Here is a 104,107-nt window from a genome sequence, read left to right on the forward strand (position 1 = left end):
TATGCCTTTGCCTTTCCCCTGTACGGACACTCTGCCACCCTATGTCATTTTAAGCCGGTCATTTAATATGTACTAGGAAGTTGTTGGATAAGCTTTCATGTCTCTTCTATCCCGTGTCAGTTACAGATACAATTTTTTGCTTACCAATTTTTGTTCTCAGTCATCAAACATTTATTTCATATCTATGATGTTCTAGGCATTTTATCAGTCACTGGAGGTACAGCAGTGAATAATGAGATGTAGCCTTTGCCCTCACATGAATAATGATAACAAAAATGACAGCAAGCATATCATTAACAATAACTGATACCATACTACATTATAGGTTCTGAAACACTTTCATAGGCATTTTTTATATTTGACCTTCACTGTGGTGCTCTTAAATGGTTAGGACAAGATACCATCATCTGCATTCTACACATGAAGGAACTGAGACCCCATAACATTAAGTAACTTGGCCAAGCCTATAAGAAACTCATATTACCACTTAGGATTTAGAAATTTCAACCTCAGTTATTAAATATATATATGTTATATTATATTATGAAATGTTTCAAACTTACTAAAAATAGGATGATAAATCCTATATATCTAAAACCCCAAATTCAAAATCATCAATATTTTGACCATATTTCCTTCATCTTTCCCCCTTTTCCTTTGCAAAAGTATTTCAAGAACATCCCAGAGATCATGTTATTCATCTCTTCATACTCAACACAAATCATTAAAAAGTAAAGCATTATGTTAACATAACCATAAAGCCATTTCACACTTAACAATATCAATAATAATTAATTTGTCTTATTTAGATACAATTTTTTATGTTTGGGCTTCCCAGGGAGCTCAGCTGGTAAAGAATCCGTCTGCAATGCAGGAGACCCTGGTTCGATTCCTCGGTCAGGAAGGTCCGCTAGAGAAGGGATAGGCTACCCATTCCAGGATTCTTGGGCTTCTCTGGTGGCTCAGCTGGTAAAGAATCCACCTGCAATGCGGGAAACCTGGGTTCAATCCCTGGGTTGGGAAGATCCCCTGGAGAAGGGAACAGTTACACACTCCAGTATTCTGGCCTGGAATACTTGATGTTTACTTGAGATAAAATGCAATTTCAAAATTATTTTGCTATTCAGCCATATACTGACTAGCCCAAATTAGTACAAATTGCCTCACCACAACAGTTTGTTGGTTTCTAGATCACTCCTCTTCATGCAAAGCACATACTTTGTGGTGGAGAATATTATTTGCCCTCCATTGTCTCACCTCTCCCTTTTACTTGTAGGTTTTTAAATCTAGAAACATGGTCATGAGGAATACTATATTTCCCAATATTCCTTGCAGCTGGATGTGGCCATGTGAGCAAATTCTACTACATGAGATGTATAGTGTTAAATTAAGCTTCTGGGTAATGCTCTTAAGGGGAAAGAATATGTTTTCCTTTTCCTTTCCTTCTTTCTGCTGACTACAAGGTAGAATCAGTAGTCATCCTGACCTATATGCGAGCGTGCTATGTTGTTTCGGTCATGTCTGACTCTTTGCAACCCCAAGGACTGTAGTCCGCCTGACTCCCCTATCCATGGGATTTCCCAGGCAAGAATACTGGAGTGGGTTGCCATTTCCTCCTTCAGGGGATTCCCGACCCAGGGACTGAACCTGTGTCTCCTGCATTGACAGGCGGGTTCTTTACCACAAGTGCCACCTGGGAAGCCCATAAGACCTCTATGCCTATGTCCTTAGTAAAATAGGTGAGGCATGAAGAGAGGCATCAAATCCCTGATGACCACAGTGCTGCCATATGAGTTTAGAAGTAAGCTTCTATTCTGTTAACTTCAAGCCAATGTTATTTATCTCTGTTTCTAAATTTTTTGACACATGTAGCGAGATGAATCCAAACTTCTATACATTTCTGTGTACTTTTCCCCATCCCTCAGTTATGATGGAACTAGCACACAGAAAAATGGATTAGCTCTGAGTTCATGCCTCCAGATCTAATGTAACTATTAACTGAGATGTATTCCATTCAACTCAGTGTTTTAAAATGACAAATTGTCATTTTCAAAATGTTGCTTTGAATCTGCCCTTGTAATATAATCCATATCTTTTCTGTCTTCTCAATTGAAAGGTCACCCAAACAAACACACCAACTGGTTCTCTAAAAAGGTATTTTGTTCATAAGATTTGCAGAAAGCATTCAAGGAAGAATGGAAAAGGCCTATACTACGTACGTGTAACAAGCATTAGATAGTGAAATCAAGCCCAGCTTTGTGACCTGTCTCAGATCTCTGAAAATGCATCACTGGTTTCAGAGCTGGTCTGGGTGAGCTACAATGAGCTGCCACAATTGATATAGACATTATCAGAAGATCACAGTGTCTGTGCAGAAGTCCAACTATTATCTATATTTAAAAGTTCTACATTCTAAAAGATTTCTTATGTAATTTTACAGTTGATAAATCAACTCCTGATGACACAGTGAAATAGGGCCAGGATATTAAAGCATTTAAACATGGCTTTTTAATTTGTTAAACAAACATTAAGAGATTTCCTCAGTCTCTTTTAATATGAAAAAGGAAAAGACTTATAGTAACAAAGAAAAGTATCAAAGTTTTCTTTCAAAGGTGCAGGCTGATTTAGAATATTCCAAAGCTTGGCATTATGTAATCAAATAGAAGTTAATAAAAAGGAATGTACAACTGAGAGACTGAGCATTATATTTTTTGACTAGCAATAATTCTCTATTAAAGCTGTCTATTACATTTTACTTTAAAGAGATGAGAGTGACCAAGTTATTAGATGAATATTTTTTATTACAGTGTTTTGAGCCAAAAGAGAAACTGGCAGTTACTGAAATTCTGCACTTGCTGTTGTTCATCTGCTGATGAGTTGCATGTGAGAGCATAATGTTAATCCAAACACTGTAAACTTAACACTTGCAAAAAATTAGTGAAAAATAATTCTTAATAAAGAAGCATAGGAAATATGTAAATTCCTGCTTTACATCTCAGACAGACTTTACTATTTTTTAATGGATCACACAAAATATTAATACTTCTTTCTTACTTCTATGAATTCCAAACTGAGTATTCGTGTTTGCTGGGCAGTTGCAGAGGAAAGAATTTAATTTTCAACTGCCAGACAGTGAAAGATAGCTCTCAGGTATCTGTCAACTCTTTGCACTCTATTAGAAAGTTCCCTTTCCATGTATATACATATATCCTTCAGTTCAGTTCAGTTCAGTCGCTCAGTCGTGTCCGACTCTTCGTGACCCCATGAACTGCAGCACGCCAGGCCTCCCTATCCATCACCAACTCCAGGAGTGCACTCAAACTCATGTCCATCAAGTCGGTGATGCCATCCAGCCATCTCATCCTCTGTCGTCCCCTTTTTCTCCTGCCCCCAATCCCTCCCAGCATCAGAGTCTTTTCCAATGAGTTCACTCTTCGCATGAGGTGGCCAGAGTACTGGAGTTTCAGCTTTAGCATCAGTCCTTCCAAAGAAGATCCAGGACTGATCTCCTTTAGAATGGACTGGTTGGATCTCCTTGCAGTCCAAGGGACTCTCAAGAGTCTTCTCCAACACCACAGTTCACAAGCATCAATTCTTCGGTGCTCAGCTTTCTTTACAGTCCAACTCTCACATCCATACATGACCACTGGAAAAACCATAGCCTTGACTAGATGGACCTTTGTTGGCAAAGGAATGTCTCTGCTTTTGAATATGCTATCTAGGTTGGTCATAACTTTCCTTCCAAGGAGCAAGCATCTTTTAATTTCATGGCTGCAATCACCATCTGCAGTGATTTTGGAGCCCCCCAAAATAAAGTCTGACACTGGTTCCACTGTTTCCCCATCTATTTCCCATGAAGTGATGGGACCAGATGCCATGATCTTAGTTTTCCGAATGTTGAGCTTTAAGCCAACTTTTTCACTCTCCTCTTTCACTTTCATCAAGAGGCTTTTTAGTTCCTCTTCACTTTCTGCCATAAGGGTGGTATCATCTGCATATCTGAGGTTATCGATATTTCTATATTCTTAGAGACAGTATTTTCCAAAAGGGACTAAAACAGTATCTCATACCCTGAGTGCTCTTTTTACAATGTGATCTTAACACTCCTCCCATGGACAGCTGGAGTTTATGTCCTTGTCCCTCAAACCTGAGCAAATATTTGTGACAGTCCCAATCAAGAGATCACAAAAATGCTGTGCTGTTTCATCTTGTTGTCTTGGGACATGGCTCTAGGCATTCGCATATGTGCTGTGAGGAAGTCCAAACCAGTCTGCAAACATGCAGAGAGACCACATGGAGAGACCATGTATAGATGTCCCGTGAGTGCACGCTCAGTCACTTCAGTTGGGTCCGATGCTTTGCGACTCTAGGGACTGTAGCCCACCAGGTTCTTCTGTGCATAGGATTCTCTAGACAAGAATACTAGAGTGGGTAGGCTGCCCCATCCCTGGGATTCTCCAGGAATATTCTGCCGTCTATGTGGTTGCGCAGAGTCGGCCACAACTGAAGTGACTTAGCAGCAGCAGCAGCAGCAGCTGAGGCTTCAAATACAGTGGAGCAGAAACAAACCATCCATACCCTCTGTACTCAATCTGAATTCCTGAGTGGCTGGAAGGGGCACAAATGAGATGTTCACCAAAAGGTACAAACTCCCAAGTCATAGGATGAATAAGTTCTGGAGGTCTAATGATTACAGCACAGTGACTATAGTTAGTCACACTGTATTGTGTACCTGAAAGTTGCTAAAAAGTAGATCTCAAATGTTGGTGTCTCTACCACAACCCCTGAAAGTTGCTAAAAAGTAGATCTCAAATGTTGGTGTCTCTACCATGACCACCACTACAAAAAAAAAAAAAAAGGCAGGGGCAGGCAGTGGGTGGAGGACACTTCGCTGGTGGTCCAGTGGTTTAGAATCCATCTACTAAGGCAGGGGGCACTGGTGTGATCCCTGGTCCAGGAACATCCCACATGCCTTGAGGCAACAAAGCATGTGTACCAGGACTACCGCAACTACTGAAGTTTCCATGTGCCCTAGGGCCCCTGCTCTGCAACAAGACAGTAGCCCCTCACTCACCACAACTAGAGAACGCCCACTTGTAGCAACAAAGACTCAGCACAGCCCAAAATAAAATAATAATAATAATTTTTAAAAGATAATTATGTGAGGTTAACCTTATTGTGGTAACATTTCAAAATATATATTGTATCACACCAACATGTTGTAGACTTACATTTACAAGATGTTATGTGTCAATTATATCTCAAAAAAGCTGGGAGGAAAAAGAAGCAATACATCTCATTAGTGATTCAGGTAGTTAAGAAAGATCCCTAGCTGATATTGCTGTTTCTGCTTTTTTTTTTTCTTTCCATATTTTGACCTAGAGAAGAATATGCATATGTTTGCAAAATTTTTGTGGTTGTTCAGGATAAATTTATTATGGAGTAATTGTATTTTCCACAAATAGAAGCAATAGTATCTCTTTCTCTCTTTGTTTAGTTCTTACTCTGGTTCAAAATATAATTCCTCAAGTCAAAATATTTCCCCTCAATAAGGCAATCTAAAATAAAATGGAAGGACTGAAACCTTCATTTTGTTGAGCCCTTATATTGCAGAGGAGGACTTCCTGGCCTGGGAGACTCTTGAGAGGAGGCATCTTATCAACAGCAGCAGAACTGCCCAGCACTTCTTTCTCTGCCTTTTGGGTTCCTCACACCGTAGCCTGAGGTCTTGAAACCAAGCTTCCTTCTACTCAAGAGAAAGAATTTGGATATTCATAATTTACAAAGTCAGTTTGTTTTGTTAAGAAGAGGAATCTAGAGTTGTGTGCATTAGAAACATTATTGTGAGGGGAATTTTATTCAGAAGCAAATAAATGAATATTCTTGCAAGTGTTTAGAGTCTCTACTCCAAAAAATCCTAATGTACAGCTTTTTTGCCTTCTCTACTTCACCTCCTTGAAATGCTAATACATATTTTATCAAATCTATAAAACAATGCATGTGCATTTTGTCAAATCTATAAAACAATGCATGTGCATCACCCTCTCTCATATTTCTTTATCTAACATCCTTGTTCACTTTGGGCAATTGCTCACCTACAAAGATGTTTCCACGGCTTCTCTGGTGGCTTAACTGGTAAAGAATCTGCCTGCAGTGTGGGAGACCTGGGTTTGATCCCTGGGTTGGGAAGATCCCCTGGAGAAGAAAATGGCAACTCAGTCCAGTAGTCTTGCCTGGAAAAATCCCATGGACAGAGGAGCCTGGCAGACTGCAGTCCATTCGGTTGCTAAGAGTCGGTCATGACTGAATGGAGAAGCACAAGGTGTTTCCAGAAAGATTCTAGAGTAGACTATCGGCTCATCTACCTCCTCTTTTTTTAACCTCACGCTAAGTCTCAAGGGGCTGATCTAAAGCCCTTGCACCATCCTCCCTCTTTTTTAAAAATTAAATAAACAAAGTTTTTACATTTGTTTTAGTGTTTCTTCTTACCCAGAAGCTCCACTGGCAGGTTGAGGCCTTTGTATGGTATCCAGTGATAGACACTGAATTCCATCCTTACTGGTATTTGTTCCTTGGAGGTGAAAACATAAATGTTGTATAAAGCTCAAATTGGCCTTATCAAACAAAACATCTCCTGGATCAGTGAATGACTGGTGACAGCAGGAGGCAACAGTACTGGCCTCTCCAATAGAAGTCACTGCAGTTAATGGAGGCTATTATGGGAAAATTCTGGCGAGAAGTTTTCTTTTTCTTTTTTCTCTTCCTCCAGACAGCTAAAAAATTTTTCAAGAAAAAAATGTATTCAGTTGCTAGGGTAACTGTGGTTTCAAAACTACTATAACAAAAGCCAGATATCACATATCAAACTACCAAATTGTTAATTTGACTAGTATTTTTAAATAACTCCTTAAGAGAGATATTTTCTCCTTATCTAGCTATGGAGAACAGAGAAAAGGGGGAAATAGGAGTTAAATAAGGAGGAGAAGGAGAGAAAAGGAAATTGGTAGATTAAGAAATGTTTTTGCTTTGCTAAATATTTGTTGGAAAGAAAAATCCTTCACCACGTTATACATACATTTGCACAAAGGAATTATGTAGCTGGATTCAAACCAGAAGGAGGACTCCGTGTTACCTTGTTTTCAATTTCTCTTCCCACATTCAAACCCTGCTTGTGTTTTTAAGTGAACACTTTTCTATGGGTACTTAGCAAAGGAACTAGTCACTTAAGCGAGTCAGGCATGTTCTGAAATCTTTTTGTGCTTTTCCTGTGTCTTGCTTTTCATCACTTGATTTAAAGAGAATATGATAAAGCCATTAAGTACTTGGACTCTGGAGTCAGATGTGGCTATGTCTATATTCCTTTTCTCTCTCATACTAATTTCCTTTGACCTCTATGAGTCTATTTCTTCATTTATAAAAATGATACCAGGACAAATGACTAGGTTACTTCAATATATAAATTGCAAGGAAAGAAAAAGAGGGAGAGGGATCTGTGATTAAAAGTGACATTAGAGACTGAACGTGTTGATATTGCTTAGATCTGATTTGGGGGAAAAGTAACAGTAAAACATAATTTATGAGATAACTGGAGAGACTTGAATACTGATTAGATGTTTGATAATACTAAGGAATTATTTCAAAAGTGTTTAGTATGATTATAACATGGTATCATAGTTTGGGTTTTTTCAAGGGTTAGTGTCTTTTAATATTTTGATAAGTAGTAGAATATTTACAAATGATATGATGTCTGAAATTTGCTTTAAAATAAGGTAGGAAGAAATGGATGGGATAGGGATTAAACAAGTTTGGCTAGGAGCTGACAATTATTGATACTATGTAATCAATATGGAGGGGTTCATTATAATATACTCTCTTGTTTTAAATATATATATTTGTGAGTTTTCATAATAATAGTTTAAAAAGAGAAATCAATAATACTCATGATACTCATCTGATAAAATTATCCTATGGATTAAATTAGATGCTATGTGTAAAGCTCTTGACAGAGTGCTTGGCATGTAATACGTGCTCAAAAATGTTAGCTATTACTGTTAGACGCATCTCCCGTCCCCTGTGTGCAGACCTGCGAAAGTCAGACCATGAGATATGTTGCTGAATGAAGCAGCTAATCTCACTCCTTCCCAAACAGGCAGCTGCTGGCTGTCCTTGCATTCATCCTCCTTCAGTCTGATTCTGTACTAGGCCCTGTGGTTTCCATATGCACTAAAATTCTATATTAGAGTAGCTGTTGATTTTACCTTTAGTTTCACAGAACATTTTAGTTGGGAATTTCAGTGGCAAATGGAAGGCAACTATTAATAAGTACTGAGCATTTGCTAGGAATTTCCCTACACAGTTTTATTTATACCAACAATCCTTTCAAGTTGAAATTATTAGCTTCATTTTAGAGAACAAGAAACTGAGAAGCTTCCTAGCCCACTCAAGGTCACAGCATTAAGCGGTGGACCTTAACTTGCACCCAGCTCCTGAGAGTCCCAAAGGGCTTGTCCTCATCCAGAAATCCTGGACATCAGCCACAATATAGAAAAAGTTAAGTTGTCTCCAATCAAAGAAGTCTGATACTATGTGTCCTGCGAACTGACTGGCCGGCTGATTTGCAGCAGGGCAGTGAAAGATCTGCATAGCTGATAAGGAGAGTCAAAGGCTTGGTGGGAGCTTGAGGCTGGCAGACAGGATTCTCAGGAAGAAGTGTTAGAAAAAGCACTTTAGGATTGCTCTGACATTTGTGTTTAATTTTCCTCTTGTTCTAAATGCTATTCAATTTTTATGGGAAAGAGAAAGCTAGAAAGAGATACCTTATACGAGAGCTGTTCAGTTCCAAAAATTAAAACCAGCCAGCTACCATCCAGAACCATGGCCCCCATTCAAGCTTCAGCTGTCATTTAGTTCCGTGGTTGCGCTGACACCCTAAACTTGCAAATCATCAGTTGACTTTAGAATCCAGCTTATTAAAAGCGGGGCAATTCCGTGCAAGGCGAGTATCTGATTACAACCGAAGTTATTCGTTGTTTATATCGAACATTCCCGGGAATGCAGAGGAGAAAAAGGCACCAGGAGAAACAAACTCTAGCGACCAACTGCCCAAGGAGAGAGCGTTAGTGTCTCAAACTGGAGGTGCAACCTCTTAGGCCCCACTCTAGCGCGACGCCAGAGATTGGGTTCTTGCCAAAGCCACCCGGATGAGTCCCAGCTAATTAACCCTTTCCCTGCCGAGCCCAGAGGTCCTCGCTCTTAAGGCCACTCCAGCAGCCAAGCTGCTTTAGGAGTCGGACGTCACCTCCCGCCAGTGCGGACCGCCCACCTCCCCAGGCCTGCCCACTCCCTGCGGCGAATCCCAGTAGCTCTACCTAGTGTTGGGCTAAGGTCTTCTTAATTAGGAAACAATAGCTGTTTAAGAAGATGCGCAAATACCCCAGAGCTCTGTGCGCTCCAGCTTGGCGTTCTCGAGAGTTCCCGTGGGGCAAGGAGCTCGGCGGCTCAGAGCTGAGAAGAGAGAAAGAGACCCTGACCGCTGGCGGAGTCCTGGGCTTGGGGAATACAGCCCCACCCTCCTTCCCGGGCCCCGCCCTCAGTCTTCCTGTCTGGTGGGGACCTGCGGGTGGGGGACCACCCTCTTCACCGCTGCACATTTGGAGCGGAGAGGGCCAGAAGCCTGGGGAAGACAGCGCGGAACGCCGGCTTTAGCCGCTCGGATGTCAGGACGGTCCCCAGTCCAGTCTTAGGCCCCTGCGCCTGGCGCGTGGCGTCACAGCCAAGTCCTTTTCTTCCTCGAAGGGAGCCGGCCTTCGATCCCTCGGAGGGTGGAGATTCCTCACGTTCCCTCCTCTCGCTCCCCCGGGTGGGATGTGGGATTAGGCTGGAGTGAATATTCCGTGTGCTCTATAATTACGCACACACTGAAATCTTCACCGTTGACTTAAGTTACTTGGCGCTGCGAGGGCTAGGGCCCCGCGTATTGATTAAACGCAGCCTCTATTTACCTAAACAATAAATGCAGAGATTAGCAACGTTCACTTGATCACAGCGATGGGGTTGACAATTAAGGGGCAATGCGTCCCAGATGTAACCGAGCCAGTGGAGGCGAGGGGGCGGACTGCAGGCTTCTCGGAGGCGGGCGCTCGCGGGCTGCGGCGGTGAAGGTGCAGTGCGGGGCGCCGAGCATGGGGCGGAGCGGGGATCACGGCAGGAGGCGGACCGGAGGCTCCGCCACAGGGAGGCCTATGGCCACCCGGCCGGGGAGCCCCGCCGCTGGCGTTGGGGGACCCGAACACCCCCACTCCCAGGGTTGGCATCTGGAGCGCGGAGTCTCTCTCCCCGAGGCTGTCACCTGCCTCAAGGCCGTCTCGCCCGCTGCCGCCTGGCAGGGAAGGAGGATCGACGCCGCTGGCGCGTGCCCGAGTGAGTGTGTCAGTGTCATCAATGTGCATTCCGCGTGTGGCCGCGGGGGAGGGGGAGGGGCAGGAGGAGACGCACGTGTCTGATGAGTGCGGAGCCTCCCCTGCCGCTCCGAGTACTTCAGAGGCAGGATGGAGGTGGCAGTCTGGCCTCGCAATGGGGATGGATGTGACCAGAGAGGGCTCTATTGGCTGAAATTCAGAACGCACGAAAGTGTCGGCCCAGGACAGGCCGGTTCTGGGAGATGTCACAGGAGTGCCAGGATGCTTGGTGAGACTCTTAACCGACCTTCTTTCTCAGTCGCTCACTGAACTATAGAGCCCTGGGAAGTCCTAGGGGCGGCGGGGGGTGGGGAATGGAAGAAAACTCAGGGAAGAACTCAGAAGAGTAAGAGTAAGGATAATAAAGAACAGATGAGGGCAGCTGGGGGGAGAGGGGTGTGTGTGTGTGAGGTCATGAGCCATCTAGAAAAGTTTCCATATCCTGGGCTCCCATCGCAGGTTGGCTGCAAAAGACACAGGTGGCGACTCTCCCAGTGCCTGTAGTTTCTCTGTTTTTTCCCTCTTCCTTCTGTGCTCCATTATCAACCCATAATGCTTCCCATTCCACATATAGACACAGACAAAAGGATTTGTCCCAAACACCCATGGACAAGCCAGGACGGAGCCCTTTCCCGCCAAACCACTAAGGCCGGGAAATAAACGGCGCCTGCCCAGGCTCTGGGCGCGAGAGCCCTCAAGAACACTTCAATGGTAAGAGCATTTAGGGGATTGGAAGAAGGGAAGGAGAAAGAAAGGGAGGAGAAAGATGGGGAAAACAAGAGGAGAAAGGGGGGAGGGGGCCTACTGCGGCAGAGTTGAAAGTGGGGTTCGATTACGATCGCCCCTTCAGCGCCCAGGGTCTTTCCGCGGGCTGCCTCTCCCCCCATTTCAGAGCCGAGGGAAGACTGGGGGAGGGGAGATAAGACAAAGGGAATTCTCCTGTAGGAAGTGTGAAGTGCGTCTGTCCTCTCCTTGCAGGCTCTGGAAAAAACTGGCAGGAATTTCCTTGTCGTGAGAAGACGGACGAGTGTCTGCAGCACAGGAGACAACTACAAACAGACTTTGGGGCGGGAAAGAGGGCGGGAGGAGGGAGCTGGCAGGGGCCAGCTTTGATCGCCTCGGCTCTGTTGTATATTTGCCTTCTCCAGTTTAGATTAGCTGAAACAGTCAGCTCTAGCGAGGAGTTCTGTTCCAAGGAGCTCCCCCTCCCTCGTCAGCGCCCCCTCCCCAATGTCTTCTGCACGCGGGGAGCTGGGTCGCGGCTCTTCCCGAAGTCGCGCCTGAAACTTCAAGGGCTAATGGTTCTGTGTTCTGCCGTAATTAGGAGGCCACACAGCTCTCCAACACACCGTTAAAACAAATCTGTAAGTCATCCTACCCCTCTCCGGGACAGACCCGGGGAAAGGCGGCAGCTGGGGCCGCTCCCGGCTGCGTGCTCCGCGGGGGGAGTGGAGTCGCTGTGAATCCCGGCCTCGGTCTTTCTAAGCTCTTCCTTAGAAAGAAGAGAAAAGGGGCAAAGAATGGGCACCTCGCCATCCACCAAGCGAGCAAGGAGAGCCTGTGTCTTTGCTTGAAAAGTTGTCAGAATAAATAGCTCTGGTGGTTCTAAGCAGTGATGAAGAGAGGCTGGGTCTGAGTCTTCTCCAGAACAGTGAGATAATGGGAAGGTTATGGAGTCGTCCTCCCCCCATCTCTTTTCTTTTCCCCACTCCGTAAAAATCAGCCATATAAATCGTTTGCATTGTTTAAGGTACATTGATCAATCTAATGGCTTGTAATGGGCTCCTAATTGCCACTTGCAGAGTTCTGCAGGCTCCTGTTTGAACAGGACAGTTTCTTGATTCCAGCAGAAGCCCACCTTAATCTTCAAACTGGTTGATTACAGACCCAGGAAGAGCACTAGGATGGCCAGGCCACAGCAGCCTCAGACCCTCAGGGGAGAGAGGAAAGGGGACTTAACTAGGGATGTTTGCTATCCTTTTTGTTCTTTTTTCAAATTTCACTAAGGAGCAAAACCCAGACTGTGATTTATTGATTAGTTAGACAGATGATTTTGCTTTTATCAGACAAGAAATCTTCCTTATTTGCATTCCTTGTGTCTGTATATAATACAGCAAAGAAGTTCCTTGGACACAAACTGTTCTCAGTCATACTTCTTTTTATTTACTTATTTCTAACAGGGCAACACTAGGAATTGTGATAGTAAATCATAGGGCTGGGGGGGGGGTAGGGTTTAGGGAACACTTGTAGAAGAAAAGCCAAACTTTCTCCAACAGGCATATTAGGTATGCCTAAAGTCCTGTTTCATAACTTGCAGTTGCGCCTCCTCTAAAGCCTGGATGGAGGAAGGAGAGTTGGAAGTCTCCTCAAAGGCTGCCTATGAAAGTGTAAAACTGAGGAAACTAATATGCTGGCAAGAAGCTGATGAATGACCAGAATTCCTTGGCCTTTGGGTTTTTAAAAAATATTAACTTAGGGTCTGTGTGAAAGATTGCTTTAGTGTCTACAAAGATGGTTCCATCAGAGTTGGCTGAGACAACAAATGTGTTCCATTTTGGTAGAAAAGCGAAGTTGCTCAGTCGTGTCTGATTCTTTGAAACCCCATGGACTGTAGCCCACCAGGCTCCTCCGTACATGGGATTTTCCAGGCAAGAGTACTGGAGTGGGTTGCCATTTCCTTCTCAAGGGGATCTTCCTGATCCAGGGATCAAACCCGGGTCTCCCACATTGTAAGGCAGATGCTTTACTGTCTGAGCCACCAGGGAAGTCCAATTTTGGTAGAAATGCCCTAAAAAAGAAGGAAGCCAACATTTACTTAGGTCTAAGACCCCTCTATAGTAGTTGGTGATGGAGGGAGGGAAGGTAAAACCCCAAGGAGAATAGGCCCCCCATAGTTTCCAAGTAAGGCAGTAAACAAATCTATGATGCTTGTCGAATAATCTTCCAATAATTGCAGTCATTAAAATCATCACAGTCTACAGACACCTTCCTTTCTTTGACACACCAGAGTCTTTCATTTAATTGTTCATGCATTTTTGGCTCAGATAAACAGATCAAGGCAGGCTGAAAATATATAGCCCAGATACATCTAGCAGCAGAAAATTAGTTGTGTGGCAAAGGTGTGGAGTGTCCTTAATAGACTAAGGTCTATTCAGTAGACCTTAGAGACAAAAAGGATTTGCCTCTCCTCCCATCTCTAAAGAGCAGTAACACTTCCGAGGTAGAGGAAAGATGAAAGTTCCAGTGTCCTCTTGAGCCTTTCTGCCTCTTTTATTTGCAAGGGTTGGGATGGAATGATGGTGTTATAGAAGAAATATTAAGTGAAAACTCAATGGAAGTTGTGGTAGAGTTTCTCAATTTTCAATTAATTTTCTCCATCCAGTTGATCTCAAGGCTAGTGCTTTTAAAAATATAGCTATGTGTCCATGATAAAAGATTCCCTTCTAATTAAAAGCTGCATTTAATTGTCACCCACTATTGACAAACTCCAACTGAGGAAAAGCTTCAGTGGACTCAACAACCTTACCTCTGTACTGGCGTCTTCAGCCCCTGTTCATGGCAGGTAACTGTGGTGCACAAGGGCAGCTTTCCCTGTGTGTGGGGTGTTTTTTTTGTTGTTTGTTTTGCTTTTAACTCGTTATTAATGTATCTCCCCAACTCCCACACCGTGCTGACCTGATAATCACTGCTGTAGTGTAGATCATGCAAATGAAAAGCATAATTAATTGCGCCTATTATTCAGAAAGGGAGCCTGGTGGCTAAGCAAATAAATAAAGGCATGAGAGAGGAGGACAGGTCAGATAAATGCTTTTTTTAGGGCTCCTCTTCTGGCCCTCTCCTCGCCCCTGGCCATCCTGGTCCGGGTGGCTGAGGCTTTGACAGCAGCCAGCAGGGCCCGGGCGAGAACCTTCTGTTCCTCCTCCCCCGACGCCTCCGCTCCCGCCCACATCCTCAAGTCTCCCCAACTCCACCTCACCTCACCCCACCCCATCCCCGTGCCATATATTCGCAGCTCAACTCTGCGACTGGCCAAAGCTCTTGGTCAGTCACCTAATATTTCGAGTTATTCAGAAGATAACTGGTCCTCTGCTGTCTCCCGTTGCATCAGGGAGAAGCATCTTTTTTTTTTTTTTTTTTTTCCCCTGTGGCGTAGCAGCTCCAATCCTTCGGATCCGCGCTAATGACGGAATTGTTTCCCCGGCTTTGCCTCCTCAACGCAGCAACTTGCGCAGTTGCTCAGATCGAAGCTCTCGGGAGAGGCAAGATGGGGGAAACAATATTTGTTCAAAGAAAGTGAACTCGTCCCTTTAATTACCCTATTCTTCTTTATTAGGATTCCTATTGAAATTTTATTTTGCAAAAAAAAATTATGTTGATTTAACCATAGTGTATTTACGATGTAAATATATTCCAAGATGAAAACGTCACGGATCAATTGTAAAGGACCCGGATACATAATTTTAAAAAATCAGTTTCAGTGTATATGAGGTTCTCACCCCACTTTCGCTGCTCAGTCAGATTTGTTTATGCAGAATCGACATTTAATAGTGCTAATTGCACTCCAGTTAAATTGCCCTGATTGCAGAAAGGGAAGCAATTTTCGTGCTCTCTGTCTGGGTTTGGAAGAAATTGTTTTATATTCACCTCTTTATAAAGAAGTGGAGATAAGGCACCGGGGCCTTTGCACAAATTGCACTTAGGGGCTGACTGGCAGCATTCAGGCGCTATAATAGAGCATTATTTGGCCGTTTTGAATAATGTAAAGCGTTTGCTGAAAGCTATTCTCCTGAAAATTGCTTTAACTTTTAAAAGGGGGATGATTCACTCCAAACCAGGCCTTTGTTACATTGTCATTATTTCCCCAAATGTTTTAACAGTCAGCTCAACACTTCAGCATAACACATTGATCTTTGTTTAAAAACTAGATTTTTTAGAGGAAGAAAAAAATGTCACACGGAAAAAAAAAAAAAAAACTAAACCTGGACTTCTGAAAGATTTCCTTGGGCACCCCACCTTAAAGTTGAAGTGCCCAGGGCGTCTGCCTGCGATCATCTGGAAGATTTTCTAACTTTTATTGTGATCCGGTGATGTGTATCTAAAGAAATATCCGAGTGCCCACGGAGAGTCTGACAGCTGGAACTGCGCTGAAAACGGAGGGAGGGGGAGGGGAGAAGAAGGGAGGAAGAGGAAGAGGAAGAGGAGAAGGGAAGGCAACCCGGGCGCCGGGAGCCCGAGGTGCCAGCGGGAATTGTTTTAAATGGTTGACTTGAAAATGTCACCAGTGCTAAGTGGCTTTTTGGATTGTCTTATTACTTTGTCAGGTTTCCTTAAAGAGAGGGTATGTTGGGGGAGGAGGTGGCTGGGGGGAACCTCCGCGCTACTCCTCCCCGGGCTGCACAGGGTGAGTCGGCAACGCCTCGCTGCCACTTAACAATCCCTCTATTAGTAAATCGACGCGAAGACTCTACGGGAAGCCGAACACCAGTCTGCTCTCCCAGGGCAGAAGTCACCTGTTGGGAAGGGCTCCCGGGTCCCCCTGCCGGGCTTTCCGGTTCTTCCAGGCTGCTAGGATGCCGCCTCACCCCTCCACGCCGAGTCCCTGGGGCTTTTCACACTCCCCCTTCCCCCTCTCCCCCTGCCAATTTCTACTAGAATCCCCAGGACACAAAGCTTCATTAGAGCGGCGCGGGTCTTCTCACTCTCTCTCTCCCTTCTCTCCTTTTTCTCTGTCGTACTTTCCTTAGCCTTTTCGCCACCTTAGACCAAAGTGGGGGGGGGGGCGGGGAGCATTTGAGCCAAGATATTCTAACGAAAAGCAAAGAAAGCAACCCATATAGTCTTCACCTACGGAGTGCACCAGGATGCACGCAGGCTCCGTCTCAGGGCCAAGAGATGAGCCACGGTGGTCGCACTTTTTGGGTCAAGAGGTACTGTATGCTCCCCCTCCGCAACAACTCTTTTGCACCCAAGCTGTTGAGGTTCGTGGTTTAAAATGTCTTTTAGAGCAGGATGTGGGTTTTCAGGGCGAAATGTTCTACACTAAAACCAGTACCCACGTCTGTCGAGGGCACTGATATTTCTGATTCAAAAGCTCCTGGCTACCCTGAAGAAAAAGAAGGGGAGACCCAGAAAGAAGAAAAACACCTCAGAGACTAAGGGGTTCCAGGAGCATAGTTAGTTGTCTGTCTGAGGACGTGTCTTCTCACGCGACAGGATCCGAAGAGGACTTTAAGATGCTTCCAGCTTGCAAAATGTGGAGGCTCCCACGTGTGGCCTCGTCTCTGGTACTCACGGACGGAGATCCGCGGGAGAAGCTCCCTGAGCACGACCAGGAAAGCAGGGAGCGAGGGGCGAGCCCACCCCTCAAACCGGCGTCCTTGCCCATCAGAGGAGCCTCTAGGCCCAGGCAGCCTGGAGTGTGAGTGGGTTGGAGCTGGGGCAAGAAACTCGATTCCGGGCTGAAATGTGACATGCAAATCTTCACCGGGTTAAACAAACAGCCGAGCAAGCTGCAGCTTCAGCGGGGGTGGCGGTGGGGGCGGACGCGGCTCCCGCCGATCTGTTTCCACAGTCGTTGCATTGTGAAAATAAGCGGCTTCGTGCAGCGTGTTTTATGGGCTGATATCTCCCACCCCCACGCCAGCCCCGAGCGAAACCCGGCAGATAATCAGCACGTCCCACTGTTTAGTCATATTTGACAACTGGGTTAACCTGGTATCTAGGCGCTGGCAAACGGTACAAAGGGTGCCCTCAATTACCACTTGAAGCTTCGGGTGTGAGTGGCACTTGTATTACCCACTGGGTCAGAGGCCAGAGCGACAATTAGGAAGTCACATAGACCGCTAGGGGAAATGGCGGGATGCGGCAAGCTCCAGGCCCTCCCAACAAGTCTGTGGGTGTAGACCTGGACGAAGAGGCCTATTTCTCTCCTTTCGGAGGAGCCGTCCCTTCACCCCTTCTCCTCAATGTGACTCTGAGTAAAACTGAATCCAGTGGGAATCTGGAACCAGGTAGACAAGTGACAATGATACAATCGCGAGCGAGAATGATGGAATCCTGCTGAAGTTGTGCTCCGTAGGCGAGAGCCTGGATACACAAAGTGAGCGTTGACATTTTCATCTCTACTTGGGCCTTGCTCGTGTGGCCTCCGCCTCGACGCCCCCTCCCCTCCTGTCTCCTTTCCCACAAGTGGAGAGTCGAGGACTGTCAGTCCTAACTTGCATCTTCTCAGGGAGGTCGCGGGGGGCGGGGGTGGAGGTGGGGAAGCTTGTGACTCGGTCTCAACGATACTTAAACCTGGCTTGGTGAGTGTGTGTAAATTTTTAATTGCGCTGTAATTTTTTCAGTCCCTAGCTGGCGACCGCCCCCGCCCCCAACCCGGTTAGCCGCAGTGACTGGCACGCGCCGGGAGCCCGGGCTTGGGCCCCTCGGCGCGTCTGATTGGCTGCTGGGCAGCTCCCGTCTGCTCTGCCTGCGCCCTCATTGGGTAAGAAGCGCAGCCAGCGGCACTTCAAAGCGGGTGCTCCTCGCACTTAGGCTGAGTTTAGCCGGCGGGAGCCCGGAGTCCGCTCGGCGCGAGCGCGGGGACGCCGGAGCCGCGCGGAACCCGAATAGTTTTTCCGAGCAGCCGCCAGGCTCAGCCTCGCTCCAGGCCCCGCCACGCCACCCAGGGACCTGCTATGGCCACGTCTATACTTGGGGTAAGTCGAAAGTGCGGTATTTGCTTGTTTTAACAGGAGTAATTTTTCGTTATGGCTTCTCCAGGTCGGCGGCTCTGTAGAAACTGTTGCTGCCCGACTGCAGCTTCAGCTTCTTTGAGCACTTTCCACATTTCTGAGATAGATTCTTTCCAAATTATTGGAACCCAGGAGGTGCCTTTGAAAGAAAAGGATTTGTTAAGCAAGTCCTTTCAATACTCGGTTTTAGAGGTTCCTTTTCTTCCCCGCGTGATTTATATCCCATCCCCCCACCCCTTGCTTAGGGGATTGTTGCAATTACGCGACAGCGGTGTTTCCAGAAAACAGTCTTAATCGTTTTGCAGACCATGTAGTCACGTTAACATTTACACTTCTGCGGCTCCCTAGTTCGTCTATGACTGAAATCCATCGCGGGGGTCGCTTCTGCTCGGATTCTTGTCTTCGTGTGTGTGTATGTAAACATTTAAAACGTTTTCTATTAAGAAGAATCAAGTCGTAGTCACCCTTGGGAGGAGTGCCCCAAGTTCCCCCCACCCCCGGTCGCTGTTTCGGCCGCCTCTGCCCTCACCTGGTGTTTGTTGTCGATGTGTTTACCTTCGCGCTTCATCCCGAAGGGCGACTTGGGGGCTTCTTTGAGAGGAGCGGGCTTATGGCGAGCGGAAGGCGAGCGACTTGAGTCCAGTTTGGGGCAGGATATGCAGCGACTGAGAACCGACACATCTTTGATTTGTAGCCCCACCGAAGAACAACTTTACAGCTTCGGGACCCTCTCTCTTGGGATCACCTCTGCCCCGCGCGAGGCGCGGCGCATCCTCCGCGAGCTCACCGGGAGGAGGCGCGAGTCGGGGGGCCACGACCCCCCCCCGCCCCCCGCCTCGGGACCAGTGGCTGGGGGACGGGGCTGCTCACGGGTGCACTTTGTGTCTTCCTCCCACTTGTTCCTGCCCTCCTCCTCCTGCTCCCTCCCCCACCCCACCCACTGTAGGAAGAGCCGCGCTTCGGAACGACCCCGTTGGCCATGCTGGCGGCGACCTGTAACAAGATCGGCAACACGAGCCCGCTGACGACGCTGCCGGAGTCGAGCGCCTTTGCCAAGGGCGGCTTCCATCCCTGGAAGCGCTCCTCGTCCAGCTGCAACCTCGGGTCCAGCCTCTCTGGCTTCGCAGTGGCCACCGGCGGCCGCGGCTCAGGCGGCCTGGCGGGAGGCTCGGGCGCAGCCAACAGCGCCTTCTGCTTGGCCTCCACGTCCCCTACTTCGTCCGCTTTCAGCAGCGACTACGGCGGCCTCTTCTCCAACTCAGCGGCGGCCGCGGCGGCGGCGGCCGGGGTGTCCCCGCAGGAGGCGGGCGGCCAATCGGCCTTCATCTCCAAGGTGCACACGACGGCGGCCGACGGCCTGTACCCGCGCGTGGGCATGGCGCACCCGTACGAGTCGTGGTACAAGTCAGGCTTCCACTCGACGCTGGCGGCGGGCGAGGTGACCAACGGCGCTGCGTCGTCGTGGTGGGACGTGCACAGCAGCCCGGGCTCGTGGCTGGAGGTGCAGAACCCCGCTGGGGGGCTCCAGAGCTCGCTGCACTCGGGCGCCCCCCAAGCCTCGCTGCACTCGCAGCTCGGCACCTACAACCCCGACTTCAGCTCGCTCACGCACTCGGCCTTCAGCTCCACGGGCCTCGGCTCCTCGGCCGCCGCCGCCTCGCACTTGCTCTCCACCAGCCAGCACCTGCTGGCCCAGGACGGCTTCAAGCCGGTGCTGCCCTCCTACTCGGACTCCAGCGCCGCAGTGGCGGCCGCGGCAGCCAGCGCTATGATCTCGGGCGCCGCGGCCGCCGCCGCCGGGGGGAGCTCGGCGCGCTCGGCCCGCCGCTACTCCGGCCGCGCCACCTGCGACTGCCCCAACTGCCAGGAGGCGGAGCGGCTGGGCCCGGCCGGGGCGAGCCTGCGGCGCAAGGGCCTGCACAGCTGCCATATCCCGGGCTGCGGCAAAGTGTACGGCAAGACGTCGCACCTGAAGGCGCACCTGCGCTGGCACACGGGAGAGCGGCCCTTCGTGTGCAACTGGCTCTTCTGCGGCAAGCGCTTCACGCGCTCGGACGAGCTGCAGCGGCACCTGCGGACTCACACGGGCGAGAAGCGCTTCGCCTGTCCAGTGTGCAACAAGCGCTTCATGCGCAGCGACCACCTGAGCAAACACATTAAGACGCACAACGGGGGCGGCGGGGGCAAAAAGGGCAGCGACAGTGACACGGACGCCAGCAACCTGGAGACGCCCCGCTCCGAGTCCCCTGACCTCATCCTGCACGACTCCGGCGTCAGTGCGGCCCGGGCGGCTGCGGCTGCGGCGGCTGCGGCTGCGGCGGCAGCCTCGGCGGGAGGCAAGGAAGCCGCGTCTGGCCCCAACGACTCTTAGAGATCCGGAGAGAAGGGCGAGGAAGCGAGCGAGAGAGTAGACAACGAAAGCGAGCGAGAGGTTCGGAGGGCAAAGGACCAGGGGATGGACGGGCGAGGGCTCCAGGGCCGCCCCCGGGCCGGCGCGAGGTGATGCGGCATTCGGCTCGCGGACCGCCGCTCGCCGGCCAAGCCAGGAGCTCCCCTCTGCTGCCCGAGCCCAGACGAGAATCGAACGCGTGTTCCAGGAACAAAAGCGAACCAACTTGCGACACAAACACTTTAAAAAACTGCACACACACACACACACACACACACACACACGCCGGAGACCTACAACCACAAGCACGCACACTCAAGCGTGCACACACAAACACACCACTCGCACAAACTTCTTGAGCGAAGAGCAATACATAGAAACATTCCCTCCTACCCCCACCGCCCACCCGGTTCCTCCACCCTTCTTTCCTTTTCTCCAAAAACAAGTCACCACCCTGCAAAGGACTGTCAGAACATTTGAGAACAAACGGGACCTATAAACACAGACCCTTTGCGTGGATTATATTATATATAAAATGCTCCAAGTCCTGCTTGATATCTACTTACAGTGAAACTTTTTTTTCCTATAAAAGGAAGCATCAAAAAGGCTGAAGGTGAGAAATTAAACTGGAAGTCTAGTGACAGTTTCTCTGTATTTCATAACATCTGTAAAAATAGGGTTCAAAAGATTGTGTTCTCTTTTATTTTCTTGTAAGTGTTCATTCGAATAGAGGTTTTTTTTTGGTGAATTCCTGAAATTCAGGGAGTTTTTTTATTTTTATTTTCTGATGCACTTTGTGAGAGTCAGTATATATGTAAAAGATATTTAAAATGTTGAGTTATCATTTCACTCACAAACACGTAAGTTAAGGTCATCTAAAGAAATTAAATGCGTTTATCTGTATGAAGAAAAATCTTGACACCATATTTTCATTTTGGTATTATTAAAGGACTCTGAACAATACACTTTCTTTTTTTTTTTTTTTTAATCCTGTCACACACACACACCCCAGCCCCCACCAGTAACCTTTACATGGGTCGACTTTTTTTGTTGGGAAAAATTCCCTTAATGTTAGTCTTAGGTAATGTAAAGTTTATGTGAGTTATAAAAAGCCATAATACAGATACATTTTTGCAAAGTCAGAATTATTTATTTGTATATTAACAGCATAAATTAAATGGGGTTATAAGGTGTAGTTGTATTACTTAAGGAGAGAGCTCTCAAAAGGTGACATTTTAAAACTCTGGAACCCCTTGGAAAAAGCAAAGGTCCTTGGCAGTTTTAACTGGGGAGGTGCCTACCCCTGCCAGAGAGGTCAGACAAAACTCCAGTGGGTTTGTTTGTTTTTAAAAAGCTATTTAGAAACAATGAGTGAAAGGAAAAAGCTTTTAAAAAGAAGTCTTTTACCTCCCAAGACCCTCTACGGTTGGGAGGTGACTCAAGGGAACAAATCGCTAGAGTCAATACCCCGGAAAAGACATTTCATGCCTAAATGAAAATCTTGTTAAATGTTATTAATTTTGACTTAGAGCACACAGCAGCCCCCTGTGCCTTGTATTCCCTTATTAGGGATTCATGTCTTATCAAATATCTAATTAATCTCCTAGACATCATTTGTTCTGGCCAACTTTATCTCAGCTGGTCCACCGGGAAAACTCCAAATATTCTCCGTGACAAAGCTCCCTTGAAGATCTTTTTAATTGTCTAAATTAACTGCACCAAATTTGCATGTCAAACGGTAAAGGGCAACCTGAGATAAAATGTAAACGTTTTAAAAGCCCCCAAACTAAGCACTTGATTTGATAACTAGGCTTTTTAATGTTATGGAAGACAACTGCTCCTTTCCTTTTCAAAGACGGCTGATCTATGCAAATAGTGAATTGGAAATGCCTAGGTCCCCGCGCCGTCAAATGGCCCTCGCAGGTTATTTGAATATCAGTGGCGCTGCTTCTGAAAAGGTTCAAGGATGCTCTCTGACTTCTTTGTGATTACTCAGTGCGGCGTCTTATTCTGAAGAAAAAAAAACTCAGGAATAATTAAAGGCTGGGATCAGGCCTGGGAACACATTTGGGACAGGAATCTCATTTAGACAGTCTCTTTCAAAACAAGGCACAGTTAAATTGACCAGAAGGCAATTATTGAAATGAAAATTATTTTCATTCTCTTTGTCTTCTGACCACCAACTTAACAGCCCCGGTTTAAAAGAGAGGGGGAAACGAAAATTGGTAAATGAAATAATTTCGCAATTCGAAAAAATGGTAATTTAGAAAATGAAGTACATATTTACAGAATAAAAGTATATCTAAAAAGGCTCCCCTCACAATAGAAAACACAAGCAAAGTCAGCCTCAGTGTGCGGGGCAGTGTGGGGATTTAAAAAAATTATTGTCTTGGGAACTTGAATGAATGTTTTGATTTTTATAGAGGAGAAAAAAAAATAAACTGTTGTTATTAAGTCAACAAAAATTTTCTCTCAAACTGCAGTGAAAAGCCAAATAGCAAAGTAGAGATAAAACGTACAGAGAAGGTCTCCATCAGGGCGTCTGCAGAGTCTGGGGCTGGGTGGCTTCCGGCTCCCCCTTCTTGCGTCCCCGAAACCTCGGCTGGCCGGCTCTCCCGCAAGTGTTTCTTTTCTTTGGCCATTTTCTCTTCTGGCTCAGTTTATCACCGGGTCCCCCAGCCTACACTCCGCGCGCCCTCTCGTCCAGGCCTGGCCTAGAGAAGCTGCCCAGGGCTACGTTCACTCTAGGGGCTTGGGGCCGAGGCGCTGGAGGTCGAGAGCGTGCCTGGCGTGTTTGGGGGGCTGAGGGTAGGCGGCGCGGAGGTGAGGGTGTGGTGGGGTCTCCCGGGAATAAGGGCGCCCGGGCGTCTGCCCCAGGCAGCTTTGTTTCTCGTGGATAATAAAGGCAGATCAAAGGGCCTGGCCGTGCAGGTCCCGCTCGCCTCGCGGCTCCCTCCGCAGCCCAGTGATCAAGGCCTCTGTGCGCTGCCTGTGCCCCGCGGGTCAGCGTATGTCCATCACCGCGGCTTCCCAGAACGGCGGGCGGCGGTCGGGCGTGAGCGTCCAGCCGGGGGAGCAGAGCTCGCGGAACCTGCACGCGGAGGGAGAGGGCCCCTGCCCCCAGCCGAAACTAGCAGGCAAGGGAGACTCCCGCCGGCTTCCCCAACCTCCAGCCCCAGGGGCCCTGGGGGCGCTGGGATACCTTGACCAGAGCAGGCGGCCACCCGCTGGGCCCCAGCAAATTGGGGAAGGCGTGCGTGGGAGGAGAGAGCCCAGGAACCCCGAGAAGAGTTCGGTCTCCACCCGAGGTGGGGCCGCGTCTCCCCAGGGCCGCCTCGGGGCTCCTGGGCCCGGCCCGCTCTGGTTCGGGTGCAGGCGAGGGCCGCTGCTCGGAGGCTGGTGTGGGGTTGAGGGAGCAGGCATGGGCCCTGAGTTCTCTCAGTCCCGGGTGAGAGGAAATTTGATTTCGTTTCAGCCGGTGTCTCCAAGTATTTCCTGCGCTGTAGCTTTCTCTTCCTGCGCAGGAGAGGAAGACCAAGTTTTCCCCGGCCCTTCTCTCTCTCAGCCAGCCACAATCCACACCCTCCTCGCCGCGTTCTGCCTTTTCTGGCTTTATTTACATTTTTAAAAAACTCTTGGAGTGAATCGAATTCTACCTGATGTGGGGGAGGGGGTGTGGAGAAAGAACGAAAAAAAGAAAGAAAAGAGAAAGATTTTTCTCTCCTTCAGGAGGGAAAACATTATTTTGACGCGATTAGATGGTGCACCTGAGCGGCTTGTCTGGACATTCCGTCAAATCGTTATAAGTCGTGTAAAACTGAATTTCTTTTTATTCAGATGGAGACTTTATTTATTTTAACTCTAATCTTATTTGCATCTATTATCTGTATTCGCCAAGGCTCTCACTCACTACAAAAATGCAGATGAAGTAAATCTTACATAAATCCCGCCCATTTGTGTAATTGGTATACTAAGTGTTTATTTTAAGTGAGAATAATTTAGCTACAAATTTTCTTAAGGAATAACATTCTTAACATATTAAAAAAACTGAAAACTCTGATTTGCTTTTATGTTTGACAGTCGCTCTTGATTCCTTTAAGAGGAGCTAGGCGAGTGCGGCTCTCTGGCGCCATCTAGAGCTCGGGTTCGGGAAGGCCGCACTATCCGCCCTCGCTCGCCGCTTCGAGAGCCGGGAGTGTGCGTTTGCAGCAAGCTGCAACAACCGAGCGAATCCAGCAAAGAAAAGCGAGTTTTTGTCTTCCGGGGAAGACAAACCCCACTACTGGGGAGCACTGCTTAGTAACGGCAGGTATTATTGCTCCCAGGCAAGGAAGTTTTTTCTGAGATGTGCTAACTGAAAATCCAAACAAATAAAATAACGCCCTGCTTGGCCCTAGTCTTAGAATTGGAGTATTTAAAATTTCTTTGAAGGCAATTTCAGGGTCTTCCAAGTTGGAGTTGAGCACGCTGGGCGCTGTCGGCGGCGATTTGGAGCCGGCATGGGGACCCGGCCGTGGGCGCAGCGCCCCTGCGCTCTTCGCCCAACGACCCTGGCTTGGACCGACCAAACCAAGCTGATTAAAGCACTCAAACAGATCGTTCCGTGTCCCGAGACCCCCTGTGAAGGGGAGAGAAGCGAGGGACCCGCACCTTCTCCAGCCCGGACCCGGGGATGGCCGAAGCAGTCTCCTGCCTCTCCGCTGTCTTCCCGGCGCCGTCCCGCCGGAGTCGAGTGCTGGGGGCTACTGGGTAGGCCGGGACTGGGCGGGGCGGGCAGGGTCTCCGGGGGCTGCCAGAAGTCCCGAAACCCCTCCTCCCAGCTCCTTGCGAAGGGTCTGCACTGCCCGCCGGCGCGAACTGATCCTCTTTGCCCCCGCCTTTTCTCTTGGAAACCCAAATCTAAAATCGGATAACACTTGGGGGCGTTGACCAATCTTCTCTCCACTCTGCGTCTCGCGGTTCCCCCGCCGCCCCTTTCCCTCCTCTTCCTAGTCCACTACCCCACCCCTCGTCTTCAGACGTCGTGCAATGGCTTCTTCCCCTCCTTCCTTGTCCCCCACCCTCCCCGCACGTTTATTGTATTTTAATCTTAAAAGCTACACCTCCAAATCCCGCACCCAAGGCCGCAGAGGCGCCGGAGCCCGCAGCAGATAAAGCCGGCTGAGGCGATGGGGCGCCGGGCTCCCTGATCTCGCGCCAGGGAAACGCCATGTGTTTCCCGGAACTCTCAGCCACCTTTGCAGCGGGTAACTCGGCTGAGTTTGTATTTGCTGTTTTAATACAAATCCCGCCGCACTGCCTATTTCAAAGATGTGCTAATTACTACTTGGATAGCAGGGCGCAAAGTCCTTGTCCATTTCCAAGTACAAAGTAGGTTGCTAGAAAATTTGAAATTGCCTTTCAGCCTAAAGCTGCCTTACCTGAATGTCATAATTACAGTAATTATGTACATCCAAATTACATGCTAATTAAATTAGAATCAAATCGTTCTAAATCGAAATCAAATGAGGTAGTGAAGAATTAATCAATGACAACATAAATAGAGAGCTTCCTTCAGAGATATTTATTGTAACGATCCAAGGAGGAATTTGATCTGAAAAAGTCACCTGTTTATTTACTTTCAAATTAGTAATCAGTTATTATCCCTTCTCCATAATTTTAACCGTTCAGTGTTATTTACCCCCACCCTTTCCAGACGCTGGAGTTTATAGAAATATGTATGAGGTAAATACATACAGACATGCCTACCCTATATGTTATTGATATAAATATATACAGTGTGTTTGCAACTCCAGTTAAGGGAAGGTTTCAGCAAGTCCGTGGAAACATGTTCCTCCAGGGCCTGTTCTCAGGGATCCAGGAAAGCAAAGCAAGGCTATAGATTTTCCAAGATCCTTACACTCTCTTCCTTTAGAATTCATACTGGGGATTTTACATTGTTTTGCAAACATCCAACCATTTCTGGGTGATCTATTTATTTTAAAAATGCAGACTGATAAATCCCCTCTCCACCCCCCACCCCCCGCTCCACCGCCCACCCCCCGCCCCGCAACCCAGATCTGTTTTCTGCTTGCAGTTTGCTGGCGAGAGTCAACATTTTCATTTTTGCCCCGGGAGCGAGAGATTAGCATCAGCGCCCTAAAGCGCCCTCTTCACCTGTGGAGCCCCAGAGACAAGAGATACTCGCTGGCTTTCCTAACTAGCGAAGTCCACCCTCCAACCTGCAGAGGAGAAACGCGCGGGAGGCCGGGCGAGCTTAGGCAGGAACTGGCAGGAGAGGGCGCGTGGCGGCCCTGGCGCGCTGGTCCCCAGGGCGCAGCTCCCCTGGCCCACAGCCTGGAATTTCTTCTGAGTGGGCCACCGGTGGGGTCGGGGATGGGGAGGAGGACGGGTGCTGCGAGTTTAGCCCGCATCCTTTCCTGTGTACACTTCGTCGGTGGGTAGTCCAGCGGCCTCCTCGCTTATTCTAGGAGGGAGACGGGCCCCCTAACAATCCGGCTTTCATCTGGGTTTGAGGTACGTTCAGAAGGTTGCCAGACGCGTGTCTAGGAAAGCATCACAGCGCGCAGGGGTGGTGTCGCCTCTGGGGATGTGAAGAGCAAGCCAGCCCCCAGCTGGCCTCCTTTCAGTCTAAGGCGAGGTGCTTGGAAGCCACGATCTGGTCAGGACCCAAGCCTCCGGACCTCCGCTTCTGCCCACTCCATCTGGAGGACATTCAGACCGAAAGGACTGGGGTTTTCCGTGTCTACGAGTCAGGGAGAGGCGACTCACGGGCAGTTTGGGCCAGAATGTGCATTTCTTTGCGTACGTTTCCTGCGTTTCACCCCGCTTCATTATTAGTTATATTCTGAGGGTGTTAAGTGTGGCGTGAAGAGGGGCGAAAGGGGGAAGAGGACGAGGATCTGTTTTCGCTTCGGTCAGCAGGAACGGGGTTTGAGATTCATCAGTACTGGGTTGCCATCGCATCTCCCAAACCTTATAGTTCCCTCCGTCTTAGTTTTTGCTCACAACTTTTAAAAAGCATTTCTCCTTTTTGATCTGAAAAACCCGCTCCCAAGACCAGCAGCTATTGCATGCCTTTCTCTCTTTTCAAGAAATGGTAACTATCTAGGTTTTCTTTTCAGAAAATAGAAATAAAGATTTCTTAATACTCCTCAGCTACTGAAGCTAAAACGCAGCTTTCTCCCAGATCTTATTAAGCACAGGGTGTGGAGGGTGCGGCCTTGCAGAATGGCCTCCTCCAGCGCACCTCAGCCCAGTGGTCGTTTCCTAAGGAGGAAAGTGAAATGGCTTAGGTGGATTTTAAAATCTTTGAGAGTCAACGCTGAAGCATCGTAAATATTTGGTGATTAAAAACGGGAAACGCCGAGCTCCCAACAGCACCGTGATTCACTGTCAGCAAGCCATCTCCTGGAAGAACAGCAAGGAAGGTCTCTTCAAGCCTTTCAGATAAAAAGCTTTCTTCAGATTAAAATCGTATGATACAAAGCAAGATCTCCATTTTCCACTGCAAGGTAAGCAGAAACCTGCTGCTATGCTGCAGCAACCTTGCCTATTCTGGCACATTTATTAAATTAAATGATGACTACCTTACCACATAGACATTCAGATAAACAAGTCCTAACCTAGTAACCTGATCATGCCTGACCATTTGTAAATCGACAGCACCTCCTGCAGGAATTAATTTGCTAGTGTTAAATTACCTTAAATGTTAAGCCAGGGAAAGGAGAGGAAGGGAACCCAATAAAGTCTCCGAAGTTAGCCAGTGCTATGTCAGGCCATTGGACAAATAAGAAATGTCACTAGGTACACCCAGATTTCTTGAAAAGAATTTCTCTATTAAGGGTCAGAAGAATGACTTATCACCAGACTTTTCCTGTGGTTTTCTAAAAAAAAAAAAAAAGTTACTGTTGAGGACTTTTGTTCTTGAATCATACGCATTAAACTTGGAGGATTCTTTTTTGGAGTTAGTACTTAGGGAAACCTCTACACATACAACTAGACATACTTTCTATTATGAGCCTTATCTCTGGTTTTTACCTTGTACCTCAAAAGCAAAAGGATAACAAGATGCTTAACATTTAAAAAGTCACTTTCAATTGCTTTTGCCTTTACATTAGAATATGCAGAACAAGTCAGATGAGCCTCTTTAAAACTGTTACCATGTTATGATTATATGTGAAAATGCCTCCCTTCAGTTCTTAAGTTTGCCAAGTTGGAATGCTAACCCCTTGGGGCTGTCTAGCACCGTTGGGTGACCAAGTCTGAAAGCCAAACAGCAAACCAACATTTTCTATAACTACATGTGAATTTTTCTCACTGTTGGGTTGATAAGAATATTGGGAGGGGGGGGGTACTGGTACTGCTTTATAGTTTCTCAAACAGTGAAGGATAAGTTAACCAGAGATTTAAAAATTCTTGCGGCCACCTTCAAGTTAAAAAGGCACCACACTTTTGTGGAAGTGTTAAATGGTAATATATTTAATTCACTTTAATTACAGGATGCATTTCAACATTTCCCTTCATGAACACTACAGGTTCAGAAATCCTTTAAGGCAGTAAGTATTACATAGGTTTTGACATTATCAAAATTATAAAGTCTAAAAAGGCATAACATAGGAAATAATCAGTGCAACACTGATGAACTCAAGGTGTAAATTAGCAGTCTTTATCAATCGCAAATGCACGCTTTCTTTTTTTAAACGAAGGAAGGGGATCTTTAAGGTGCACAGTAAGTTACTGAAGAGTACAGGAGGAGGAATTCAAGTTCTCCTCTCGCAACTCTCTTAAAAATGTAAATAATCAGAGTTGCTTTATGCCTTCAGTGAGCTGCTTGTGAATCAGAGGACATCTGTGTGTGCATATACGAGAAAGATATATCTATACACACACACACACACACACACCAGATACACAGGTCTTAAAGTAATTCTTCTAAATTACTTTCTAATCTATGAAACTAGGACTGCCAATTCTCAAAAACCATCTGAACGAATGAGTATGTGTACTGTATTAAAGAGGTGTTTTTAAAATGTGGAACCATGATAATACTTGCATATGTAATGGTTAGTATGTATTTTTTTGAACTGCATGTTATAATTTGAACTAAATGATTTTTTCTATAATTTTCCTTTACCATACACTTTGAAACACAAGGGGAAATTTATAGCTAAATTTATGTATGCCACACATACCTATACTTATGAAATATATCTAAACAGTTTACTCGTTCATGACAATAAATGCTTAACCTTTAGAAGTAAACTGTGTGATCACAGCAATGTCAGTGGTTGAAAGGCCATCTGTTCTAGGTAGAATAATGGTCCCTTAATGACACAGCAGTCCCAACCCAGAGCCTATGAAGATGCTAGGTTACAGGGCAAAGAGGAATTAAAGTTCCTGACAGAATGAAGGTTGCTAATCAGCTGATTTTGAAATACGGTGATTATTCCAGTCTCCTGACAGGCCCAATGTAATCTACAAGGGTCCCCCAAAGTTGAAAACAGTGCAGAATGTCAAAGTGTCAGAGCAATTAGGTACGAGAATTTGACTTGACTTTGTTAGTTTTGAAGATGGAAGAAAGGGGACAGGAGCCAAGGAATGCAGGTGGCCTCTAGAAGGTGGAATAGTCAAGCAGATTTTTCCCAGAGCCTCCAGAGCGAACCAACTCTGCTGACACCTTGATTTTAGCCTAGTGAGACCCATTTCAGACTTCTGATCTCCAGAACTGTATTTGCATTAAGACTGAGGTAATTTGTTAAGGCAGCAGAGAAAATTAACACATCATCCAAATGTAGCTAGCTTTTTACCCTAGAGCAAAACAACAAAGAAGTCTTAAAGTAATACGGATCAATCCATTACTTAATTCACATCAGCGAATTTCTATAGCGCTTACACTTGGCTTCAAGTAAATTCAAACCTTAAAAGTAATAAATGTGAATTGAAAAAATAATTAAACTATATCCATTCAATGTACTGTCATTCTTTTAATGATGAAAATGTCACAGAGTAATAAGGGGTTTTTATTTCAGTATAGGGTACAAGAAACATTTGTCAACTGAATATATTTTTACAGCCTCCAAATAGATTACTTACAAATATTTGCAAAGTTTATTCTTATGGGATTCATGTAGTTTTGTACTTGATGTAACAGTTTACAGAGATGAAAAATTAAAATAGAGCTTCTTATTAGAAAGACAACAGTATATAATTTAGCCCTTGCTACAGGTATTCAAGAAAAAAGTGGAGATATTTTTATTTGCAGTTTACTGTCGCAGGTAAGTCTCTCTTTGTTCTCTACTTCTGCTCCAGTCTTCTGGTGTCACTCTAGGATGCTTATCTCCCGATAATGCTCTCTATGCACCTGCCCTCCTCTGTATGCATCCGAGCCACGGCGTCTGGGGTCGCTTCTTCTGTCCCGCTCTTCACCTGGACTGCGCCTCGGCCGCTTCCTTCCTTCTCTCGGCTGGTAACTGCTGGGGCTTCTGCTTCGGCTTCTCCGGCTCCTCTCCTCTCTCCCAGATCCTCTTTTCCCTGGACTCTGGTCACGGCTTCTGGGCTTTCTGTCAGAATCAGGATGGCTCCGTTTGCTGTTCTCCCCAGAACTCTCTTGTTTTAAAAACTTAGGCTTTTCCTTGTGACTGTGACTGCAAGAACGTTCCTCATCCCGTTTTCTCTGCTGAGACTTGCCCGTCGCTTCAGGATCACTGCTGTGATTCCCTGAGCGCTTGCTTTTCTTTCTTCTCTTCTCCTGCATTTTTGTCCCTTTGCTGTCACTCTCACTGCTGCTTTCTGAACTGTCACTAGAGGAGGAGGAGGAGGACAGCGGGGATGGGGAGGAGGAGGAGGAGGAGGAGGAGGAGGAGGGCTTGTTTTTATGTTTTTTGTGTTTACTTCTGCTCTTCTGAAGCTTTTTCTTTTTTCTATCTTTTTTCTTTTTCTTTTTTTTCTTCTCAAGTCGATCTAATTTCCTGTTATTAGGAAAAAAACAGTAATAGGCTATGTAAAAATAGTCTGTACTTTCACTGACAAATATAAAATTTTGAATAGACAATACAGTTTCTTAGAAACATTAAAAGTGGTATTCAAATACAAACACATTCTTTACTTTTATTAAACAACAAATTGTTTTCTTCCTTTTAAATTACTCAAGGCACATACACAATAAATTTAAATTTAAAAATACATTAACTGTCTCAGTATACTGTCCTCTATAGTAATGACTATTACATTTTTTTTTTACTGAATCAGAATTTGAAATTATATAGTATTCTACATAATCGTCACCATGGCATAAAGAAAGGTCTATAACATTAGCTGGACCAACTGCAAACTCAAATATAAAGCTCTAATCAATGAAACATTAATTTTATGTATGTACTATTTTAAAATATGGAAATACAAAACATTACACTGTCAAAATTCAAAGGCATATTCTCCAGAAATTCAGAATAACAATATATTTTTACATTTTTTAATACTCTATTTTAGTTACATAAAAGATCACATATTAGTTTCAACAATTGTTTAGACTTATTAAATAAATAATTAGGACAATTCTACTAAGGCATTATGCATTTCTAAAGAGTAATTCACATTCTCAGAAGAGTAACTGTTTATTTGTAAGATATATTTGAGTTACTCTGAAATAAAAATGTCCTCACTGGATTCTGTCCAGCCATCCTCAAAACTCCACATATTGAAACAACATGAGCTCCCTCTATTGGACTCACCAGACATTTCTTGGATTCTTTAATCCCGAGGTAGACTGTTTAACATGATTCATACTTACTTTAAATTTTAGCATTTTCAGCATTCTTCATAAAATCGTACAAAATTAAAGAGAGTAATACATGGCCCACAATATCTTCTAAGAACAAACTGTATATAAAGATATACAAATCTACTATGAAAAGTAAAACCTACAAATAAATCTATTTCCAAACTAAACTTTCTGAAAAGTTCAGTGACTTTGTGGTATAAGCTGAATATATAATCTTACATCCATTTTCATATTCCTGAAAGACAAAACTATATTACTGAGGCTGAAGAATAATCAATACATCAATGTGATACATGGTTTAAGTACCTTAAACTTAGGATCAGAGATGAATATGACCCTAAAATGAAACATAAGAAAAAATGTAGTTGAATTAATTAAGCAGACACTTTTTAATCACCTGAGGAGTTTCTGTTTTTGTTTGGTTGTTAGTGACTTTAAAAATTCAACTTCTGGATCTTCTTCACCCTCGCTTGCAACATATTCCTAAGTCAAGAAAAACATTATTAAATTGCTAGACTAGAAAACAAGTTAGTTGTCAGGAAACATTTACAAATAAGTTTTATATTAGGGACATACTGTTGATGAGTATGACATTTTAGATTGGAAAGTGGAATTCAAAAACTTTTGTAGTCTACCTGCCAAGGAGGATCATAACGGCCTAAGAGATTAAGAGGACTGCTTTATCAGGAGAGGACGATAGAGAAACACAGACGAAATAATTGAAGCATGGCTTCCACTCTCTCGTTTTTTTTTTTTTTTTAACCTTTCTCCACTTTTATTTTTTAAAAAAACTTATTTATTTTTAATTGGAGGATAATGGCTTTACAATTCTCTCTTAAGTTTGAATTTAAACACTTGTGAGTTTAAATATTTTCTGTTTAATTTAATGAAACATAAAACCCAGGAAGATCACGAACTCTACAGGAAGGTCAAAACACCCACACTTTTTGCCTTTATAATTCCAACAGTACATTATTAAACATATTAAACAGTACACATACATAATAAATGGGCTTGGAATGTGACTCTCTCAGAGCAGCACAAGTTTATGCCAGTGGGAGTCTGGGATTTAGTCTCAGCTCTGTCTCTCAATAGCCACATGATCTTAGGGAAATCACTTAACTTCTGTGGGCTTCAGTTTCCTCATTAAATGAAATAAATGATTTATATTAGAACATCTACAACCCTTTAAACTCAACCATTTCTGGATCTATGTACAGTTTAATCAAGTAACTGTTTAAAATACGTTCCATTATTTTGAGGGGTTTGCTTTTATACACTTCTCATTGGTTCTGTTTAACATCACTTCAGGCTAAGTTAGCAGGAAGGAAAAAGTAACAGCCTTATCACCAGATCAGTTAGGTATTTTATCCACAAAAACCCAGAGAAGCAGTTTCATTTATTAAAATATAGGTTTAAAAACAACTTCTCGTTTAGGCTAAAATAATAAAGAAGCAAAATCAAGATGTATTTTAGGCATTTTCTTTGCTCTATCTTGCCTTCCTATGGATATATGCATATTGGAAAACATTAAGTAGCAATTCACAAGCAATCACATTTAGATTTATAGACATTTTCAGCTTACTGATAAAAAGATCATTACCTGTGATGGATCATTTGCGGTCAAGTTTCTCCCCAGCACATTTCGTTTCAGTGCAAACCCACTGTTTCTCATCTCCGCTATTAGCTCCGAGGGGTGCATCGATGGCCCTGTTCACAAAAATCACAGTTTGAATGTATCATTTATATCTCTCTACCTTTTTCGGACTCCACAGTAGGAATGTAGTTGAAGCTTTGTTAAATAAAATCACAGCTAAATCAACTCAATAATCTTCTGCTGAGCAAATAATCAGATATGATTTTCTAAAACAGCAGTCTGGAGATTCAGAATAGAAAATAATTGCATTTTTCTTTACGTGCTAGGGGACTCTCTTCTTATGTAACTTTGTCATATTGAAAAAGATAACACTTAAATGTTATCTTCTTGGTAGTTTTTAGTATAAAATCAAAGCAAAATGATAAAAAAGACTGTAAATTTTTAATAGTTATTTTCTCAGTAAGAATTTAAAAAGAGATACTTTTAAAGGTACATGAGCAATTTAATATTCTAGTTTCCAATTCAAAATTTCTAACCCTTATTTATCAAATACCAATACCGAATACATTGCCACGTGGTTGCTAACTCACACACACACACACACACACACACACACACACGCATGCTATCAGTAACCATCAAGTACTTTAGTTATAATCTTGCACATATACATACCCAGAGTTTGAAGCTTCTAGTCATTAGTTTGGGGTTGGTGACAAGCAGTTTTAGGCTGGTTATATGTGTGTATGTGTTATATTTTCTACAAGCTGTTGTTTGCACTTTAGCAAAATCCCCAAACTTTTTGAAAAGTGAGCTTGTTCTGGTAACATAATATGCTCTAAAGACAAATAATATGGGCTAAACACAGATATAATTAAAAATAGAAAAATTTTAAACATCTGTACTCTTCCCTCAAACATTATTATATTTATGTAAGATAAGAGAGACTCTTTCCTCCTCCTTTTGCATATTCCAGTTTCACTTTGTTTTCCCTGCCGGCAGCAAATAATGACATTTCATGGAAGGTTTTAGAAGTTTCTGGCCTAAATCATTACATTGGCTCCAATGAACTACACTGGGCAATGTATCTGGAATACAGGGAAGAATAGGACAGTTCCTGCCAACAAGGAATTCATATGGGAAGTTGGGAGGATGGAGAAACACTCAGAAACTGATATTCTAGTTTGCTGACTGAGTATGTCATCTAGTTTCTTTACTCTTAACTGCTCTCTTGGTCTTTTAACTACTGACACTTATTTGCACGTTCACTCACATGTTACCATAAAACGCAAAAGGAAATAGGCAATACAATTTAAATCTGTTCTCTTGTCAGTAGCATCTTTGGTAAAAAGTTTGGTCAGACAAGTTCAGGTGTAGGTCAATAAGTCTTATTGGACTCTGGGCTTTACCATTCTATCCATATTAGCAAAAACAATTGAAAGTTGCCTACAGGTATTAGGGAGATAATTAGAAAAACTGCCTATTATTGGAGTATGGGAAGTATTAATAATGTGATGCTTTAATTTACTGGGGGAAAAAGCCTTATTTATTGAAAACAAAAACATCACAAAGCAGTGCCTTTGACTGATATATTTAATTTTAAAACAACATGATTTTTTGTTTTTTCTTTTATACAATTAGTTCCTGTGGATTACTTTAATGCCTTTGAGAAAAATTATTCAGTTTGGTTGATAATATCGATAATAAGATGGGAAGTAAAAAACTGAATTTTAAATATTAGTATGGATTGCCTCCAAATGGCACTGAAGTGCTAATACAATAGCTTTACATTAATTATAGAGTGTTCACTTTTTGGTGCCTTCTCAAATTTCACATGTAGAAACATAATTTTATAAAGTAGAAAATGTCTTTCCTGAAGTGTCAAAACTACATTTCTTTGTCAACAACTTTTTAGATGTTAAATGAATTCAGAAAGCAAACATGTTAAGAATTAGGATAAAAAGCACTCCAGTGAAGGGCTAAAGAGTTTTGGCCATTATGATGAGAGGGTACTGATTTCATCAGTTTTCATCAAAAGATGGGTAATTTTAATAAAATGTATTAGAAAACATGCTTACAATTTTTTCATTATAGTACTTCCAACCACTTCAAGAAAATGATCTCTTTTTCCCCAGGCTGACAGAGATTATACAGACTATGAAACAAAAATTACTCTTCCATCACTTATATTTCTCTAAAATCTTCACTGAGATTTTATAGTACATATGCTCAGTGTGTACTTCCACACTGTAAGACTCTAAATACAGTGATTAGTGAAGAATCTAACAGTACTCAATAAATAGAACAACTGTTTTTTTGTCAGTAGCTATAACCATTTAGGATTATTTTATATATATATATATATATATATTTTTTTTTTTTTTTCAAAAAATGCTCTTGATAGTAACATTTTTCAAAATCCAGACTTATTCCCTTCATTTGGTACTTAAACTTTCTCCTTCTATCATCACAAGTTCGAGGTTTAAAAGATGCTGACATATCAAGTTTAACTAAGATATATTTAGCAAGATATCTTTATACTTTCATGTTATTGTGATAGTGGCTGGGTAGAGCTAAACTGACGGACACGACTCCAGCTGAGAGCTCAAACTTTAATTGATATAACAGATTATACAGATACGTTTAAAAGACAGATTTTACAAATATGTTCAAATGCAAAATGATTACTTTTTTTGGATATCTTAATAATTTAAATTACACATGTAGCTGGGCTTTAGGAATGTGTGGTTTGCTCTTAAATTTGCCATGGCAGAATGATTCTAGAGAACTCAGAAAAAAGGGCTTCTGCTGCTGCTGCTAAGTCGCTTCAGTTGTGTCTGACTCTGTGTGACCCCATAGACGGCAGCCCACCAGACTCCTCTGTCCCTGGGATTCTCCAGGCAAGAATTCTGGAGTGGGTTGCCATTTCCTTCTCCAATGCATGTGTGCATGCTAAGTCACTTCAGTCATGCCCGACTATGTGCGACCCCATAGACGGCAGCCCACCAGGCTCCTCTGTCCACAGGATTCTCTAAGCAAGAATATTGGAGCGGGTTGTCATTTCCTTCTCCAAGAAAAAAGGGCATTTGTTTTAAAATGTAGATTTGTGAGGGATCCTTTCTAGATCACTTCAGCCAGGCTGGGTTAAGCCTCCGTAGCCTGAAAACCAGTGTTCCAAATTAGAAAAGCAGGTCCATGGAAGAAACTGTTTTCAGCATTCATTAATTTTGCAAACTTGCTTTGCTATGATATGTGGGTAAATATCAAAATACTGATTGTGACTATAGTATGCAGTTCTATGTCCTGATTAGACCCAGACTTTATTCTACTAGAAAAATACCATGAAGTCAATGTCACAGAAAAATATTCTGAAGGCAAATTATATTGTATTAAAATCATGTTTGTGAAGGGTTTAATTTGTTCATTAAGAGCATTCATTTTTATAGAACTAACAAAAGCAACAGAAGGTAAAAAATCTTCTGTAGTAAAATAGGTATTTTATCAGAGAATAATATAGGAATCAAAAGGGCTGGCTGTGAGAAAGGCCCTATCGCTGACTTCACAACTAGAGGACGGTAGTCCCAGGTGAATGCCACACACTGCACAGAGGAAGACTAATGCTAAAGGCAGAGATACTTCCTGTGTTTCACTGTTAACCTAGGCCCATCTGCTTTTCCTAAGACAGAGGCATCTTCCTTTCAAAATTCACCATTCCTTTCAAACAAAGCATTTCTTCTACTATTTTACGGCATCCAGTGGGAGAAGAGAGGACACTGAGTTCTAGGTTAAGAATAGCTGTATCAGAAATACTTTGAAAAAAAAGAAAAAAAAAAAAAAGAAATACTTTGCCCTCCTTCCCTCAAATACACTAATTTAATTTATAGGATGCTACTGTTTACTGGGGCACTGAACACCACCAACTGTTTGCTGGGACTAAAATGCTATTCCTAGAGTAAATATAATTTTGTTTGCAATGACAAGGGTGATCAATTTTTTTCCTTCTTGTTCTGTGTATTTTAACTTTATATAATGAAAAAAAATCTCAAACCTAGAGAGAATAATGTAAAGAGCTCTATATACTCACACAGCCTCAACAATTATCAATATTTTACCATTCTTGTTTTATTTACTACCTCCAAGTATTTTTGTTTCTTTTTTGATAGAGTATTTTTCTCCCTCTCCTTCTCTCTTTTTGAGGTATAAATGACCCATCTTAAATCTCTTTTAATCTAAAAAAAGTAGCCATTTTTCCTCCTTATGCTCCCTTTATTGCTATTCATTTGTTCAAGAAACTGGGTCATTTTTCCTGCAGAATTTCCCCCATTCTGGGCAATGATGTCATTTAATATGTTCTTTTGACCTTTGTATTTCCTGTAAATTAGCAGTTAGATCTAAAGGCTTATTATTCAACTATCTGGGTATTTTATAACACATACTTTAGGGGAATAATGGAAGGTTTTCTAAAGTTTGGATTCAGGAAGATGACACCTGAAAACAAACACATTTTTGCTAACGAACTAGACTAAGGAAAAAAGGCTGAGACTTCAACTTGGTATGGTCTTGGTTTCACCATGTTATTTACTGTGGTTTATTTACTAACAGTGACATAAACCTTAAAAATGTATATGTTTGAAAATAAACCCCCAAACACATCACAAATTATGATTCTTATTTCCATGTAAAGTACAACATTTATTTCTGCTTTCTTTCTTGAAGTTAAACTGACTATATATTGTGGAAAATCCACACTCCGTCACTAAACGTAAAAAGGACACTTAGAAACACTAGTTATGTACGTGATCAAGAGGGAGAATTATCAAAATTATCTTATACTTATATTTGATTCCTAATATTACCTAACCTTTTTGCTTTAAAGAAAGCTTATAGAAAGTTATCTTTAAAAAAGACTGAAAAGGGGGGCACAGTAGGAGCGTGCAGCACACGTCCCAGGGAAAAAGTGAACAAAGCTATTAATAAAGTGTGTGGGTGATTTTTATTTATACAGATGAGAATGTTTTATGTATGATTTTCTAAAGGTTATGCAAGAACCAATTGTACTGAATTGTAATAAAACTGCTCCATACTGGGAATTTTCCTGACACATTGCCAGTTCATCTTAGTGGAGGTTGGAAACAATAGGGTTTCTTACTGCCCTTATCCAAGTTCATACTGAAGAAAGCTAATCTGATCTCTATTAAGACATACAATACAAAGGAAAAATTAAACATTTCATTTTTGTCTGTGTGTCTGGAAAATACACAAAAGCAAGGAAAGGTGAAACTGCTCTTATTGTATCTAGTGAAAAACACTGTATTAAAAACAACCTTGCCTTACAGAATCAATAATGTTAAAGATATTTGAGTTTCATTTGATTATATCTTTACATTTTCAACTTAATTTACATGCAGGTATTTCAGTGATGATACATCTATCACTAAACATTATAATAAAGTGATAAAGATAATAAAGTGAATTCACAGTTCTAGAGAACAAAGAAAAATCATTTGTGTTGTGATGAATATGAAGTATTAGAAGTCAGCACTAAGTTCTAAAGAAGTTATGAGAGTATGAACACTCTTGAAAAGAAATGCATCCATGAACTTCGAAAACATTATGTTGAGTCAAGGAAGCCAGACACAGAAGAACACATATCGGATGATTCCATCTATATGAAGATCATGAACAGGTAAAAGTAACATATGGGATTAGAAATTAAAGTGGTAGTTGTAAGTGGAAGAGGCCAACTGGAAAGGGGACTGAAGGGTATTTACTAGGTGATGACAATGCTCTATGCTCTATATCTTGTTGGAGAAATTCATTACATGGATGCATACATTTGTCAAATTCAAACTACATTTAAGACCAGTGAATTTTACTTAAAAATAAATCAAGTCAGTCAACAGTGGAGCTTTCCTGGTGGCTCAGCAGTAAAGAAACCGCCTGCCAATGCCGGAGACACCAGTTTGATCCCTGGGTGGGGAAAATCCCCTGGAGAAGAAAACAGCAAGCCACTCCAGTATTTTTGCCTGGAAATCCCATGGACAGAGGAGCCTGGTGGGCTACAGTCCAAGGTGTTGCAAAGAGTTGGACACAACTTAGTGACTAACAACCACGAACAACAACATTCAAAAGTAATTACTGAATGACTAAGTTACTATAGACTTTCACCACATTTCTAAACGAGGTCTCTCTAAAACTATGGAGAGACCCCTGCATAAGGAATTGTAATTTTACATAGAAAGTGATTTTGCAAGTCAATATTAAGTATTACTGACGGCTTATTATTTTATCTCACTAGGTACTTGAGAAATAAAGAATAGAGAACTTGGTTTTTGCTTTCAATCTTTTTGGGAATGTTAGTTCATATAAAAGAATAATATAAATTGTAAATTTGTACTATACATTCAGAGAATAAGATGATGAATAAGATAATGTTTAGTATAGTTAACAAAGCCTAACTAATCAGTCACTAACTAAACTATTATTTACTAAGCATGTACATTGTGCAAAGCATTGGGAATGCAAAGATAAATGAGATACAGTACCTATTTCAGAAAAGCAATACTTCCTAGCAAAGAATTAGAAAGTGAGTTTGACTTTCAAACTCTTAATATAAGATTTAGGAAAAGGTAAAACATAGGCATTTTAAATAAATGGAATGTGATGAAGATTCATGTTTGGGCAGAATTATTTCTAGGCAGGCAGACTACCTAGACCAGGTGGACTACGAATCATTCATTCTCCTTTTCCCAGGTGATCACGAACTTCCTTTACTTGCTGTCGGCAGACCTTGAGCAGATGGAATGGTATTGACGGGGAGAGTCATGTAAAAGAGCTATGACTGCGATCTGAGAATCATTAACATGCCTTTGAGATGGGAGGTGTAGCCTCCACTAGCCTCACACACGCGTTTTAACACAGAGCTGAGCCATTTACTGACAGAACAGGACTGCAATTAATTTGTTAATATCAATGGAATTTTAAGGCACAGCCGCTCTAACAACAAATTTAATCACTGAATTATACCAGTGCTTATAGACAGTTCAAAATTACTCACTGGTCAAGAGCATCAATCTGACCTTTTAAATACTAGGAACTGACAAGTTTTACTGGTTACCCTTTGGTAACCATACAGTTTTGTTTCCTATGTCTGTGAGTCTATTTCTGTTTTGTAAATAAGTTCATACTATTTTTTTAGATTTCACATACAAATGATATCATATTTGTCTCCCTGTCTGTTTACTTCCCTTAGTATAATCTCTATGTCCATCCATATGCTGCAAAGAGCACTATTTTATTCTTTTTTATGGCTGAATAATGACCAACAAGGGCTTAATTTTCAAAATATACAAAGAGTTCACACAACTCAATAACAAAAAAACCCACACAACTGAGAAGAAATGGTGTCTAACCTTCCTTCTTTATTTTGAGGTCAACCCTTTATTCATTAGTTTCAGTATCTGCCTACTTGAGGAGCTTAGCTTTAAAGAGATTCTGGTAATACTTTTCCTGCAGTAGAATTATGTTGAAGGATTTAAGAAAAAGTTCTGGCATCAGATGTAATGCTGTCTCAGTGGCTATGATGGGAGGATTCAACTTCTTCAAAGCATTACACAGAAGAATTCAGTAACAGATACAGTGGGATAGGCCAGATGGTCAACTGAGTTTATCATCTTTCTAAAGAAAATCACTTCAGCATGCTCCTAGGTGTCTTTCTAGTACAAGCTTATGATCAGACAATTATTTTGTTAAATTTCCCAAACATGTTCTCAAGCAACAAAACTTCCTCCCACACGAAAGGCTGATGGAAAGATGGAGGAGCAGCGTGTGGGAGCTCTGCTGCAGACAATGCTATCAGTGCCACAGCTTAGTGTAACTTTGAAGAAAAACCCAATCAAATCTTAGGGGAAATAAGGCAAGGAAAAGAGTACTGACATGCAAACAAATGTTTGCAACAAGTATGACACCTCAATTTAAGCTACTTGTTAATTTTCATATCGTTTAAACACACTAAAAGCCTTTGGCATAAACAAGAATGGATAGAGACACTTGAAACGTTAAGTATCAAAAATCATTTTGGCTGTTAGAGGTACAGCTGGAACTCTTTATTTAGGCATTAATACAGAGAAAGAAATTTTGTGTATGTCAACAATATCCACTGACACCATTCTGAACTTAAAATTTAGTTTTATTAGAAATGTGAAACTTACCATGGTATCATGGACTGTAACCTACTAGGCTTCTCTGTTCATGGGATTCTCCAGGCAAGAATACTGGAGTGGATTGCCATTTCCTTCTCCAATGGTATCATATAGTCAGTTCCAAATACTCTTAAATTATAGCTAAGTTTTAAAAAAATGGCAAAGTAACTTTAATATATGGCAACTCAGACTTAAAAGCAAAACAGAGACTCAATTATCTGGATCAGAAACCAACAGCCAGCAACTGGGAGATATACCTAGACGATAACCAACTACTGCTGGAGACTGGGCAAGGACTAGTTTAAGAGATGAAAATTCCTGGGGCCCAACCTTAAAGGGGCCCTGACACTTTTGTGAGTTTTACTTCCAGAAACCCCATCAAGTTCTCACTGTCAACAGCAAAGAACAAGCCCCTGGTACTTCCCTTCCAATAGTGGGAAGGGAGAAGTAACTATAGTGAAATATACCCAGAGCATTTTGTTGCCTTGCACAAGTGCTTAACCTCAAAGGAAGCTATGGCTCAGAGGTAAAGAATCCACCTACCAATGCAGGGTTAGAGTCTTGGGTTGGGAAGATTCCCTGGAGAAGGAAACAGCAACCCACTCCAGTATTCTTGCCTGGAAAACCCATGGACAGAGGAGCCTAGTGGGCTACCATCCATGGAGTCGCAATGAGTCGAACTTACTGACCAAGCAACAACCACAATAACCTATGTGAGGGAAGAAAGAAGCTGTACAAAGTGAAGGGAAAAAAGCTGAGAAACACACTCGTGAAGGTTATAGCCCAGGGGCAGAGGCTCACTAAAAGAGTGAAACTCAGTCACAGAATTATATTGAATGTTTCCCCTTATCAGTAGGGTTCCTGTAAAATAACAGATTATAACTGAAGCCAGGCTCAGCCTCTATTAACAGAATCTGTAGGAAAACCCAAAGATAACAGAGGAGACAAAAGGACACCAGAGGAAACTTACCCTTTAAAATTTACAGCTACAACAAAGAGTAAATAGAATCTAACTCCTAGCCAGATAAATGCAAAACCTCACTCTAAAGGCCTGTTTACCTTGGGTCTGTCTACCTGATACAGTATGTCTGGCTTTCAACCAAAAATTGTAAGTTTGCTAGGAGGCAAAAACCATAGCTTGAGAGACAAAGCAAGCTACAGAATCAAACTCAGCTATAATGAAGATTCTGGGATTATCAGGCTGGGAATCTAACATAACAAGATTCATATGGTAGGGCTCTAACAGAAAAAGTGGACAGTATGCAGAACAGATGGGTAATGTGAGCAAAGAGATGGAAACTCTGAGGAATAACTTAATGGAAAGAATAAGGGAAAAAAAACACAGAAATAAAGAATGCCTTTGATGAGCTCCTCATCAGATTAGGCATAACTGAGGAAAGAATCAGTAAGCTTTTAAGATAGGTCAACAGAAGCTTCTCAAACTGAACAGAAAAAACTGGGCCTCACGTGAGGGAGTCAGAATATCCAAAAACTGTAGGACAATTACAAAAGGTGTAACATATGAACAACAGGAATACCAGAGAGAAAAGAGAATGGAAAGAAATCTGCAATAATAATGGCCGAGATTTTTCAACGCTGATGATAGACACCAAAACACAAATCCAGAAAGTTCAGAGAACACCAAGCAGTATAAATACAAAACAATCCATACCAGGTATATGATATTCAAATTGCAGAAAATCAGAGATGCAGAGAAAGAAAATAAAACAACCCAGTTTAAAGACACTGAGGGAAAAAAAAAGACAGATTAAGAGTAAAGATACAGAGAAAGATGAAAGATGTCAGGGGGGGAAAAAACTTAATCAAGAGAGGGACAAGGATAAGAATCCTATGAGACTTCTCTTAAGAAACCATGCAAGTAAGGAGAGTAGACTGAAATATTTAAAGGTTGAAAGGAAAAACCCACTAGTATAGAAATTACCCAGTATCCAGTAAATTATCCTTCAAAAGAAGAAATACAAGTAAGATAAATATTTTATTCTTCTTATTCTTAACTGATCTAACAGATAACACCTTATTCGAAATGATAACTGCAATAACAGATTGGATGCATTATATTAGTAACTATGGATCAATGACTTCTATGCAGCAATGCTGCAAGAGATAGGAGGAAGGGATCGCACCCAATTGGTTTGCTCTGTTATGAGACACTGGTGCTACCTGTGACGTGGTAGAGAGTTATTTGTAAGTGGACTTAGGTTAGTTCTAAATGTACATGGGAAATTCTAGGACAGCAACTAAAATTTTAAGAAAATTAAGCATAAATGATATGCTACGAGAGGACAGAAAATGGAATCACATAAAATACTCAATTAAAACCAGAGAAAGCAAAGAGCGGAAGACAAAAACAAAGAACAAGGGCAACACATAGAAAACAATTATCAATATGGTGGATCTTAATCCAATTGTATCCACAATAGATTTAAAAAACATCCAACTGTATGCTGCCTACAAGAAACCCAGTTTAGGGTGTCTTAAAAAGTGGTGTGTAGTCCTGCCCCAGGCTACTATGGTGCGTTTCCCTAGTTGGCTCTCAACCCTCCATCAGGTTGCATTGCCCTTAAATCACTAAGCCCCATCTCCTTCCAATCCCTCTTTCTTGGTCAATAATCTCACCTCCTACACCATGAGGAAGCTGTGAGAAAGAACTCCTCCACCCTTCCTTGCCTTCCTTCATCTGCAGACCTATCCACACCTCCTGCTGGTTCCCCCTCCAGGCACTGGGCCCCTTCCACTGAGGGAGTCACGGCTCTGGACTCCATCATCCGTCAGTCCTTCTGTGAGACCACTTGACCAAATTCAGTGCAGATATGGAATGTTTTACAGAATTTAAAGCATCTTTTAAAATTGGATTTTATCCTTAATTGCTTATTGTTCCACTTAAGATTAAAATAAACTAATAAATAATAAATAAAATAAAGTAATAAAGCATTACATCAGCAGTATGGTTTAGTACTTGCTGAAGGTATCTTTGATCTCTCGGTTTTATTAAAATTGATTTATTAATTGCTAGACAATTATTTACATGAACTCTCACGATGATCTCAACAAAAGATCAGAATTAAAACTCTTAGGTAGACACAAAAACTATAGAGATTGTTTTCATTTTTGTTTCTGTAATGTTTATGCTACCTAAAGTTAAACTTTTAGTTTTGACTGTCTTGATTATGTGACTTTTCAATAAAAATTTTCAGTCTTAAAAAAAAAAAAAGAAACCCAGTTTAAAGACACTGAGGGGAAAAAAAGACAGATTAAAAGTAAAGATACAGAGAAAGATATACCATGCTAACACTAATAAAATACAGCTGGAGTATCATATTATTTTCAGATAACGCATATTTCAGACCAAGGAATATGCTTTCAGAACAATCCTTTATGAAAGATAAACAGAGACATAATGAAAATAGGGCACACTCTCTAACACATAACAATCCCAAATGTGTATGCACCTAGTAAGACAGCATTAAAATATGTGAGGCCAAAACTGATATAAATGTTTTCAGAAATAGACAAATCCTCTATTATAGTTGCAGTGAACTTCAGGACTCCTCTATCAGAAATTGACAGCTCTACCAGGCAAAAAATCAGCAGGACGTAGTTGAACAGCACCATTCCCATCACCTGGATCTAGTTGTTATTTATTGAACACTCCATCCAATCAAAGCAGAATATACACTCTTCTCAAGCTCGTATGGAAGACTCACCAAGACTACATCCTGAGCCATAACCTTAACGTACACCTTAACATTTATAAAAGAACGGAAATCATACAAAGAGTGCTCTGAGACCAAAATGGAATTAAACTAGAAACCAATACAGAATGAGCACCAGAAAATCGCAAAATATTTGGAGGCTAAATAAACACAGTTATGAACAACACACAGAAAAAATCTCAAGAGAAACTTAGTATTTTGAACTAAATGAAAATACAACTGCTGTATAATAAAGAACTTGGGAGCCTCTGTCCCCAGTTTGTGGAAGGGAGCCTCTAAATATCGGAGATTTCCTGAGTGACAGTGTCACGGTGAGCCCCTAGAACGCTTATGCCAAGGAGATGAGTCAGGATGGGGTCGGCCACAGGAGAAAAGCCAACCATGTGATTAGAGGGTTGGAGCTTTGAGCCACATGTCAGCCTGATCTCCAGGGGAAGGAAGAGGGACAAGAGATTGAGTTCAACCACATGGCCACTGATTCAGTAAACCATGCCTATGTAATTAAACCCTAATAAAAGCTCCATATGGCATGGATGAGCTTCCCTGGGTAACAGTGCTCTGTGCACACTGGTGCATATCAACATGTAAGGAAGATGACCCCGGAAGACTCTGTGGAGAGAGGACACTGGAAGCTATGTGACTAGGGTAGGCAAAAGCAAGGCAATTTTGTGTTAAAGTGTGAAATTTTTCTTTTCTACATATTGTGTGATTCCATTTATATGAAATTTCCAGGATAGGCAAAAAAAAAAAAAAAAGGCAGAAAGTAGACTAATGGTTGCCTAGGACTGGGGAAGACTGGGGATAAGAACTGAGGAGTGAGGGGTTTCATTTTGAGGAACTGAAAATGTTTTCAAATTAACCATCGTAATGGATGGACAACTGTGTGAATATACAAATTCAAAGCCATTGAACTGTATACTTCAAATGCATGAACTGTATGGTGTGTCAATTATAACTCAATAAAGCTGTTATAAAAACATTTTTCAAAGAAATGAAAAGACAAGCCACAAACCTGGAGAAAATATTTGCAGAAGACAAATCTGATAAAGGATTGATACCCCAGTTATATAAAGAATTCTTAAAACTCAACAATAAGAAAATAACTCTGCTGCTGCTAAGTCACTTCAGTCGTGTCCGACTCTGTGTGACCCCATAGACAGCAGCCCACCAGGCTCTCCTGTCCCTGGGATTCTCCATGCAAGAACACTGGAGTGGGTTGCCATTTCCTTCTCCAGTGCATGAAAGTGAAAAGGGAAAGTGAAGACGCTCAGTCGTGTCTGACTCTTAGCAACCCCATGGACTGCAGCCTACCAGGCTCCTCTGTCCATGGGATTTTCCAGGCAAGAGTACTGGAGTGGGGTGCCATTGCCTTCTCCGAGAAAATAACTCAGTGTTAAAAAATGGGCCAAAGGCCTTAACAGACACCTCACCAAGAAGATATACAGATGGCAAATAAGCATATAAAAGGATGTGCTGAATAATATGTCATCAGGGAAGTGCAAAATAAAACAACAAGGTACCACTCTACGCCAACCAGAATGACCAAAATTCCTAACACTGTCAATGCCAAATGCTGATGAGGACGTGGTGCAATGGGAGCTCTCATTCACTGTTGGTGGGGATGCAAAATGGTGCCCTACTTTGGAAGACAGTTTGGGAGCTGCTTATAAAAATAAATATATTCTTACCACATGATCCAGCAATTATGTTCCTTCATATTTACTTAAGTTGAAAACTATAACCACATAAAAACCTGCATGTAGATGTTAATATAGAAGCTTTATTTGTAACTGTCAAAACATGGTAGCAACCAAGATATGCTTTAGCAGGTGAATGGATCAATAAACTGTGGTACATCCAGACAATGGGTTGTTATTCAGCACTATAAAGAAATGAGCTAATACACCATGAAAAGACATAGAGGAACCTTAAATGCATATTACTAAGTTAAAGAAGGGCTTCCCAGGTGGTGCTAGTTGTAAAGAATCCACCTGCCAATGTAGGAGACATAAGAGACATGGGTTTAATCCCTGGGTTGGGAAGATCCCCTGGAGAAGGAAATGGCAACCCACTGCAGTATTCTTGCCTGGAAGCAAAAATCCATGGATAGAGAAGCCTGGGGGACTACAGTTCAGTGTCGCAAAGAGTCGGACACAATTGAAACGCCTTAACATATACAAGCGGAGAAGGCAATGGCACCCTACTCCAGTACTCTTGCCTGGAAAATCCCATGGACGGAGGAGCCTGGAAGGCTGCAGTTCACGGGGTCGCTGAGGGTTGGACACGACTGAGTGATTTCACTTTCACTTTTCACTTTGATGCATTAAAGGAAATGGCATCCTACTCCAGTGTTCTTGCCTGGAGAATCTCAGGGATGGGGGAGCCTGGTGGGCTCGAACAGAGTTGGACACGACTGAAGTGACTTAGCAGCAGCAGCAACATACACAAATGAAAGAAGCTGATCTTAAAAGGCCACATACAGTATGCTTCCAACAATATGACCTTCAGAAAAAGGTGAAATTATGGAGAGAGTAAAAAGATCAGTGGTTGTCAGGGATTAGAGGGGAGGGAGGGACGAAGGCTCAGGGCACAAATGGTTTTTTAGGACAGTAAAACTACTTTGTATGAGACTGTACTGGCAGATACATGCCTTCATACATTTGTCCAAACCCATGGAAGGCACAACACCAAGAGTGAGACCTATGGTAAACTATGGACTTTGGATAATGATGATGTGTCATTGTAGGTTCAACAACTACAGCAAATGCCCCACTCTGCTGGGGGATGTTGACAATGGGGGAGGTTATGTATCTCCGGGGGCAGGTGGCATATAGGAACTCTGTGCTTTTCTCTCCATTTTGCTACGACCCTGAAACGGCTCTAAAAAATAAAGTCTATTAAGAAAAAACACAAGCAAGACTGAAACAAAACAAACAAAAAGATTAAGTAAGAGACATACAGATATATGTGACCATTCACTCTATTAAAGCCAAAATAAACCAGAAAAAACCCCACTTGCTTTGTTGAAAAGCACCACTGTGTATTTAAAAAAATGCTAGTTTCAACTTACATTAAAAATATGAGTAAGTAACAGAAGGTAAGAGGCAATGATAGGAATAAGCGCTACAGAGTGTAAACAAAAGGCCAGTGGGCTAGGCATTTAGTTATGTGGTACTATAAAAATATTTTACAAATATTCAGTCACCACTGAAGCTTATAAGTTTTATATATAATTTTGATATATCTAGAGTATACAAAAACTTACAAAGTTAGGATGATCTTATCAGTAGAAAAGATATTCTAAACCAGCTTAGCCAGAGAAGCATTTTGATTGCCTAATTTAACTTTGTAAAGGAGAAGTAAATCTTATAGCTGGTCTCTGTAAACCTCACAGCTGGAATGTTCTAACAGCACCTTGCAGTTTCCAGTGATCAAAGTAAGTTACTTTATATACTAAACTAAGAATTTCATAATAGAAATAATGTAACACCAGGGGGTGCAGTTATCATGAAATAATTACACTCCTGGGAGATTACAGGCACAAGGCTGTACCCCAGGGGTGTGATTATCCCATGATAACCACATCCACTGAAATTGCCTTATTGCAAAAATAATCTCTATTCACTGTGAGACATTATTCAATAGGTGATTTTTTTTTAAATGAAAAGATTTTTTAGCTTGAATCAGCAAGTGGATTAGGAAATTGGCCAGTTTATTTTTCATTACATTCAAATTCAGAATATAACATCATTATTTGCTTTCCTATTTGATACAGCAGAGTACTTTTTATTTTGGTTTTGAGAAACCCTTTAGGAGTTTCTATTAATGTTAGTTAAGCGGTACTGCTAAATTCAGGTCAAACTTTAAAAGGTATTAAGTGAACAATACCATTTAAAATAATTTATTTCTATGCATAAGTTTTAATTCCTCTAATATTCATGTATGGATGTAAGAGTTGGACTGTGAAGAAGGCTGAGCACTGAAGAATTGATGCTTTTGAACTGTGGTGTTGGAGAAGACTCTTGAGAGTCCCTTGGACTGCAAGGAGATCCAACCAGTCCATTCTGAAGGAGATCAGCCTTGGGATTTCTTAGGAAGGAATGATGCTAAAGCTGAAACTCCAGTACTTTGGCCACCTCATGCGAAGAGTTGACTCATTGGAAAAGACTCTGATGCTGGGAGGGATTGGGGGCAGGAGGAGAAGGGGACAACAGAGGATGAGATGGCTGGATAGCATCACTGACTCGATGGACGTGAGTCTGAGTGAACTCCGGGAGTTGGTGATGGACAGGGAGGCCTGCAATTCATGCAATTCATGGGGTCGCAAAGAGTTGGACACGACTGAGCGACTGAACTGAACTGTTCACTTGAAAATTATAAAAGTATAATCGTTGTTAATATTTTAGTCTATCTCCTTCCAGGCATTTTTATTTTTCTAAAAGTATCTCTCCATATGTCTACTTAAAGATGTAAAGAGAAAAATGAATGGAATACATGTAGCTACCTCGTTTTATAATATGCTTTATTTGACCAAATGTTATAAACAATATCCATTCATTAAGAAATGTTCCTATCATTTTTTAATGGTTGCATAGTATAGTATTCCCTTGTGACAATATCCCATAATTATTCACTTAATATTCTTTTATTAGACATTTAGGTTCTCTTAACACAATGCTTTACAACAAAACCTTGGGACATATCCATGACTATTCCCGTGGGACAATTTCCTGACTGTGTATTATTAGTAAAACATAATTTAAACGAACAAGGACCTATTTCGCCAACCTTCAGTTGTTCTTACATACAGTTGAAGCTGATGGTTTTCAACTCTGACAGTACATCAGAAATAGATCAGTAACTTTCATCTTATGTGGTATCATAGATAGTGAAAGTTACTGATCTATTTTTACCATAATCTTTCATAAAGTTCAGTGCTTTGAGGTATTCTTAGAAAAGTAAGACAGGATTTAAGAAATTTGAAATACTGCTTCTTCTTCTTTTTAGTTGATATATCCTGGTACATCCTAATGTGTCAATACAGATCAACAGCTCAGTTTATATATCTTATCTAATGGCTATATGGTATTCCATTTTGGCTACACTGGTATTCCAATTAATTCCATAATTAATTTATTTTTTAATTTTTTTTTTTTTTTGGCCATGCCGTGCATCATGTTGGATCTCTGATTAGGGATTAAACCCATTAAAGCATGCAGTCTTAGTGGAAGCATGGAGTCACTGATCCACCAGGGAAGTCCCATAATTAATTCTTAAAAAATATACCAATAAAGTGCTTACTATGTGCTAGGTACTATTCTAAGCACTACACATGTATTAACTCATTTAGTTCTCATAACAACCTTATGAGGTAGGTACTAGTATAATATCTGTTTTACAGACACTGCAAACTGAGGCACAGAGGAGTTAACGGCTTGCTTGAAGTCACATGGCTACTAAGTAGAGGGCAGGGGTTCCAAATCAGGCATCTACGTACCTCCACACCTTCACAGTCTGAATTTGTAGTTCCTTCTGTGTGGAAGGTTGTTCCTTTTGCCTGAGACCTCGAATACACGGTTGCACTGTCCTGTCCTCTAGGTCTCAGCCTAATATCACTTCCTCAGTGGGGGCCTTCCTGACCACCTCACCTAGTTATTCCCCAATTAGTTCTTACCACAGTATCCAATGTAGTTTTCATCACAGAATTTATAAATGCGTAGTACTTCCTTATTAGTTTATTTTCTGTCATTCCCAATAGAATTATGAAAGAATTTCTGTCTTGGGGGTATATTCTGAGAACCTAGAAAAATGCCTTACACAGAGTAACTACTCCACACTTAATTGCTGAATAAATGAGTGAGTTAATTTTACCGACCCTTGACTGATTAGGTTTATTTAGGGTTATTTCTAATCTTTCACTACTATAAACCTTTGGGCATCTACCTTATCACTTTCTTACTATAAATTCCTAGATGTTGAATTTCCAGTAAAATGATATGTATGTTCTTAAGGTTTTTGATAGGTTTTTGATACATTAAATGACTCTTCAAATTTATCAATTTATCTCCACTTTATCAATAGATTAAAATGTTCATTTTATCATACTTGCTCTAACACAGGCTGTGTCATGCTTTTCCATCTTTAGTGTAAGTTCTTTTGGTTGTTGTTAGCAGACTTTCTAAACAGATTCAAGAGAAAGTAGGTGTATCAAATACCAGATAAAGGGCTATCCTAGTCTACAGTCTAGATCCTAGTCTCCTAGTGTCCCAGGGTCCATCCTACTCATGCTCTCCAAGCAGATCAGAGTGAGACAAGGCTGAAGAACAAAGACAGCACTGACACTGCCCCTCCACAGCCGACACGGAAGTCACTCAGCTGGAAGGGCACCATAAGGATGGAGCGAAGGGAAAGAAGAGAAAGACGTAACCCCTTCCAGGAAACAGAATACGCCTTTCAAACACAGCAACAGATCCCTGTGACTACCAAAAGTAGAGCTCAGAGATATCTGTGCTAATGGGTTCTTCATCCTACTCCACCTTCCTTTGCTTAAGAACACCTGCACCGTGGCATCAGCAGGAGGTTCTTTTGTCAGAGACTGTCACACCAAGGAGTCTGTATCCATATTCCTCACCACTGAGCAATTTTCCCTCTACTTAAAATGTGTGTCTTTTTGACTGTGCTGGGTTGCTGGTGATGCACTCAGGCTCTTTTCTGCAGTGTGGGAGTGGGAGCTACCCTCCAGCTGCAGTGCTGGGGCTTCCTGACGCGCAGGCTCTAGGGTACATGGGCTTCAGTAGCTGCGGCACGTGGCTTAGCTGCCCCATGGACCAGGGATAGAACCTACATCCCCTGCACAGACAGGCAGATTCTTAACTACTGGACCCAGGGAGGTCCTTAAGATGTGGTTTTAAAAAATGTTTTAAAGAGAGGTAAGAATGTTTAAAAATTCATGTGTAGTATTTTGTGTGTACTTCCTCTACCCATCCTGACATTCACAACACCACTAATGAAACAGTGTCAAACTTGACAATGGGTCAGATTCCTCAACTCCTAATACGAGAACTAGCATCTTGAGTCCAGCAGCCTGCATCTGACCTGCTGGAAGCAAGCCTGATCTCTAGCTACAGAAGAGAGCCTGAATATCACCTGCTGACTGAGGGTGAACCTTGAGCTCAGAGGTGACAGTGGAAGCCTCAGCGAGTCTGAAGAGGTGCATCAGAGCCCGAGATTAGCTGAGAGGATGGCGCTTCATGCCTAGAGCATTTGCTTCAGTAGAGCAGCTCTCCCTTTGTATTTTCTACATCTGGGACTGTTGTTGTTTAGTTGCCAGGTCATGTCTGATGCTGTGATGCCCATGGACTGTAGCACACCAGGCTTTCCTGTCCCTCACCATCTCCCGGAGTTTGGCCAAGTACACGTCCACTGAATCAGTGACGCCATCCAACCTATCTTATCCTCTGCTGCCCTCTTCTCCATCTGCCTTCAGTCTTTCCCAGCATCAGGGTCTTTTCCAATGAGTCAACTGTCCTCATCAGGTGGCCAAAGTATTGGAGCTTCAGCATCAGGTCTTCCAAAGAGTATTCAGGGTTGATTTCCTTTAAGAACGACTGGTTTGGTCTCCTTGCTTTCCAAGGGACTCTCAAGAGTCTTCTCCAGCACCACAGATTGGAGGCATCAATTTTTCAGCACTCTGCCTTTTTTACTGTCCAGCTCTCATATCTGTACACTACTGGAAAGACCATAGTCTTGACTTATATGGACCTTTGTTGGCAAAGTGATGTCTCTGCTTTCTAAAACTGTCTAGGTTTGTCATAGCTTTCCTGCCAAGAAGTAACTGTCTCAATTTCATGGCTGCGATGACCACCCACAGTGATTTTAGAGCCCAAGAAGAGGAAATCTGTCACTGCTTTCACCTTTTCCCCTTCTATTTGCCATGAAGTGATGAGACCAGATGCCTTGATCTTAGTTTTTTTTAATACTGAGTTTTAAGCCCACTTTTTCACTCTTCTCTTTCACCCTAATCAAGAGGCTTACTTTGGATTACATGTAGGATTTATAAAAAATTTTAAAGGTTCTACAGCTATTTAAAAAATGTGGAAAAGCTCTTGAGTTATACTATCATCCTTTATTTTAAAATGAAGAATTGAAACTCATAAAATGTAAAATGACTTAAGGTTACAGGGTTAAGCAGGTTATTGCTATTATGATTCATTAAGAATTATTGTTGGATTAGTGTGGCTGTTTGAACAACATACTAACAAGGCACTGAGAAATTTAAGTTAAAACTTCTCAGTTTTAATATCTTCTTACAAGAAGAACTCAAATGATTTAAACCAAATTCAACCAATTTTTCTTAAATAGACAATAACAGACAGGAAGGTAAATAACTTTCAAGTAAAAATTAATTTTAACATATTTAACATCTTTTAAAACTCAATTTTCTCTCTGAAACAAAAACTGCAATTGTGGCTTCTAGTTCAGCTTAGTCCTAAAACTCAGGAGGACATAAATATGAGAAACATCCATTTCTTCCTTCTATTTTTAGGTTACCAACCTAATAAATGATGCTTAATATATCTGTTACTTTTAATATCAATTTCATAGGGCCCTTGGCTAGAAAAATTAAATCCTAATACACAAAATTTCATATTCAAAACATATAATCAGAGTTCTCCATTGACCATTTTGGGAATGTGACCTAACCCCAGAAACCAAAACCAAACCAAATCAAACCAATACTGAGAGAGACTTAAAAAAAAAGTTTACTTTAGCTTTGTTTGTCCTCTATATAAATTCTAAAACAAACAAATGATGTCTAATGCCTACCTGAGCCATCAGTGGGAACTGAACTTGCATTAATTCCAGAAAGACCAAACAAAGGACATTCTCGATCTGTGTTGACATGACCCCATTTGTGACATTTAATGCATCTCACATTTCGAACCTGAGAAATAGTAAACATTACTTATTTTGGTTATTAAAATACTAAGAACCTAACCACTGTTCAACTCCTTACTCCTTGTAGAGTTTCAGTGAAATTAGTCTTGTTTCCAAAAGATCTCCAAGGAAAGACACTCCACACATATATTTGGTAAAAGTAATTCAAACACTAAAATCTTTTACTATAAATTGTGTCTAAAAGTTCAGCTGAATCCTATTTCTTTCTGAGTGTTACCTGGTGGCGATAAAACAATGTAATCCAAAAAGAAATAGTAAAACACCAAAAAAGAATGATGTCCTGTCTCAATCTGGAATTCTCTAATTAAAAAAAAGTTAATCTTTGAGGTTTCAATTTCCTAAACCAACGGCTAGCAAACTTTTCCTGTAAAAAGCCAGACAGTAAATATTTTAGGTTGTATGGGCCAAAGGTCTCTGTTGCGACCACTCAACTCTGCCAATACAGCAGGAAAGCACCCACAAACAACATGTAAATGAGTAAGTATGGCAGTATTCAAACAGTTTTATTTTTTGACCATGAGCTATTCTCCAAATTCCTTGAAAACTGCAGAGACCATTTTCATTATAGCCCTCACTATAAAATTTTGACTCCTATCTTTTATCATGATTTGATATTTGGATTTGTATCTTTGCTACATTTAACATTTTCTCTCCAAGTCCTTCTATTATGTGATACAAACAGAAACCATAGAGCTTTTCAGAAACCATAGAAACCCTTTTCAGCTTAAATACCTTTGGACAATAATATAAAGAAGTGTTTATTTTGAAAAAATTATTCTTACAGAATAAATGCGTCACTTGCCTGAATACCAAAGGGCTGATCTCTGATGTTCATGTCATCTTTGGCATATCTATTAAGGAGAGAAAATGTACAAACAATATTAAGAATAATAATAATTAAACTAAAAACAGTCTTACAGTTCTAAGTAAATTATGAAACATACAAGTTTAGTAAATAAACAGAACCATAAAATCTATTTGGTATTTCCAAACACCACTTTATTATCAAGTATCCAGTCTGATAATCCATGATTTTAAAAAAATGACAAAAATAAAGCTAAAGACTATGATCAAACAAATTAGCTACATAAGACAAACCATTAAAAATAACTTTTCACATTAGTTGCTTTCTCTGGTGAATAAAAAGCAACATAGGATGGGATATCAGATAAAATTGGAGAAGGCCATGGCACCCCACTCCCGTACTCTTGCCTGGAAAATTCCATGGATGGAGGAGCCTGGTAGGCTACAGTCCATGGGGTCGCAAAGAGTCGGACACGACTGAGCAACTTAACTTTCTTTCTATAGTTCCTTTTGGAGAAGAAATGGCAACCCACTCCAGTGTTATTACCTGGAGAATACCATGGACAGAAAGGCCTGGTGGGCTGTGGTCTATGGGGTTGCAAAGAGTCGGACGCAACTAAGCAACTTACACACATACACCCCAGATAAAGTTAATGATACATATTTTATCTTTAAAAAAAAACCAGTTCTTACTTTTCTCGTGGGGCCCCTTTCTGCCATTCAAACTTGTATTCGGTCTCTCCTTCTGTTTCTTCTTTCTAAAAACATTCATTAAAGTCTTTCAGTATTTCCATAAAATTTCAAACTATTGCAAATAAATCGAAACACAGAAAACAGTACTTTACCTCTTTGTTTTCTTGATTGCATATCAAAAATATGGGAGGAAAAAAAGGTAGGTCAAGTTAAAAACTTCAACATGAAAGTCTGCTATTATACACTACACTATGATATCATGGTATTTAATTGTAACTTGTAAGAATGTATTGCTTTGACTTTTTTCTTCTTTCACAAGATAAAATTCAAATCACTGTAGGGTAAAAAACAGTACCGAATAAGAGGCAGTACTTTATTAATCTTAATAAAAGATTAATTTCTAATCTTTAAACTTCCATACTTTTCATTGACATTGAATATTATGCCTTCTATTCACAAATATACTCAACAAGAAGGAATAAAGACACAAATTATAAAAGAATAAATATACTTCTGGTGATGTTGAGATTTTCCTCCCCGAAGACACATCATGAAATTATTATTACACTAGAGAATTACTGTTAGTATTTATCCTACTATATTGATTATAGTATTTTAACATTATTTTATAGAATAGTATTAATTTTAAAAGATGAAGAGCAACTTCTAAAAATGTCTGTTGTAACAGTTCTCAATCTTTAGTCACAAACACATCAAAGACTTAAAAAAAAGGAAATTGAAGCAAGTACCTTTTTTAGCCCCTGGTGGAGCCTCATACATGAAATTAAGGCCATTCTTTACACGCTCATCTCCCATTAGCAATCTAAATCAAACAAGAGATAAATTTTCAAATTTTTTTGTAGCAGGAAAAATACTACAGAATGACTGTCCCTCCATACCCCTAAATTCTAAGGGAATTAGGATAAAATATTTTTATTAGCGATAAAATTTCAAAACTACTCCTCTGACTAAATGACATCTGAAATTTCTGAATGAAAATTCCAGCAGTGCTGCCCCTTTAATAACTGGTTCTGAGACCTTCTCAATACTTGAAAGAACCCAGCCCTCCCAACTGAAATGAGGGGAAAATGCCATGCTTTCCCTCACATGCTTTTCTTAAACTTTGAAATGTTGTCTTGAAATCCTATATGCCAACACATATTTGGAATTAAGTTAAATAATGTTTTTTCTTAATTGTGAGGAATCAGTTTAGAAAAACAAGTCTCCCTGGATTTCTTTAGGAAGTCAAATCCAAATAACAGGAGTCAAATTCAGTAACAGAATAAATAAAGTTCTTTAGCAAGGCCAATGAAGAGAGAATAGTTTAAAGAAAATCTACAACAAGTTAATTACTATGATGGATTCACTATCTACTGCATCTTAAAAATCATTTTTTAATAATTTCTTTTTCAACACCGAATGTTCCCTGTTTGGAGAACATTGTTGTTCCATTGTTCTGTTTAGAGATATGTTCTGTTTAGAGATATATGTTTAGAGAATGTTGTTCTGTTTAGAGATACGCTGTGCTTTTTAGAAAAAAATAGCTCTGCAACAAACTGAATGAATAATCAAGTTAAACCTTTTAATTCATAAGATCTATGTAAAATATTGATTAAAGAGAAGAAACCTAAAGAGTAAACAGAATTTCCTCTTATATTTGGAAAAGGCTATCACAAAGTATAGCCTACATGATTGTAAGTCCTCTGTCTCTTATTTCCACTGGAGTTGACAAATAACTGTAAAAGAAGAAGAGGGCAAAAGCACAACAGAATCTACCTCCATACCGTGGGATATGATTCAGCAATAAAAGGGAATGAACCAATGACACCTGCTACAACATGGATGAACTTCAAAAACATTGTACTAAATGAAAGAAGCCATATGATTCCACTCATATGACACTTCCAGGATAGGTAAATCTACAGAGACAAAGTCAGTCAGCGGTTGCTTAGGTCTGAGAGGAACTGGGAGTCCAGGTTGTGGGAATGGGAAGTGACCACTATCGGGTACAAGATTTCTTCTTCAGATGGTGGAAGTGTTCTGAAATGACTTATGGTGATGGCTCCAAACTTTAAATATACTAAAAACCAACATATACTTTAAAGTTCGTAAATTATATTTACACTATTTTAAAAATTAACATGAAGTACATGAAAAGCTCAATATCACTAGTTACAGGGAAATGTAAATCAAAACCATGAGATACCATGCTGCATTTATAAGAATGGTTATTTAAAAAAAAAGGAAAATAACAAAAGTTGGCAAGGATGTGGATAAATTGGAACCCTTATGCATTACTGGTGGGAATGTAAAATGGTGCAGGTCCTATGGAAAACAGTTTTCTGGTCTTCAATAGTCAAACACAGAACTACCAGATGATCCAGCAGCTCTGCTCCTAGGTATATACCCAAAGGAACTGAAAGTTGGGGGCTGAACAGATACTGGTATGCCATTATTCAGAATAGCCAAAAGACAGAAGCAATCCAAGTGTTCATTATGGTTGCATGGGTAGACCAACTGTGGTATGTACAAACAATGGAATATTATTTGGCCATGATAAAAAGTAAGCTTGATACACACTACAATATGGATGACTCTTGAATATGTTATACTAAGTGAAGTATGCCAGACACAAAAGGACAATTATTATATAATTCCACTCACATGATGTACTTAGGAAAGACAAATTTCATAGAGGCAGAAAGAATAGTGTTTACCAGGGGCTAGAGGCAGGGGGAACACAGTTTAATGAGTACAGAGTTTCAACTTGGAGTAAAGAAGAAAAATTTTTGGAAACAGACAGTGGTGATGGCACACAACACTATGAATGTAATTAATGCCACTGAACTGCGCAGATAAAACAATAAATTTTATGTTTTATATATTCCCTTTCAAAAAAGCATTTCATTTTCACTGAAATAAAAAATAATATAAAATCAAAACTGGAAGATCAATTCCATTTTGTGCAAAACTCAATAGGTATACAAAATAAAAGGAAAAGCTACTATATTAGTATTTACGTTTTAACTTCAACTAAAAACCTATACAGGTTTTTTCTTTTTCCTTTTTTTTTTGCTGTTGACTCTAAGTAGAGTGAAATGTATAGATGTTCTAACATCCTTTTATTTATCCATTCAGAATAATAAATATGATTGTCATGTTTAGGGATCAGTATCCACAAACACTAATATCTAGGACATTTAAAAATTTAGAAGGGAAAAAATAGAATACTAAGGAACAGAACTATTAAAGACAACATTTTTGAACAAGGAAAAATGAAAAGTGGAGGAAATCACTCCAAATACTCACAAATCTGCTTTTATATACTTGTAAATTCAAACAACCAAACGTAGAAGCAACAAACAAACCTAATGTCCAGACCCTGGTTTCTAAGTATGTTTCTCAAATAAAAGGAACAGGTTGATTCCAATGCTGGAGCAGGGAAAAATAAAAGACAAGTTTCTGATGATCTTAGAGTGTCATGAAGTAGTTTTATTTATTTATTTTTTAGAAGGATGGAACATGTTAAGTGGACATAGGAGTCAAGCTGACAAAGTGGGCAAAGGTCAAAACTTGAGCAAAAAAGTATACGAGTATTGAATTATAACCAATTAAGTAAATATCTGAGTCCATAACGATAGGAATAAATGATTAAATAAGCGAGGGCAAGGGAAAAATCCTCTTTCCAGAGAAATTCAAATTTAAAAATGTAGAGGAATTTAGAGAAACAGAAAACCACTGTTAGAAAACCACAGTAACAACTGATGCAGGCAAGAACTATCAATGAATAATAACACTAGTGGGCAAAATTCAGGGAGAAACAAGATATTTGCATGGGTTCTTACACTTCCACCTCCATGATCTCTTTTAATTAATTATTTTAATCGGAGGAAATTACCCTACAATATTGTGGGTTTTGCCATACATTGACATGAGTCAGCCACAAGTATACATGTGTCCCCGTCCCGAACCCCCCTCCAACCTCCCTCCCCACCCCATCCCTCTGGGTTGTCCCAGTGTACTGGGTTTGAGTGCCCTGTTTCATGCATCCATAATCTCTTTATCGGTCTAACTCAACTATACTGCTGTTTCCTAATACACTCTCCACCTTCCCACCATGCTCATCTTTAAAAGCTTTGACTATATGCAGATCACAGCTTTCCCACAGCGGTGCTACTGACATTTTGGACTTGACCGTTCTTTGTGTACACTGTAGGCTGTTTTGTAGCATCCTTAGAATCCACCACTAAATGTTGTTATCACCCAAGCCCTGAGTTATGACAATCAAAAAATGTGTCCAAATGTTGCCACATATCTCCTGGGGCAATAATGGCCCTCAGTTGAGAACTGTGCCTCTAAATCCTTACCCTTCTTCAGAGTTCAGCTTTGAACTATGTCAAAGGTCACCTTTCTTTTTCTCCTTGCCACTCCTTTCTCCCTCACCTCTTCCATAAAGTCTTACCTTGTTATCCCAAATGGAATTAGTTTTGTCTTATGCTAGCCTGCCACAGTTTTTATGAGTGCATTTTCACTTAGTTATTATTTTCAGCCTTGAACTATATGTATGTACATATCCATTATTAGATTTTCTTGAGGCTAGACAGAAGCTATGCATCACACTTTTATATTATAGGCCACTACAATTTCACTTGCTGCCTTGCATGAAGTAGGTACTCAATAAAAGTCAACCAATTAAATAAATTAGTGAGAAAAGTACTTAATTGAATAAAATGTTTTATTTCTCTAATTTTGCTCTCAATACACTATATTTCAAACAGAGTATTTGATAATAGTTTAGTATTACTTTGCTTAAGATCTATGTTTTGATGAAATATAGGACTGACTGGAAGAGAAAGTGTGACTTATCAAAAGGACCACTATTTATTTATTTGATTAACTAAAAGAAATCAGCTTCAGAGTTAGACCTGCAAATACAAACATAAAATGACAACAGCTAAGGGTAGGGGTGGATACTGTACTATATAGTAAGCCAGTGAGGAACTCTAGCTCTTATCCTGTTAAAAGAACAGTGACATGCAGGTCAGGTAAAGACACTTTACTTCTTGAAGCTATCTTGTGTATCTTTTCATTTCAGTCTATGTTGAAGAAATATCTTTGTACGAGGCCTCAGTAGTTCAAGTATAGACATTTATTTTTCTTCCAAGTTTTGAGTACGTTGGAACATCTCTATAAACTGTATATGGAGTGTATATTCATATCAATCTATATTTTGTGTGAATTATGGGTAAGATTGGAAAAAGTGCCCATCTATGAATGTAAGAGTAAAGATAGTTCACAGGGAATATAATCCTATTATTGGGGGCATTCAGGTAAAAAAAGTTAGTATATGATTCAGTAAAGGATATTCTCATGCAACTGATTACTCTAAAAAATACCAGCAGAGTGGAATTTCTTACCTATTATCATATGATTCTTGTTCTTTTAGATATTGTTGCATTAACTCTTCTTGTTTCTTCTTATCATATGATATTTTCTGTTCTGCCATCCAAACCTAAATTAGTAAAGTAAAAACTTAAATAAGTTTGTTCTCTTTTATAATAAAACATAAAATGCTATTCTATAGTTTATAACATATCTATTTTGGTCATAAAGTCACAATCACAAAACAAGAGTTGAAAATTCCAATTTATGCTTTGAAGCAAGTCCTAAAATATAATTACTCAAAACAGCGAAACTTTCAGTCAACGATGTCAAACTTGAAAACTACTCTGAACACTTAGGGTACAACAGCTTCTTGCCCTCAGTCCTTCAGATGTTGCAGAGACAAGAAAGACCATCTCTCTACATGGAATACGTCTAGTCCAGAACACACACAGGGCACATCATCACTGGATGCCAGTGAGTGTCACCGATACCCCAAGAGAGGGAAAATGGAAGACAAGGAGGAGGAAAAAAGGAAAGGAGATGAAAGATAGTTGTAGAAAAAAGGGAAGGAACAAGAGAGAAAACTGGAGAAGGAAATGGCAACCCACTCCAGTATTCTTGCCTGGACAGAGGAGCCTGGCAGGCTACAGCCTATGGGGTCACGAGACTTGGATATGACTTAGCGACTAAACCATCAAGAGAGGAAACAGGTGAAACAAGAGATGCATCTGATATCCTGCAGTTGCTCAAGGGCACCACCACCACAGGCTGAGTGCGTCCCTATGTGATATTCTCAGAATCATAAAAGTGGTGAAGGTAAAAAGCCCACACAGCTTATGCAAGGATATTTAATCATGTTACCTCCAGGTTTAAAAGATATCAGTGTCTTCCCACCTTCTTTAAAGGATAAAGTGTTTGATAACCACTCAACATAAATAGTAAGGCAAAACTGTCTCTCCCAACAAGCTGTTTTAGGAAGGTAAATTTGAGGAAAAATATTTAACACTTACATTGATAAATATTTAATACTAAAATTGATAAAATAATTAATAATTATAATGGGCCAGATAAGTGTGGGGAGTAGGACTGGGGACAAGACTGCCATTATTCAATTTTAGACACAAAACAGGAGTAGTTATTAGTCTTTAATAGTACTCAGATAGGTAGGTTTTATGGGGACCACAATCTGAGATGTGGACAACAAGGATTAATATGGAGATTAAAAACAGAAATGAAAAGAGAATCCTTCAGGGAGAGACTATCCTGGAAATTTCTTTTGTATAAGTTCCTAAAATTTCTTCTACTGTCTTCATAACTAACATAATATATATGTCATAACCAATATAACATTACCAATGTAATGTTACAGTAGAAGAAAAGTCTACACTTGGGATAGGCAGTAAAAGGCACCTTTGGAATTTTCACTATAGCTCAAAATGCCAACAGCTGAAATAGAGAAACGCAAGATGTCATTGCCTGATCAAATAATACATTAATAATAGCCTCCTAATGATTAAGATGCTACTTCCAACAATAACTACCATTTATTTAAAGCTTTAGATTTACAAAGTTATTTTACAAGTCTCATTTGCTCTAAGGCTGACATACATGAATATTTATGATGGATTAAAATAAAAAGTAGTGAAATATATTCTCACCTACAAAATGCTCAGAATCTGCTAATAGAAAACCATACTAACCTTTCTGTATGTTTAAGATATTTTATAATAAAAAAGATGTGAACTGTGTAAATAAATAGTAACAATGTTTGGGTCTGGGCATCGTAGGAAGGGGGCACATCGTGATTGTGGTTTTCATAGCTTATGTTTTTATATGGTTGTATTTACGCCAATAAATCCTCATCTGGGGAAAAATAGTAACAATAAAATTGGATAACAAAATACATTCAATGTAAGGAAACAGAACGAGACACTGATTAACTCTAGGGGGCAGAGAAGAAGGCTGATATAATAGAATACTTTATAGCCAAGTTTTGGTTTTTAGTTCTTTATTTTTTAAATGACATAACTATACTCACATTATGACAAAATGTGGTCCACTGGAGAAGGGAATGGCAAATCACTTCAGCATTCTTGCCTTGAGAACCCCATGAACTATACTCACATGTAGCCAATATTATTCCTGTCTTGTATATCCTTCCAAGGATGTTCACATGGACACACACGTAATATACAAAGCATAATATAAACAAACACATACACATGCATTTTTGGTCCCTCTTTTCATGAATGGTAACATATACAGATGGTGATGCCATGAAATTAAAAGACGCTTACTCCTTGGAAGCAAAGTTATCACCAACCTAGACAGCATATTAAAAAGCAGAGACATTACTTTGTCAACAAAGGTCCATCTAGTCAGGACTATGGTTTTTGCAATAGTCATGTATGGATGTGAGAGTTGGACTATAAAGAAAGCTAAGCGCCGAAGAATTGATGCTTTTGAACTGTGGTGTTGGAGAAGACTCTTAAGAATCCCTTGGACTGCAAGGAGATCCAACCAATCCATCCTAAAGGAGATCAGTCCTGGGTGTTCATTGGAGGGACTGATGTTGAAGCTGAAACTCCAATACTTTGGCCACCTGATGCGCAGAGTTGACTGATTTGGAAAGACCCTGATGCTGGGAAAGATTGAGGGCAGGAGGAGAAGGGGACAACGGAGGATGAGATGGCTGGATGGCATCACCGACTCAAGTGACATGAGTTTGGGTAAACTCAGAGAGTTGGTGACGGACAGGGAGGCCTGGTATGCTGCGATTCATGGGTTCATAAAGAGTCGGACACAGCTGAGCGACTGAATTGAACTGAACATATACAGCGTGCATATATGTATGTATGCACATATAATACAGCATACATGAACAGAGAAAATGTATCAAATAAAATTCTATACCATGGAGATCACTCCCAGATCAGTAAACAAAATGCTTTATTTTCCAGGAGGGTAGGGTGGTGAAGAGTATCATTTCTTTGTGGAGCTACACCATCATTTATTTAACCAATCTCCTGCTGTACTGGTGGATATTAAGAAATTTCCAACCTTCTGTTATTACAAAGGCAGCTGCAATAAGTAACCCTGTTACACAAGTAGCTTCAATGTGTTAAACAGGATTTTGAAGCACATTAAAATTTTGCCAAGGGAAAAATAGGGTAAGATATCACTGGCAGAGGGAACAACTCAGATAAAGATCCAAAGATGAAAACAGAAATTTGAGTAGTTTGATTTTACTGGAGCATAAAGTCTAAGGTTGGAAAATTTCCAGCTAGGCTAGTGGTTAAGACTCTGTGTTTCCACTGCAGGGGGCATGGGTGCGATCCTTGGAGAAGGAACTAAGATCCAGCATGCTGTGGGGCCAAAATTAAAAAAATGAATAAAATTTAAAATCTAAGATGGGAGAATAGCAGTAAGGGATGATGAAGGAAAAATAAACTGGAGCCTGGCTATCTGGACTTAATTCTGGAGTATTTTAATAAGGAGCTGAAGAAATCAAAGTTGTGCTTTAAAATGACTACTCTATGAAAGCAACCCAAATACCCATCAAATGATGAATGGATAAATAAAATGTGCTCTATCTATACCATGGAATTATTCAGCAATAAAAAGGAATGTAATACTGATATATTATACAGCATGAACTCTGAAAACATTGTGCTAAGTGAAAGAAGCCAGTGACAAAAAAAACCCATATGGCATGATTCAGTTTATATGAAATGTCCAGAATAGGCCAATTCACAGAAATAGAAAGCAGATTAATTGTTGGCTAAGGCTGGGGAGAGGGGAGGATTAAGGACAAATAGGGAGTGACTGTTAGTTTATATGGGTTTCGGGAGGGTGATGAAAATATTTTAGAACTGTTTTGGTGATGACAAAATTCATAAATATACTAAAAAATATTGAATTTTACACCTTATATGAGTGATTGTATGGTACGCGAATTATACTTCAGTAAAACTGCTAAATAAAAAAATAATTATTCTGATCGGTTGAGAATGGATTTGAGAGGGGTCAAGACTGGCAGCAAAAAATCACTTAGGAAATATAACAATCTAGGTGAAAGATGATCAGAGTCTAAGCTAAGATGCAGATAGTAGTGACAAGGAGGAGAGATGGATTCAAGAGATACTTAAGAAGTAACAGCAATAGAATTTATTAGCCAACTAGATAAAGCTGAATGGAAAAAGCTGAATCTTATTTCTGGCCTGGGTGACTGGATGAGGGTTGTGTTACTATCTGCATTTCCTACTGATATGAGAATAGGAGGTATAAATACAAGAACAGATTTAGAATAAAAGATAAGTTTCATTTCAAATATGTTGACTTTGAAATGCCTATAGGATATCAAGATGAAATTGTCTACTATATAGTTGTGTTCAGGTGCCTTCAGTTAGGGCCTAAGATCTGGCAGTGTAGAGCTGAGAGTCAGGAGTGAAAAAAGGGGTCGTTAAAATTTTGAAATTGGCTGTGACTGTTCAGGAAAGCATATGGAATAAGCAGTATGAAACTCTCGTTGCCACCTGTATTTTAGGAATAGTCTAAGGATAACTGTGTAGGGGCCAATTAACATTTTATTGTGCACTCCCTCTATGTAGTAGGCAGAGATTAAGGTTGTGTTTAAAAGTCTTTATCTACACCATCTTATTTAGTCCTCATAACAATTTCAAGTCACGGCAACTGATATGGATCATTCCTAATTTACAGATTAGGAGACTCAAGATGAGGGATATTAAATATTTTATGCAAGGTCTCAAGGCTAAAAGTGACTGTGCTGGAATAACAGAATATAGGTCAGGTTTCAATGCTCAGACTCACCCTACTTCAGTATTCTGCTTTCCACTGCTGTAATATTCAGCATACTTTTTTTGTACTGGATCTAATAGACCTGTAAGTGGTCATTTAAAAAGCCACAGCTCAGAGGTCACCAGACGCTACAAGATAAGGTGGGATAAAAAGAGGAAGCAAGGTGTGACTTTCCTTTCCTTTTCAGATCTATCTAGTCTTTTTCTGTATGGGATAGCAGAGCTCAGAAGCCGTGATCTCTGAGATTCGAAAAGACAATATTAGGATCTGCTGAGGGTACCAGCCTTCATATCTCGACTCTTTACATTCTGGCTGACAGAGCCGAAAGAACAGACGGAGCAGCTTTTTCCCTGGCTGATGTAAAATAAACCTCGAGGGCCAGCGGCGAGGGACAAGAACGCCAGGGCTTTAGGCATGGAGAAAAGGCGGCTGTCCCAGGGATCCCATACACGCCACCACTCTGACCTCCAGGAGGTCCTAGGAACCCAGGCGCCAAAGGCCTGCTCATCGTACTCACTTTTTTGATGTTGGATTTGGAAGCAGGATGAAAGTCCTTCTTGCACATGAAATTGGCGAAGGATTTCCCCATTTTGGAGGCTCAGCTGGGGTATGCAACACCTAGGTCTGAGAGCAACGTAAACAAACTCCGCCGCCTAACCGGAACTGCGCCTCCAGTAGCAGCGGGAACTTCCGGGGTCAAAGGGGTCGACTTCCGGCAACTAGCTCTTCTGCCGCCCTTTCTCACTCCTCTCCCCTTTCGCTTGGGTAGCTCGGAGGCCAGGTGAGGGGCGTGCAGGGAGGGAGGGGCGAGCGAGCCTAGTAGTTGTAGGAAGTAGGAAGCCCGGAACTGCGGAGTTGGGCGGGGGGGGGGGGGGGGGGGGCGAGGGGTTACAGAGAGGCTCCTAGGAGCGGCTTCTGGGAGGGGCGCTGGCCAAAGCTGCGCATTCCGCAGCCGTCTTCGGTGCTAAGTGTATGCTGGGCAGCGGCCCTTTTGCAAGAGGTTCTTGAAGTCCGAGCAGTTTATTTTGTGAACGTTGTTTCGAGTTACAGAAACTTGCCTGCACCGATTTTTCTCGTCTGTAGTAATTCTTGCCCTCAGTGTAGGAAGTTTGTGAGGATCAAACGATGAAAGCTCTTGGTGAAATAAAGCATGTCAACTCCACAAGAGCGAAGACTCTAGTTTGTTGCCAACTGTACGGCGCATGGTGCAGAAAGATGTCTGTAAACATTTGTTAAATGATGACTATATTCTAGAGGTTAGTAAAGCCTCTCAAGACTGCCGCTCCTAAATGGGTGTCTTCCTAATCAGGTGACCTGTTTTCTTAGCTTATTACCCCGGTTAGGTCAGATCACCTAGTGCACCTTGATGGCTCTTGAGATTCCAGGGTATTGAGGGTACGTGGCTGCTTCTGCTGCTATAGGTGATCCTTCAACCAAGTCCTTTCCCAGGATGAGGTGGCGTTTGATGTCAGGAGTAAGCTTTTTGTGAGAAATATACTCTTCTGACAAATAATAACAGTAACAGCGTTTATATAAGTGTCTGATATGCTCTATGCATTGTGCAAAACGTTTTACACATTGTCTTATTAAATTCTCATAACAGCCTTTTGAGAGATTTACAGATGAGGCAGGAGGCTTAGGTAGAGATTAAATAGCCTGCCAAAGTTAGGCAGTGGTAGAACTAACTTTGGAACACATAGAAGACGATTTAGGACATGAGTTGAAAATCACACGAAGGACTTCCCTGGTGGTCCATTGGTTAAGAATCCGCCTGCCAATGTAGGGGACACTACTTCTGTCCCTAGTCCAGGAAGATTCCCCCATACTGCGCCGCATCTGAGCCTGCAGTGGACAACTACTCAAGCCCAGGCTCCTGGAACCTGTGCTCTGCAAGTGAGAGTAGCCCTGGCTCCCCACAGCTAGAGAAAGCCTGCACACAGCAAGGAAGACCCAGTGTGGCCAAAAATAATAAATTAAAAAAATTTTTTTAGAGAAAGGAAAATCACACAGAAAGGAACAGAAGCATTGGTGACCTTTCTCCAGCACTGAAAAAAGAGAAAAACCGTTAGGCATTTCAGGCTGAATTTGTTTCTTTCTTACTTGAGTCATTTTGTTTTCTTTTCAATGAAATATTGATTACATTTAAATCTGTTCATGTAAAGCCATTCTAAGGTTTGGGTAGTATAACAGGAAAGAAGGAAACAAAACAATTTGCCATTCTAGAAGCAAATTTTGTTGCCGTTGCCGTCGTTGATATTTAGTTGCTAGGTTTCTGACTCTTTGCACTCCATGGTCTGTAGCTCACCAGGCTGCTCTGTCCCTGGGATTTCCCAGACAAGAATACTGGAGTGGGTTGCCATTTCCTTCTCTAGGGGATCTTCTTGACCCAGGGATCAAACCCGTGTCTCCTGCTTGGCAGGCATCTCCTGTTTGGCAAGTGGATTCTTTACCACTGAGCCAATAGGCTCTACTAAAATTGAGGATTTAAGATTTTTCCAAATTACAAATGAAGATATGATCTTGATATTATATAATCAGGACGTGCAAGTTGAATGTGAACATAACAATTCAACAATGGGAAATAATTTGGAATTTTATTGGCATGTTTTTGCTTTTGTCTAATTTAGTGAATCTGTTTCAAAATTAAAATGTTTTAATGAACACCACCCTTATGGCAGAAAGTGAAGAAGAACTAAAGAGCTTCTTGATGAAAGTGAAAGAGGAAAGTGAAAAAGTTGGCTTAAAGCTCAACATTCTGAAAACTAAGATCATGGCATCTGGTCCCATCATTTCATGGCAAATAGATGGGGAAACAGTGGTTGACTTTATTTTGGGGGGCTCTAAAATCACTGCAGATGGTGATTGCAGCCATGAAATTAAAAGACACTTACTCCTTGGAAGGAAAGTTATCACCAACCTGCTGCTGCTGCTAAGTCGCTTCAGTCGTGTCCGACTCTGTACGACCCCATAGACGGCAGCCCACCAGGCTCCCCCATCCCTGGGATTTTCCAGGCAAGAATACCAACCTAGACAGCATATTAAAAAGCAGAGACATTACTTTGCCAACAAAGGTTTGTCTTGTCAAGGCAATGGTTTTTCCAGTAGTCATGTATGGATATGAGAGTTGGACTATAAAGAAAACTGAGCACAGAAGAATTGATGCTTTTGAACTGTGGTGTTGGAGAAGACTCTTGAGAGTCCCTTGCACTGCAAGAAGATCAAACCAGTCAATCCTAAAGGAGATCAGTCCTGGGTGTTCATTGGAAGGACTAATGTTGAAGCTGAAACTCCAATACTTTGGCCACCTGATGAGAAGAACTGACTCATTGGAAAAGACCCTGATGCTGGGAAAGATTGAAGGCGAGAGGAGAAGGGGACAACAGAGGATGAGATGGTTGGATGGCATCACCGACTCAATGGAGATGAGTTTGAGTAAACTCAAACTCAAAGTTGGTGATGGACAGGGAGGCCTGGAATGCTGTGGTCCATAGGGTCATGAAGAGTTGGACACAACTGAGCAACTGAACTCAACTGAACTGAACTGAATGAACATCCTTTGTTAGATATGTACACAAATACAGTCTTTATAGTATAGGTGCAGGTGTTTCCAAATACGGAAATAATGAAAGGAGATTCAGGGAAGACTTGAGAAAGAGCTTGGAGGGTAAATCTGAGCAGTAGACTAGAAGAAGGTACTTGTAATTCCTGTTTTCTTACTTGTAGTACTAGATTCATGCCTGTTGTTTTCTTACTGATTTCTGTAGTACAGTATATGAAATTTAACACTTTAGGGAACATCCTTTGTCAGATATGACAGTAATATCCCCTAGTCATCAAGTAAACTCTGTTTTGTATGTACTAAATAAAAATATTTTTCTCTTTTTATTTTCAAACTTCCATATGATTTTTAGTTTAAAAAAAAAATGGAACCTTGTTCCTGTGACACGTTTGTGGCATTACCTCCAGCAACAATTGATAACAGGATTATATTTGGAAAAAATTCAGATAGACCCTGTGATGAAGTACAGGAAGTAGTTTATTTTCCTGCTGCAGTTCATGACAACTTGAAGGAACATCTTAAGGTAGGTGAAATGCATGTTTTGTTAACAATATTTTTCTTTAAAAATGTCAAAAACAGTGTTTAAAAATCACTAACTAGCTATCTGGCAGAGGCTATAGACGTTAAAAAATTAAAGAATTTACATTTCATAAATAATTTGAATCAGAACCAGAATTCTGGTCTTTTATTTTAGCAATTTGGAGAACGCTGAAATAATTATTAGTTCTTTGAGCAAATATTTGAATGCTTACCATATGCAAGTATGTTGAATAGGAGAAAGAGAGTTAAAGCTTGCTGTCAAGACTGGTTCTGTCTTGCTTTTAACAGTTCCCTGCCTTAACAGCAGGCTTCCCAGGTGGCTGGGTGGTAAAGAATCCGCCTGCCAAATAGGAAACAGGGGCTGAATTTCCTGGGACAGGAAGATCCCTTGGAGAGGAAAATGGTAACCCACTCTAGTATCTTGCCTGGAAAGTCCCATGGACAGAGGAGACTGATGGGCTATAGTCTATGGGGTCGCAAAAGAGTCAGACGGGACTTAGAAACTAAACAACAACCACTCTTAACAAGAGGTGTGAGATCTCATATTAAGATGTGCGAGTGTGGACTTCCTTGGTGGTCCAGTCATTAAGAATCCGCCTGCCAATGCAGGGAACATGGATTCAATCCCTGGGCCCAGGAAGATTCCACCTGCTGCGGGTCAGCTGCACCCTTGTGCCGCAGCTATTAAACACCACAGCAAGAGAAGCCACCTCAATGAGAAGCCTGCACAGCACAGCTAGAGTAGCTCCTGCTGCCCACAACTCGAGAAAGCGTGCGTGCATCAACAAAGACCTGGCTCAGCCAAAAATAATAAAATATCTGAAAGCTTCAAAAATGCTGTGGTAAACACCATTTTTGAGCTCATGGAATTAAGATCCTTGGAGTGGCTATGGAGGAAGATCCTAAATTGCAAAGATTTGTTGTTGCCAGCTTTCAACTTAAGTCAATTAGTTATTAATGTCAACCAATCATAAAAATGCCAGCATGTTGCATCTGGCTAAATGAGGGGAAAAAAGATTTTATTTGTCTTGTTTACCCACCCTGCCCTGTAATGCCTATAATTATGAAGATGGAGTAAATTGTAACATTTAGTTTCTATCATTAAAAAAAAAAGACTAGTTTTGTCTTTCAGGAGCTTAGAGTCTAGTAGAGGAATAGGGTGTTTATGTAACTAACCACCTTGTAAAGAAGGATGAAGTTTCAACACCAAATTTAAGAGCAGCAGATTGTGACAGCAGTGGGGAAGAAGCAATTAATTCAGACTAGGAATCAAAGAAGGCTTCACCGAAGTTGGAGTTTCAGCTGGAATTTGATGGGCAAAAAGGATTCTGATTGGTGTAGAATAGGAACAGTCATTCCAGGCTCTGGAAATAACAATTTTATCATCAGAAGGTTTTTTGATCCAGTGATAACTGTCAATACTATGCACTAGTCATTTGATAGTATACACATCAATTAAAGGATCCTTTAAAAATTTTTTATTTAAAAAAATCCATTTAGCATGGAATTTAAAGGAAAAATTTCACACTATGCTTTTATTGCTAAATTATTTATTTTTAGATTCCATTTTTACTGATATTCTAGTACCAAGATATATTAAATATTAGATGTTTTATGTATCAGTTATTCCTCCACATCCTTGGGGGATTGGTTCCAGGACCCCCTAGGATATCAAAATCTTCTGATGCTCAAGTCCCTTATTATAAAATGACATATACATGCATATAACCTATACACATCCTCTCATAAACTTTACATTATCTCTGCTGCTGCTGCTGCTAAGTCGCTTCAGTCGTGTCTGACTCTGTGAGACCCCATAGACGGCAGCCCACCAGGCTCCCCCGTCCCTGGGATTCTCCAGGCAAGAACACTGGAGTGGGTTGCTATTTCCTTCTCCAATAGGTAGTACAATATGTATGGCATGTAAATAGTTGTAAATACAATATAAATGCTATGTAAATAGTTTCTAGCAAGTGGCAAATTTATTTTGCTTTTTGGAACTTTTTGGACTATTATTGCTGAATATTTTTGATCAGTGTTTAGTTGACTGTGTGGATGTGAGATCTGTGGATATGGAGGGCTAATTGTACTAGGCCAGTGTTTTCTTTTGATGAGACTATTTACTCATCATGGATCCATTTCTGTTTTATCTCTTCATGTTTGTCTCACCTATCCTGTAAGTTCTTGTTCTTCTCACAGTTGTGGATGTACCTGATGGGTGAGTCCCGCATGTGACATGGGCTTCTATGGCAGTCACTTGTATCTAAGGGCTGCCATATGGAATGTGTATCATTAATCAACAGACCCTGGACGTTGAGTTTGAGATCTCTTTCTTTACATTTCAACTCACATACATCTTCCTTTACAATATGTTTTAAGATTTCACAACTAGAAACTCTCTTTCTCCTGAGCTTCTATTAGCGCCCCATCTTCACTTTTCTTCATAGTCCTTATAGTTTGTATTTCCTTGTGTCTTAGTAATGTACAGGTCTTAGTTTCTTGAAAGCAAGATCTATGTCTGATTCATCATTATAACTAATATATCTCTTAGCAGACCGGAGATGCTTAGCACATTTCTGAATGAATAAATGCTCTTAGGGACAATTCTGAATATTTTTTAAGGGTAATGCCTTATAATTGAAAATTTCAATTTAGTTATAATCTCTTTCATAATATTCAGGTCTTTGATCGATTTTAAGATTCTAGACTTTGATAACTTTTCTTTTTCAGTTTTATTGTTGTCACTATGACTTTCTTTACAGTGTACTTACATAGAAATTGATCAAGTTCCTGAAACATATGCTGTTGTCCTTAGTCGCCCAGCTTGGTTATGGGGAGCAGAAATGGGAGCCAATGAGCACGGAGTTTGCATTGGGAATGAAGCTGTATGGGGAAGAGAAAAAGTTTGTGATGAAGAGGCACTACTGGGCATGGACCTTGTCAGGTTATATTTTTGTTACATTTTTGCACTATAGAACTTGTCTAAGTTTAAAATTTTGGTGTAACTTTTAACATGTTTTAGCTTCCTTTTTTTTGTTGTTGTTGTTTGGACTTTGATACTTTATAGTTCGTATTAAAAATGCTTCAGAATCAGTTCAAATGTCATTAATTAGGAGAAGGGAGGGAGTGAGTGAGTGAGTGAAGTCGCTCAGTCGTGTCCGACTCTTTGCGACCCCATGGACACCAGGCTCCTACGTCCATGAGATTTTTCTAGGCAAGAGTACTCGAGTGGGTTGCCATTTCCTTCTCCAGGGAACTTCCCGACCCAGGGATTGAACCCAGGTCTCCCACACTGTAGACAGATGCTTTACCATCTGAGCCACCAAGGAAGTCAGGAGAATTGAAAATTATGATTCATTGGAAGTACTTAACATACTTTATTAGACCATAACTAATTCTCACAGTTACCTTATGGGGTATTATAATTATCCTGATTTTACAGATGAGAAATCTGGAGGTTTAGAGATAAATCAGCTTGCAAATAAATTACCAAGTTGGAATTTGAACACTGATCTTTGTTTTTATCATCCCAAACTAACTTCAGAAGGAATAGGTTAGAAGTTGGATTTCACTGAATCTATTAACTTGAAGAGGTTTTTCTTTGAACATAAACACAAAATCTCATGTGCATGAAATTATTTAAGAAAAAAAATGGAAATTTCTTTTAATCTGAGAACTTTAATATTTTTATTTTAGACTTGGCCTTGAAAGAGGTGATACAGCTGAAAAAGCCCTCAATGTCATTGTTGATTTATTAGAAAAATATGGCCAGGGTGGAAATTGTTCAGAGGGCAGGATGGTATTTAGCTATCACAACAGTTTCCTGATAGCGGATAGAAATGAAGCCTGGATTCTGGAAACTGCAGGAAAGTACTGGGCAGCAGAAAAAGTAGAAGGTATGGACAGCTTTTCATGATTTAATTTGTTTTACAGTTAATAAAATACCTCCTAATTGCAGACATTTCATTTAGTTGTTTTTCAAGATTTATACTCCAGTGCAATGAAGGGGAAAACTGCAGGGGAAATGAAAAAATGTGAAAGAACATACAGGTAAGTGAAAATGAAAGTGAAAGTGAAGTTGCTCAGCCGTGTCCGACTCTTTGCGACCCCATGGACTGTAGCCTATCAGGCTCCTCCGTCCATGGGATTTTCCAGGCAAGACAGTAAAAGAACTCTATAAAGAGCTTTCTTGAAAAAGAGGAAGAGGTGCTATCATCTCTTTTTCATAAATATGATACTAATTTCATATAACGTGTACATTTTCTGTGAAGTAACTCTTGTATGCTTTATAGTAGTTTTTTAACTTTTAATGCGATAAAACCATTACTTTATTATTTTTTCATCTTTTAAACTTTGGACTGAACTCCAAAATTTCATCATGTGTGGATATGGAGGTGAGGACTAGGGAGTGTTACTGGGGATTGGTGATTTTGAGTTAGTGGTTAGAAAGAATATGTTAGTAGTAACAGTAGTAAAGTGAAACATTTAATGTCATTGAGTAAATAAAACAGTTGATTGTTTTAGAATGCTTTTCTTTTCTTTTTTCTTGATTTCTTTGTGATCATATATACTCATTTTCCAGTGAGGAAATCCAGAGATATGAAATTATGTACTCAGGGCAGTGAATGATAGAATTTATTGTTTTAAAATTTTATTTATTTATTGTTTTAGCCTTAGAATTTAAATATTTCCATCCTGACTCTTTGTTCAGTATTCCTTCACTTGAGTATAGTCTTGTGCTAAGGCGTGTTCACATACCTTTTGTGTACTTACCTCTGGATCTCATAGTTTTACAGAAACACATGTGAAAATATTAAATGGTACATGAATAATACATACATATATATGCCATGAATATTTATTTATTTATTTATTACCAAAATATGAAAACACTTTAATATGCTTTTTGCAAGGTGAAAAAAGTTTATCACGGGCATACAAATCCATAACAAGAGTGTTTTGAACAGAGTACAAAAATGCAACCTTCTTACTTGGGATGTTAGCACTAAATGTCAAAATGCCATGCTGCTGGCTTTTGTTGTTAACTTTTTTTTTTAATAGTTTTTTATTTTTTTAATTTTAAAATCTTTAATTCTTACATGCGTTCCCAAACATGAACCCCCCTCCCACCTCCCTCCCCACAACATCTCTCTGGGTCATCCCCATGCACCAGCCCCAAGCATGCTGCACCCTGCGTCAGACATAGACTGGCGATTCAATTCTTACATGATAGTATACATGTTAGAATGCCATTCTCCCAAATCATCCCACCCTCTCCCTCTCCCTCTGTGTCCAAAAGTCCGTTATACACATCTGTGTCTTTTTTCCTGTCTTGCATACAGGGTCGTCATTGCCATCTTCCTAAATTCCATATATATGTGTTAGTATACTGTATTGATGTTTTTCTTTCTGGCTTACTTCACTCTGTATAATTGGCTCCAGTTTCATCCATCTCATCAGAACTGATTCAAATGAATTCTTTTTAACGGCTGAGTAATACTCCATTGTGTATATGTACCACAGCTTTCTTATCCATTCATCTGCTGATGGACATCTAGGTTGTTTCCATGTCCTGGCTATTATAAACAGTGCTGCGATGAACATTGGGGGACATGTGTCTCTTTCAATTCTGGTTTCCTCGGTGTGTATGCCCAGCAGTGGGATTGCTGGGTCATAAGGTAGTTCTATTTGCAATTTTTTAAAGGAATCTCCACACTGTTCTCCATAGTGGCTGTACTAGTTTGCATTCCCACCAACAGTGTAGGAGGGTTCCCTTTTCTCCACACCCTCTCCAGCATTTATTGCTTGCAGATTTTTGGATCGCAGCCATTCTGACTGGTGTGAAGTGGTACCTCATTGTGGTTTTGATTTGCATTTCTCTAATAATGAGTGATGTTGAGCATCTTTTCATGTGTTTGTTAGCCATCCGTATGTCTTCTTTGGAGAAATGTAAAACAGTGGTTAGATGCCACGAAGTAGGTGGCAATGCCTTAACTGTATGCGTGTTGTTAGGCCCGAGAGCCTCTTCCATCCTTGTCAAGGGGAGTGCTAACCTTCTCTCCTTTCATACAACACTGCCATGAATATTTAAAGAAAGGAAAAGTCATTGTGAACTGGAGAAGTTTAGAAAATCTTCATGAAGGTAGCTTTGAGCTGTGAAGGATTTGGATGCTATTTTTCACAACAGGTCATTGACAGTTGTTTTGATGGACATTTTATTTTATATATTGCATGCATGTTTATTAATACATAAAACTGAATTGAGACTGTTTTTCTTATTATGATAATTGGCCTGATCATACCATTAATTACTTTTTATTTTGTCAAGTATGCTACACGCAAGAGAAAAATGAGTAAGTGTTTTCTGTTGAAAAAGTTAGCCCCACCGAGCCATCCAAAATGAACACCTTCATTGAGTCTGATTATTCAGTTGCAGATTAACTTTGCCAACTTGTTTCTCTTCCTAATAGTAAATGAGCCCAAGAACTAAATAGTTTAACTGTAGGGAATTATTTTACTAGATAGAAAATTCTGCTTCTCTGACTTTGATTCTATCATGACTTAGGTCTATTATAGTGAGACCATCCCAAATATGACTTCATTAGAGTAATTTAACTGCTTTCTCCTTGGCCAACTGTCATTCTAAACTGTGTTAAAATGTTCTTAATTTTTACTTATCATATCTATTTCATATATTATGATTTGTTTAGAATAGGGTTTTATTGTTTCTTCTGTTTTGTATTTTACTTGAAAATTTTGTTATGATATTTTTAGAAGCCTTCTATTTCTGTTCTAAACTTACTTATGGCTATTTTTTAAACAGTAATTCACATAAAAGATGAATATCTAAAATATATAAATAACTGTCAAAATTCAACAGTAAAAAGACAATCCAACTAGAAAAATGAATAAGAAGACCTGAAGAGACATTTTGCTGAAAGGGATATACAGATACACAAAAGCACAGGAAATGATGTTTAAGATCATTACCCATTAGGGAAATGCAAACTAAAATCACAAGGAGATATTATTATACCTCTATCAGAATGGCTGAGAAATTTTTAAATTTATTTATTTTAATTGGAAGATATTTGCTTTACAATGTTGTGTTGTTTTCTGCCAAACATCAACATGAATCAGCCATAGACATACATATGTCTGGAACCTCCCTCTTGAACCTTCTCCCACCTGCCACTCTATCCCACCCCTCTAGGTTGTCACAGAGCATCGGTTTGAGCTCCCAGCATCATACAGCAAATTCCCACTGGTTGTCTATTTTACTGGAATGGCTAAAAATTTTTAAATAACTCTACCAAATGCTAGTGAGAATGTGGAGAGTGGGTCACTGCTACATTGCTAGTAAGAATGTACACTCAGGAAAACAGTTTGGCAGTTAAAAAAAAGGATCTTAATATGTAACTATTATACAGTGTAACTAATATGTAGCTATTATACAGTGTAACTAATATGTAACTATTATACAGTGTAACACATAGAATCTTGTGCATTTATCCCTGAGAAATAAAACTTAAATGCACACAAAAACCTGTACATGAATTTGCATGGCAGCTTTTCCCATGATGGGCAGAAACTGGAAAGAACCAAGCAGTCCTTTAACTTGTGAATATTTAAATGAACTGTAGTATGCCTATACCATGGAATACTACTCAGCAATAAAAAGGAATGAACTGTTGATACAGATAATAACCTGGAATAATCTTTAGGGAGTTAAACTGAGGGGAAAAAAAGCCTAAAGATTATATATTGTATGATTCCATTTATATGGTTTTTCTTGAAATGACAGTTATAGAAATGAGTAACAGATGGTTGCCTGGGGTTAATGAAAGGGTGGGTGTAGGAGATGAGTGGGGGTGGCTATGAAAGGGCAACATGATTGTGATATCATCTTGACAGTGTGAATATTAATACTTTGGTTGTGATATCATACAAAGTGTTACCATTTGGGGAGACAGTATAAAGGTGCATAGTTTGTTCTTTAATTCTTATGATTGCATGTGAATCCATAGTTACCTCAAAATAAAAACTTTAATTTAGAAAAGTTATTTATGCATTTGAGTGTGTAATAAATAGACATGCATGGTACAACATTTCGAAGCCTGTATTTACATTGAAATAGTGATTAAGGATCATAATGTACAGAGATAGATACATTACATTAAATGTGACTTTTCTTCTCCCTTCCTCTCTTCTTTCAAAACAGAGGGAGTTCGCAATATTTCTAATCAGCTTTCTATAACAACCAAAATTGATCGGGAACACCCAGACATGAGAAACTATGCCAAGCAGAGAGGTTGGTGGGATGGGAGAAAGGAATTCGATTTTGCTGCAACATACTCTTATCTTGACACAGCCAAGATGATGATTTCACCAGGCAGATACTGTGAAGGCTACAAACTTCTGAATAAGCATAAAGGTAATTTATCTTCTCCAACACCACAGTTCAAAAGCATAAATTCTTCAGCATTGTTTTACTTATAAAAATAAATATATTCACGTGATTTAAAATTCAGAGGTACCCAAGTGAAGTGTCTCCCTTCTAAGGGTTATTCACTAGTCATGTCCAACTCTTTGTGACTCCATGGACTTTAGCCCACCAGGATTCTCTGTCCGTGGAATTCTTCAGGTAAGAACACTAGAGTGGGTTGCCATTTCCTACTCCAGTTGCCCTTCTAACAGGCCCCTATTAAGTTATTTTTCCTATAGGCAGTTCCTTGTGTATTCTTTCAGAGATGTTGTATGCTTAATGAAATTATATATAGGTATTCTTGATTCTCTGTTTTACAAAATGGTTGCATTCCACACATACTTGTCTGCACATAACTTTTCACCAGTTAGTGGTAAGGTAGATCATTCTATTTTAATATGTACTAAACTTTTTCATTTTTCAACAGGTACATGGTATTCTATTATTTTTGTATATTTGTATTTCCATATGGCTGTATTTTATCATTATAAAGATTGAGTGTATGAATTATACTTTAACAAATTCCCAGTTACTTAGGTTGTTTTTAGTTTTTCACTACTGAAAATTATACAACATGCTTATAGCTTATTTACTTTCACATCCATGACCATTTTCCTAGAATAATTTCCTCAGAGTAGAATGTGGGGTCAAAGCGCGTGCATGTGTTGTGCTGCTTTTATGTTGTGTGCAAGTGAAGTCTCTCAGTTGTGTCTGACTCTGCGACCCCGGGACTGTAGCCTGCCAGGCTCCTCTGTCCAAGGGATTCTCCAGGCAAGAATACTGGAGTGGGTTGCCATTTCCTTCTCCAGAGGATCTTCCCAACCCAGGGATTGAACCTGAGTCTCTTGCATTGCAGGCATACTCTTTACTGTCTGAGTCACAAGGGCTCATTGTCTTGTCTATTTGCCTCCAAATAATTCCAGAAAAATTCTTTATCTGCCACGCAAAAGTTCTTTATCTGCCACCCAATAGTTATGAAGATTATTTAGAAGATTACTGGGTGGCAGATAAATGCTAAGAGGCTCTTTTCACTAATAAAAACATGTGACTGATGTGTACTCTTTCACTTGAAAGATAAAGTGGTTCTATAAATCAGTCAGAAAGCAGCTTCTGAGAGATAAGACCAGTCAGTGACTAATACTTGCTTCTCAGGTATTCATTAAACAGATTAATTATATGCATAGCAGAAAAGTGCGGCTTCCCAGGCGGCTCAGTGGTAGAAGAGTCTGCCTGCCGGTGCAGGAGAGGAAGGAGATCCACGTTCGCTCCCTGCGCCAGGAAGACCCCCTGGAGGAGGAGATGGCAGCCCACTCCAGTAGTCTTGCCTGGAGAGTCCCCTGGACAGGGAGGCCTACTGACTATAGTCCCTAGGGTTGCAAAGAGTCGGGCACAATGCAGTGGCTAAGCACACAAATATGCACACATACAGCAGAAAAAAGTGTGTGACAGAATGTTTTTAGAATGCCTTAATGTCATTATTTTCCAAGTATTTAACACCTTACTTTTAATTTCCAGAACGTCTTATCATTTGAAAACTTTTCCTCTAAGTTTCTTAATGTTAGTTTGTCATTTTATAAGTAGGTTATTTGAAGTGTCTTTTTTTCCATGTGGATAGATATGTAGAAAACACTAAATAAAATATGTTACTCTAAGGATTTTGATTTTACAGTGACTATTATTGTAAAAGTAGAGATGGAGTAATGGTTGCAACAGTATCTACTCCTATTTATTTAAAAAGTCTATCAAAGGCTAGACACTGTGCTAAGTGATTACATTATTTTCTTTACGCAAACATGGTAAGTAGGTATTATCTTCATTTTACAAATGAGGAAACTGTTTGTGCCCTTCACTTATCTCCTGTATGAAACTTAAATTTTAAAAAAAGACTCTTATTTGTCCTTACATTTTTCTCAGCACCTAGTTCAGTGTCTGCACTAGCGTATATGTATGCTTAGTAAGTTTTTTTGTTGTTGTTAACAAAGGCTTGTAAATTGAATTGAACTATCTAACTTGCAGATAGTTTAACAATGATCATTATTGTGTCCTTTTTATATGGCAATAAACCTAAAGGGTTAGGACATAAAATTAGCAGATATTCTGAAAAAATGAAGAATATCAACATATAACTAAGCCAGAGAGAAAAATGTCAAGAATTGTAAGGTTTAGGGTGATTGGATAAAAGGAATAAAAAATAGGTAGAAAAAATTATAAATCAATTATCTACTGCAGTATAATAATGTATTATATTTAACTATAAAATGACTGAATTATAGATTTGAAATGCATACATGATTATAGTAATAGATGCATCTGACATGAAACTTCTTTTTCCTCCAAGTATGAAGTACAGTTCATCCAGCTTTCTGTGCTTTGCCAAAGGAATAAATGTCTTTCCAGTACTTTTATAGAAAATTGTCTACTAGAATATTATAGCTAATTTTTCCTATGATTTTTCTAGATGGAAGAGCCTATTTCTCTTCTTTCCAGCTCTTCCTACCTGATAGCTATTAACTGTGCTGCACGTATGTCCAAATTTTATCTATATTCACTCATGTATTTTAAATGACTAGTTTAAATTGCAATGAGATTGTACCCTGTGTTTTACATTCATTTTAGTGAACCCTACCACTGCAGTCTCAGTACTTATTCAATGCTTGCTAGTGGATTACTTATAGCTGTCCTACTCAAGTGATCATGTAAATCCTTCTTTCATTTTGAGAAATGTAGGTTTTGAATGCAGAAAACATTTTCATAATACCTGTCTTATCTCAGTGTTATGGTTCTGACACTGTTTTCATCAAAACTTGCTACTTATAGGAATTTATGTTTGAGTCATTCTAAAATCTCACTGGGTGTAGAAGCTATGTGTCTGATAGGTGTGGATGGCTTTTGCTTTATTGTCTAGTTTTATTATTAAGGATTGTTTTTAGATATAGACTTTTTTTGTTTCTCCCTGCATTTCCCTAAATTTACAGAAAGGTATTGCTCCTGTAACAAATTATCTACACATTATTTTTCTTGAATTTGAAGTCGTAGCTATGTTATGGAGAAAGTGAAAATTTGCTATTAACATAAAGCAGTTGGTAGTTTGAGTGATTAACTGAGGATGGAACACTAGATTGTTTTATATGGAAATCAATTTTATTTTAATTTGAAATGTCACAGAATTACAATTTGGGTACAGACTTGATGTAAACTTTTTTCTTTTAATTATTCCCATATATCAGGGGAATGAGGGGAATTCTTGCTTTTCATGCTTTATTTGTCCTTGTAAGTAATTTCATTTGTTTATTCCTTTGCTGTCATTGTAGTAGGATTTGGAAAGAGAAGAAACAAATACCTGTGGTCAACCAACTGTGTTAAGTGAAAGTTATTTTTTTCTTTAGGACTAATTTTAATGCAGTAATTAAACATTTACATATAAGTGTCTGAAAATATTTTATGTGATGGCAGGTACTCTGTGTTTTGTGTTTTTTAAAAATATACTTGTTACAATATGGATCTACCATATTCTTTACTGTTATTAAAAAATTGATACTACTTGAAGGTGAAAAGAGACATTTAATAAATGAAAGGCATAAAATTTGAGTTGGTTAAAAGCACAAAGCTAAACATCTGCTTCTGGTTAACAAGGGGTAGCTAGTACTGGACTACCCTCTTCCCAAGAATAACTATAAAAGTTGGAAGAATAAAACCAGTTTGAAGGCATGGTGAATACCCAAAACAGTTAGGACATGAGGGGCCTAGATCCAGGAGACTGGAAAAAGACCATCTGCACTTTGAGAAGAGTCTGACCTTCTATGTCACAATTTCTCCTTATAGCAGCTGCTGACTTCTATGCAGTGTGTATGTAGGATGAGGCACTGTAGGATGAGTAGTTGCTAAGACCTTACAAAGTTAAGTAGAGATTTTGGTAGTCTTACAAGTCTTAGGGACAAAATTGGATTTGATGAACAACCAAGAAGAAGGGGCCTGAGAAATACCCTAGGCTTTCATCTTAAACCCCAGAAAGGCTGTACCTTAGGAATAAGAATGGACAGAGAATAGACCAGTCTTAGCTGGATCAATAGTTAATCTATGTATATTCCATCTGTTTGCCGGAAGGAAATTAAATCTTCTATGAAGGAAAATATGCAGAACCTGTACAAATTTTCATCTATAGTGTCCAACATTTAATTAAAAATTTATCAGACATGGCAAGAAATGGACCAAATGACTGAAAATCAAGAGAAAGACAGTAGAAACTGACCCACTGGTTATTTGCAATTAGTTTGATTAGATACAGACTTTTAAATTAACATGTTTTATATGTTTAAAAAAACTAGATGAGAAGATGGAGAATTTCATCAGAGAATTGAAATCTAGAAAAGAGAACCACATGGAAATAAAAGAACTATTGTTGTTGTTTAGTCACTAAGTCGTATCTGACTGTGACCCCATGGACTGCAGCATGCTGGGTTTCCCTGTTTTCCACTATCTCCTGGAGTTTGCTCAGAATCATGTCCACTGAGTTGGTGATGCTATCTAACCATCTCATCCTCTGCCTCCCCCTTCTCCATTTGCCTTCAGTCTTTCCCAGCATCAGGATCTTTTCCAGTGAGTCGGCTCTTTGCATCAGGTAACCAGAGTATTGGAGCTTCAGGTTCAGCATCAGTCCTTTCAGTGAATATTCAGGGTAGATTTCCTCTAGGATTGACTGGTTTCATCTCCTTGCTGTCCAAGGGACTGTCAAGTGTCTTCTCCAGCACCAAATTCAAAGGCATCAGTTCTTCAGCACTCAGCCTTCTTTATGGTTCAACTCTCACATCCATATATGACCACTGCAAAAACCAGAGCTTTGACTAGACGAACCTTTGTTGGCAAGCTGATGTCTTGGCTTTTTAATATGCTGTCTAGGTTTGTCGTAGCTTTCCTTCCAAGGAGTGTCTTAATTTCATGGCTGCGGTCACCATCTGCAGTGATTTTGGAGCCCAAGAAAATAAAATCTGTCACTGCTTCCCTTTTTTTCCCCTTCAACTTGCCATGAAGTAATGGGACTGGATGTCTTGATCTTAGTTTTTAGAACTGTAAATTTATAATAACTGAGAATTCAGTATAATAACCTATTAGACATAGCAAAAGAAAAAAATTAGTGAATTGGAATATCACTAGAAAATTTCTGCTTGAAACAGAGATAAGGCTTTGGAAAATACAGGCAAGAGTGTGAAAGCCATATAGGACTCATTGAAAAGGTCTAACATGTATGTAGTTGGAGTCCCAATAGGAAAGTTGAGAGAGAATATGGATGGGCAAAAAGCAAGATTTGAAGAGATACTGGCCAAGAATTTTCCCCAATCAAGAAAGTCGGCAAGTCACAGTTTAATGAAGCTCTACAAATCCCAAGGATAAATAAAAGGACACCATACCTGGGCCTATTGTAATAAGATTGTTGAAGAGGGAAATAAACAGGAAATCCTAAAACCAGTCAGAGAGAAAATATATATTACCTTCAAAGCATCAGATATGACTGGCGGAAAATCTTTGCCTTCAACAGAAGGGAAAGAATCTAGAAGACTGTAAAATGACACCTTTAAGGTGATAGAGAAAAATAATTACTACCAATTTAGAATTCCATATCCAGTGAAAATATACTCCAGAAATGAAGTTGGACTAAACTTTGAGAGAATTCATCACTAACCAACTGGCTGGAATCAAGATTGCCAGGAGAAATATCAACAACCTCAGATATGCAGATCATAGCGTTCTAGTGGCAGAAAGCAAAGAGAAACTAAACAGCTTCTTGATGAAGGTGAAAGAGAAGAGTGAAAAAGCTGACTTAAAACTCAACATTCAAAAAACTAAGATCATGGCATCCAGTTTCATCACTTCATGGCAAATAGATGGGGAAGAGTGGAAACAGTGACGGATTTTATTTTCTTGAGCTCCTAAATCATTGCAGATGGAGACCGTAACCATGAAATGAAAAGACATTTGCTCTTTGGAAGAAAAGCTATGACAAACCTAGACAGTGTGTTAAAAAGCAAAGACATCACTTTGCTGACAAAGGTCCATATAGTCAAAGCTATGGTTTTTTTCAGTAATCATGTTAGAGTTGGACCATAAAGAAGGCTGAGTGCTGAAGAACTGATGTCTTCTAATTATGATGCTGGTGAAGACTCTTGAGAGCCCTAGACAGAAAGGAGATCAAACCAGTTAATCCTAAAGGAAATCAGTCCTGAATATTCATTGGAAGAACTGATGCTGAGGCTGAAGCTCCAATGTTTTTGCCATCTGATGTGAAGAGCTGACTCATTGGAAAAGACCCTGATGCTGGGAAAGATTGAGGGCAGGAAGAGAAGGGGACTACAGAGCATGAGATGATTATATGGCATCACCAACTCAATGGACGTGAGTCTGAGCAAACTCCAGGAGATAGTGAAGGACAGGGAAGCCTGGTGTGCTGCAGTCTATGGAGTTGCAAAGAGTTGGACACAAGTTAGCAACTGAATGACAATGACAACAACAAAACAACTGGTACTAAAAGAAATACTGAGTTATTCTTCAGGAAAAATGATCTTAGAAGCAAGGTGGGCGAGAGTGAGTGAAGAGTAAAAGAAACAGTAAATGTGTGGGTAAAACTAAATAAATATTGTCTGAAAGAGGAGAGTGAAAAAGTTGGCTTAAAGCTCAACGTTCAGAAAACTAAGATCATGGTCCCGGTCCCATCACTTCATGGCAAATAGGTGGGGAAACAGTGGAAACAGTGGCTAACTCTACTTTTCTGGGCTCCAAAATCACTGCGGATGGTGATTGCAGCCATGAGATTAAAAGACGCTTACTCCTTGGAAGGAAAGTTATCACCAACCTAGATAGCATATTCAAAAGAAGAGACATTACTTTGCCAACAAAGGTCTGTCTAGTCAAGGCTATGGTTTTTCCCGTGGTCATGTATGGATGTGAGAGTTGGACTATAAAGAAAACTGAGTGCCAAAGAATTGATGCTTTTGAACTGTGGTGTTGGAGAAGACTCTTGAGAGTCCCCTGGACTGCAAGGAGATCCAACCAATCCATCCTAAAGGAGATCAGTCCTGGGTGTTCATTGGAGGGACTGATGTTGAAGCTGAAACTCCAATACTTTGGCCACCTGATGCGTAGAGCTGACTCATTTGGAAAGACCCTGATGCTGGGAAAGATTGAGGGCAGGAGGAGAAGGGGATGACAGAGGATGAGATGGTTGGATGGCATCACCGACACAATGGACATGGGTTTGGGTGGACTTCAGGAGTTGGTGATGGACAGGGAGGCCTGGTGTGCTGCAGTTCATGGGGTCACAAAGAGTCAGACATGACTGAGCAACTGAACTGAACTGAACTGAAAATAATAATTTTATGACCAATGACCATAGCTGCTGTGCTCAAGTTCTGTTGTGTATTACGATTCCTGAAGGCTGCTCCTGGTCAATGACTGAAAGCATCAGGGAGACTAAGGCAGGCCCATGCCGGGGGTCATTGAACTCTTCTGATGGTTGACTTTGGGTCAAGGACTTCCTGAGAGCCTTGCAAATGTTCCTTAGATGGCATGTTAATCTAGGTCACTTTCACTCAACCTTTCTTCCTTCTCTATTAAACCCAGGTTCAGAGTTCAGTTGCAGTCTGGATTACTTGTCATTTTCTCTCATAGGCATTTTCCCTCATAAAATCTTTATACATTTACACACTGCTATATTTAAAATGGATAATCAACAAGGACCTACTGTATTGAATAGGGAACTCTGTGCAGTTATGTGGCATCCTGAATAGGAGGGGAGTTTGGAGGAGAATGGATACATGTATATGTATGGCTGAGTTCTTTGCTGTCTGTTTGAAACTATCACAACATTGTTAATCGGCTATCAGTTCAGTCAGTTCAGTCACTCAGTCATGTCTAAGTCTTTGCAACTGCAGCATGCCAGGCTTCCCTGGCAACTCCCGGAGCTTGTTCAAACTCATGTTCATCGAGTTGGTGATGCCATCCAACCATCTCATCTTCTGTCATCCCCTTCTCCTTCTGCCTTCAATCTTTTCTAGCATCAGGGTCTTTCCCAATGACTCAGTTCTTCACATCAGGTAGCCAGAGTATTGGAGTTTCAGCTTCAGCATCAGTCCTTCCAATGAATATTCAGGACTGATATCCTTTAGGATTGACTGGTTTGATCTTCTTGCTGTTCAAAGGACACTCCAGAGTCTTCAACATTACAGTTCAAAAGCATCAATTGTTTGGCGCTCAGCTTTCTTTATAGTCCAGCTCTCACATCCATACATGACTGCTGGAAACACCATAGCCTTGACTAGATGGACCTTTGTCAGCAAAGTAATGTCTCTGCTTTTTAGTATGCTGTCTAGGTTTGTCATAGCTTTCCTTGCTGCAGTCACCATCTACAGTGATTTTGGAGCCCCCAAAAATAAAGTCTGCCACTGTTTCCATCGTTTCATCTATTTGCCATGAAGTGATGGGATTGGATGCCATTATCTTTGTTTTTTGAATGTTGAGTTTTAAGCCAACTTTTTCACTCTCCTCTTTCACTTTCAGCAAGAGACTCTTTAGTTCCTCTTTGCTTTCTGCCATAAGGGTGGTGTCATCTGCATATCTGAGGTTATTGATATTTCTCCTGGCAATCTTGATTCCAGCTTGTGCTTCATCCAGCCTGGCATTTCACATGATGTACTCTGCATATAAGTTAAATAAGTAGCTATAGTTGAATATGAAATAAAGTTTTAAAAAAACCTTTGTGTATTTATAAAAATTATATAAATCATCAAGCCAAGTTCATTGAAGCCAGACTGAAATTTGGTTCTCTCTCTCAAAAGCTTTGTACATAGAATTGGCATCTGCTTTTCAAAGACTCGGATGAATACAGTAGAATTAAATATATGAGAAATAGCACAAAAGACAGGAGGCAGTAATTGGAGTAAAAGTGTTACAAGATCCTTGTAGTAACTAAGTGGTGAAGAACTAATTTAAGACTGTAATATATAAAGTCAAGAGAAAATAATAAGAAGAGATGTACAAATAAGCAAACATGGTAGAAATAGAATAATAAATACCTGAAAAAATTAAAGAAGGCAAAAAAGGAGAAAAAGAATAGCTGGCATAAATAGAAAGCTAGTAATAAAATGTCCCATGCAGAATTGTTCTTATATGGTTTTTATCTTTGATGTTATGCTTTTAGAAAGGCCATTTACACTGTACCAGAAATGTACATCTTATAGTTTTATTTTTAACATTTATATTATAATTCTTCTGGAATTATTCTAAAATAACATATGAATTAGGATTCCAGCTTCTTTTTTTTTTTAATCACTTCTCAAATGATTACCCAATAATCTTAGCTCCACTTGTTTTTTAAAAATTTTTTATTGGAGTATAGTTATAATGTATTAGTTTCATGTGTACAGCAAAGTGAATCAGTTATATGTATGTATGTGTGTATATACTTTCCCCATATTGGCCATTATACAGTATTGAGTAGAGTTTTCTGTCAGCCCCACTTTTTAAATGAATTATGTTTTGTCTACTGATTTGAAGTGCCAACCAATTTTATCAAATATTAAATTCCTAAGTAAACCCAAGTGTAAATTAGATTACTGTATTTATCCATAGCCTAGGACAATGCCTGGCATTTAATAGGTGTTCAATAAATTTGTTGAATGAATGAGAACTAAAGAGAGAAAATCCCATTTTTGTCTTTAGAGAATTTGTAATCTAATTGCAGAGATAGGAACAATACAGACAAAAGATCAGGAATTTATAGTCTAATGGCAGAGACAGACAAAAGATAGGACCAATGCGGATGAAAGATGGGAAAATGTTATTTCAGTTAAGTTTGGTAGAAGTTTTAATTTGAAGGAGTTTTAATGTGATTCAGGGAGAATTGAGAGTCATTAATTTTGGAGACGAGAATCATTATCATGTGAGAAGAAGATATTTTGGCTACTCTTGGAGGGCTACATTGTCAAGGGGTAAGGTTCTCCATCCTGTTATGAGAGATCCTAAGCCACATAAACGTGTAGAATGGAGCAGAGCTGTCTGAAGGCATGCTGGGCTTTTTAAACTTTTTGGTGGAAATGCCTTCCAAATATGGGATTCTGAGGCTCTCTGTAACCATGAACATGTTGTGTTTGGTAAAAAGATAAAATAGATTTTTTTTCTGTTTTTTCTCAAAAAAATCTTAAAATACCAAACTTTACCTATAAAAGCAGAAAACAGAATATAATGCATTTATATTTATCATGCACAATGGACATTTAGATTTTTGAAGTAGTCTGACAGAACTGTGTACATACAAGTTCCACTAGCCAATAATGTCTTTCGTCTCCTTGATTCCCAGTCAGGTTTTCATAAAAGAGTATTAATGTCAGACATAGAAATATTATAGGAAAAATAATTTGTTATTTTGTAAAGAACATCTTTTGTAATACTGGAAACTAAACACACTATTCTCTTAATATTTTGTTCCTAGGATGGATAGACTCAGATAATAATTATTGACGTTAGCTAATTGCTAACTACATACCCCTTAAAAAATTTTAGAAGGGCAATGAGATTGAGTGTATTTTGTATTATTGATTTCTTCTTCTTAAGAGATAACAGATTTATCCTGTTACAATGTTTGGAGATTTTATTTTATATTTAAAAAAATATCTTCCTTGTGACAGCCCAGTGAGTCTAACAGTTATGATATGAGATTTGCTTATAGTCAATCTTACTTAATACCTAAACCAGTATCTCATGTTATATATTATCAATAGAGAAAGCAGTTCATAATTGCAGGATACCAGTTTGCAAATGCATATGTATTTGATGGTCTTAAATTTTATTTCCCTAGGAAACATAACTTTTGAAACAATGGTGGAAATTCTCCGAGATAAACCAAGCGGCATTAACATGGAGGGAGAATTCCTGACCACTGCAAGCATGGTTTCTATTTTACCTCAAGATTCCAACCTTCCTTGCATTCACTTCTTTACAGGGACTCCTGATCCTGAGAGGTAAAGTCACAAATACTGTAAACCCGGCAGGGAGTAGGGTAGAGTCATTAGTCTGGTCATGATTTTGTCAGGCTATATTTTTGTTGCACCAATATGACAAAAATTTTCTACTGAATGTTTTATTCAAGTTTTAGTCTTCCATTTGCATATGTATTATATAACTGTTCTCATTCTTACGGGATGAAAATGTTTATTGTTTCTGGTACACAGTTATTCCTATCCCCTCTTTCCCCAAATATATTTAAAATTGTCAAGAAAAGAAAGTAGATAGGTTTTCTTATGCAGATTTCCATATTAAATATTAGAGGATTAATAAGAGTAAAATGGTTTAATAATCTAGAAAATACATGTAAAACTTAAAATATCAATAGTTCAAGCTTTATCAAGTAGATTATACAGGCTATCTTGATTTAAATTGTTGGCATCTCTCATAAAACATAATGCACATTACATTTAGAAATGATCTTATGTTTGCTGTCTTTTATCTTTCATCTTACTAAAGATATCTTCAAGCAAATGGAATGAAACTTGTGAACCCTTTATTAATACTTCTGTTTATTTTCATCCCATATCCTAATCCTCAATATATTGCACCGAGGATTGTTCTTACCCTCCAACTGTGGAGTTTGCAGTGAAAAATGAGCCATAATTTAACTTGACACTGTTATATGCCAGGCCCTTTGTCAGGTTCATGGGAATTCAAGGCTAAATAAAGCATGTCTCTTGTCCCAGAAGACGATCCTAGGATACCAAGGAAGATAGGCACAGGTAAAACTAGTATGACAGGAACAATCAGTGTGTTATAAATGAGTAGAAACCACAGGGAATCATAGAAGATGTAGAACAATGGTGAATATTTTTATATCGCACATACCAACTTAATACTTTTTCTTCTAGATCTGTTTTTAAGCCTTTTATATTTGTACCGAATATTTCACAACTATTGAACACCAGCTCACCTACATTTGAACCTGAAGATTCTGTTGAAAAGAAGCTACAATTTAACATTAAGCCTGACAGAAGACATCCACTCTACCAAAAACATCAACAGGCCTTGGAAATACTAGATAATAAGACGGTATGATTAGATTATCTTTTCTGTTTATCATGAAGAATAACTTAAAGTATGATTCAGTTCAAATTCTGAACTTTGGAATGTCAGCCTTCTTTCCTTTATATAAAATCGGTCTAAAAATAGTTTAGATCTTAGACTATAATAGGGCTATATTATTTTTGTATGTGTGCTCAGTTGCTCAGTCATGACCAAGTCTTTTTGACCTCATGGACAGTAGCCCACCAGGCTCCTCTCTCCATGGAATTTTCCAGGCAAGGATACTGCAGAGGGTTGCCATTTCCCCCTCCATGGGATCTTTCGAACCAAGGATCGAACTCACGTCTCCTGTGTCTCCTGCACTGGCAGGCCAGTTCTCTACCACTGAGCCACCTGGGAAGCCCTTATATTATTTTTGACCTTTGGTTAAAAATAATGGTTAAGAATGTAGTTTGAATTTTTTACAGCAATTTATTATATTAAGCAATAATAACAATTGCTAAGATTTATTGAACACTTATACACCAAACACCATGGTACTGTTACATTGGGCATTTCATTTAATCTTCACAACCACTTTATCAGGTAGGTACTATTAATAGCCCCATTGTTGTTATTATTGTTGTTGAGTCGCCATGTCTTGTCCGACTCTTCGCGACCCCATTGGACTGCAGCACACCAGGCTTCCCTGTCCCTCACCATCTCCTGCAGTTTGCCCAAGTTTATGTCCATTGCATCGGTGATGCCATCCAACCATCTCATCACTGTTGCCCTCTTCTTCTGCCTTCAGTCTTTCCCAGCATCAGGGTCTTTTCCCGTCAGTTGGCTGTTTGCATCAGGTGGCCAAAGTATTGGAACTTCAGCTTCAGCATTAGTCCTTCCATTGATTATTCAGGGTTGATTTCCTTTAAGATTGACTGGTTTAATTTCTTGTTGTCTAAGGGATTCTCAGAAGTCTTCTACATCACCACAGTTCGATAGCATCAATTCTTCAGCACTCTGCCTTCTTTATGGTCCAGCTCTCACAACCACACGTGACTACTGGATAGACCATAGCCTTGACTATACAGACCTTTGTTGACAAAGTGATGTCTTTGCTTTTTAATACACTGTCTAGGTTGTCATTGCTTTCCTGACAAGAAGCAATCATCTTCTAGTTTCCTGGTTGCACTCACCATCTGCAGTGATTTTAAAGCCCAGGAAGAGGCATCTCTCCCTGCTTCCCCCTTTTCCCCATCTATGAAGTGATGGGGCCAGATACCATGATCATAGTTTTTTTTAATATTTAGTTTTAAGTCAGCTTTTTTACTCTTCTCCTTCATCCTTATTTTCTTCACTTTCTACCATTAGTGAGCTATCATCTACATATCTGAGGTTGTTGATATTTCTCCCAGCAATCTTGATTCCAGCTTGTAACTCATCCAGAACGGCATTTCTCATGATGTGCTCTTCATGTAAGTTAAATAAACAGGGTGACAGTGAACAGTCTTGTACTCCTTTCTCAATCCTGAACCAGTTAGTTGTTCCATACAAGGTTCTAACTGTTGCTTCTTGACCGGCATACAGGTTTCTCAGTAGACAGTTAAGATGGTCTGGTATTCCTATCTCTTTAAGAGTTTTCCACAATTTGCTATGATCCACACAGTCAAAGGCTTTAACATAGTCAATGAAACAGAGGTAGATGTTTTTTCTGGAATTCCCTTGCTTTCTCTAGGATCCAGCGGATGTTGGCAATTTGATCTCTGATTCCCCTGCCTTTTCTAAACCCAGCTTGCACATCTGGAAGTTCTTGGTTCACCTAATACTGAAGCCTAGCATGCAGGATTTTGACCATAACCTTAGTAGCATAGGAGATGGTGGTTTGAACATTCTTTAGTACTGCCCTTCCTTGGGACTTGGGATGAGGATTGACCTTTTCCAGTCCTGTGGCCATGGCTGGATTTTCCAAATTTGCTGACATATTGAGTGAGAATTGGACTATAAAGAAAATTGAGTGCCAAAGAACTGATGCTTTTGAACTGTGGTGTTGGAGAAGACTCTTGAGAGTCCCTTGGACAGCAAGGAGATCCAACCAGTCCATCCTAAAGGAAGTCAGTCCTGAATATTCATTGGAAGGACTGATGCTAAAGCTGAGACTCCAGTACTTTGGCCACCTGATGTGAAGAACTGATTCATTTGAAAAGACCCTGATGCTGAGAAAGATTGAAGGCAGGAGGAGAAAAGGACGACAGAGGATGAGATGGTTGGATGGCATCACCGAGTCAATGAACATGAGTTTGAGTAAACTCTGGGAGTTGGTGATGGACAGGGAGGCCTGGTGTGCTGCAGTCCATGGGGTCACAAAGAGTTGGACATGACTGAGCAACTGAACTGACTGACTGATTAAGTGTAGCATTTTGATAGCATTATTTTTTAGGATTTTAAATAGTTCTGCTGGAATTCCATCACCTCCACTAGCTTTATTGACAGCAGTGCTTCCTAAGGCCCACTTAACTTCACACTCCAGAATGTCTGGCTCTGGGTGAGTGACCACACCATCGTGGTTATCCGGGTCATTAAGATCTTTTTTGTACAATTACTCTGTGTATTCTTTCCGTCTCTTCTTGGTCTCTTCTGCTTCTATTAGGTCTTTACTGTTTCTGTCCTTTGTTGTATCCATCTTTGGATGAAATGTTCCTTTGATATTTCCAATTTTCTTGATGAGATCTCTAGTCTTTCTGCTTCTGTTGTTTTCCTCTGTTTCTTTGCATTGTTCATTCAAGAAGGCCTTCTTGTCTCTCCTTGCTATTCTCTGGTATTCTGCATTCAGTTGGCTGTATCTTTCCCTTTCTCCCTTTCCTTTCACTTCTCTTCTTTCCTCAGCTATTTGTAAAACCTCCTCAGACAACCATTTTGCCTTCTTGCTTTTCTTTTTCTTTGGGATGGTTTTCTTTACTGCTTCCTGTACAATATTATGGACCTCTGTCCCTAGTTCTTCAGGGACTTTATTTACTAGATCTAATCCCTTGAATCTATTTTTCATCTCCACTGTATATTCACAGGGGACTTGATTTAAGTCATACATGGCTGGCCTAGTGGTTTTCCCCACTTTCTTTAGTTTAAGCCTGAATTTTGCCAAGAGAAGCTGATGATCTGAGCCACAGTCAGCTCCAGGTGTTGTTTTTGCTGACTGTATACAGCTTCTCCATCTTCGGCTACAAAGAATGTAATCAGTCTGATTTTGGTATTGACATTTGGTGATGTCCATGTGTAAAGTTGTTATCTTAGGTTGTTGAAAAAGGGTATTTGCTGTGACCAGTGTATACTCTTGGCAGAATTCTGTTAGGCTTTACCTTTGTTTTGTACACAAACTTGTCTGTTATTCCAGGTATCTCCTGACTTCCCACTTTTAAATTCCAATCCCGTATGATGAATAGGACATCTTTTTTGTGTGTTAGTTCTAGGAGGTCTTCTAGGTCTTTATAGAGCTAATCAGCTTCTTCAGCATCAGTGGCTGGGGCATAGACTTGAATTATGTTAAATAGTTTGCCTTGGAAATGAACAGAGATCTTTCTGCTTTTTTCAAGGTTGCAGCTAAGTACTGCATTTCGGACTCTTGTTGATTATGAGGGCTGTTGCATTTCTTCTACGGGATTCTTGCCCCAGCAGTAGATATAATGGTCATGTGAATTAAGTTCATCCATTTCCATCCATTTTTGTTCACTGATTTCTAATAAATCTGAAACTTGGAGAGTTTAAGTAGCTTGCTTAGTGTATCTCACACCAAAAATTATAAGACTACTGGAGGGGAGTTAACCTGGTCTCTAAAATAATGTTCTTGATCATGTACCCTCAGATTAATTTTAACTGAAAGTGACTTGACACTCCATAGACTTAAAATAATAATTATAATGAGTTGAGTTTTTTACAAAATGATAAATGCTTATATAATACTTTAAAATATAAGTATTATAAAAGATTAAATATATCACACAAAATCTCAGCTCCAAAAATAAGTAGATAAATATATTTTGAGGGGGAGATAGATAGATGGGGAGACAATTCTATAATATCCATACGTCTTCAGCCTTCCTGCCCTCTTCCCTCTCTGCCCCAGAGATAAAAAAAATAGATTAGAAGGAAATGGAAGGGTTATGTAAAGGCTTTTCATAAAACTATCAGCTGATTCCTTGCAATGAAGGAAAAAGTTGGCCATCTTATACCTTTTCTCACCTGCTTCTACTAGCTTCTGATTTTTATTGTCTTTAATTACTTTTACTTTGTCAAGGTATATATATTTACATTCTTTCCACATTAAGTGCATTTTCCTCCCAGGTAATTTTTTTTCCTTTTTCTGTAGTATGTTTATATAGTTGTCATGCTTTTCTGTCTGCTCTCCCCTCCCCCCAACTTATGCTTAAAGCAGAGAGCTTTGTCCAGATCCTGTATTTGTTATATGTTCTTGACACTACCCTGGAGGAGGACATGGCAACCCACTCCAGTATTCTTGCCTGGAGAACCTCATGGACAGAGAAGCCTGGCAGGCTACCATCCATAGGGTTACAAAGCATCGTACATGATTGAAGTGACTTAGCATGCACGCACGCTTGACACTACTGCTTTTTCTAGGACCAATTTGTTTGACCTCTGACCTACAGTGTAAACACTTTCTTTGTAGCCAAGTGGTATGGAGTGAGAGGCAAGTGTTTTGTTCTAGGAGCCTATTAAGTGCACTGACTCAGGCCCAGTTCCCTGGGTCAGAAGTGTCATTCCCTCCATGGGCTTGGCTCATCCTGACTGAGCACAGCGCTGTGAAAAATGATGAACCCTCTGGTTCTTCTTGCCTTTGCTCAAGTTTCTCAGTGATGTGTTTCATGAACGTCTGCTCTGGAGGGATTTTCCTTCACTCCTCTCTGAGCAGCCTCTGCAACTGCTCTAATTTCTCACAATAGTTCTCAAGAGTTGTCAGCACCCTTTTCCCCTTAAATACTGCTTATGGGAGTGAGGTTTTTTTTTTTCTGTTTTGGGAGTGAGTTTTGTAGAATTACTACTAAATGCCCATTAAACTAAATAAAATTGCTTTTTGACATTTCTGCAAGTAACATTGAAATAAAATTTAAAAGAAGTTACTATTTTAGAGTTTATTTCAGTTCAGTTCAGTTCAGTCGCTCAGTCGTGTCTGACTCTCTGTGACCCAATGAATGCAGCACGCCAGGCCTCCCTGTCCATCACCAACTCCTGGAGTTCACCCAAGCTCATGTGCATCGAGTCGGTGATGCCATCCAGCCATCTCATCCTCTGTCGTCCCCTTCTCCTCCTGCCCCCAATCCCTCCCAGCATCAGGGTCTTTTCCAGTGAGTCAACTCTCTGCATGAGGTGGCCAAAGTATTGGAGTTTCAGCCTCAGCATCAGTCTTCCCAATGAACACCCAGGACTGATCTCCTTTAGAATGGACTGGTTGGATCTCCTTGCAGTCCAACGGACTTGCAAGAGTCTTCTCCAACACCACAGTTCAAAAGCATCAATTCTTCGGTGCTCAGCTTTCTTCACAGTCCAACTCTCACATCCATACATGACCACAGGAGAAACCATAGCCTTGACTAGATGGACCTTTGTTGGCAAATTAATATCTCTGCTTTTTAATATGCTATCCAGGTTGGTCATAACTTTCCTTCCAAGGAGTAAGCATCTTTTAATTTCATGGCTGCAGTCACCATTTGCAGTGATTTGGAGCCAAAAAAAAAATAAAGTCAGCCACTGTTTCCACTGTTTCCACATCTATTTCCCATGAAGTGATGGGACCAGAGGCCATGATCTTAGTTTTCTGAATCTTGAGCTTTAAGCCAACTTTTTCACTCTCCTCTTTCACTTTCATCAAGAGGCTTTTTAGTTCCTCTTCACTTTCTGCCATAAGGGTGGTGTCATTTGCATATCTGGGGTTATTGATATTTCTCCTGGCAATCTTGTTGCATCTTGTGCTTCCTCCAGCCCAGCATTTCTCATGATGTACTCTGCATATAAGTTAAATAAGCAGGGTGACAATATACAGCTTTGACATACTCCTTTTCCTATTTGGAACCAGTCTGTTGTTCCATGTCCAGTTCTAACTGTTGCTTTCGGACCTGCATATAGGTTTCTCAAGAAGCAGGTCAGATGGTCTGGTATTCCCATCTCTTGAAAAATTTTCCACAGTTTATTGTGATCCACATAGTCAAAAGCTTTGGCGTAGTCAATAAAGCAGAAATAGATGTTTTTCTGGAACTCTCTTGCTTTTTCGATGATGCAGCGGATGTTGGCAATTTGATCTCTGGTTCCTCTGCCTTTTCTAAAACCAGCTGGTATTAAATATTGATTGACAACAAAGTAGTGGAAAGACAGTAGAATTTGAGGGAAGAAGTGTCAAAGAGTTTGGTTCTAGTCCTGGCTGTGTAAATAACTACTTTTGTGTTTTAGGGAAAGTCTGTTCTACTGGTAGTTTGTTACCATTTCTTGATTACTAATGAAGTTGAAAATCTCATGTTTATTGGCCTTTGGTATTTCTTCTTAAATGATTTGCCTGTTATTTTCCTTAGACTGCTTTTCAAGTGATTCTTAATTGTTTAGCTCTTTGCCCCAAAGAAGCAAAAAATATGTGAATAACTTTGTTATGTAGCAAATTTTTTTGTCAGACAAAAGTTTAAAATTTAGTCCAGTATATTTGTTACTGTAAGGCATTTTGATTTCATGCTTCAAAATGTCTGCCTCACCTGAAAATAAATATAACCTCTGCATTTTCTTCTAGTATGTATGTATATTGGAGAAGGAAATGGCAGCCCACTCCAGTGTTCTTGCCTGGAGAATCCCAGGGACGGGGGGCCCTGGTGGGCTGCCATCTATGGGGTCACACAGAGTCAGACATGACTGAAGCGACTTAGCAGCAGCAGCAGCAGCATGTATGTGTATATTTGGAAAAAAAAAGTTCTTTATATGGAATTTATTTTTGCAGGTGTTATGAAGTAGGGTTCTAACTTTTTCAAAGAGGTGACCAATTATTCTAATACCATTTATAAACAAAACACATTGTTTGTTCAGATATAGAATGCAGAGTTTCTTCAGGGGAAGAAATTGCATACACTTTCATATTGAAGTACAGCTCAAAGTTAAGAATCATGATGGAGTTCTGCTCTATAATGGTTCAAATTTTTAAAATTATGCTCACTTTTTATAACTTTCATCCTATATACTTTTTCTACCAGTACCTACCCTCTAACTGATGATGGTAATTCATTAATAACTTGAAATTGCTCCTTTCAGTAAGAATCATGACCTTTCTAACCCCCTGTTGAAACAAGGAATCATAGAGAAACTGTCTTTTCTTTTAGTTGTTTTTTCCCTTGAATGTTACTATTCTATTCCTTTGTTTAATCTGATAATACTGGTCTTAGAAATAGAAGATCCAAATTCACAAAAATAGCTCAGCCTGTTTTCAGCTGTCTTCCCCATTCACAATTAATATAAAAATTTCAATTGACCTGTAATTTGTCTTTTGTATTTCTTGCTTATGGACTAATACTACATATTTGTTATTGTCTTTTCTACTAAGAATAACTAATAGTTTGTGGTTAATAGATTATCTCAAACTAGAACAATGATTTTTCCCAAAGAATTTCATTCCTTCTTTGTTTAAAGAATAGAAGGGGAACTGAACCAGAAATTGAAACCAGGATGAACAAACCTTGTCTGTAGAGGTGATTTGGAATTTGGTTAGACTTGTGTGTGTGCGTGTGCATTCACATGCACATATGTGTCTGTGTATTTACTTATTTTTATTTTTCAATTGTTCAGGAAAAAGCCAAAACAATGTTGGACAACATGAGCAAACTGGAGAAAGAACTGTTCAAAGAGATGGAATCAATCCTTCAAAACAAGCATCTTCATGTGGATAAAACTGTTAATCTTTTTCATCAGTGTACAGAAGATGAAATTAGAATTTATAAGTCAAATGTTAGTTCTTAGTGATCACATAAATGGTCAGCAATCATCCTCAAAGTTAGAATCCATTGCTTTGGTAAATAATATAAACTTAGTTTGAGCAGATCTGACTATTCTTTAATAGCATTCAAGTGATAGCATGGCTATTAAAACTATATATAGCTTTGACGAAATATTGAGAAAGGAAATAAGATTGGAATTGGACATATAGATCATGGATAGTCAGGTGTTGCTTCAGGTATTGATGTATACATTTTGTTAGCCATGATATCTTAAAAAAATCACAATAATGAAATGTCCAATTCTGCATAAAGCATGAAACATTAAAATAATGTATGCCTTTATTTATTATAATTATATATTGTCCTCAATTTTCTCAGTTACAGTAAGAAAGCAAATTTTTCTTTTTAATGGAAAATATTGTCTCAACTAATAAATTTTTTGTGCTTTAGGCAAGTATTAGCCAGCTCTAGCAAAATTTTCTAGATTTACACGTTGTTTTATTAGTGTTTTAATTATGCAAATATTTTATTAACCTCAAACGTGGTCTTTGTCAAGACTTAGCTGACCAGTGAGCTTTTAGCTCTAATTATCTGGCATTCTTTCACCCATGCTCCTTACTTAGAGCATTTCTGGGAGATCAGGACATGAAATAAGCCAAGACCCTAGGAGATACTGTTTTGGTGTCTCAAATCTCTCATCCTTTACTTCTGTTCATTCAAGGAAAACAGGAATGGGATCAGTTCAGTTCAGTTCAGTGGCTCAGTTGTGTCCGACTCTTTGCGATCCCACGAGCCACAGCACGCCAGGCCTCCCTGTCTATCACCAACTCCCGGAGTTTACCCAAACTCATGTCCATTGAGTCAGTGATGCCATCTAACAGTCTCATCCTCTGTCGTCCCCTTCTCCCCCTGCCTTCAATCTTTCCCAACATCAGGGTCTTTTCAAATGAGTCAGCTCTTTGCATCAGGTGGCCAAAATACTGAAGTTTCAGCTTTAACATCAGTCCTTCCAATGAACACCCAGGACCAGTTTCACTTAGGATGGACTGGTTGGATCTCGTTGCAGTCCAAGGGACTTGCAAGAGTCTTCTCCAACACCACAGTTCAAAAGCATCAATTCTTCTGCGTTCAGCCCTCTTTATAGTCCAACTCTCACATCCATACATGACCACTGGATAAACCATAGCCTTGACTAGACGGACCTTTGTTGACAAAGTAATGTCTCTGCTTTTTAATATGCTGTCTAGGTTGGTCATAACTTTCCTTCCAAGGAGTGGGATAGTGGTGATGAAATAGAAATATTAGCATATTATAAACACTGAAATGCTATAATGTATAATGTATTATGAGCATTATATATGAGTAATAGTATCTGCCCCCAAACTATAAAACTTTGTTAAAGGTACACAGAGATTACCAAGAAAGACTCTAAGTTGCAAATATAAACAAAAGAAAAATCCAGCTCAAAATGACATGGTATTTATTGGTTTCTAGAAATTTCTATTTTAGGTATTTGATTACACTGTCATATTTATTGGTCACTAGCTCAGATGTAAAGAATCTGCCTGCAATGTGGAAGACCTGGGTTCAATCCCTGGGTTGGGAGGATCCCCTGGAGAAGGGAGTGAATGGCTACCCACTGCAGTATTCTTGCCTGGAGTATTCCATGGACAGATGAGCCTGGAGGTCTACAGTCCATAGGGTTGCAAAGAGTCGGATATGAATGAAGCAACTTAGCATGCACACACATCATTGCAATTAGGATTGTTAGTAAAATACTGGGTTACTATTATTGCTAAAGAGTGCTCAGAAATTGTTTTAAATTTTCTCTTAAAAATCACCATCTGACAGCTTTTGTCTAACATAGGGCTTCCATTACAAAAGAAAACTTTATCAAGTACTCAGTTAATTCTGGTTTGTCTTACATATAGTTCAGGGATAGGTTCTTAAATCATGAAGTGCCTTAGCCAACCCCATGTGCCCCCTCTCTCTTTTTTAATATATGAGGAATCTAAGGGTAAGCAGTTCAGTGATTTATTGAGGCACAGAAATGTGAGTCTTATTTCTCTCTCTAGGGCCTGCATGTTTTCACTTTCTCCTTTGAACCATGCTAGACCAAACTAGCACCAGGCTCTTATCTGGACCACTGCAGTTAAGTTCTTCTACGCCCATTTGTGCTGTTTATCTTTAGCCATGTGGGTCACTGCAGCCAAAATGACCTATTAAAATTTTAAATCTGATCATGAATTTCCCTCCAAATTAAAAAAAATAGATCATTTTTAGAGCAGTTTTGGTTTAAAGCAAAATTGAGCAGAAGATACAGAGTTGTCACGTACCCCTATTCCTCTACCCTCCCCTCCACCGTCAACATGTCACACCAGAGTGCTACGTTTGTTATAATTGATGAACCTACGTTGACACATCATTATCACCCCAAGTCCAGAGTTTACCTTAGGGTTCACCCATTGTACATCCTGTGGGTTTGGACAAATGTATAATGACATGTGTCTACAATTATACTCTCATACAGAACAGTTGCATCGCTCTATCTGTGCTTCACCTATTCATCCCTCTCTTCCTCTAACCCCTGGCAGCCACTCACTTTTTATTGTCTCCACAGTTTTGGCTTTTCCAGAGTATTATATAAGTGAAATTCTACAGTATATAGCCTTTTCAGATTGTCTCTATAACTTAGTAATATAAGTTTCCTCTATGTCTTTTCATGGCTTGATAGCTCATTTCTCTTTAGTGAGGAATAATATTCCATTGCCTGGTTATCCTGGTTGCTGACATCCACTACTGAAGGGCATGTTGGTTGCTTCTATGTTTTGGCAATTATAAATAGAGCTGCTATAAACATCTGTGTGCAGGTTTTTGTGTAGACATGTTTTCAACTCATTGGAGTAAGTACCCAGGAACATGAGTGTTGGATATCATGGTAAGAGTATGTTTAGTTTTATAAGAAACTGCCAAACTGTCTTCTAAAGTGATTACTGTACCACTTTGCTTTCCTACTGGCAATGAATAAGAGTTCCTATTGTTCCACATCCTTGCCAACATTTGATGTTGTCAGTGTTCTGGATTTGGGCCATTCTAATAGGTGAGTCTGAGTGAACTTGGAGCTGGTGATGGACAGGGAGGCCTGGCGTGCTGCGATTCATGGGGTCGCAAAGAGTCGGACACGACTGAGCAACTGAACTGAACTGAACTGAATAGGTATGTAGTAGTATCTCATTGTTTTTAATTTGTATTTCCCTAATGATATATGATGCAAAGCACCTTTTAATATGCTTATTTGCCATCTCTGTATCTTCTTTGGTGAGATATCTGTTCAGATCTTCTGCTCATTTTTAGAAATCAAGTTGTTAATTTTCTTACTGAATCTAAAACTCTTTTAAAACAGTCACTGAGACAAGTCCCAACCCTTACCAGCTATCAACAAGATTCTGCTCCTGTCTGTCTGATTTATGCTTTTGTCATGGGTTTTTTTTAAAGTTTCTATTCTGCTCTTTCAGTTCCTTGAATGTACTCAGTTCCCTCATCATGACTATACCCTCTGCCTGCATCATTCATTTCATGTGCTCTTTAAGAGAGAGTTCTGCTGAAACATGACTTCTTTAGGGAAGTTTTCCCAAACAAGGTTGGGTCTCTTGATACACACTTTCAGAGCCACATGAGAGCCTCATCGCAAGTGTAATTAAATGTTTAACACCTCTCTCTCTCACAGCAGAATAGAAGCTTTATGAGGCTAGGAACCACATTTTCCCCCACTGTTGTATACTTAGTATTCAACATTATGTCTGGCACAAGGTACATGCTCAATAAACATCTGTTAAATTAACATTTGAGGACTGATGGAAAAAATTTACACAGTCCTCTTCTCTGCTTGTAAAGTTGAGAATGTTAGCTAGACAATCTATCTGTATAACTTGGAAGATAAGATAGCCTTTTATTAAGGTTGATGTCAATCTGTTCCCTTTTTCCATAATCAAAATAGGAATAACTCCCCAAATAAAGACAAGAATTATTACATTAATGTTTATAAAATAGCCAATTAATTTATAAAACATTTTGGGAGACTTTATAAATCTGAAATGGTATTTGGGCTTTGGTCCTTGAGTGGGTAATTAATGCTTTGTGGTATATTTTAGAAAATTCAAGGTTTTCTTAAATTTCATGGGTTTCATAAGAGTAAAAAATATAGTAGCTCAAATTAAGTACTTTTTTGGTCAGTCCTTAAATGATGTGGTTTATTATTTACCATTACATAATAAAGCAAGGGAATAATCTAATAAACTGAGTATTTTAGAGCAAGCTAGTTTGATCTTTGATGGAAACATCAATTTGTATATTAATTTTTTTTGTATATTAATTTTTAATGAAAATATTTACCCTAGAAATAATTATGCCACCTAGAATTTTGGAAATCTAGTTCCTTTTGTAATTTTGCTTTAAAACAGGTTTTATGGAGTGAATGTTTTCTCTTTTTGATTGATTTTAGGCTTTTATCATAATAATTGGAGAAATTTATCATCCTGTCTTTTTCTGAAAAATGGTGATATTTCTGATCCTGTTTCCAACCGTAACTCAATCACTTGACCATCTAGTTTAGTGATCTAAAGTAATTTAATATTATACATGATATGAGGTATGATGGGGCAAAACTAAGCTGTATTCTGCTGCATAGCAAATGTGACATAATACTTTTACATTATTTTTGTGCTTTTAGAAATTTACTGATCGTTAATTATTCTTCTTAAAATGCCAAGCGCATTTAACCTTGTTCTAAAAAATACTGAAATTTAAACACAAGTTAGGCATGGAATTACACATTGATAACAAAGAAAAGAACAACTGATCATGCTGAAGATTAGTATAAAAGTGGCAGCTTTTAATCAAAATTGTATTGGACAATTTTTTCAGCTGTGACCCTACATATTAAAAATTATGAAATATGTGA

At 39.9% G+C, this 104,107-nt stretch overlaps 3 protein-coding genes across 4 annotated transcripts; 2 read left to right on the forward strand and 1 right to left on the reverse strand.

The window, feature by feature from the left end:
* SP9 (Sp9 transcription factor) lies at positions 18,137-21,308 on the forward strand. Its single transcript, XM_018038737.1, has 2 exons — positions 18,137-18,157; positions 19,140-21,308. Exons 1-2 carry the CDS (start codon positions 18,137-18,139, stop codon positions 20,562-20,564), a joined length of 1,446 nt encoding a protein of 481 aa, XP_017894226.1. The 3' UTR covers positions 20,565-21,308.
* CIR1 (corepressor interacting with RBPJ, 1) lies at positions 30,549-67,232 on the reverse strand. The gene is made up of 10 exons (XM_005675946.3): positions 67,072-67,232; positions 61,769-61,863; positions 57,101-57,174; positions 56,504-56,514; positions 56,352-56,416; positions 55,657-55,705; positions 54,723-54,840; positions 33,968-34,074; positions 32,762-32,847; positions 30,549-31,552 (listed from the first exon to the last, which is right to left on the reverse strand). Exons 1-10 carry the CDS (start codon positions 67,141-67,143, stop codon positions 30,904-30,906), a joined length of 1,326 nt encoding a protein of 441 aa, XP_005676003.2. The 5' UTR covers positions 67,144-67,232; the 3' UTR covers positions 30,549-30,903.
* On the forward strand, positions 67,239-99,607 carry SCRN3 (secernin 3). 2 transcript variants are annotated; one of them, XM_005675944.3, is made up of 8 exons: positions 67,239-67,335; positions 70,466-70,636; positions 73,416-73,597; positions 74,350-74,549; positions 78,875-79,087; positions 89,982-90,144; positions 91,042-91,222; positions 98,999-99,607. In XM_005675944.3, exons 2-8 carry the CDS (start codon positions 70,478-70,480, stop codon positions 99,167-99,169), a joined length of 1,269 nt encoding a protein of 422 aa, XP_005676001.1. In that variant the 5' UTR covers positions 67,239-67,335; positions 70,466-70,477; the 3' UTR covers positions 99,170-99,607. The 2 variants fall into 2 exon arrangements, with proteins under 2 accessions (XP_005676001.1, XP_017920341.1); XM_018064852.1 differs by lacking the exon at positions 67,239-67,335 and adding an exon at positions 67,725-67,810.

The sequence above is a fragment of the Capra hircus genome, chromosome 2 (assembly GCF_001704415.2).
Source record: "Capra hircus breed San Clemente chromosome 2, ASM170441v1, whole genome shotgun sequence".
Lineage (NCBI taxonomy): Eukaryota > Metazoa > Chordata > Mammalia > Artiodactyla > Bovidae > Capra > Capra hircus.

What these genes read in the sequence shown, in the direction of transcription:
- SCRN3 (XM_018064852.1), top strand. Translation starts at nt 67,757, where the DNA reads ATGGTGCAGAAAGATGTCTGTAAACATTTGTTAAATGATGACTATATT. An exon ending in ACTTGAAGGAACATCTTAAG is followed by an intron (nt 70,637 to 73,415) that starts GTAGGTGAAATG and finishes CTTTCTTTACAG; the next exon opens with TGTACTTACATAGAAATTGA. An exon ending in CTGGGCATGGACCTTGTCAG is followed by an intron (nt 73,598 to 74,349) that starts GTTATATTTTTG and finishes TTTTTATTTTAG; the next exon opens with ACTTGGCCTTGAAAGAGGTG.
- CIR1 (XM_005675946.3), bottom strand. Translation starts at nt 67,143, where the DNA reads ATGGGGAAATCCTTCGCCAATTTCATGTGCAAGAAGGACTTTCATCCT. An exon ending in AAAGGGGCCCCACGAGAAAA is followed by an intron (nt 55,706 to 56,351) that starts GTAAGAACTGGT and finishes TCTCCTTAATAG; the next exon opens with ATATGCCAAAGATGACATGA. An exon ending in CCGCAAATGATCCATCACAG is followed by an intron (nt 32,848 to 33,967) that starts GTAATGATCTTT and finishes TTCTTGACTTAG; the next exon opens with GAATATGTTGCAAGCGAGGG.
- SP9 (XM_018038737.1), top strand. Translation starts at nt 18,137, where the DNA reads ATGGCCACGTCTATACTTGGG. An exon ending in TGGCCACGTCTATACTTGGG is followed by an intron (nt 18,158 to 19,139) that starts GTAAGTCGAAAG and finishes CACCCACTGTAG; the next exon opens with GAAGAGCCGCGCTTCGGAAC.